This window comes from Rhododendron vialii, chromosome 10a, assembly GCF_030253575.1.
Source record: "Rhododendron vialii isolate Sample 1 chromosome 10a, ASM3025357v1".
Lineage (NCBI taxonomy): Eukaryota > Viridiplantae > Streptophyta > Magnoliopsida > Ericales > Ericaceae > Rhododendron > Rhododendron vialii.
The window spans coordinates 31623928-31726781 of record NC_080566.1 but is presented as its reverse complement, the minus strand read 5'-3'; the positions used below and the strand labels follow the sequence as shown (position 1 = coordinate 31726781).

At 40.2% G+C, this 102854-nt stretch overlaps 8 protein-coding genes and 1 long non-coding RNA gene across 26 annotated transcripts; 5 read left to right on the top strand and 4 right to left on the bottom strand.

The window, feature by feature from the left end:
* The first annotated feature begins 13779 nt into the window (after nt 1–13779).
* Nucleotides 13780–22943, top strand: LOC131303958 (serine/threonine-protein kinase PBL34-like). 3 transcript variants are annotated; one of them, XM_058331045.1, is made up of 8 exons: nt 13805–13997; nt 14574–14728; nt 15550–15750; nt 17311–17534; nt 17637–17784; nt 17975–18096; nt 18176–18296; nt 22290–22943. In XM_058331045.1, exons 2-8 carry the CDS (start codon nt 14629–14631, stop codon nt 22640–22642), a joined length of 1269 nt encoding a protein of 422 aa, XP_058187028.1. In that variant the 5' UTR covers nt 13805–13997; nt 14574–14628; the 3' UTR covers nt 22643–22943. The 3 variants fall into 3 exon arrangements, with proteins under 3 accessions (XP_058187027.1, XP_058187028.1, XP_058187029.1); XM_058331044.1 differs by lacking the exon at nt 14574–14728 and having other exon boundaries at nt 13780–14024; XM_058331046.1 differs by lacking the exon at nt 13805–13997 and having other exon boundaries at nt 14598–15390.
* Nucleotides 22944–25102: 2159 nt separating this feature from the next.
* LOC131303956 (pentatricopeptide repeat-containing protein At2g22070) lies at nt 25103–29662 on the bottom strand. 10 transcript variants are annotated; one of them, XM_058331036.1, is made up of 4 exons: nt 26504–29662; nt 25884–26022; nt 25702–25802; nt 25103–25618 (listed from the first exon to the last, which is right to left on the bottom strand). In XM_058331036.1, the coding sequence occupies exon 1, from the start codon at nt 29223–29225 to the stop codon at nt 26880–26882; it is 2346 nt and encodes a 781-aa protein (XP_058187019.1). In that variant the 5' UTR covers nt 29226–29662; the 3' UTR covers nt 25103–25618; nt 25702–25802; nt 25884–26022; nt 26504–26879. The 10 variants fall into 10 exon arrangements, with proteins under 10 accessions (XP_058187019.1, XP_058187018.1, XP_058187020.1 ...); XM_058331035.1 differs by having other exon boundaries at nt 25103–25391; XM_058331037.1 differs by having other exon boundaries at nt 25103–25391; nt 25901–26022.
* Nucleotides 29663–30919: 1257 nt separating this feature from the next.
* On the bottom strand, nt 30920–40137 carry LOC131303957 (glutathione hydrolase 1-like). Of its 4 annotated transcripts, none has more exons than XM_058331040.1 (7): nt 39851–40137; nt 37133–37479; nt 35697–36215; nt 34973–35208; nt 34612–34876; nt 33765–33902; nt 30920–31326 (listed from the first exon to the last, which is right to left on the bottom strand). In XM_058331040.1, exons 1-7 carry the CDS (start codon nt 39855–39857, stop codon nt 31096–31098), a joined length of 1743 nt encoding a protein of 580 aa, XP_058187023.1. In that variant the 5' UTR covers nt 39858–40137; the 3' UTR covers nt 30920–31095. The 4 variants fall into 4 exon arrangements, with proteins under 4 accessions (XP_058187023.1, XP_058187024.1, XP_058187026.1 ...); XM_058331041.1 differs by having other exon boundaries at nt 37133–37382; nt 39851–39985; XM_058331043.1 differs by having other exon boundaries at nt 35697–36180; nt 37133–37382; nt 39851–39985.
* Nucleotides 40138–55344: 15207 nt separating this feature from the next.
* Nucleotides 55345–56484, top strand: LOC131303123 (uncharacterized). Its single transcript, XM_058329916.1, has one exon. The coding sequence runs from the start codon at nt 55345–55347 to the stop codon at nt 56482–56484; it is 1140 nt and encodes a 379-aa protein (XP_058185899.1).
* A 2326-nt stretch (nt 56485–58810) lies between these two features.
* Nucleotides 58811–60047, bottom strand: LOC131303955 (uncharacterized). Its single transcript, XR_009192266.1, has 4 exons — nt 60033–60047; nt 59835–59939; nt 59661–59723; nt 58811–59028 (listed from the first exon to the last, which is right to left on the bottom strand). It is a non-coding gene; the product is annotated as an uncharacterized LOC131303955 (long non-coding RNA).
* Nucleotides 60048–61926: 1879 nt separating this feature from the next.
* On the bottom strand, nt 61927–66370 carry LOC131303954 (uncharacterized). Of its 3 annotated transcripts, none has more exons than XM_058331026.1 (5): nt 66313–66370; nt 64597–65119; nt 64262–64487; nt 63102–64178; nt 61927–63030 (listed from the first exon to the last, which is right to left on the bottom strand). In XM_058331026.1, the coding sequence occupies exons 4-5, from the start codon at nt 63519–63521 to the stop codon at nt 62383–62385; spliced, it is 1068 nt and encodes a 355-aa protein (XP_058187009.1). In that variant the 5' UTR covers nt 63522–64178; nt 64262–64487; nt 64597–65119; nt 66313–66370; the 3' UTR covers nt 61927–62382. The 3 variants fall into 3 exon arrangements, 1 of the variants encoding a protein (XP_058187009.1); XR_009192264.1 differs by having other exon boundaries at nt 61929–63030; XR_009192265.1 differs by lacking the exon at nt 66313–66370 and having other exon boundaries at nt 61929–63030; nt 64597–65195.
* A 2807-nt stretch (nt 66371–69177) lies between these two features.
* Nucleotides 69178–73197, top strand: LOC131303953 (disease resistance protein RPP13-like). Of its 2 annotated transcripts, none has more exons than XM_058331025.1 (3): nt 69178–70050; nt 71800–72362; nt 72594–73197. In XM_058331025.1, the coding sequence occupies exons 1-2, from the start codon at nt 69282–69284 to the stop codon at nt 72270–72272; spliced, it is 1242 nt and encodes a 413-aa protein (XP_058187008.1). In that variant the 5' UTR covers nt 69178–69281; the 3' UTR covers nt 72273–72362; nt 72594–73197. The 2 variants fall into 2 exon arrangements, with proteins under 2 accessions (XP_058187008.1, XP_058187007.1); XM_058331024.1 differs by having other exon boundaries at nt 71782–72362.
* Nucleotides 72603–74050, top strand: LOC131303121 (putative disease resistance protein RGA1). Its single transcript, XM_058329915.1, has 3 exons — nt 72603–73004; nt 73313–73541; nt 73590–74050. Exons 1-3 carry the CDS (start codon nt 72603–72605, stop codon nt 74048–74050), a joined length of 1092 nt encoding a protein of 363 aa, XP_058185898.1.
* A 14700-nt stretch (nt 74051–88750) lies between these two features.
* LOC131303951 (putative receptor-like protein kinase At3g47110) lies at nt 88751–91142 on the top strand. Its single transcript, XM_058331023.1, has 2 exons — nt 88751–90924; nt 91002–91142. The coding sequence occupies exon 1, from the start codon at nt 88955–88957 to the stop codon at nt 90119–90121; it is 1167 nt and encodes a 388-aa protein (XP_058187006.1). The 5' UTR covers nt 88751–88954; the 3' UTR covers nt 90122–90924; nt 91002–91142.
* Nucleotides 91143–102854: the final 11712 nt, after the last annotated feature.

Sequence of the window (102854 nt, the reverse complement as noted above, 5' to 3'; positions counted from 1 at the left end):
TTGAAAAAATATATAAGGTTATATGTGTGCTTTTTGCGTCACACAAAAAATAAATTTTTTTGGGTTTTTGTTGTTATTTAATGTCATTTTTCTAAAATATTCTCAGTTAGAGAGATATAATAATATACAATGTTATATTGTTATATATAACATTCTAGATTAGAAATATTCTATGTTATTTAATAAAGAGAACATATAACGTTATATATGACTTTTTGTACCATCTAACGTTATATATGAGCTTCTGTCATATATAATGGTATATGCTCCATTATCGATCACTTATTAAATTGGTCCACGTAGCGGCCTTTTCAGACTTATACATGAAAATATGTGCTTTGAAACTCGGTTAGCGTTGTGGTTTGGTTATAGATAATCTTCTCTACTGAGACATATATGTTATATGTGACAATTTGCCCTTGATACCTAATTTTGTCCTGTAAAACTCCAAAACAAATGAACTAACAACGTTATATGTTCTCTTATTGAATTAGTCCGCGCAACGGCCTCTTAAAAACACATATAGATATATCCATATATAATTATATATGGTTATATGAGAATATTTGTGACCATATATACATATATATGGTTATAACGTTATATATATATATATATATATATATATGAGCTTGTATTGACATAAAAAAAAATTTCAATTTGCAAAGAGAACATATAACGTTGTATATGAGATTTTGTCTAGTAAAACTAAAAAAAAAGGAACTAATAACGTTTTATGTTCTCTTATTGAATAGGTCCGCACAACGGCCTCTCAAAAGCACATATGGATATATTCATATATTATCAGAAGCAAGTCAAAGAGGCCGCTGCGCGGACCAATTCAATAAGTGATGGACAATGGAGTATATAACGTTATATGTGAACTTCTGTGATGTGTAATATGTGTTTTTCCTAGGGTTAGACATATAATATTATATCTCGTTTTTGAGATGCATTAATGTTGTTTATGTTGTTTTGAATATATATATATATGTAGATATAGAGGTTATGGAAATGCTATTCGGAGGCAAAAAATCAAAATTTTGAAGAATCTGATGAAGGTTTTTATGAAGAAACGATGAAAAAATAAAGCTCAACCCCTTGGCCTCATTAACATTCAACTTGGGATTCAAGACGCGACTGAAAACAAGGATAATGGTGTCATGATATGTGAACATATAATATTATTTTTTGAGATATAAAATATTGTTGGAAAGATATGATGTTGTTTTGAGAACATATAATTTTATATCATGTTTTGTGAGACTTAGAGCTAAAGAAGCTCAGATATAATGTTATATATTCTATTTTTTTGTGAGATTTAGAACTACAGAAGCTCATATATAATGTTATATGTTTTATTCTTTTTTTTTGGTGAGATTTAGAGCTGCAGAAGCTCAAATAAAATTTTATATGTTCTATTTTTTTTTCAATATTTAGATATTCAAAAACTCACATATAATGTTATATATTTTGTATGGACCAGCATATAACGTTAAAGACTAAAAATAAAAAAAAACCAAAAAGAAATGTTGCATGTTAGAAAATTTTTGCCACACATATAGTTGTAGACACCCCGATCTGACTTCCCGATCGTTTTACTTTGTTCTTCGGTTTCTTGATTCCCCGATGATGAATCAGGTCGAAAACAGTCTCGAGAACTTAGGATGGCTTGAGTTTGGTGTACGCGGAACCCATCCTTAGCCCTAAAACCCTTGAATCAAAACCTAGACATTGGGTTTGACAGTCGCGCGACACACTGGGATCCTCGCGCGATGGTCCATTTGCCATGTGGTGGTCAAAGTCAAAGCTTTGACTATTGACCCTCGCGGGGTTGGCTGGACCTTCGCGCGATGCTCTCACTGTCTCGCGCGATGGTCAACACCTGTCATTTTCACCTGGATTGCGTGGTGGTCAGGGGGCTACAGGCCTATGTGACCCCGTTTTCGTCGGCTGAACAGTGTTCTAGGGGGCTCCCCTTGCACCACCTCACCCCCCATTCTCCCATCACCTTTGCCACCCCACTTCTCCACCAAGCAATTGTGACCAGCCTTGTTGGCTGGTTACATGGCCTTGGCTAGCCATCAACCAACCCATTCTTCTATAAATACCCCCCCCCCCCCCCCCCCCCATGCTTCATTGCAAGGGGTTACCAATTTCTCTCCAAGAAAGAAGAAGGCAAACTCAAGCACAAACATCTCACACCCCACTCACTCCCACATAATCACCCTCCAAATCTCACCATCTCATCATTCAAGCCATCTCCAAGACACTCAAGCAAAGGTATAATACCTTTCTGCTCACTGTTCGAACCCCTGAGGGGGGCTGGCAGGGTCAAGGCTGGTAATCAATACCAGTTCTGGCCCTAAAGCTAGCAAGGTTTCAAGAGCCGTTACCAGGAACACCCTCGCGCGATGGTCCCCCATACTCGCGCGACAGTTCTGTCTGTGTGAGATTGGACCACGTGGGGAAGGGATGCTGGTCTTTAAGTTTCTTGTTATGTTCATAGTCATTTTCAAGTCTTTTAAAAAGTATTAGCTCACTGCTTTGTATGTTAAAAATCACAGTTTAGCTTAGTTTATAAGTTCTCTTGGTTTGGAATGCTCTTGGGACGCTCTTGAACATGTCTCAGAGCTCTAAGTGTGCAAAGCAATTCCTGAAAGTCCAGTCTGAACAATCGCGCGCCTGTATCACTCTGTCGCGCGATGGTTCTCTGTTTTCCAGGGACTGCCCTTGCATGAGCAGCTTGGCCTTGGCCTCTGTTTAGACACCCCCACTATTTAGGGGTCGTGTTTTCATAATATTTCCATCTGTTTGCTGTAATATTGTTTACTTTCAAGTACTTATAAACTGCTTGGTTTGCACCTGGGTGAGCACTGGTCCTTCCAGAGCCCAGAAGGGGGTGAAATTCAAACCATTGGTGAAGCATCAATACTCGCGCGAGTGTATGGGAGTGTCGCGCGATGGTTGGCTTGCATGTAGATGGATTCACGCATGCAAGCTGTCCGTTTGTTCGTGCCAAAATCATACAAAGCACTGTCTTGATGTATGATCGATGTTTTGAACTTTATTCCATTTATTACTTGTCATCTCGCCAATCCATGCCATATCTTATCACATCCTGCAAACTGTTTCAGTTTTAATCCCCGATTAACTGTTCCCCCGCCCTAATTGGCTAAAAATTGATTAATCAAACAGAATCGCAAACAAACATTTTCGCAAATGCCTAAGTAGAGACCAATCTCCGGATAGGGCGAGAGGGGTGCCATAAAACCCTCCCCATCTCGTAACTAGGCTCCCGGTCCCAGATATGGTTATGACGGACTGGTTCCTTAACTTTTTCAAATCAAACAGCGCGACAAGTGCTTCGAAATACGGTTCCTTGGGTGTCGGACCTTCAAAACCCGAGTGGCGACTCTGTATGTTGCGAGCGCTTGCTTCCCCGCTCGCGCTCCCTCGATCTGGGCCCATCGCGTTTTCGCAATCCGAAAATTTCGAAGGGCACGCTGCCCACAATAGTGTTGTATGTTAGGAAATTTTTATCACTCATATAACGTTAAAAAATCAATACAAGAAAAATAGGAAAAAAACAAAAAAAAGAATTTTGTCACATATATAACGTTAAAATGTTAAGTGTAACGGGTTCAATAAAAAATTGAGAAAAATGAAAAAATACGTTTTCTGTTACACATATAACGTTATATGTGGCGTGATGTCAGCGGTTACGGTGGTGGTGGCGGTGGCGGTGGCGGCGGCGGCTTAATTGCAACAAAAACGAAAAAATATGAAAAAAAATACTTTTTCGTGTTAGCCAAACAAGGCCCTTGTTTCTTTGGTGGAGTATTTTTGTCATTAAAATTATTAGTGGACTTAGTGGGTTATAGAATTTAGAAGTGGACTTAGGAGGTTTGGAAAGTGCTAGCATATGTGCTGATTTTGATTATCAATTCACTCTCAAATCGCAAAATTCCAAATTGTCAACGAAACCCCAAAATCTTGAGGAAATCACAAAAAAGAAACAATTTAAGCATCTTAAGTGCATTTATATTAGTGTACAAGATGAAGGTAAAAAAAAAACAGAGGAACAAATCAAGGCTACAAAAGATAGATGTGTTTTTGAGTAATTCCATGAACGAGTTAGATGTGTTGTTTATTACTATATATGATATGATATGATATGATCATGCATTTGATATATTGTGCGTAAAAAAGTCTATACTTTTTTTAAACCATTAAAAATGATACAAAAAAGAAACCCTATAGTGATATATTATAGTACCTCACCTCTCACTATACCTTTACTCAAATTTTTAAAAGAAAAAGAAAAAGAAAACACCCAAACGTTGGTAAGATACCAACACCACCTAAAAAATGCCCAAACCAAACAAAACAGGGAAAAACCTTCACCATAAAAAAAAACTTAAAAGATCAAAAACCCTAACCCTAGCCGCCCACAACCACCACCCCAATAACACCATTGCCACCGCCACCCTAAAGGCCAACGACCACTGCAGCCGACATCTCTTGCCACAACCTTAGCTCTGAAAGCATTGCCGTCCAAAAGTGCCAACCACCACCAATAGCCGCCATTGTCACCAAACTGGGACATAGCCCAAAAATAGTTTCACATGCACACATCTACCACCAAACAAACCAGAGCAAACAGATGGGCATAACTAGATTTGAAGCATCTGGAGAAAGAAAATGCACCATCAGAGGTCGCGTGGAAAACCCTAAGCAGTTAATCATAAGACCATCATAAGACCAATTCCACCCAGGAGAACAACCAGCGAGTGATCCACGCCCAAACTTCACCAGGGGTGGTGATTGGGGGTGGTGGTTGGAGGGTGGAAATAGGCTAACAATGTATATCAAGCTATTTAACACAAGCCTCACGTGCAATCCCATTTTGCAAGTGGAGATCCAAACATTCATACATATTGCGATAGAATGCAAATGGGAGAAACATAATGCAAACGGGGAACAAATGCAAATAGAGAGACTTGAACCTAAGACTTCTTGCAATCTGAGCTCTGATATCATGTTAAGTTACCAACTCTCTCAAAAGCTTAAACTGTTAGGAAATGGGCTAACAATATATATCAAGCTATCTAACAATGACAATATAATAGTGGTAGTGATGTGGATGATAGTGGTGGAGGAGAAAATGGTTGAATACAAAAACTATTCAGTCAAAATTAAATAGCTCGAAACCACTTCATTTTAATCAACTTTGTAACTTACATTTTAAGAGGCATTTAGACCCATTTTGGCGAGATAAGCCAAAGTTGCTTATTGTTTTGTATTTGTTCAAATTTTTTCTGCATTTGTAAGTATTGCATTAAATTTGTGTGTATTTGTCTCTACTAGAGGAATCGAAAAAAGTAAAAAAACATGATCAAAACTCATACTTTTATGAATAAACTAGAGGAGATGATGATTGCATAAATCTCTTGGCCACGTCTAATTATTTTTAATTGGACCACGACAAAAGCGGCTGTCCATGCATTTCTCATACACACAGGTTTTAATTACTGTCTATGCATTTCTATGTGCTTTTGTGTTGCTGTTGCAAATTTCAGAGTCCACTTTTGTGTTTCTTCCACAAGCTAAACATGCACGGATGAAGGAAACTCCTAGTTTTCAATCGTTTAATGTGTTAAAGACTCTTGCATTAATGATGCTTTGTTTACTGTCATTTGAGAGCATTCTTGAAAGCCATCGAAGAATTGACATCCTTCTTCTCAAAGGTGTACCTATTGGCTGAGAAGAGTGCATCGGGCATAGGAGTATTGTGGGGAAGCTTCCTAACTGGAATCCTTTCTCAGCAAATGCCTTCTGATCACCATCAACATTGAACGTTTTCACATTTTTGTTCTAAAAAAAAACATTGAACTTTCTCACCGTCACACTTGGCCTTGCTTGCTTCTCAACCATATTACATATGATCCTTCCAGCGCCTACTCTTAGGGGGAATGTTCGTTAGCATAATGCCATAATCAAAATAACCGCACCACATCTCACCTTGATTTGCCCAGATCATTTTATTGAAAAAAGGTTCACCTGGCAAAAGGGGAACCAAGGTCCATAAAGAAAGAGGCTCTCTCCGGTCGTTCTGTTTCATCAAATTCCCTATCCCAACACTACTAAGATTCACAACACTTTGGGATTCAAACTATTTCAGCTTACCCCATTTCCATTCAATTGAATCGTCCAATATTTTCTTCCTTGATAGTAGGGCCACATTCCTTAGCCTTGGAATCCCCCCCCACCTCATGTTGCCCAAGTACGACCAGTCTCGTACACAGCTCACACCCAAGTGAGATATACCCTTGTCAGTACAACGAATTAATATGGCATGTTTGTTGCTCTAAGAGAGTTCCAAATGCATGCAACTCATAGCCCTCTACATTAACCATAGGGTTCCACTTCACAGAGCTACCAAACTCACCATCCGTTCTAAATAAGAAAAGTGGCATCCTTAGCTTTATGCTGTGATTGAAATCATAGCTTGACGGCATACTAACCGAGAGTAACGACAGTACTGGTAGGAGAACCAACGAACTTCTGACTATCTAGTTAATAAATCACATATTAATTCAAGTCAAACATTGAATAATCCCAACATTCAAGTTTTCAAGAAGTTACATTGGAGAATCACAATTTACCATGTATAAAGTCTTCCTTCAACAAAAAAAAAAGTGGACTTCATGCAAATGAAAATTTTCTTCCAAACACAACGAATCTTTGAACAAAAATAACCACATGCATTCCTGGAGATTACTTTATCGAAATAATCATAACCGATAAAGTTATTATCATGTTTCATTACCATCATCTAAAATATGATCAAAGAGAGATTCACCAATTCGGTTATTTCAAAGGTGGAGGGCACATTTGGAAACTAAGAGTCTAGGAAAACCTATTGAGCATGTCAGATTTGGATTCAAAGAGGTATTTTCAACAAGTAATAGGTCAATCCTTTGGATTCAAAGAGGTATTTTCAACAAGTAATAGGTCAATCCAATTTTTCACTTTGGTGCTGTTTCAGGAGGAGGTGCTCCTCCAAAAAAAACTCAAAGGCACCTATCAGCTAGGAGAAAGTTATAGGGGAATTGACTCATAATCAACTATTTTACATTTTCACCATTTGATTTTAGTACGTTTGGAGTTCTAATATGTACTACATCTTCAAATCGTCTTCGTCAAACCATTTATAAGCCAAAAGAACTTAAAGGAACCTTTTGTCAAATAGTTTGTATGCAGAAATTATAGTCGATATAGTGGGCGACATTGATGGACTATGTCTTTGGAAGGGGGAAAGGGGAAAGTGTTGGCAATCAAAGGTGAGGAGGAAAGTCGAATACCTGTCTTGGGCTCCTGTTTGAATACACTTGGGTTGAGTCGTGTATGCTTTTTGGATCGTTCTACGTAGAATCATGATACCAGGGAGCGGAGAACATAAATGTTGTCGTCGGCACCCTTGCTCATCGGATTGCAGAGTTCAATGAATGAGGAGAATAGACTGATGGAGCGATTTTTGGGGAGCCTGTAATGCAATTTTGGGAAGCCTTTTTAGTGTCCCCACCTAGTGAGGTGTGTCCTTTGGAAGCCAGTGGGGAGGAGGTTGTCTTGTATGGGTACCTGTTGGAGCCATTGAGGTGTGTCCTTTGGAAGCCAGTGGAGGAGGTTGTTGTTTTGTATGGAATCCGTTGGAGTAGTATGTATTGTGTCGGTTGGGGAATAGGCGTAGGGTGGACAAGTATTAATTGCAATTACTTGGGGCATTTGTGAAAAATAAAAAGTAGAAAATATCTTCGTACATTTAAAAGTAGTATAGATAAATACGAAATTATTTGTTAGAAGCATCTAACTTGGTCATACCACCAAACACACCCAACAAAAAAGTCCGCACATCCGCACAGATCCTGACAAAATTGATGTCTCATCCCACATGTAGGGGATACCTTTGCTAAAGAACCAGCAAAGTCTACGAAAAATACAACTAGGTCCAAGAAGGAAACTTAAAGCCCTGTTACAGCTTCCAAATTCCAATTAAACGACAGACCTGTTAAGAGGTTGGGTGGGACCATGGCCACCACCTTGTTTAATTTCCTTTTTTTAGTCTTCACAAGTGGATAGGGCTGTCCTCATAGCCTTTGCTTTGGTTATATAGAGCAGTGAGTATACCAACACGGATTTTTGAAACAAACAGCACGTGTAGATGGACTTTGGATCCGTTTTGAGTCTCACAAAGATGATTGGAGCCGTTCATTTTGTTCAAAACATCTTGTTTAAGATCCCCACAAAAAATCAACTTATTTGGATATCGTTAGGGGGTTTACAAAATACCTAACTTTGCTTCAAAAAATAGGCTATTTTTATAAAGCAAAGTTGGGTGTTTCGTAAACCCCCTTACTGATATTCAAGTGAGCTGATTTTTTACGGTGACCTTAAACAAGATGTTTTGAACAAAATAAGCAGCTCCGATCATCTTTGCGGGAACCAAAACGGGTCCAAATTTTATCTGTACGCGCTGTCTATTTTAAAAAATCTGTGTGTATAGCACTGTCGTTTATAAGGCTGTAAGTTACTAGCGTTTACTTTAAAAACTTGAGCAAATTACCAACTTTCCTTTCCCATCCACAAACTATTCTCTTTTGTCTTTCCACACAGCCTCTCCCATTACTCAAGAGAGCTTCGGCCAGAGGTCCATAGTATAGGGACTAATACTGTAATAAGGACATAAATAATTTTGGTACTGCCACCAGGACAATTGGACCCGGTTTCTAAATATACCCTTGTTTTGAAACAAAAGCGGGCACACTTTTCCCCACTCTATTCGATCAAAAACGTTTCCAGAAGCAGAGAGAGAGAGAGAGAGAGAGAGAGAGAGAGAGAACAGTTCGTCGCCATCCTTCGTCGCCTGCCAAAGTCGTCGTTGTCGTTGTCATCGTCGCCATCCTTCGTCGCCTGCCACAGTCGTCGTTGCCGTTGTCGTCGTCGTCGTCCCCTTCAACGTCGTTGTCATCATCTTCCTTCGACTGGTTCGTTCTGCACATTTACATTTTGTAATGGTTTTGTTCTGCACATTTACGTTTTGTTTCTCAGTTTCTACACATTTAGGGACTACGAACTGCTTTCTACCAAAAAATTTAGGTTTCGTTCCACATGTTGTTATGGTTTATTTAGGGTTTCTTTGTTACTAATTATGTTTTATTTAGGGTTTGTAGTCCATTGGTTAGAACTTCTTTATAATTTTGCAAGATCAGTACTCTGAATTTTTTTTGTTCTTACAAATCACATGACAAATGTTGTCATCTGTTGCATACTCTGCGTTTGTAGTCCATTGGTTAGGGTTTCTTTGCTACTGATTATGGTTTATTTAGGGTTTGTAGCCATTGGTTAGAGCTTCTTTGTAATTTTCTCTTTTGCAAGATCAGTACTCTGCATTTTGTTTGTTCTTACAAATCACTTGACAAATGTTGTTATCTGTTGCATACTCTGCGTTTGTTGTCCATTTTTAGTGTATTGGTACTCGTAGCACTGAATCCAGAATGATAACGACATTTGTCTGTTTTATTGAGGAACATCCATAAAACACAAGTTGACTGATGTCTCTCTTGTCTGTTTTATTGAGGAACATCCATAGAACACAAGTTGACAGATGTCATTATTTGTTCATCTCTGTGCTATACCAGATTTGAAGATTCTTACATATAACAACATCATCCGGTGATTTTGTTCAAATTTTTTGCTGTTTTGTTACAGGAAATGGTGAAAACAAAGAACTCTAATAAAGAATTGGTACTTGTAATAGATACTATGAAACCATTACAAGTTATTATGCCTCCAAAGAGGATGAGAATGAAGAAGACACCACAGAAAAAAATAGCAGTACAAAGTCCAAAAAAGATAGTAGAAAAAATACCTGCCTCTCGAAAAGAGAACAAGAACAATAGAAGATGAAGAAGATGAAGTTAAACAAAGTCCAACAAAGCGAATGACAAGATCTGTCACACAACAAGAGAGAGATTCTCATAAAATGGACAAGAAAGAGAAGAAGAATGACAAGAAAAAGGGACTTAGCCCTGTTAAACAGAAGAAAAACGACAATAAAGAGAAGGACAAAAAGAAGAATATACAAGAAGAAGAAGAAGATGATGAGGATGAGGAAAAGGAAGAAGAAGAAGAAGAAGAACAAGTTCACAAGCCAACGAAAAAGGAAGCCAATCAAAAATCTAGGTATGGTTTATAATCTCCATACAGCTCATCACCTGTCTTCTCAACCCCAAACCAAGCATGGTGATAACTGATTTTACTCCCATAATACTTCTCAAAAAATTTCACTGCTTCTATTGGTGCATAGTTTGTCTTAGTTCGAACTTCCTCCCTAATCTGTTTAGCAATCAACTTTGAACTCATCCAAGGATTCTTCGAACTAGCAAAAACACCAACACAACTGTGATTCTTCTCAAACTCCCTAATACAAAAGAAACCGTTAGATCTCTCAATGGTTGCATGAATAAAACATTGACAACCAGATTCTGTATGTTTTTTTGAACATTCCGCCGTTACTCTAGTCTTGTCATTCTTCAAAAACTTATATACAAATCCGACTTTAATAGCATACATTGCCAGACAATCCCTAAATTCTTTTACTCCGCCTCTAAACTCTTGGCCAACATGAGTAATCAACTTAGCCCAACCAGCAGAAAGACGGAAAGTCTCGTGGTGCTGACAAAACCTCTCAACTGGATCTTCTTCTACTTCATGCATAGTACTACTTTAACCAACTTCAAAACTTCTTCGACATTCAACACTTTCAACAACAATACTCCGATTATTATGATCAGCACAAGAAGAAAGCACTTCAACAACTACATCAATGCAACTAACCCCATACGCACCAGCCAATGCGAACATATTTACAAAATCAGCATCATTATCTAGAACGCAATTGTCATGTCCACCTACAGCATACAAAAGTTGAAAACTAGAGGTTTCCAAATTTGGCCACTTCTTAACCAGACTACGGACAACATCGTCAAAGCAGAAATCTCTTCTAACTGATACGACGAGTTTTTGAACCATATTTGCACAGAAGAATAATAGAAGATTCCATACTGGAAATTTAACACCCTCTGCAAGCAAAAAATGCAAACAAATATCATTATCTGTCCTATTAATCTGCTCCAAAAAAATGAAAAACAAAATATCATTGTCGACATGGATCTGTTCTACCCATTCAGTCCACAAAACTGCACAAATGCACACACTCAAAAGCTGACTTGTAAACTGGATTATCAAATAAATGAGAGAGAGAGAGAGAGAGAGAGAGAGAGAGAGAGAGAGAGAGAGAGAGACCTTCGTCAGATCACAGTGAGAAACCTTCGGCTACAATTCAAACCTTCCAATCGCAGTGGAAAATCTTCGTCAGATCACAGTGAGAAACCTTCGACAGCAATTCAAACCTAAATCTCCAAACCAAACCAAACCAAACGAGAGAGAGAGAGAGAGAGAGAGAGAGAGAGAGAGAGAGAGAGAGAGAGAGAGAGAGAGAGAGAGAGAGAGAGAGAGAGAAAGTGCGCTCAACAATTGAAACCATGAGAGCGAGAGAGAGGAAGCATTGATCGTGAATTTGGTGGATCGTGAATTTGGTCGTCCCCAAATTCACGACAGTAATGACAGCGAGAAGAGTTCTCTTCTCAGAGTTTAAATCTGGCCTTTATATACTAAGGGTAGTTTGGTTCGTTAATGGACCTAAGGCTGCATATAAGTTAGTATAATGGATCCGCAGCCTGTTAAAAGAATTACCCGGACTAGAAGGCCCAATAAGTCTAGACTGTGGACTCTAGCCTAATTTTCTATAGATACCAATCTATCGTACCGTGCATCTAACTTGAAAGTTGAACAATGCGAGGGTCAGCAGTGATCGACTCGATTGCGTGCTGCTATCGCCATGAAAGATTGACAAACGAGGAGCGAAGATTGTCTCTTTAACTTAATCTCCATCTTATACAAATTATCTTGTTGTGTCTTCCATATTAAACTTCTGATTTAATTTGATGAGAGCTGCGTGTTTTTACTTGGCTCCCTCGGTATCTAAATCCTAGCTCCGCCATTGACAACAGCTAAAACAATTTTATTGATGCATCCTATTGAAGGAGAATGATATTACGTGTGGTTATCACTAAACCACGTGCGTGGCTCAACAACTTATATATACTTGCGGACGGTTAATGATCAAACTTACAATACATCTTATTAGGTTTTTTTGTTCTTCAACATACCAAATTTCATGAAAACATGCCTTGCATAGCATGTGAAAAAAACACTAGTTATTTAAGAAATATATTTGCGCAACTATCAAATATACATAAAATTAAGCATGAATCGAATCTATTTTTTCTCTTGTTTGTTTCGAGACCGTACTAAAGTAATATTTTTCAGCATAATTTAAGTTCTATAAAATATCTAGCAGGTAACTTTTGTTTTTATTTGCAATTTTTCTCCTAAAGAGATCTAATAAGAAATTAAATCTTGATTATACCATATGCAATTGCAATATGTAAAGAGAGCCTTTATCTTACGATTGGTCCCCAATGTAATAACCAAATATTAATTTGGTCCCCATTAAAAAAAAAATGTCTATTCAGTTCCCAATATTTCAAATGTGTATTTAAATGGTTCCTAAGTCTAAATTCGTCCGTAAATGGAGTGAAGTTGGTGTCTCCCATATACTCTCATGCACAAGGGCATTGTTTGATTCTCGTAAGCACCCATCCCATTTTCCCAGTCCCATAGTATAGAATAGATTAGGTTTACGATCGAGTGGAGGGATATTTTTCCAAAAGTGTTTTAGACAGTCGGGATGTTAATGAAACTTTTCCGGAGAGGAGTTAAAATCTGGACCGTTCAGAACACTTTGGATGGATGTGATTGATTGGTTCTACAAACATGCTATTTACAGCACCTCCGTAAATAAGATTTTCCCTCAAACATATCTCTATTTTTGAAACTTCATTAAAATATTTACGTTTGAGGATGAGGGATTCTTTTCGAGCTTGGATCTCAATCAATTTGGTCGTTCACTTTTTAGAGTTCGTCAAGAATATTGACTACGCCAAAAATTTTGATCGAATCCCGTTTGATATGACATCGAAAAACATTGATCTTCATATAATTGTGTCAAACGGGTTGCAATATAGTATTGCATATTTTTTTTCTTACAAACTTAATGCATTTCAACATCTTATCAAATGGTATTCGATTAACGTGATTTTTAGCGTGGTCAATATTTTCGACAAGCTCTAAAAATTGAATAATTCTGATTATTGTTATATGCCCCAAAAGAACCCACAAACTGTCCATACCCAAATCAAACTGGTTGGAAGCCCAACTGGTTGGGATCCAAGCCCATTCTATTCACACTATTTATATTTCAAATTGACGGTACCTTCTCTCTCTACATCGAAATTTTTTTCAGTGCCGATCTGATTCCACATGGTGTAAACTCGCGCATTCGAGCCGTTCGTCGCATGTTTGAACGGTTCAGATTTGGAGAGAAAAAGTGTTGGGGTGAGAGGAGAGATATCATTTCAATCCGAACCCTTCAAAAGTGTATCAGACGGCTCGGATGCGCCATAATGGCTTAGATTTGGAGAGAGAAAGTGTTGGATTGAGAGGAGAGAGAATTTCAATCCGAACCATTCAAAAGTCTATCGGATGGCTCAGACCCACTAAATGGGTACAAAGTAGGATATACGTACTCCGCATTGAAAAATCACTCACATCGAAATCGATAAACATCTCATCAGAGCGGCGCGCATCTCTGTCTCTCTCTCTCTCTCTCGCGATGGAGATGGCTGTCGAATCAGGGCAACACGCCGGAGAAGCTTATGTTGTAACTCCCGATAATCTTCAAGGCGAGTTCAATTCCCTCTCTCTGAGGATGGAGAAGGCTGTCGAATCAAGCCAACCCGCTGGAGAAACGTGTGTAGTAACTCCCGATAATCTTCAAGGTGAGTTCGATTTCACTTTTCTAGCAGTTTTTTTTGGATCGATTTTGCTGCAAAACGAAACCCTAATTTATGCTTTCAATTTTCCCCTACTTGGGGCTCGATTTTTTCACAGATCTGTAGGTTTCTTTTGTGTGTGAATCGATTTTTCACTGTTAAACTTGCAGACCTCTTCTAGTTACTCGATTTTCGAATTTCTCTCTGTAATTCAGGCTAGTTTCGACTCTCCTCTTTCTTTGGCTCTGTTTGTGTTCTTTGATTGATAAGCAGTAATTCTAGGTCATTTTCCTCCTCTTGTCCCTTCCTGTTCGTTTGTTGATGTTACTGTTCCTTGGGATTTGCGTAGCCCTGGGGTTTCTGTTGTTAACGTGGATAGCGTTGTTGCTAATTCTGATAATAATGTTGGTACTATTGTTGGTTGCGTCTGATATTAGGGTTTTGGGTGCTGGAAGTCGTAGCCTTAAAGTTGACTCTCTGGATTGGCTAGAATAGATTTATGTTATTAATAAGGATCATTTGAGTGCTAGTAATGCTTTGACTACAGAGATTAAGGTGTTTGCAATTAGAGAATTCTAGGTTGCGTGCAGAATTGGCAGGGGAGAGGATAATGATGGGGTTTCTTCTTGGAACGATGCTGTGGTTGTCGAGGATGGGGGGCAGAGGAAGATGCGCTCAGGTTTGCCCTCCTGCAGATGTGGAGATCCAGGGTATGGGGAAATGGAAAACTTGATGCATTCTCTGGGACGAAAGAAACAATTGGATTTTTAGGCAGAAAGGAGTGGAGTGGCAGGTGGTTTCTGAGGAGATTGTGGTTAATGTTAGCCTGTTGGTGAAATGTGGAAAATTCTATGGCTAATATTAAGATTATGGGGTCTGGGAGAGTTCCTAGATAGGCCTGTGTAAATTTCTTTTTTCTGGACCTAGCTTGTTTCGCACTATGGTTGTTTAGTTGTCTGGTCAGCTGGCGTTCAAGTTCATATCCTTGCTCCTTTTCCTCTTCATAATTTTTTTATAATACTTAACTTCCCAGAAACAAAATAAAAAGTTCTTTAGTCTTAAAAGTGTAAGAGAGAGGCAGCAATGAGGTTGGAACTCGCGAACAAGTGATTGATGCACTTCTTTCCTATCTGTGAAACGTCAGCCACTTTGTTGAAGGTACTAACACATATAACATAATTTTTTAAGGTCCTGTTTTTTTGCCCGAAAGTGGGGGCCCTAGGCGTCGGCTTGGAGGGCTTATGCCCAGTGCCAACCTTAAACATCATTGTGTCGTAGGGACATAACTTGTTTGGACGTTCGGGACTTCTAATTATGCCTGTTTTCGATTCGCGAACTAACCGAAGCCGCAGTATATACAGAGTATGAGAAGGTAAGGTTCATGCGTGAATTGGATCTGCTCTACTCTGGGATTTGATTGATTTTGACTTGCGTATGTTCTCGTTCATGTTTGATTTAGGTTATTGTTTTCCTTCTTCAGCAGAAATATTACTTTTTCCCTTATTATGTGGTTGGTTCATTTTATCCACAGGGTTTGAATCATTGATTGCTGCTGCTATGTCCTCAAAAAATGCGGCTAGGAAAACTTACTTTATTGATATGCCGGAGGTGCAACTGCTGGGATCCATTCCAACCAATAATACTGCTCCAGGCCCTGATCCTCCTGTAGTGTCTACACTGAAATCTTTCCGAGAATTAGCTGAATTTGCTGATATGATCAGGGTTAAGTTTGGTATGTTTTTGGCGTTTTTCCTTTTTAATTTTGTTGCCGAGGTCCCTTAAGGTATCTTGATAAGAGATAGTATTGTACATCCTGTACGCACAATTTTCCTTGCGCCATGTACGCGCTAAAAGGCTTCTTCACCAATGCTTTAAGGGCACTTTTAATGAAAACCCATGGAATATTTAAAAATTACACCTAAACTTTCACTCAAATGTCTCTTTAACACCTGAACTTAATAAAATTTAACTTACTCACCTGAACTTGTCAAAGATTACTCAATAATGCCCCCAATATCAAACTCTGTTAAATTGGAGATGAAATTGCTGACTTGGATCTGACTTGGCTTATATAGTTTGCCAAGTAGCACCATGTACCACAAACTTGTTTTGTGTAACTCATACCAACATGCATGTACCCATACCCGACCCAACCATTCCCAAACCCAGCCTAATATCACACACCACTTATTCTTCTATCTCCTCCACAAACAACAGATCCCCTCTCTAGACACCATTGCAACATGTTGCTGCCGTGACCATCAATTCGAGAATTAAACGTAAAGTATTTCGTCCATAATTAATTGGACATATTGTGGTCCTTCAACATGGCAAAGGCGATGATCCCCTCTACGAATATGGGCCCACCCACCAAATAAATTGGGGGTTCAACTGGTTTGGAATTTATTTTTTCCACCCGAGACACAATCAGCAGATGGATTATTGGTGAAGTTAATTTTGATAAACAATTGCTGCGGTGATCTCCCTTGATTGGGGCAAAATTTCGTAGAGAGAGATTAGGCATGGACTGAAGATAAATTTGGATTGATAGTGTTGATAAAATTGCAGCACCTTCGTTCTTCTTACTTTGATAGTTCTTGCGAGAATGTTGGAAAACAAAAGATATACATCTTACAATTTTATGCATATATTCATATATATATGCATGCCGAAGTGTTTTCCTTTCTTATATGCATAATTGTAAATTATCCCCTTGAGCAATTTCTCATGCTGAAATGTTTTCGCTTCTTTATGCATAATTGTAGATTGTCCCTTGAGCAATTTCTTGGTTTTGTCCATGTGTTCTGCACATCAATTGTTTTAGCTTGAATTTTCCCTTTCTTTGTCTGCATAATTGCAGGGCTTGTGAACTTCGTTCATAAATTGCGCCCAAACTATTTATTGTAGTAGATCTTGTAAGCTCCGTAATCACTCGAGGCTTTGGGCTGGCCGAAACCTAGTCGATCCTTATATTTAGGTTATGTAAAAGAAATTAGAACTTGATAAACTTGCGAAACAAATAAATGTGTGATTTATCAATGCAATTCCCATTCCATCTCCAATTTGACGGAGTTGGTGTCAGGGTTTTAATTGAGTAGGCTTTGATAACCTCTGGTTTTAAAATGATATTTTGTTAAGTTAGGTTTTTATGGGACATTTGAGTAGAAGTTTAGGGGTATCTTTAAAAATTTTCTAGGAACCCATGTTGCCTTTACTTGGATAAGGTTATAACTCATTTTCTCTGTCTGTAAGCATATCAATTGACAAAAGGGTCCACTAATTTTTTTTGAAGGTACTATGGCAGACTTGCCTTGTGGTTTGGTTGTAGAAGACTTTATTGGTAATACCCTGTTTGGCCAAGTGTATCGGGGGAAAATTATTCAGCAACGAGGCTTGGACAACATCCATAAGTCTAATGTTATGGTGAAAGCATGGAACTATCGTTTGCGAGAAGTTAGAAGCTCTGTTAAGCCTTCTAACAGCTTCTGGAGACAAACTGCTAAAGGAAGATTCCACGTATGTGTGTATTTGAAGGAAAAAAGAAGAAACTCTGTCTGATTTCATTGCTTGCTTGTTTTTAATTGTCGTCGCAAATTATTTTCTTCTTTTGTGTCATAGGATGAAATGAAGCTACTGACAGCATCATCGCACTTGTCACGCCATGATAACATGGTAAAGTTAATTGGAAGCGGCCTTGTAAATGGGCGGCTGGCTGCTGTGTATGAGCTAGATCCGCTGGATACCCTGCGTAACCTCCTTCCTCGAGGTTGGGTTTTGTAGCCTTATTTCTTTCTGTTTCTGTCCCACAAGTAATTAGCATCTAATCTATTTCTTAGTAAAATCGTGATGAAATTTCGTCTGGGGAGAACCACCCCAATTGATTATGATCGGGCCTTCATCAACCCATAGAGCCATTTATGAATTCATCTTAACTGGCCCTTTTTGTTTGTGTGTAGATGATTTTGGCTGGTTTTCACGAGTCAAGGTTGCAATTCAATTTGCATCTCTCGTTGAAGCTTTTCATTTTCAAAACCTCAAGCTTCGCAATATCTGTGCAGATAATTTAGTGCTTGACAAGGTAATAAGTCCTACTGTTTTTGCACCACATTTTTCTTTCGAGAACCTTTTGGGAAGATCTAATATTATCGGGCTTGCAGGATTTCCATCTGAAGTTAGTTGACTTCGGTTTGCTTATTGGTGGAGATTTTGGTGATATGCCCCCATTCGAACAAGTGTGGGGGTGCGTTGCCTATGTGGATCCATGTTTTGCCGATTCAGGTTTTTATCTTCCTATGTTCTCACTGTGTTTTATTTGAAACTCAAGGGCCCTGCTGCAATTCGTGTGTAATTCACTTCCTAAACGTTGTGATTTGTAATAGTATGGTATTTGGGAGTAGATTACCAAGAAGAAAAACTTCTGGATACCAATCAATTTCCACTGAATCTATTTGATGCGTGCAATTCTTGAACTTAAAGGTAGGACTCTTGTGAAAAAGGATCATGTCAGCCGCTGTTGACACATTGGGGAATCTTTATTGAAGAACAATGGAACAGTCCCTTGGCTCCAATTTTACACAAAACAACTCATTACCTCGATCCTCACTTTTCCACTCTATACAACAGATTCCCTCACTAACCAACCAACTCCAATCCAGCTGCTCAACTGATCTAACCACCTCTCCTGTACTTAACAGCTACTGCCACGTACCACAATTCCTTCTATGGCAGGTGGTGTGACACTTACAAACACCTTGTTTCTAAGGAGATTACCCAGCGGCTAAGAAAGCTGGGAAAATACTCTTAAATTACAATAAAAGCTACTTCAAACCTAAGTAAAAACAACTTCAGCTCTTTAACACCCTTTTCTTCCCTTTACCAAAAAGTAGAGTATACCACTTCTCCCACCAAAAATTGTCTTCAACTCATGCCGTAATATGGAGTTAGCCGCCAATAGGAAGAGATATTGAATCTTTGGTGAAAGCCCGTGGATCCGTGGATCCTTGAGCTCTTCTTTGCGTCTCTCTAGCCCTCTTGAGAATGTTTGGTACACCTAAAAAACAACGTAGGGCTCCCCTTTTATAGATCCTCCTGAAAAACCCTTTTAATTGGCCTTTCTCACTCATCAAAGCTGATAGTGGGCGTCCAGACACTTGGGTATCCCTTCCGGATGCTTGGCCTTGAAAAATATCTGACGGACATAAAAAAATCCAGTCCGGATGCTTTGGTCTTCCATCAGGACAGACTTCTCTTTTTCAGCCTTTTTTACTCTGCTCGCATGCTCGTTTTGATCTTGTAAATGTCGAGATTGTAAAAATTGTATTTCAAACAAAGCTGTAGCTCTTTAAGTTAGCTTTCCAACCTGAACTTGAATCATCCCAATGATCGGACAGCAGATGAGAGATATATGTTAATAATGCTAAAGGCTATGCTGAGTTGACTCCTATTTCGGGATTGAATCACTCTTAGATTTTTCCTTCCAAATTGGATTGATTTGGATTTCCTTGAAAATTGGTCCGGTATCCACGGCTTCTCACTTTTCTTCTTCAATTGCCTCCAAGGGCTCCCATCTTCGTATCAACCATCTAAAGGCCTCCTGATGGCCATTTCACGTCCAATGATCGTCAAAACCTGAAACATATTGCAACATGCTAAGCCACCCAAGTAACAAGATAAATGGGTTTAGACAAAGTAACTATCAGATATTCAACGATGCAATCATGTGGACATGTTAGTGGATTGTATAAGAGTTTCATCAGTTGAAGAGCTTCAGTTTTGTAAGGACTCGATGGCAAGGGTTAACCGTTTGTTATGTCACTATGGACAAGGGGATGAGAGAGTTAATTGTGTTTCAGTTGTCTTTAATTTTTTTGAAAATATAATACACTTCGACTTTCAGTTTCCAAGAATGGTAGGATAACAACTGTTGTTGCACCTCCTTTTTTTCTCCCTATTGCTGTCCTCAGTTGCCTTCGAGTGCATAATATGCAAGTGGGAGTTGTCTCTTTGCATAATGAGCTAGTTTCACACATAGTTATCGATCTTGTATGTGCCGTTTAGTGCCTGCCGAGATGTACTATACCGGCAAAAGAACGGGATACTCGACTCTTTAGAGATACCGCTCTGATCCGGGCTGTTCCAGGCCATCTCCGGCATTTGTTTCCGTCCGGTGCAAAACTTAGGTTTCTCTCAGGACATTGACTCACAATGGACTACTCCGGAAGAATGCTCTGAAAGTTGTACCACAATCTACAACCCTTTATTGCTTGCTTTTCTCGATCATTTCGTGAATACGCTAGGTACAAATTTTAACTTACAAGACGTAACAGTGGAAAAGAGAGGATTATATATTTATAGATGGCAAGAGTGGAAGGCATTTGAGTGGGATTGACTTCGGTACAAGACATTGGACGGCAGAGATATCTTTAGGGAAAATTAGCCTTAAGGACGATAAAATAGTTTTCATTTAGGGGAAGGACGCTAGCAAAATAGTTTTCAATGGAGGTCCTTCAACTTTTTGAGTTTTTTAGCCATAAGGCCAAAACATGTTTAGGCACTTTTATAGGATTTTAGGGTGCACTTTCCTATTATAGGATTTTAGTGGTTTATGGACTTTTTAGTGCTTTATGGACTTTCGTAGGGTACCCTATGGTTTTAGGCACTTTCATATATAGGGTACCCTAGGGTTTTAGGCACTTTCATAGGGTACCCTAGGGTTTTAGGTACTTTCATAGGCACAACAAAAGGTGCTTTTCCTTTAGCTCAAAAAATGTAAATATGAGGGATTTTTTGCTATGTCTCCCATATCTGTATGGAAAAATTAAGCATTGCAGCTGGTTTGTTTTCATTTCATTAATATTTAACCTCAATTTTTTGTTTACCATAAAATTGAACTACAATTCATGATTTTCGTAGGATTGGCAGAAATTGTCAATGATTTGCAGAACTATCTTTGGACTTGTTTTCTATGCTGTAGATAATGATGTTTTAATTTTGAAATCCATTTTGGTAATGTTGAGGAGGTACATTAAAATGTTGTAACTTGTTTATTTTTCTACGTAAATATATTAAGGAATATATAAAATTGTAATTGCTGTCAATCCGAAATGGTACAAAGATATATTTTGGTACAGGTACGTACCACTCCAATAGAGAAAACGGTACGTTGACCGGGGTACGAGATTGATAACTTTGGGTTTGCACAAAAAATGGGAATGGGCTGGCCTTATTTGCAGTGCAAGTGACTGATGAAAAACTGTAGTGGACTGGCCAATGGTTTTAGTACTTACCGTAAATTAAAAGGCAAACTTCACTTACACTCCCGGTGGTTTACTCGATGTGCGGATACAACTCACATAACTCCTTGTGCTATGTGGACTTATCAATTCTTATAGCATTTGAGCGAGCACACACGTGTGTGCGCGCGCACTCTTTGAAAATGTACTCCCTGTTGGTCTATTACTCCTTGCCCGCCAATGGCGGGAGCCTTGTGCACTGGGTTTGCCCTTACTCCTTGTTGGCCAATGCGACTTTCATTGAATGCTCTTTCAATTACCATTGACTGATATAGAATTGCCGAAGTGGGGCAAAGAAACCGTTAGCTCCAACATTGTCTCCAGCTGGAACGTAATGATCTCACCTCAACTACATCTTCACTTCGGCAATTCTATATCAGTCAATGGTAAGTACCACATGATATGCCCTGCTTCTAATTCCCAAACTACATGCTGTCCTTCCCACCGCCTCCTTGATTCACTTTGGAAAGGTCATTTTCTTGAACCTTCTCATTCTTCTCTTCGCCTTCCAACATGAGAACTCCACTAAAATCTATTTCTTGCGGTGCATCCACAGCCCCCATAGTATCCTCCTCTCAGTGAAAACGACTTCGTGCAACATTTGTTGCTTTGGCAGAGACCATCCTAGATAGGGCTGAGCAAATAACCTTTAACTATCTTGATTTTTAGGTTGGTATTAGAGGGTTCCAAGTGTATCTGTTATATTATGCTTTGGTTCTTGTGTGTGCTTGTATTCTTTCTTAGTTCTTGGGTTGCTATTGGAGGGTTCCAAGTGTAGCTTTCATCTTATGCTTTGGTTCTTGAGATTGGAACATCTGTTATGCATGTATTCTATATCCACTGCCTATTTGAGATCGTTTAAATCACAAACTTCTTATGCGTTGGGGTTCCGGGTGACTTTCTTCCTCGCTTTCATGTTGTTTTAGGAACTGAACTAAGAACGGGTTGTAATATGATATTTCTGTGGATCTCTGAACAGGTAAATTTCTGGATAAATCAGATGTTTTCTCGTATGGTGTTTTGCTTTTGGAGCTTGTAACAAAAAGAGCCGCGCAAGAGGAGGATTATTTTTATCTTCACGTTTGGGCCAGGGGAGAGTACGAAACTAGGCCTAAGAAGACCCGGCGGAGGAAGGATTGCCGACGATGTACCCCTGTGGTAGAAGTGCATGAAAGCTTGAGAGGCAGTGCGTGGTTTGATGCAGAAGATGGATCTGCAATCATTGAATTGGCATTGCGCTGTGTTAGTCGCAAACTAGGCGAACGACCAACCATCAAGGAAGTTGTTGAACGTTTGCGACAGTTAGAACTGGCCAAGAGGATGAACCTGTAAGACTGGGTTAGATTGGAATTAAAATTAAGGGAATTGATTTTGCCACTCCCCTTTTTGTTAATGCCACTTCCCTTCTCTCACAAAACAAATCATCTAATCAAAACACTAAGGGGAGTGACATTAACAAAAAGGAGAGTGGCAAAATCACTCCCCATAATTAAATGGGGCTTGTTTTGCTGGCAAATGGTTATCCTACTGTAACACAAGCCAGTACATGTTGAATTTAAGACCAAATGATACGCTTGCATGAGTTTCAAGTACAGATACTTGGCTTTATGTCATCTATTTTGATTATGTCGTACGTCCGTATGTCTTTCGAGTTGTTTTTACGTATTTGTTTTTCTGCCTTCATATCAATCGCTCATATTTTCGTTTTTTGAAATATGCCCTGAAACCAAGGGTTTAAAAAAGGCCTCTGTATTTAACTGTTACAATTATCTGAACCCAATGTTTTTGGCTCATATCGTCATTCACCAGCCCCCCCCGGCCTTTTTTTGTTTTTTTAAGCTGGAACATTGTGGAGATAATAGTTAGTACTGCTTATTGGGTATTTTTAATTTGAATTTTGTATTGGTAAATGAAAGTCGCATATTTCTTGAAGTTCAAGACTTAGTGACTTTTGAACAAGTGGATGGCCTGTACCATTGAATCATTGATGTAATTATAACAAACTATCATAAGGAAGATACTGTCTTGAAGAACTAGAGAGAGAGGATTGATCTTTGCAACCAATGTATTCATCACACAAATTAGCAGAGGTAAGAGCATCTCCACTTTACCAAATTTTTTAGACTCAAACTCAAATTTGAATAATCACCCAAAATTCACCTCCACTCCTTGCTCAAATTAACACTGCCAAATTGATTCACCAATTCTGGTGTAAATCAAATTTGCAACGCTGTTGTTTTGGTGGTTTTAGCAGTAGGCAGTGGTGGCTGCTCGTGTGGGTCGACGGTAGTTGTGGATTTTTGGGATGAAAGTTGGGTTTTTGGTGTGAGATATGGTGGCGGTCGACGGTAGTGTTGGGTTGTTGGCGTGAAATTTGGCTTTTCGACCAGGTGTTGGTGGTTGACGGTTGTGGCGGTGGTGGGGTCCCTATGGTGTTGGTAGTGAAGGAGAGGGAGGATTTGATGCTGCTAAGGAGAAGAGAAAGGGATAAAATAGTTTTTGAATTTATTTTATGCAAATTTTGAGTAAGAAATAAGTTTACCATTGGATTGAGCTTATATCAAATGAAGCTTTATTCAAATTTTCTCTTAAATTTGGGCAAGGGGTGGAGATCTCTAAGAACAAAAAATTAAGAGGATCCCTTCCCACATAGCCATTTACACCACTAGCATAGAGAATATGCACAATAAATTCAAGAATGTATTCCCTCCATTCTCTAATATTTGTCCGGTCTGCAAAACGAGAACGTAAAAATAATACTCCCTCGGTCCCTTTTTTTGTGTCCAGTATACCATTTTGGGCTGTCCCTTAATAAGTGTCCATTTTGTAAAGTTAGGGGGGGTAAAAGTTGGTGTATTGTCTATTTTGTCTCTAAAAGTAGATTTTATTTTGAAAAGTTAGTGAGTAAAAGTGTAATGATGATGGGTAAGTAGGGAAAGTGGAGGAAAAAGTTGATATGAAAGGTGTAATGATTATGTCTTTTTAATAAGTTGGAATTACGAAGCAGGCCACTTAAAAAGGGACGGAGGGAGTACAATTTTTGCAAGAAAATTTAAATTTTTTTTCAACAATTCACTAGATATCGATGAGTTCTTTTAATTTATGTAAAAAGTTTGAATTTCTCCTTGAAAGAAATGCATCATTTTTTAGTCCTTGTTTTACTTTGGGACAGAGGTAGTATTAATTAATTAACGGCTAATCAGACGCAAGCTACCCATTTCCATCCAAATTGAAAATGAAGAAGGAATTCATCAGGCGTTGAAATTCAAACCGATGACCGTAGGTGGAAAATTGGCTTGTCTTTTGTATTGAGTTACTCTAGCTACACAAGGATGTTACCTTGGTCCATGGGTTCAGAACACTGCGTGAATGGCATGTACAAAAACTCAAATATAATATCAACTCGAAAAGTCATTGTCAAAGCCTCCATTTGTACGTATGATTGACAAGTGTCATGCGCGTTGGCTAGAGCAATCAAATCTGATAATTTGGCATACTGAGGTCTCATGTTCTTGACCCATAAGACATACCCTCCCGAATGAATAATAACACAAGTTGCAAGAATCCTTCCGAAATCTCCAATTGAGCTGCTCATTCTACAAACACTAAATCGCCTGTTGTAATTCTAAATCACTTAAGAGAAGTAATAAGAACGATGCATCACCCTCTATCAACGTCAATTAAGGAAAAGTGTACAGGGAGGTACGTCAATTAAGGAAAAGTGAACAGGGAGCTCCTAGTTATGGCCATGTAACAAGTAGATTTTCCCGATAGACAGCAGAATCCACAATGGAAAGCTTCACACAAAGTTAAACCTATTAAACCCCCAAGAACCAAGTAAAATATACTCCATTTAACGTTTCTGAAATACAAAGCAATAACAATTAGGTCCCACATAGAATGAATATGCTATTCCAGTTTCTTGAGCTTGTCATTAGGTTACACTCAAAGAAAATCTCTTCTTGTCAAGTAGCTGCGAGTTCATTGCCACATAGAAACTCCCAATGTTTTAAGAAGCACACCTCTAGCATGTTGAACAACTTCGTCTTCTACATTTCAACATTGACAATTGAAAGCTTTTCTGCCAAGACAAGTACTAATTGTTTGTTAAAGCCATTCATTGTTACGGAAACAAAGTTCGGATAATATGAAGAACAATACACATGGAAAGATCCAATTTCAAATAAGCATGGAGTGGCGCCATCGATGGTCTATACACATAGTAGTATGTCATACTTTCTTACAGCACTGCAACCCATCAAGAACCTCAAACCAGTGTAATCCACACAGAGAGCATCCCAAGCCGCCCTGCTACCCACATTTGTTACGTTACAAGAACAAATGGGAAATGGGTTGGCATTAAATTGAAAAATTCAAGAGGAAAAAGAGACCTGATTTGAAGTGCAGCTAAACCAAGCATCATAAAGAGAGCCACCATGCCAGAAGAGGTTATAAACCATTGGCATCATCCAAACCCCACGCTGCACAGTATCTACACAAAAGGGAAACCACAATAACGTTACGAAAACACCACAACACACCAAATGAGGCCAAAGCAAGGGAAGGAAACTACCATAATCTCCATCTCACCACTCCTCTGAACTTGTCACAACATCTTCTCCCTCACATTCATCTCCAGTTACAGAGCTCATCTCTCTCTCTCTCTCTCTCTCTCTCTCTCTGTGTGTGGCTTTTATAACTACTTCACTATTCTGTTCTTTGCCAAAAACCACATGCATACATAAACATTGGTTACAGAATATTTTCAGAAGAATCCTTAACTAGATAGCTGCAGCAATCATGTATTCCTGAAGTCATAGTTATGATATTCGGTACATTACAGTCTGGGTGATTTCTTAAGCATGCACAGTAATCCAAATGGACATCAAAGTGATGGACACCACTTGATAACTAAGCCTCCAAAACATTTTAACTGCCCCACCGTAAGACTAGAAGTGTAGGTGGAGGATGTCATATGGTCTGTGCACTAGAAGTTACACCACTGTCATTTGCTATCTTATTTTTTAGTAAAAGGCGAAAGAATAGTTCGCTTTGTGCTCACCATGTGGCTGCGTGTCATTTGCTATCTTATTGGGACAAGTATCAACAACTAATTTTTAGAAAGGATCTTGTATTACACGTTTACAGCAGTTCAAAAAACTAAAAGTACCAGGGGTGGAGATAAGGACATACCAGATTCCATTTCTATGATGACTGAATGAGAACAAAGTTTCATAGTGACAATTCTGCGCCTTGCTGCAAACCAACCTGCCCATGCCAGCTCCCAAGTACCCCAGCCCAAAACAACCAATTTTCAATGGGGAAAAGGCCAGCAGGCCTTCATACACATTTCCCTAATTTGTAATTGGCCTCTCCTCCAAATGAATTGCCATCAAAAACCAAAACAGTAGGTCCAGAACAAAGCAGAAAAATCAGCAGAAGGAGCGCCATCTTGTTGTGTGACGCTTAACTTTTGATGGTAAATGTAAGTTCCCTTGATTCTCGACAAGCTGTTTATCAGACTTTTCTTTGTAGTCCAGGTACCTTGAAAGAATATTTTCATTTGCTCCTACCAATAATCACGACAAGAACACAAGCCAGTCCTGAAATGATGAAACCGAGTAGCATCTCTCACAATGATTTCTCTCCCCACAAGTTTGGATATAAATTTGATAGCAGAGTGACAGTCATCACACACTCTAAGGTTCTTCATAACCCTCAAAGTAGTGTTCTCTGGAGTATTTAGCAACCCAAACGCAATAGCAAGCTTTTCACTATGATGTCTAAGAATCTGCTCTTTCACCTCTTCATCAAGGTCATGCAATACCGCTTCAGTGTTGGGAACAAAACCCATCTTTTTTATTTCCTTCCAGATTTTTGCAATCAGCCGGTAGATTGCATCCCTCTGTGGGTGTAACGCGTCTTCAACCCCAAAGACATGGACTTCGCCTTTTATCTGAACCCAACTGAATCCCTGTTCTTTCTTCACCTGTTTATCCTTCATCGACTTCCGAATCTTAGCAGCATCTTCCCATTTTCCACATGCAGAATATGCATTAGCAAGAGCTGAGTAGGCCCCACTATTGTCTGGATCAATAAGAAGCAATCTCTCCGCAGCAACTTTTGCCAGCTCCACATTTTTATGAACTCTGCAGGAAGCTAAAAGTGAGCCCCACACAAATACATCCGGTTCGATGGGCATTTTTTCTATGAAACCTTGTGCTTCTTGGAGCAATCCGGCTCGTCCAAACAGGTCAATCATACAAGCATAATGGCTTGGCGTTGGTTCAATTCCATGTGCATCTTCCATCAGTTTATAATAATTCCGGCCTTGATCTACATATCCCACGTGTATGCAAGCAGAGAGCACACCAACATATGTAATATGGTCCGGCTTAATTCCAAACTCCAACATTTTCTCAAACAACTCTATAGCTTCCTCTCCAAGTCCGTGTTGAGCTAAAGCTATGACCATGGAAGTCCATGAGACAATATCTTTTTTCCAATGTATCAAATTGAATATTCTCTTGGCACAATCGATGCTTCCAGATTTAGCATACATGGAAATTAAACCGTTGCTAACAGAAACAGACAACACTTCTCCTAACCTTATGGATTTTGCATGGATTTGTTCGCCATGATTCAAAGAAGCCAAACTGGAACTGACACTTAATATTGCTGCTAGAGTATAGCTGTTAGGCTTGGTGCCCTCTCTAATCATTGATCTAAAGAGGTTTATTGCTTCATCATTGAAGCCATTCTGCACATAACCAACAATCATTGCCGTCCATGAAACCACATCATGGGTTCTCAATGCATCAAATATTTGTCTAGCTGAGTTCATATCTCCAAGCTTGATATATCCATCCAAAAGGGATGTAAATGCTATTACATTGAGATCAGAAGTGACACTATGCTCTAAAATCTTTCGAGCAATTCCAACCCCTCCTGATTTGGAGTACATGGAAATTAAAGCATTCCCAACAGGCCCAAAAGTACTGAATTCAGTTCTTACTACGTGGGCATGGATTTGTTTCCCAAGGTTTAACTCCTCAAGATTAGCACAAGCCGATAAAACACTGGCCAAGGTGAAATTATCTGGCTTTAAAGAAGTTTCTTTAGACATTCTTGAGAGAATATCCAATGCTTCGCGATCAAGTCCACGCTGGTTGTAACCCGTAATCATCGAATTCCAAGAAACTAAATCTCGCTCACTCATTTGATCAAACTGCGCAAGAGCGAGATCTGGCCTACCGGATTGCATATGCAATGTAATCATAGCATTCCAACTCGTTATGCTCTTCAACTTCATCCTATCAAAAACAACCTTTGCTGTTACTGGATCACCTGACTTTGCATACATGTTGAGGAGGGAATTCGCAACGCTGACATAGCTATTGAGCCCAAGTTTAACAACAAAGGTGTGAACCTTCCTACCTATTCCTAAAGATTCTATAGCAGCACAGGAAGCAAGCACACTAGTAATTGTGAACTGGGTCGGAAAAACATGACACAAAATCATCTCTAGAAACATCTTAATTGCATTTTCAACGCAACCCATTCGATTATAACCGGCAATCATCGACGTCCACGAAACAGAATCAGGCTCGGGCATTTCCTTAAAAACACGGTAAGCATCATCAATCCTGCCCTGTTTCGCATAAGCTGATAGAATCGTATTCCAAGAGGTTGTGTTCCTACTTGGCATTTCATCGAATACGTGGTGGGCATCCGACAGAAACCCACTTTTGGCATAGCAATTGATGAGATTATTCATCAAAAACACACTAAGGTGAAGCCCGGATTTGATTATCTGAGCATGAACCAACTTTCCGGCAAATGGGTTTTTGGTCCTAAGGCTTGTTTGGAGGAGTGATGCATAAATATCGGAAAGAGGTTGAGTATAAGACTCCATTAGAGTTTTCTGCAAAAGAGGAAAATCTTTCTATTCTATAAATCTGCAAAAGAGGAAAATCTTTCTATTCTATAAATGTATAGATTTATTTACGTATCAACTGATAATGCATTACTAGGTTCGTAATTTACATGCTCCAAACACAAAATGTGGAAGTAAAAGATCATAGAAATTCAAACAGTTGGGTGGCGGGAAATGAAGATAAGGGCACGGACGGCCCTTCGTATTCTTTTTTCTTCCTTCCGTTATATGAACGGAGCGAAACTCTGAAGTTAACCAGTCAATAAATCCTTGCGAGGTTTGAAATGTAGAGTTTGTTGGAAACTGGGGAAAAGAAAATAAAGGAAACGAAAATTATTCACGGGGAAAACAAAGAATCAAGGCATATTTTCCTCCGCACTTTCCTCTTCCTTTTCTATGTTTTCCCCAAGTTACAGGCCCTTACCCTTTGTAGCCTTGCAACCTTTCCCATCATTTGATTTGGTTAGCGAGAAAAATATATACTAATAGAAAGTAAAAATGAGAGAAAGTGAAGTCAGAGAAAAGAAAAAGAATTATTATTTTCTTGCTTCCATTAAATTAGGATGAAAGTTTTGCAAGAAAATAAGAAAGTCAGAGTAATTGTTGTTGATTCTCACAAGAAAACAAAATTTTCCTAAAATTTTTGTGAAAAAAAGTAAGACAAGCTCTCTAACTTTAGAGGATTATAGGGGAGAAGTTTGCTTTCTACCACTTCTTAGGATATTTACAGGAAGTGAATATCAAAAAAGTATGGAGTATTATTTTTCTCTTTCTTGCACTTTCTATCATTATCTTGCTAATCAAACGGACCCTTTAAAAATAAGTGATTTAGTTGTCATCTCATGCTCACTTTAATAAGCCCATTGGAATTTATATATTTTTTTTATGCCTTGATGGATGGGTGTGTACTGTTTGATAAAAAGACTTCCTACAAATTACTACTAATAAATAAATATCCCCGAACACTAAAAAGTGTTTGATTTACTTGTAAGAATGTCTCTTTAAATCTTCTTAGATAAAAGGTACAATAAACATTTTACATTTGAATTCCTACGATATGTACCCCTTACTATATATAGAAATTCATTGTAAATGAACATAAATTGAAACCAACAATTTTGAGGTCATGACATTTTTATTAAAATACAAAGATTACTCCTTTCAGCCCCATTTGTTGGTTCTTTTGGGGATTCAAACCTTTTCAAACAAAATCATCATTTCACTTGTCATATTTCCACTCTCTTTTTGCCCTTTAAGTTTAAAACATCATCATTGCCTTTTCTTATTGCTATTAAAATTTCAAAAGAGAAAAGGTAAAACAGTAAACTCAGTCCAAAAAAAACACTTTTGTTTATTACTATTACTTTTAATCGGGACAACATTTTTGAGAAAATAAAAAAAATAAAAAAAGACCAACAAATACGAACAGAAAGAGTACATGATTTTGGGACAATTGCAAGTTAGTATAAGTTTTTACTTTGAGGTCATGAACTTCGATGCAAATGTTACAGATCTTGATGCAAATATGGCAAATGTTATGAATTTAAGGCGATTCAAGAGGTGCAAACCGTATGCATCCATTTTCCAACTTCTAAACGCACCCAGAATATTCTCTCCTAACCAATGCTACTTGGCAACTTATCCATGGTTATCAAGTATACTACGATACTATGTGCATAAAAGTAAACCACTTCTTTCCAGCTTGAGAAAGCAGCAAATAAACTGAATTTTTTTTGTCCTAAAGAAAGCAGAAAATAGACAAATTTTATTCACACCATTGAAGATCATAGGACGTTGAGCACATAAAAGGAAACCATTTCTTCGGATTCCTAAAAAAAGCAAAAGAAAATTAGAAACCAGCTGGATATCCACCCTTTCTTGGGTCGCTAACCCCCACAAGCTCCCCAAACTTTGAAGAAGCCTCCAGCTCTTGAACAACAAGTTGGCAAATAGTCCCACCAGCAAGGCCTTCTAAGGTATGGCCCTTCTTTTGTAGGGCTGCTCTTGTCTCTGCAGGAACTTCAAAGTGGTCTCCAGTCACAGTTGTCCAGTTTTCGTAATATAGGATATTAGGAATCAGCTGCATAAACAATTTGTGTCAGGACTAAGATTGGTTGGTTACTGTTTGTTTGTTTGTTTTTTTTTTTATAGGCAATTGGTTGGTTACTGTTGGGAACATGTGTGAAGATTGAGTCCCACACCGGATAAACATAAAAAGAGTTGGACCTTAATATACAAATTAGATGGCGCGCCACTTACAAGGCTTGGCCTTTTGAGTGGATGTGGGTCTGTTGGCACATAAATTTCAACCAAAGATTGATAAATATTATTAATATATCATATGTTGGGCTTGCGAACTAAAAGACATATAAAGAGCCTAAATGCATGTTGACCCAGCGAACCCGCGAATCAACGAACACATGTTGGCCCGACGAGCCTGCGAATCAACGAACACACGTTGGCCCGACAAGCCCGCGAATCAACAAACACGTGTTGGCCCGACAAGCCTAACGAATATATGAGCTTGCGGAAAAAGTTGCAGGACTACAAATTAGTTGAACCATGTAAGCCCATATCTCGTAAGGCCTACAAATCAAATATTCGGTTGAACCATGTAGGCCCGCATTTCGCAGGGCCTACAAACCAAATATGGGTTCACGTAGTCTCAAATTGATACTTAGAGCTGCAGAAGAATATTACAAGATGAATGTCGGTTGAACCATGTAGGCCCGCATTTCGCAGGGCCTACAAACCAAATATGGGTTCATGTAGTCTCAAATTGATACTTAGAGCTGCAGAAGAATATTACAAGATGAATGTCATCTGATGCAACCAACATTCAAAATTTAAAGAGACTGAGAAGATATGATATCATCCTATCCTCTGGCAACAACTATTCAAATTCAAAGGAATTATTTGGCTGCCAAGCATCTGATGAAGGAAGCCCCTATAAATATGAGATCCATCATCAAAGGAAGGGATCCCTGATCTATATCTCTCATCTAGACCTAACATCTCTCTCATCTATCTCTCAACTCTTCACCATCGTACTCTCTGCCCAAACTATACAAACTATACACACCTCTTCTCTCAACGTAGAAAATATACAGAGGGAGAGAAGATATACTCTATTCAAACAAAACCACTACAATCTTCAACCACCAAGCAATCTACCCGCTCACTACCACCTGCAATCTTCAGCAAGCTTCGAAGATCAGTAAGAGTAAGCATACCAAGTGATAGGTAAAGGGTTCCAATCCCTCTAAATGTATCAAATATTCTCTGTTTTGATGTAAACAAGGGTTTTAAACCCAAATCATCAATAAAATTAAATTATTCTAATCTGTTTCCTATTCTTTATTCTTCATTAATCGGAGGTTTTACTTTTTTAGTATGTAATTAACGATTTGAAATCCAAATCGGAAATAGGAGCTTACATATAAACAATCAACATTGTTCGCTTGAACAGTGGATATTTGAGATATAGATTTCGAAGCCTGGGTAAATTCTACGGTTCAAAATTTATGACTACAGGGTCATTCAATATATATTGGGTCCAGGTGATGTGGTGTGGACTCTGTGAATAATCCTCAACGGATTGGGCCTACGCGCACACGAGAAGACCTCAGCCGGATCGGACCCCTTAACAGTTACTCATGAGGTGCAACATATAATCTTAGGTCCCTTTCGATTGTTAGGATCTAAGCTATGAAGCACCGTCACTTTTAGAGATCACAATATCTGGACACTCCAGGAAACGCGCGGACACGTGTGGGACACGCCTCGTGGCATGTTGATTATTTCAAAAACTTTTATGGGGGACACGGGGGGACATGATGGGCACACTGCAAGGGGATTAGTATACATTTCAAAAGCTTTTCAGAGGTAAAATGTTTATAACTTAAAAAGCATTGGGCTAAAAGTGTTATATAAAACATATGTGTGGATGTAGGTTAAATCACATAATCCTTTGTAGAGCCATCCGTTCTCGCTCTACCCTTGCGCACTCAATCCTAGCTCTCGTGAATTTTAGCAGAATGTCGCGTTCCTGCTCCTGCATGCACATCCGTATTATGTGACTTGGGGTACATGCATACACTCATGGTCAATGCTTTTGATAACCTAAATATTAGTTGTTACAATGTAGGTTTGCATGACCAAAATATTATTTCAAAAAACATGCCGTGAACCCTGTTCTTACAACGTGGGTTTGCATAACCAAAATATTATTTAAAAAAACATGTTGTGTCCCAATTTTTTGAGAATCGCTACGTCTCATATTCATGTTCGAATCCCCCTGCCGTGCCCGTGCGAAATAGGATTTAAGGTATCAGATTGTCCCTGCATCTGGTGGAACTTTCTGCAATTAGATGAAAAATCTGTCGAATATGAAATCCCAAAAACAGGGGTTATATACCATCATGAGGATGTGGTGCGATTTATCCCCCTCACTAGTAATCCACAAGGACTACAAGTTCATCCTGTCAAACAAGCGGGCCTACATTGGAATCGAATTACCTGATGATAATATCTTGGAGCCATGATAGAAGAAAACGGGTCCATTTTCCTGGCAAAATGATTCAAGAAGACCTCCATCGTCCCAGCAATAATCATGCTTCCCCCACTTGCACCTACAACAGCTTTCAGGTGTTCACCCTGCAAATGAGAAATGAAAATGTTGCATAAAATGTTTTAACATAAATACTCTCTAGAGAAAAAAGTTTCATAATATTGAACAAGTAGTACCACATCAAAATGCATTTTGAGTTGGTTAGGATGTGGCAAGTTAAACGTGAGTTGTTCAACAACTCACAGGAAGCTATATAAGGAAGCACTTCTAAACCCTAATACACATACACGTCTGTTGACCTTACATAAACATGCCCAACAATTGTCTGACATGGACACAACATGAACACGCTCTGGACACGTGTCAGACTCACTTAGGTATATGTTCAACATCCTTATATTGTCCAGTAGAGAGTGAGGACACAATAGGATGCGCTGGGGGCATGTTAAGACTTAAGAGCACATTAGAATATCAAATATGATCTTTAATGTTGGCCCAGAGTAAAAAAAAATGTTCATGGATGCTTAGTTCATGAATACTTATTTACCAATGGTTGATTATCTATTGGTGTCTTTTACCTTAATCTAACAACAATAATATCTTTGACATCTATATGAATTTCATAAGCTACACCTATACTAAAATCTTATATTCAACGTGTTCGTGACCTAATTGTTGGAAAAATGGTGTGTCCGGGTTCTGTCACATTCGTGCTTCTTAAACTAAACCATCATTAGGATTCATGACAAACCAAGAAGATTAAGCACAATTCATTAAGCAAATGAGCATTATTACCTTGAGGATAATAGCGGGTGTCATAGATGACAATGGCCTTTTGAAAGGACGAATAAAGTTGGCAGGTGCTGGAGGTGCATTTCCAGCAGAACTATTGCCAGGAATGGAGAAATCAGCCATTTCATTGTTAAGGACTATCCCTGTACTCGGAGACAAAAGATGAGCCCCAAAGTATGAGTTGACAGTAGTGGTCATGGAAACAGCATTTCGCTGGCTATCCACAATGGAAATGTGACTGGTTCCATGATCCTGGATCAGATTCCACCTAATAAGAATTTAAAAAATCAACAAAATCAACCTCAAAGCTTCCATGATATATAATTGCAAGGAAGTACAAACTCGAAGAGCCAAAGGTCCTTACCGTCCGCCGTAGTGGTTGGGACTAAATGTCATGTTATCCAATATGGTTTTCTTCAAATCGGCCGCAAACTTAGGAGAGAGCATATCAACTAGGACCTCGTTGACATTAACAAAATTGGGATCACCAAGAGACATCCTCACAGCAAAGGCATGTTTCAAAGCTTCAATTTCTCTATGGATTCCAAGGGATCCAGAAACTCCCATAGGAAATCCGTATTGAGCAAGAATGTTCAGTACCTGTTGAAAGTGAAAGTGAAAAGGCCATTATTTTATGCAAACCGACCTTTAATGAAACGTTGTATTGAGAAGTAAAGAGAAAAGCATGTAAGCAGATTAAATTCTCTTCTTTTTACTTCTAATTAGGAGATATACTAGGAGCAGTTCCGTTCGGTCTCTATCTTCGAAATAGTGATGAAAACACTCCAATCAAGTTTTACGACAAATACAGAGACCCAGAAAGAAATGGAGAGGGGCTTCGGCATACATGAAAGCTAGGTATAACTCGTGAATATATAGATCCAGTGTATATAAAGATGGTACTGTAAGAAAGTATTGAGTCATAGACAACACATACAAAATGAGACTAATGTTCGATGTACTCAATAAAATGTTCGATAAAATTACAATTAAGATTTTGGAGGGAAAGTAGAATTTTCGAAATGGACTTGGTGAATATAAAATGATGTTCGAGTCTCCACGTTAAATGTGGTTGGAGTTATTCTTACAAGTATCATAGCAGCACCGCCAGCAGAAGGAGGCGGCATACCAAGTACTTTAAGCCCAAGAATGTCAGCAGACACTGGTTCTCTATGTTTAACTTGGTAACGCCGCAAGTCCTCCATGGTCAATATCCCTCCAGCTTTCTTAACATCTTTGACCAAATTCAACCCAACTGATCCATTATAAAATGCTTCCACACCATGTTCCGAGATTTCTTGGAGTGTCTTTGCGAGCTTTTGGTTGCGGCATAAATGACCTGGCTCCAATAGGACTCCCCTTGATGTGAACAAGTTGTGAAGTCCCACATCTGACATGATGCCTGATTCCGTTTTAACCATCTGCATGTGGAGATAGGGTGAAATCATGAATCCGTTTCTGGCTAGTATCTCAGCTGGTTTGACAAGCCTCTTCCAAGGGAGCCTTCCGTAGAGTTTCCATGCTTGATGAAGGCCTGCGAGTTCCCCTGGGACTGCTACGGAGAGTGCACCACTATATTTCAGAGTAGCATTTCCAGTGTACATGTTCTAGATGGGAAGAAATGGAAATGAGGGGTTCAGATCATTTTGGCAAACTAAAAAGTACCTTAAAAGTTAGAAACTACTTCAGTGACTGCTATAAACATAAGTTCCGCAAGGTAACCTACTAGGTATACATACGAAAAATTGTCGTGAAGGAGCTTTTCCACACTTATCATTGCAAATATGACTCAGCAATGAGTGATGGAAAGGAAAATGTGGGCTTACTTGATAGCCACGGTGAAGAAAAATAGATGAAAGTAAATATCCCCACTACAAACAATGGTAATGAGAAAATGTCCTTATTGGCAATGTACCCCAAGATGGCACCTACGAAGCCCACACCACAAACACACACGCACAAGCCTGAAAACCAGAAGTAAGGCTTACCAAGCACAAAAGAAGGGAAGAAAAAGATAACCAAAAATAAGAAAAAGGAAAAACCAATTCAGGAAATTGGATTGGACAATTTAACCTAATGGGATGGGAAACTTTTGACCTGGTGGATCATCCACAGAAAAAAGGAAAAAAAAAGAGCAAGGCACACCGAAATTCTTCAGCTTCTGCTCAAGCAGACGCAGACAAGATGTGACAAATTTATCAAACAGAACCAAGAATGGGGTTTCAAAAAAAGAATGAGGTTTTAAGTCTGGAAGTCATGAATGCTGAATATTCGGGAGAATATGATAGTTGCCTGGAAAATAACTACAAAAGGGTCCTTATTAGTGAAACTCCTTGGTTTTTCACCTAAATTTTATACTGGTTAACGCATTTGGCCTCAAAGGCTCCAACCCAAAACCAAAAAAATATATCCAAACAATATACACTAAGAGAGCCTCAATGATCATGCATTAGGTTTGGGTGCAACGTCAAAAAAAAGAGAAGAAAACTAACAAAAGGGGGTAGATAGCACCCATATTGAGTACCTCTGAAGCTTTTATAGGTGCAGTTTCTCTCATGTCAAGGGCCTGTGTTGTTCCATCGGCTAACCTGATAAGCATGAATGCACCTCCACCGATGCCGCTTGAAGCTGGGCTCACAACACCTAAGCACAGAGCAACAGCTACTGATGCATCAACAGCGTGACCTCCTTCCCGAAGAACATCCCTCCCAATTCTGGAACATCGACCATCATCAGCGGCAACTACACCTCGACGTGCTGTGACTACCTCTCGTCTAGAAGAATTGAATGCGGAAGGATTACTAGCACTTGACATGAATGACAATAGTGAAAAGAAGAGAAGTGTTATGGTGGGCCATGTTGACAAAAGAGCTGCAAAGAGCAAACAACATGAAGGTCAGTGGATAAGGTCAACAGTTCATTCAGTCCAAGGTTGGTAATAGTTTGGACACTTTCCTATGGCTGGATAATTGGCATTCCCTCGGTCCGTTATTCAAAAAATATGGTGATAGGGTGGCTTTCAACCTTGGAAGGTCCCTCAATGCCAAGGTATGTTCCATTATTGTTGATGGTGGGTGGCGTTGGCCCCATAGTAGGAATGGTATTGTTAGAGAAATTATTGCAAATACTCCCTTAGATCTTTTGTCTAATCAAGAGGAAGTGGATAAGGTCATTTGGTTGTTGGTTCCATGTTGTGTGGCATCAGAGATTTGTTCCTCGTTGGTCCTTACTTTTATGGGTGGGTATTTTGGGGCATTTGGCCACTAGAGACAGATTAGTGGCACGGGGGATCCTAAATGATAGAAGCTGTACATTGTATACTGGAGGACTGAATCCAATGGCCATATCTTCTTTGAATGTCAGTATGCTTCTCAGGTCTGGCTTAGTGTCAGGACCATATGTGGCATCCCTTCTTCTGCTCATGATCTTAACTCTGCTGTTTTGTGGGGCTCTCAATTCTGCAATCAAGGGACAATTCGTTCTTTTCTTTTCAAACTTTCCTTGGCTGCATCCATTTATTATATCTGGAAGAAAAGAAATGGTCGTGTCTTTCAACAGACTGGCCGTGAGGCAGATTTTGTTGTTGGCCAGGTGACGGAGGAGGTAAAAGCTTGTGTTCTATCTTGGCGGAAAATGCCCAAGTCAGTGGATAATGTCTGCCTTGGCATGGCCTGGGGTCTTCCTGAGTTCATTTTTTTGTAAATTCTGCCCTTAGTTCCAGTTTTGAATTTTGATGTCTAGTTGATACTCAGTTTGCTTTTCAGGTAGAGCCTGCTGTTGATGTATAGTTTTTCCAGGTTTAGTTTGTCTTTTGGGTGAGTTCTGGTTGTTAGTTGTCTTTGTGCTCAAGGCTATTTCCTAGAGGTTTTTGGGCTTGGTCCCTTTATAATAACGCCAAACCAAACCGATGCTATGTGCTCAAGGCTATTTCCTAGAGGTTTTTGGGTGAGCTCTGGTTGTTAGTTGTCTTCGTGCTCAAGGCTATTTCCTAGAGGTTTTTGGGCTTGGTCCCTTTATAATAACGCCCTTTTCCAAAAAAAAAATATATATCAAGGTCAGTGAGTCTAGTTCCCTAATAGTATATTGAAGGCAATCAAGAGCTTCAAAAGTCCAAAAGGAAGAACAATTATCAACTTCTATTGCTTTGGCACTGCCGTATCCATTTCAAGGCTAGAAAAGCCGATGCTTTCTTCGGATTTCCAGATCCGGGAAGCTCCAGAATAAGCTCCAAAACCAGCTTTTAAGTATCTTAACAACGTACTTGTTGTGGACTTGAATATCAGAACGCAGTAACACCTTGGGTCCAATTAACGTTCTCCTACTAACTGGTTTTATGTGTCCAAAACTTCATTTACGCACCCATCTCCCTATTGGTGAAAACTGTATGCACCAACAACTCGACCAAAGATATATCAACTTCGGCCCAATATCAGAGTTGGCGCCTATTCCCACAAATACTAGTCCCCCACCCCCTCGAGGTTCAGATAGTGGTATCTTGGCTCCCACTTTCAGAAATTTCTTCCAAATCTTTTCGGTACTTATCGATGTTTGCAGCAGTATCTTTCCATATTCTGAACATGAGCCACTTCTAGAAAGTATTTTCCTCTTTTCCTTGATTCATCAAGTTCAGTAATTTATGTGTGCTTAATATTAAAGTTATTTCTCTCCCATAAACACAATCTCGCCTAAATGCGTTGAAGTAATTCCAAAAGCTGGTAGATCACATTCAAATTTTGACACTTTAAATCGTTGAAAACACAAACTATTAATGTCTAGTTATCAGGCTCAAACTTGGTTACATTTTATGTACAAATATTCAAAAGGGAAATTTGCACTTACACCCCCTGTACTATCACCGATTCAAAGATACACCCCTTGTACTTAAAATTTAAGCACTTAGTGCTTAAATTTGAAGTAAAAGTGGGTGTATCTTCAAATTGGTGATAGTACAGGGGTGTAAGTGCAAATTACCCTATTCAAAACTCCCCAGAAAAATTATATGCCACAATTATTTATCTAAATTTGAACCCATGAATATCCCTTGCTCTTTATTCAATTTCTACGTTCATTTTGATAATCATTAAAGCCAATGAAATAGTAAATTACCAGAAAAAGCAATATGCCTATTCACTTGAGATCTTCTTAGCTATCTTTTCCAATACTTGTAGGAAAAGAAGACAGTGGAATTTGTAACACTTTCTTTGAACTTTCTTTTTCCAAATGTCAATAGAAAATCACTTACATGGCATGATCTTCTTTTGCAGGAATTGAGGTCAACCCCTTTCAGAAAAACCAGCAACTGGGTTTGAAATTGCCGGTCTTCTTCTTCTTCTTCTTCGCCAAATGCCACTGAGGAGAGAGAGAGAGAGAGAGAGAGAGAGAGAGAGAGAGAGAGGGCACACGCGGCCAGTAATTTCCTTCATAAATTGAAGAGTTCATCTTCTTTACGCAGAAGTGGTTTTTGGCAGTCTTTTTCGTCCCATACTCAACGAGCCCCCTGTAAAGCGAACTCTGATTATCCATCCACCAGCCACGCCTCGTTCGCATATGCGTGACCCCCGTAATTCTATGTACCCCGAAATATTACTCTGAAGAGAAAAAAATTTTAACAGGGCCTTTCGTAAAAAAAATTTACGGAGACTAATCTCGGCCGTTTAAAAGTGTTTTGGATTATTCAGATTAAAGATAAATTATTAATGGTAAAAAATATATTTTATCGATAATAGTTTAAAATCGTATCTCAACCGTTGATTGCCGAAACGCACAAGTGAGATTGCGAGAAGCCGTAAAAAAGTTTTTCTCTTTCCCGAAAGTGAAATCAATGATTGAGATTCATTTTGATGTGTGAAGCCCAAACATCAAGTCATCTAAACTACTGGTTTCCCTTTCAGTGATATTTTCAGGCTACCTACCTAGGGGCGGACCCATTATAAGGTGCGTGGGGTCATGTCCCCCATGCCTTTATTTTTAAAAAAAAATTCCCGACTTTTTGTGTGTATATATATATGTTATATATGCTAATGTGTACAATCAGTTGAAGTTTGGTGCAATGGAAAGCAACCTTCTTGGCTTCTTCAAGGAATAAATGGCGAGAGTTGGATTCCCCCACTCCCCAAAGTCTATTTTTTATTGCCCCACTAGCCTTTTTTGGTGCGTAGTGCGCAAATTTTGTTTTTTAAGTTTGGTGCGTAGCGCGTAGTGCCTTTTTTTTTTTTTCAAAATCCACTAAAACTCTTTCACAACCAAGATTTTCCTCACTTTCCAACGTCTTTAATCATTTGTGTAGTACTCAATATGAACCTACACATTGTATTTTTACAGTTTTGGTCCCCGAAACTTGTATTTGTAGAGTTAATAATAGGAAAATAGATGATGAACATGTGATAATTTTGTTTTAACACATATAGTTGAGGTGCACAAATTTGCCGAAGTAGCTTGTTATTAAAATGCATATATACTTTTAAATTATTACATATCATGAATGCTAAAATTATTTTGGTGTGAATGTGTTTAACTGTAACTCACATATTACGGCGTAACAAAAAAAATTCATGCCCCCGCTATGTCAAATTCCTAGGTCCGCCACTGTACCTACCATTGCTCATGTGTGACCCCATCATGTACTATGGGCCACACAATTGTATATGTTGGTCTCGTATATATGTGAGAGGGTTGTGGGTAGGGGTTTAAACGAGTCGAACAGAGCCGAGCTTTGTCGAGCTCGGCTGCCAAAAACTCAAGTTCAAACTCGGCTCGAGCTTTAATGAGCGGAGCCCTTCACAAGCTAAGCTTAATCATTTACTAAATAGGTCTCTTTAATCAAGCTCAGCCGCCCTTAACAAGCCGAGCTTTTGTCGAACACGAACCAAGCTTGAGCTCACGAGCTACTCGGTTCGTTTACAGCCGTAATTGTAGCCTTGTAGGTAGGGTTGGAGGTGTGGTTGGCAAGGGTGTATATAACATTTTCTTCGAACAAAAATGCAAGGCTATAAATATTGAGTAACCAAAATAAATTATTACTAATAAAGTTTGCATCAGAGCTGTTGTAGGGGTAAAATCTAAAAATAGATTCTAAGGCTTTTCGACCATATTATCGTTGGTTAGAAATTTTTTGTTTTTTGGGGGGTAAGTCGTTGGTTAGACATTTCAAGGGAAGTTTTTTCATGAGAGTGTCGAGGGTAATTTAGCATCTCTTCAAATAAAAATGAGAATGTCAAAAATTATTTTAGGTGATTCTCAAATTGTCTTCTCCATTGTTCAGTTGTTAAAAAAAAAAAAATCAGTACTCCTAAATCCTAAGATTCACGAGAGCAAAGGTTAAGAACAAAAACATACAACGAGAACTGAGAATGAGGAAGAACGGTCCTACTGAAAAAATCCATCTCATTTTGGTCGTTCGTTTTTTATATTTGTGTCAGTTTTCAATTGCTTATATCTTTCAATGTAAATCTCCAAAAATATGCAATGTGGATCTTATTTGATAGATTTCAATTTTTTCTAAAATACAAAGTTGTCAAAATTATGAAAAACATTATCGATCTAAAGATATAGGCAATAAACACAAAAGAAACAAAAAGAATAATGGACAATGAAAATGGGACAGAGGAAGTATATTTGAACGCAGCTCCAATCCAATTTCTATATATCCAATCATAAAACAGCAAATCGAATTGTTCATGAACACGTGGAGGCCCAATTCCATGATCAGCTGGACCGAGCCAAGCCTCGAAAGTCCAAACGGTGTTTAATTTCAGATTACCCAAATTGGTTAAATTCGGACGAGCTCGGAATAGGCCCAAACTTGGTGGGCTGACTTATTTTCGCGCTCCGGTCAATACTCGTAAACCCTAAGTTGATGATCGATGGTGCTTTTCGGCCTAATTCCTTCGTTTAGGCATTCAATTGCGTTATTTTGCTGTTTTAGGAAAGATTTGTTTCGTTAATAACTCTTAGACCGTAATTCCTTTTAAGTTGATTCTTTTTGGGAAAGTCTTGTTTTTCTTTCCCGTTTTCAATTTTAGGAAAAGCCCCAAATTCTGGGGCTTTTTATTTTCCAAGTTTATTTTTAGGGTTTCTAGGGTTTCAGCCTATTTAAGGGTTTGTAACCTAGAGTTTATGCAGATTATTATCAATAATATTCAGACTTTGTCTTTTTCTCTTGAAGATTCAAGAACTGCTCGTGGCTACGAGTACCTATCATTCGTTTGATTAGTACGCAACTAATCTCTTTGTTAATTCCGCTGCGTCAAGTGGTATCAGAGCCAGGTTTTGCCTGGTTCGATGGCACCAAACACAGAAGAAGACACACCCATTGACGTTGGTCGTGGGCTTACTGACCTAAGGAGGATGGTGGAGGATCAACAGGCACAATTAACCGAGATCCGTCAGGATACTCACACTCAATTCGCTCAGATCCGTGAGTTGCTGCAGGAGTTGACTCTACAAAATCGCCGAAGGCCAGAAAGGGTTGAGGAGGAACGCGCGGTGGGGTTTGCCCATCGTCAACCTCGTAACCAGGATCGGGAGCGCGCTGAAGGATTTGCCCGAGGCCCACCCGGTGATCGACGGGTTGCAAGGAACCTTCGTCATCGTGCTGATACCGAAGATTCTGAACCTGAAGATGAAGAAGAGGTACAAGGAGGACGCCGTCCAGCACGGCAACAACAGTGGTTTGATGATTACAAAGTGAAGGTGGATCTTCCCACGTTCAACGGTAATCTGCATATTGAGGATTTTCTTGACTGGCTTTCTGAGGTTGAGAGATTCCTTAATATGATGGAGGTTTCTGAGACCAAACAGGTGAAGTTGGTCGCCTACAAGTTGAAGAGCGGCGCTGCAGTTTGGTGGGATCAGTTACAAACGAAACGGTACAGGCAGGGAAAAGAGCCTGTGAGGACATGGCGCCGGATGAAGCAACTGATGATGGAAAGATTCTTGCCGCCTGATTATGATCAACATCTATTCCGGTCATATCAAAACTGTTCGCAGGGATCTAAATCTGTGTTTGACTACATGACTGAATTTAGTCGACTTTCAGATCGTAATAATCTGAATGAGACCGAAGGTCAGCGCGTAGCTAGATATATAAATGGATTGAAGCCTTCAATTCAAGAGAAAATTGGGATGCAGGTTGTGTGGGATGTTGAGGAAGCCTATAACCTAGCTTTGAAGGCTGAGCAGTTTGAGCGTAAACCGACCACTTCGGGATTCCGCCGAGGTCCAGGGGAGTCGTTTGTTCCCTCTTCTGAAAGGGGGAAGGAAAAGTAGCATGCGGTTCCAGTGGTTCCAACGTTTCAATCAAAGGGTGTTGCTGGTGGTGGAACGAAGTTTGGAGGACCTAACCAGGCGGGTAGCTCTAACAACAGAAACGTGGCCAAGGATCCGAACCCTTATGCCAAACCGAGGGGTGACAAGTGCTTTCGGTGTAACAAACCCGGTCACTTGTCTAACGCATGCCCAGATAGGAAGGTGGGCCTGGTAGAGGAAGATGGGCATATTGAAGAAGATTCTGAGAATGATCTTGATGATGTGGATTATGCCGAGGAAGATGGGGAACGGGTCAATTGTGTGGTTCAACGGGTGCTGTTTGCGCCAAAATCGGAGGGTTCTAGCCAACGTCATAGCATATTTCGATCGCGTTGTTCAGTCAACCAGAAAGTTTGTGATTTAATTGTGGATAGTGGGAGTTGCGAGAATTTTGTGGCAAGGAGACTAGTGGAGTATTTGAAGTTGTCGACGGAACCCCATCCCGCGCCTTACAGCATTGGGTGGATCAAAAAGGGCCCCACGGTGAAGGTAACTCAAATCTGTAAACTTCCTCTTTCAATTGGGAAATTTTATAGAGCTGAAGTTACTTGTGATGTTATTGAGATGGATGCTAGTCATGTGCTGTTAGATAGACCCTGGCAGTTTGATGTAGACGTTGTTTATAAGGGTCGTGACAACACTTACTGTTTTAATTGGGAGTCCCATAAGGTTGTTATGGTACCCACCAATCATAAGGTGTCTGTCAAGCCTTCTAAAGTAGAGGGGTCCTCGTTTTTAACCATTGCTAGTTCCGAAGCTGAGTTTGTTGCAGGTTTGAAAGAGTCTGAACAGGTTTATGCAATGGTGGTAAAATCGTTGGTTGTGCACGGAGTGAATGAGGCAGTGATTTCAGTGCCTAAACAGATACAACCGTTACTGGAAGAGTTTGAGGAGCTGGTTACTGATGATGTGCCTAATGAACTCCCTCCCATGAGGGATATTCAGCATCAGATTGATTTGGTGCCTGGGGCAAGTTTGCCCAACTTACCACATTATCGTATGAGTCCTAAAGAGAATGAGATCCTGAGAGAAAAGGTAGAAGAGCTATTCCAGAAAGGGCATATCCGAGAGAGTCTGAGTCCTTGTGGTGTGCCGGCTTTGTTAACACCAAAGAAGGATGGTAGTTGGCGTATGTGTGTTGATAGTCGAGCTATTAACAAGATTACCATCAAGTACAGGTTTCCTATTCCGCGTTTGGATGATATGCTGGATATGTTGTATGGGTCGAAGTGGTTTTCAAAAATCGATCTACGAAGTGGGTACCATCAGATTCGTATCCAACCGGGCGATGAGTGGAAGACAGTGTTCAAAACTAAGGATGGCCTTTACGAGTGGCTGGTTATGCCATTCGGCCTTTCTAATGCGCCAAGCACTTTTATGCGAATTATGAATCAGATTTTGCGCCCTTTTACTGGAAAGTTTGTTGTCGTTTATTTCGACGACATACTGATCTATAGTAAGTCCGAGGAGGAGCACGTGGAGCACGTGCGCCAAGTGTTGATGGTGCTGCAAGAAAATAAGTTGTACATTCAACTTAAGAAGTGCAGTTTCTTGACTAACAACTTATTGTTCTTGGGTTATGTGGTTAGTTCTGATGGGATTCATGTGGATGAAGATAAGGTTCGAGCCATTCGTGACTGGCCAACGCCGAAATCTGTTACTGAGGTTCGAAGCTTCCATGGGTTGGCCACTTTCTATCGGCGTTTTATTCGGAATTTCAGTTCTATTGTGGCACCGATCACTGAGTGTTTGAAGAAAGGCAAGTTCTTATGGGGAGATGAAGCAGAGAAGAACTTTACAGTGATTAAGGAGAAGCTATGCACTACGCCGGTTTTGGCACTACCTAGCTTTGAAAAGATTTTCGAAGTTGAGTGCAATGCTAGTGGGATTGGTATTGGGCTGTACTGTCCCAAGAAAAAAGGCCGATGGCTTTCTTTAGTGAGAAGTTAAGTGAAGCAAGGCAGAAGTGGAGTACATATGATCAGGAATTCTATGCTGTGGTGCGCGCTCTCAAACATTGGGAACATTATCTGATTCAAAGGGAGTTTGTTTTGTATACTGATCATCAGGCGCTGAAATTTATCAATAGTCAGAAGAAGCTGGATAGTATGCGCGTGCGTTGGGCGACGTTTTTGCAGAAATTTCCTTTTACTATTCGACATAAGTCTGAGGTAACAAATCGTGTGGCTGATGCTTTGAGTCGTCGAGCCGATCTATTGGTGACCTTAGCACATGAGATTGTGGGCTTTGAATTTCTGAAGGAGCTGTACCCAGAGGATGATGACTTTAAAGATATTTGGGATGTATGTATGCAAAATCGGCCTATGAGTGATTTCCATATTACTGATGGGTATTTGTTTCGAGGCAATCGCTTGTGTATTCCAAAGTCTTCCTTAAGGGAAAGCTTAATCCGAGACTTACATGGTGGAGGATTAAGTGGTCACTTAGGGAGGGATAAAACTGTGGCCAGTTTGGAGGAACGATATTATTGGCCTCAGTTGAAGCGAGATGCTGGGAATTTTGTAAGGAAGTGCTACACTTGTCAAGTGTCTAAAGGTCAGTCCCAAAACACTGGTCTTTACACGCCTTTGCCTGTTCCTAATAGCATTTGGGAGGACTTGTCGATGGATTTCGTGCTGGGTCTACCTCGTACTCAACGAGGAGTAGATTCTGTGTTTGTGGTGGTGGACAGGTTTTCGAAGATGGTGCACTTTATTGCTTGCCGAAAAACATCTGATGCTTCTCATGTGGCACGTTTGTTTTTCCGTGAGGTGGTGCGTTTGCATGGGGTGCCACAGTCCCTTACTTCTGATCGTGATGTGAAGTTTCTTAGCCATTTTTGGGTAACTTTGTGGAAGATGTTCGGTACATCGCTGAAAAGGAGCTCTACTGCACATCCACAAACTGATGGCCAAACTGAGGTGACTAATCGGAGTTTGGGAAATTTGATTCGCAGTATTTGTGGGGACAAGCCGAAACAGTGAGATTATGCTCTATCGCAGGCTGAGTTTGCTTTCAATAGCGCAGTTCACAGTGCCACAGGAAAATCACCTTTTTCTTTGGTGTATGTGACCCCTCCAAAGCATGTGGTGGACTTGGTTCAGTTTTCTCGAGGACCTGGGGTTAGCGTTGCAGCTGAGGCAATGGCTAAGCAGGCTCAAGAGGTGCATGAGCAAGTAAAACAGAAGCTAACTGAGACTAATGCGAAATACAAGAGGGCTGCAGACAAACACAGGCGTGAGAAATTGTTCAAGGAAGGGGATTTTGTGATGGTGTTTTTGCGCAAGGAGCGGTTTCCAGTGGGAACTTATAACAAGCTAAAGCCCAGAAAGTATGGTCCGTATGAAGTTTTGAAGAAGATTGGTGACAATGCTTATGTGATTGATCTTCCTGATTCCATGAAGATTTCAAAGGTTTTTAATGTTGCTGATTTATCTGAGTATCATGCTGAGGAGCCGCTGTATCCAGACTTGAACTCGAGGTCGAGTTCTTTCGAAGAAGAGGGGACTGATGTAGAACACGTGGAGGCCCAATTCCATGATCAGCTGGATCGAGCCAAGCCTCGAAAGTCCAAACGGTGTTTAATTTCAAATTACCCAAATTGGTTAAATTCGGACGAGCTCGGAATAGGCCCAAACTTGGTGGGCTGACTTATTTTCGCGCTCCGGTCAATACTCGTAAACCCTAAGTTGATGATCGATGGTGCTTTTCGGCCTAATTCCTTCGTTTAGGCATTCAATTGCGTTATTTTGCTGTTTTAGGAAAGATTTGTTTCGTTAATAACTCTTAGACCGTAATTCCTTTTAAGTTGATTCTTTTTGGGAAAGTCTTGTTTTTCTTTCCCGTTTTCAATTTTAGGAAAAGCCCCAAATTCTGGGGCTTTTTATTTTCCAAGTTTATTTTTAGGGTTTCTAGGGTTTCAGCCTATTTAAGGGTTTGTAACCTAGAGTTTATGCAGATTATTATCAATAATATTCAGACTTTGTCTTTTTCTCTTGAAGATTCAAGAACTGCTCGTGGCTACGAGTACCTATCATTCGTTTGATTAGTACGCAACTAATCTCTTTGTTAATTCCGCTGCGTCAGTTCATTTGGAAGTATAAAATCAGGAGAAACCATATATCTCCGGTATAGGAGGGGGTGGTGTCCCCCTCCGGTTTGTTTTCAATTTTTTGGTCATTTTTCAAGTTAACTTTGATGATCGGATCTGATCAATTTGTAGAGCTTGGCAAGAACATTAATCTTGTCAAAAATCATGTTCACTAGACTTTAGTAGATACATGATCAACACACATGAAAATTTGAAGAAAAACAAAAATTGGATCAAAAAACACATTGAATCGGAACCCATTTTTTATTTTTTATTTTGCATTTTTCACTTGTGCCAATCATATATCTACTAAAATTCAATGAACATGATTTTTCGCATGATTAATTTTTTGCCGAGCCCTACAAAATTAAATAGAGCAGATCATCAAAGTATATTCGGAAAATGGCCAAAAAATTGAAAACGAATTGGAGGGGGACACCACCCCACCTACTATACCGGGGATATATAAAAATTTCTCTAAAATCAGTCATCTGATTTATCGATGACTAAACTGCCCATTTTGTACTTTTTTCCTCTATTTCTCACGGACTTGGGGAGCTGCTGTCCCTTGCTGTCCCGACCGAGAGGGCTCCGCTCCAGTTTTGCTCCGATGATCGAAAACGTTCACTTCGTAAAACTTGTCGAGTTGAACAAGTAGGCAAAAAATCAGCTTGATCGGATATCATTCAGTGTTTGATTGGAACACATATAACTTGTCAATAATGGGTTCTAGTAGATTTGATCCAGTGTTTCGGATCCATTCTTTGTAAGACAAAAAGGTTTCGATTAGGCACTTAATGATATCCGATCGAGCTGATTTTATCCATACTTGTTCAACTCGACGAGCTCTACGAAGTGAACGTTTCCGATCATTGAAGCGAGACCGGAGCACGGCTCCCTTGGCTGAGATAGCAGGCTGCTCGATCGGATATCATTGCCTTAAGGGACAGCAGCTCCCCCAACTCCATTTTTCACCAACATTCTCTGAGGGTTCGGCTAAGCGTTTTGGATGTTTTGCCTTTATTCAAAAAAAATCGTGTTTGTTAGTTTTGCACTTAACTTTTGTGGATTATTAATTCGTCTCGAAGAGATGAATCAAAAAAGTAAAAAATTATGACTTTTACCCAAATATTTTCGAAAAATTCAAAAGCTAATTTTTTGGATTTTTTCGAAAATATTTGGGTAAAACTCATACTTAATTTTCAGAAATCCTATTGGTACCGACGGTACCCATAGGGAAAATGCACCGACGGCCACCGGACGGCCGTCTCCGGTCACCGGACGGCCGATCCGAGCCGTCCAAAAATTTTAAAAAATAAAACCGAGGGGCCCTACGCGAGAATCAATGACATCCGAGGTGTGTAGAGTACTTGATCCGAGTACCCCTTTTTCGTGTATATACACGTATATACAAATATACACGAAAAATGGATGCTCGGATCAAGTACCCTACACACCTCGGATGCCATTGATTCTCGCGTAGGGCCCCTCGGTTTTATTTTTTAAAATTTTTGGACGGCTCGGATCGGCCGTCCGGTGACCGGAGACGGCCGTCTGGTGGCCGTCGGTGCATTTTCCCTATGGGTACCGTCGGTACCCATAGCAGTACTCCTTAATTTTTTACTTTTTCGATTTGTCTTGACCAGGGGCGGAGCTATGTTGGGGCCGGGTGGGGGGGGCCAAGGGCTCCCCGAGCTCCTGAGTTTTAAAATTTTTATTTTGTATATACCTGATTTTGAATATTATTGATAATTATTTGTGTATAATTACTCATAATCTCAATAAATTTGGTTTGATTTAATAAAAAACTAGTTATTTTACATTCACAATTCTCGATTTCTTTCATAAATAAAAAGTAGCCTAAAGAAAAAATAAAATGCTTGATATACTTTAATTGTATTAGGCTAAAATTATTTCAATGAACAAATGAGTGTATTAAAAAACAAAAATTTTATGATATAATAAGTATACGTTCCGACAAAAAAAATATGTCTACTAAGCTGGCCAAGACGAATTAATAATTCACAAAAAGTCAAGTACAAAACTAACAAACACAAAATAAATTTGAATAAAGACAAAACGTCTAAAAAGCCCAAAAAACTTAGCAAAACTTAGTCAATCTAAATGAGTGATTTGGCTAGAAACTATATATTCTTTTCGTTTCGTTTCTTATTATTAGTATGAAATTCCTCATTCTTTCCTTCTCTTACAAAATCTCCCAATCGAAAGGCCGTAAGAAAATCAGTCATCTCTCTCCATAAATTACCTCTCGCCCTCCGACTCTCACTTTGATATGAAGTTGAGATCTCTTCAGGTCCGTTGTCAATCTCGTCAAGCAAATTCTAGACTCGAAATATGAAAAAATTCTACAACAACAATCACTCGGACAAATACTTTACACACACTTACATTTGTTTTTGGGGTTCCAGTACTCCCGAACGTACTTGATTCTGTTAACATTCGTAGTCAATTTATGGCTGAACCTTGCAAGCCTGTCTTGATGCTGCTACATGCCTTCTACGCTATCTAAAAGGTTCTCCTGGCCAAGGTATTTTTTTTAGCTACTAACTATGATCTGCAGCTTACAGCGTATTGTGATTCTAATTGGGCAAGTTGTCCGATGCCACGTCGTTCAACTACCGGGTATTGTACATTTCTCGGCACCGGTCCTATTTCTTGGAAGACAAAGAAACAATCTACTATTTCTCGATTGTCAGCTACCGAGCTATGGCTACAGCTTGTTGTGAATTGACATGTTTGCGTTGTCTTTTTCAAGATCTTGGTTTTCCTCACAATGGCCCCATGAAGCTCTACTGTGATAACAAATCGGCCTTACACATTGCGGCCAATCCCGTGTTCCATGAGCGCACAAAACACATCGAGCTCGATTGTCATTTGATTGGGGAAAAAAAATACAGCGCGGGGATATCCTACCGGCTTACATTTCTATAACTCATCAACGTGCTGATTTTCTTAACAAGGCTTTGGGCAAAGTCCGATTTCAACATTTAGCAAGCAAGTTGGACCTTTTCAATGTGCATGCTCCAACTTGAGGGGGACTGTTAACTAGACTTGTTACTCATTACGGAGTATTATCTTTCTCTATCTTATCTTTGTTACTTATATCTATCTTTTGTATTTATCTTTTCACCAACTAATGGGATTAGTGCTTAATTATTTCCGGGGTGGACCGAGTAAGGGGCATGTGGGGTCACGTGCCCCCATCCCTATCTTCTTCTTTTTTAATTTATAGTTTATTTTTTATGCAAAAATAATTTATTTATTTTTTTTAACAAAAATGAGTGGGAGAATGCGCGAGAAACTCACATAGAAAACTCGACGCAACATGAGAAGTATCAGAGCATTCGTGTAGACTACCATTTCATAAAGAACTAGATCTATCATTTCGTAAATTCAATTGGCAGGTTCGTTAACCATTTTCGTGCAGTACTTACTGAAACTATATAACATCAAGGCTTAGACAAAAGAACAAGGATAGTTTTATCAATAAGCTTTGTCAAATCGGTACACAAGCCAATGGGTGGATACTTAGATCTCGTTCTTTAACCCGAAAAATGTATTTCCCTATCCAACAGTTGATTAATATTGCCATGGAAAAAGGATTTGTATTCTCTTTCTTTTCTTTTTTCTTTCATGGTAATTAAGCTCAATCAATTCGTGTACCGTTCACGCCATTCATTCCGATAAACACATCCACGAATATTCAAACTCTACATTAACCAACAATACGCAAAAAGTTGTACATACTGGTATACATTGAGAGATTGAATTTAACTACTTCTCTTCCCGTAGAACAAGCGGTAGATGAAGGGAAGGAAACGGAGTGAAACGGTGTTCGGTGGTGACAGCACAGACTGATTTTCAGGCTGTTAAGGAGCTGATTTCGGGACTGGAAAGGGGATGGTTTACCGAGCTATACCTGAGGTGTTTTGAGGCGGAACGGGGCTGCAGGTTTCGAGACAGTTTACTGGGCTGTTTCGGAGCCTGAACGAGACCCGGTTTGGGGCTGATTTTTCGGGCTGTTTTGGACTGGTTTTGGTGGGGAAACAGGGCTGTTTTTCAGCTGGTTCTGGAGCTGTTTATGGGACTGATTTCTGGCAGTTTTTGGAGCTAGAATAAGGCTTAGTTTGGTTGTGATCAATGGGGATTGGGAATGGTTGCTGGTGGTGGTCTAGGATGGAGAAATAAGGATGAAGGAGAAGATGTAAAAATGAAAAAAAAAAGGGGATGACATCTCTCTCGCTCTTGGAAATTTGTAGGGAGGTTTGGTTGTTAGAGCAAAGAGAAGAAATAGTGGTAGGGGGTACACGAGACTGAGGGACCGTGCTGCGCAGCGTGCTGTGTGGGACGAATCGTCGCCGCTTCGGTCTCAGTTTGATGATCGGAAACGTTCATTTTGTAGAGCTCGTCGAGTATAACAAGTGTACCAAAAATCAACTCATTCGGATATCATTAAGTGCCTCATCCGAACATTATTATCTTGAAATTATTAAGTGTACCCAAAAATAGTGGATTTTAATCTAGTGTTTAGGATCCATTCGTTTCAAGATAATAATGTTTGGATGAGGCACTTAATGATATCCGATCGAGCTGATTTTTGGTACTTGTTCTACTCGATGAGCTCTTCGAAATGAACGTTTTCAATCATCAAACCAAGACCGGAGCGACGGCGATTCGTCCCGCACAGCACGCTGCGCAGCACAGGACTGCACAGCATGGTCCCTCCGTCCGGGGTACACGTGCGGGGAACTAAAGGACCCATGTGTTTTTGTAATCATGGGATAAAAATCCAACCTAACACACTTCTTGAACTACACTTTACTTTCGGAGTCCCATCCCAAGTCCCAATTCGGCTATCAAACACGCCCTTAGGTTTCATTTGTTTGGATGTACACATTTCCTGTAGTTTGGCTAGAAAAAGTAAAAAATTAAAGGCTAGTTCTCCTTTTTAGATTCGTTTTGATCCCAATCCTAAATATTATTTTCGAATCTAGATAGGTTCAAATATGTTATATTATGACTTTTTTGCCCTTTTTATTCCAAACGACTGCTATGCAACCTCCGCTATAACTCTCTCTCTCTCTCTCTAAAACCTCTGCTATTACTACGGAAAAAAGGGGGGCGACGGCGTTGTTCAAAGAGATCTGTGCCGCCACCACCACCACACCCAATCCTCCTCCGCCACCGGCATTTCCGACATTAATTGGAACCAAAACTTCGCTGCCAAAGCCGCTGCTCAACGTCTCACTTAGATGCGATCTGTTCGTCGAGAGCTCGACCCCTCGCGGCAGCTCCGCGGCTGCAGTGAAGCCTACTATCGAAAGATTGTAGAAGAATTGCATGACATATTGTTGATAGAGAGATTGATGGATTATTTAATGCATGTTGCTTGGGCCTGGGCCTCGGGCATTAAAAAAATTCCAAATTTTAGGGGCACTTCAATATTATTTGTGAATTAGTATATATATTATTTGTTCGTTTTATAACAAAGATGTCTTTGCTAAGTTAATAGTAAGTTGATTTTAGTCCATGTGGAGTGTTTGAGTTTAAGTCTTCTAGGTAGCTTTTTTTTTTTTGAAATATTTTTTCTCCAAAAATAATGCTATTGTAATTGCCAGGTTTTGAAACCAAGTCAAGTAAAATTCAAGCTAACCACTTCGACCGCTGGTGACAAATTAATTAACATGCATTATAAAGTCTAAAGTAGTAATATAAAGAAACATTTCTATCATTGTTGTTTAATTCTAAAAATACGTAGAACATCACCCCATAATTTTGCCTCAGGCATCCAAATCCCTTGGACCGACCCTATTTGCGAGAATTTACTTATTCATTATTTTTGCAGATTTTGAGATTGCATTTTCAAAATCCCTAAAGAAAATCCAAATCAAGCTAAAATATTAATATACAACTACTCCCAGATTTCCATTTTGTTATTCTTCATTTCCTTTCTCTTTCTTTCTTTCCCAGTTAAATACACTGCACCCATTTCCTTTTTTTGTCACAAAACGAATCGGAAACCACGGTAATTTTCCTCATAATGAAATGATTTTTACACTTTTCTTTTATTCATTAGCCCTTTTTTTATTTTTTTATTTATGTAAAATTATTAAATTATCCTTATCTCTTCGGTCACTTTTTTTTAAGGGTGAGCAAAATAACCATGAAACCGTGAATTCAGTCCAAACCAATCCAAACCGAATAGTTTGGTTTTTTAATGATGTGGTTTGGTCTTGGTTTAAAAAAAATAGAAACTGTGTTAAATGGATTGATTTATAGGTTTACGTTAATGGTTTTGGTTCCAAACCAATCCGAACCGTGTGATACATATACATATATATATATATATAATTTATTAGATATACTTAATAAACTTAATTTCTTTATCTAATACTCTATTCCACCAACTTATTCTTTTCTTTCACTTTCAATATTAATTTCCTAAACTTCCTATTCCTACAACTTCATTACGCTAAACATACACGGTTTGGGCTTAGTAAAGTGATTTTCTGCTCTTTTTTCTCGGTAACTTGTTTTCTAATGTATTCTATTTTTATTTAGTTGGTTGATGTTAGTGAGTTTTGATGATTTTAATATACTAATTTTGATATAGCTTTTAGTTTAAGTTATCTATGAAATTTTAAGTACTTAAAATAGTTTATAGTGATGATATATCAATTTTAAGCGAATAGTGATTCAAAACCGAAACCCAACCGCCTTTGAATGGTTTGGATTGGTTTGGTTTTATGAATTTTGTGGGTTGGTTTGGTTATTTAAATTTATAATCCGTAAGTAATGGTTTAGTTATTAGGTTACTATAAAATCAGGCCAATTCGGTAGATGCTCACCCCCACTTTTTTTCATATGAAAGGTCATTTGACACTTTCACATAAATGAAGACAAAATTTACGAATAGTCTAAGGAAACTGACCACGCGTACTGACCCCTCATGATCCGAACCGTTCAATAATAAATAAAAAACCGAATGAATCCATGAAAAGTCAGCTCAATCCAATATATGTAGATATTTGATCTAATCTTTTCATTTTCTAAAAAATAAAAAAAATAAAAAAATTAAATTGAACCCTTACACATATAAAAAAATTGAACCGGTGTACACCAAATGGTGTACCATAACAGGGCTCTTTCTCCATTTTTTAGGAAATTGTGCTTGAACTCATTCTATACTCAGGGCTCTTTCTCCATTTTTTAGGAAATTGTACTTGAACTCATTCGATACTTGAGAGGATGAAACTTTCATCCCTCTGTAGTCTATACTTAAACCCTAACCGATCTTTCTTCCTGCTAACCCAACAAAGATGCATACTCTTTTTTCAAAAAGTCTCTACCCTAAACCCAACAACTCAACCTTCCTCTGTTTCTTCTCTTCTCTATCCTCTCTTACTCACTCTCGCAACTCCAATCCAAACTCAAACCCCTCCCTCTCCAGTTTCCTTGTCGACTCCGTGACATTCTCCGCACCACAAGCCGTTTCGATCTCCAGCCGCTTCCCATCCGGAAAATCCCTAGAAAACCCACAATCCGTGGTTCAATTTCTCAAACAACTCGGCTTCTCCGATGCCGACATTCGGTCCTCCATTCAGCACAGGCCCCAGATCCTGTTCTCCGACGTAGACAAGACTTTGAAGCCCAAGCTGCAATTTTTTCAGGACCTGGGTCTCACTGGTCCTGATCTGGGTAAGTTCATTTCAACCAATTCTCGTGTTTTGCTTTACAGTTTGGAGAGAACATTGATACCCTGCGTTGATATAATCAAGAACACCCTCGTAAATGATGAAAACAATCAGGATTTGATTCGCGTTCTGCAGGGACGCTATTTGTTGACCTCCAAATCCGAATCGAGGCTGAAATGCAACATTGCCTTCTTGGAGTGCTGCGGCATTGTTGGGTCCCAGCTCTCATTTCTTTTGAAGAGGCGACCATGGATTTTTTCCATGCAAGAGCCGGCTCTTAGGGACCTAGTTTCACGAGTTTTAGATATGGGTTTTTCTGTTGATTCGAGGATGTTGGTTCATGCTGTATACACGGTTAGTTGCATGACTGGGGAGACATTTAGTAGGAAGATTGATTTGTTTAGGAGTTTTGGGTTTTCGGAGGATGAATGTATAGAAATGTTGAGGAGGGCTCCCCGTTTAATGGGGGCTTCCGAAGCAAAGTTGAAGTTTGGGATGGAATTCTTCTTGAAAGATGTCAAGTTGGAAAGGTCAGTGTTACTTAGGCGGCCTACATGTTTGATGTTCAGCATGGGGGAGAGAATCCTCCCTCGGTATAGAGTTTTACAGGTTCTGAAGTGCAAGAGGTCGTTAAAGAAGGAGCCAAGTTTACTTAAGGTATTGGATTTGTCGGAAGAGGAGTTTCTAGAGAAATTTATATCAAGGTTTAGAGATGATGCAGAGGAACTTTTGGTGGTTTACAAGGGCGATCCTTTGGATTCTTGACTCTTCAATGGAATTGGAAATCCGAACCCATAGTCCACTGTTGTTTTTAGCTGTTTTGACCAATTATCCTATCTATGTCATACTTTTGGGCTAGGAGTACTTTGCGGCGAGAAACCTCCCTGGGGGAAAGCCTTGGGGACCTCTGGAACCTATGGAATCAGAGTTCATCAACTTGGCCACGCATTTCCCTGAAGTCCAAAGTGCTCTCTTTACTTCATGTGTTGAACCATATGGTCCATATAGGGAATACGACAATGCCAGAAGAAGATAATCGATGGCTGAAGGGTGACTGCTTTGTGCTTCATTTGCTGAAGAAGTGGTATGAAATGAGATAAGAAGGTAATCGATGGCAAGGGATATATGCCCATTGTGTCGGAGTAAAGAATTGGATGGACTATGAAAGGTATAGCTAATTACCCTTTTGTGGTATTTTTGTGTTCTTCTAATGATCACTTAGTTTTATACTGGTTTTTGTTATTGTGGCATAAATCCGGCAGTTTGCTTGTTTTTGTTGTTTATGTTTGACTTATGAAATGTGTCATTTTGGTTCCACTGGTAGTTGGTTAGCTGGATTCTTAACCCTTTTTCCAGATTAAGTGAAATATTTCTAAATAGAATGTTGATTTTCGATTTTGCTTTCGTGCTTTATTTTTGAATTATTAACAACAGCTTGAGCTCATATTTTGCGTGCAATTGGTTGTTAAGGTATGTATTCTTATTTTAAATGAAATGACACATTCAAAGTTTTACACTAATACTGAGCAGCTGGCTTTTGAAGCTCTTTAGGCTCCGTTCAGTTGCCAGGAAAGTACAGGAAAGGATGGGAAAATCAACTTTCCCATGATTTTTGCAGTGTTCAGTTGGCAGGAAAGTAGTAGGAAACATGTTTTTAAGTTTTCCTGCAGGAATTACTTTCCTGCAAAAGTGATCCTGCAAAAAACACAGGATTTTGCGTCACGGGAAAAGGAAAATGAGTGAACACTCACAAAATTTTCCCGAAAGTTTCTTTTTCCTGACAAATGAACAACTAAACCTTAATTATTCTTGCAAAATTCTTGTGTCAAATGAACACTCACAGGAAAATAATTTTCTTTTTCTTTTACTTCACTTTACTTGACTTTTCTTGAGAATAACTTTCCTGTACAACATTCCTGGCAACTGAACGGAGCCTGGCTCGATTGGATGCGGTATGAGTTTTTGGTGTATTATTTATGAGGGGGGATAAGATAGTAAGAGGTATTAATTAAGAAGGGAGGACCCACATTGATGTGACATTTATAGATGGTGTATTAAAAAATAGATGGTTTGGATGATGTATTAGAAAAGGGAGATAAAATAATACTTGGTTTGGATGGATGATAAATTGGGTGTATAAGGAATGGTGTATAATGTAAAAAACTATTAATTGACTATTTTGCCCTTGTGCAGTGTTAAATTAAATTATTCAATAGATTAACTCTACAATTACGTGGCCTCAAACTTTGATTAATTTTTTTCACAAATAATCGATAATTATTTAGTTAACTAATATAATAATTAATTAAAATATTAAAAATATTAAAAATCTTTTTTTAAGTGCTTTATTATATTTTTTTTATTTTTTTATTATGAAATATAAAAATGTACGTTTAGTTTTTATGTTATTTTATAGGTTATTTTTTTTGTTGAATGATGAGTATCCAATTTTCTGTTTTTGAATGGTTGGTAAGTTTATTTTGTTTAAGCAACCTAGTTTCTATGATGTAATTTTTTCATGTTCGTTCTATATTTTTTTCATATTCATTCAATTTGAGCAAACTCTTTTTTGTGTAAGGTACTCTCCTATTTAAATGATGATGTAATGAAAGAAGGGCAAGAGAGCTGCCCCTTTTTGCTTTCCAGTTGCCTACTTTTGTCCTCCCCTGTTTATACTCAAAAAACCACCAACCACAATGCAGTGACAATTGACACTACAAGAAAAAATTGGCTTTCCCGGCGTTTATAAAACACCGGTAAAAGTGAAATAAACGCCGGCAAAAGCCTTCCCGGCGTTTTTTCCGGCATTTTCGGTAAATGCCACGACTGCCGGGCTCGGGAATACTAAACGCCGGTAAATATTTCCGGCGTTTTGGTTACTATTGCCGGCGTTTGCAAAACACCTGGGAAAAGTTTAAAAGCCGGTGACTTTCCCGGCTCCGGCTCGACCTTTGCTGGTGTTTACAAAAACGCCGGGGAAAGGTTTTTTTTTTAATTCTGCAGCTGCTTGATACAACCAGATTGTTCTTGCATTTGGAATCACTATATGCCACATGCTTGTATGTTTTAATTGTAGGGAAATCTTTCAAAATACTAAAATTTGTTGAACCATCAATATATCCAAAATTGCACTAAATAAATATCCCAAAAATTCAGATTACATTGTGTTCATATTCCACGTTCAACATAATGGAAGATTGAATCCAAGCTCATAACACAAAAAAAAAAAAAGAACTACTTCTAATTCATGTACTGAAGTCGTAAGCTTTTTGGTGCTTCTTTTTGTTGGAGTGATATCTTCTTTTGCACCTACATGTAAAATACGAAAAGAAAAGAAAAGGTCACATTATAATTGACTTGTAAAGTTCACTGGATTTAGAAGCTCTTTAACTGTGTTGTCCAAATATTGCGATCATAGTTGAGCAAGACATGACTCTAGATTCAAACATACCTGCATCGAGTAGGTAGCCTAATTACCAATCTCACATGAAAGTATACATCTATATTCCACTACCCCAAACTCACGAATTGTGCGCAGGTAAACCAAACTCACAAATTGGTGAGGGTCCGCTACCCCAAACTCATGAACTGGGTGACTATGCCCACACATATATGAAGAACTAACAGTACCATGAAGCAAGAACTGTGACTATGCCCACACATATATGAAGAACTAACAGTACCATGAAGCTTTAAGAAGAGATACTTGATCATGCATCATCAGTCATTTATGTTTCAGTAAACTCGCCTGATATGGAAGTATCCTATGAGGAACTTGAATGTGGAGTTCAGAAGTGACAAGTAAATAATTTTGTTGTGATTGGCAAGAAGAGCCACACTATCGTGAAACAATTGTATTGAAATTCTGAATGTAAATGAGCAAAAGTCCCCACTAGAGCACCATGCTAGAATGATAAAAAGGATGGTTAAGAGAGGCTAACCAAGTTTTGTTCCAACAAGAACCACTAGGACCCCAGGAGCATAATGCCTCAATTCAGGAACCACTGAACATTGGAAACAGATATGAAAAGCATTCATTAGTATGACGTCTGATGATAGAGTAACATATCTAATGTTCAAAAAAGAAGGCACAAATCTGAATGGAAAAGACTTACCCTTTTTGATATATTTTCATAACTGGCCTTGCTAATGAGAGAGAATGCAAGTATAAAGACATCAGCCCCGTGATAGCTCAGTTAACGTATTGTAATCCTCTTGACCTTTTTTTGTCAAAATAAAAAGGGTCAAATCCAGCACAAATTTAAGTCGTATAAAGAAGAAAAAAATGTAATCACTGGCCATAACAAGCTTACCTGCAGTATCCCACGAACAGACCCAATCAACATATATTGTCAACAAGTCAATAATTAACAGGTTGCTTCTGGGTCTGTTCTTTACATTTCTTTGCACGCCTGTATAATCTACCTCCTTTTGATTCGATTGTACAGAGTTGAACAAGTTAAGGTAATCATATGAACCAGCATTGATCATATTAGAAAACTTGACCTTAATATATAGCAGAGCTACATACATGGACATCTAGATTTCCGTATAAGGTGACAAACCTGTTCATATCTTTCTAACGTAGTAACGGGAGATCAGCAGAAACTAAAGCTCACTCACATAGCTTAATAGCTCTAGGTAGCTGCTTCAGATGGCCGGCTATACTCAGGTTGCTTAATCAAGCCTGGCCATTTTGAACAATCAAACAATTAGCTAGAGACAAAAAATTCAAAACAAATTTAAGAATGGAGTTTTCATTTTTGTGCATTAGAAGTGTTAAGTTTTCTCACCGTACTCATCAATAGTAGCACCATAGTCATAGCTGGTAGTGATGAAAGGCCCCCCCTGTTGTTCTTCCAAAATTTGTTCCTACCTGATACTGCTGAAAAAAACAAGATCACAACTGCGATTACTGGATAAAGTTTGTAAAATTTATCTTAATCTATCAGCTGAATTACTATTTTAAACTTCATTTTCTTGTATGTTTTCTTAGCAAATAAAGAAAGCTAGTCCCCTTTAACTCCATTCCTTAATTTTCTCACCAAGCTGATCATAAATATATTCTCCTCCAACTCTGTCAACTAGAACATTTATTTGATAGAAATCAGCCCCAACAAGCAAAAAAGAGCCATTTCAGCACAACTAACAAGGTCGAACCAAAGCAAGAATTCCAAAACAAGAAATATTGCAAGAATGCATTCATCTATTTGTACAAAATACACAGAGGGTGAAATCTTGAAACCACACAAACAAATGGAGTAACCCATGATTTTCGCTGTGTTCTTTAGTGTCGAACTAGAATAGCCTTCCTCTTTCTTCTTATGCAAATAACTAATAACAGAACCTAAATCCAAGCTAGCAAAACATATTTATTCTACTAGAAACTAGGAGTGTTGAAGGTTCCAAGCCTGTTACGCAAGCAGACGGCAAAAAATAAAAACTTACTTTGAAAGGAACAATACAAAACCAGCAAAGACAAGTAAGCATAGACATAAAAGTCAATTCTCTGAACTCAAGATGCAAACTTTTCTACCCCAAACTGGCATGAAAAAGGAAAACCACAACCAAACTACTAAATAACATACCAACAAAGAAAACACCGAGTTCAAAACAATTACAAAAGATTCAAGACAATGAGAAAAAGTAAAGCCACAGCCAATTAGGGCAGTCCCACAACAATGAGTACCAAGATGAACATCATTAACAACCCATTAAGCAAAAATCAAATCTTGATCAGAGAGTAACATTCAAAAATAAACCCTTAAGCAAATCCAAAATCAGGGAGCGACCAAGATGCAAAGAGGCAGGAGTAGAAGGTAAAATGCCACAAACCCATCAACAGAAACTGAAATAAAAGAGATGAGGGGAGAGAGAGAGAGAGAGAGAGAGAGAGAGAGAGAGAGAGAGAGAGAGAGAGAGAGAGAGAGAGAGAGAGAGAGAGTACTTGATATTCGGAAGGATCAGAACTCAACAATAGGGGGGTTTGCATTAGTAGAGAAAAGAGCACAAGGGTACTAAACCTATCACCATACCTAACAACCTGCCAAAACCTGTCAGCCATTCATAACCATTTTAAACCTATCTTATAGTCATTTTGGCTCAGATAATGTATCATCACAACCTAATATTATTCATAACAATCTCATATGAGCAGATAAATCTGTTCTTTTGGCTCAGATAAATGAAATTTTATCATCATTACCAACAAGCATCATAGTTGGCTCCGAAATATACTACAAAAAGCACGAGGGTACACTTGGCTGCAACAAAAAAAAGTTACCCCGCCAAAGGCACTATCTTCATTTAACATTGTTATTATTTCATCATCGCCATCTTAGGGGTACTTAGTCACCCATAACCTGTCATTCAACAAAATTGCAATTACTTAACCAAATTTGTCATACATTAGATAATTAAAAGTACGAATACATGGCAATGCCATCATCTACCATTACAAAGTTGTTAGAAACATTACCCCCCATACCTCTTAGTTACCCCATAGTTAGTGCTTACACGTCACAAATTGAATAGTTACACAAAAAATTGGTACCACTAGTCATAAAAGTACTTAGTTACACAAAAAATGCCAACCCTATTTATCTCATTTGCAATATTGGCCTCTTCAAAAAATAGGTACCAATATTCTCACTCTTGGCCACTTCAAATTGGTCCATATATCTCACCATTGAGGATGGCCTCAACGTATTCTTGCCTCTCCTCCTCTTTACACCCATAGAAATTGTCCACCCTCTGTTCCTCTTGGCAAATACAAGCACTTAACTTGAATTTTTGGATCAACGTGATATTAAGCTTCCCTAACTTGGCTTGAACGTTCTCGTGGCGTTTCGATAGGTTTTTCTCATACCCTATTGAGCTCACCATGTCCCCTATGTGGCTTGAGGTATCCTTCATAAAAGTCGCCATGCTTGCATGAATTGATTCGTCCTCCTCACCCATTCTTGTCCTCTTCCTCCCCTTCTTAGGTGCAGCATTGGTAGGGGCTGAGGTTGGCCGGGGAGTTGAGGTCGGGAGTGACCTATGCGGTGTGGAGGTCGGAGGTGTGGAGGCCGCACGTGTAGGAGTAGGGGTGGGAGTGGAGGGGGGTTCATTGAAAAAGGAACCATCAAATTCTGGACCGAAGTGGGGCATGTAAACATCATCCGGTGCATCAAATACATCCGACATAGCCATTTGCGACGGATCCTCCGCACCCTCCCCTGTTGCCCTATCCTTTCCAAATAGGACAACCCAATCATCAAACATTGGGAATGGCTTCATGTTCATGCCTTTGGCCTTTCTTGGGTAGGCCTACACAAATATTGGAAGCTATTAGTACGAAATCTCATGCATTAACTTTCAATTAAAGCATTGATAGTTACCTTTTCATACTCCGCCCACACCGTTGGGTCATCGACCACAATGCGTTTGTTGGTATGGTCCCAACTCATCCCACTAAGACCGGTTATGTCAAGTATCTTATGGTATGTTTGTTTCCAATACCTTACTTTTGAGTTGATGTGGGGGTTAGCCTTAATGTTAGCATCCGCCAACACCTTCGCCAACTCAACCTCACAGTGTGTAAAGAATCCGGGTCTAAACCCATTTTCGGCAGGCCACTTCCACTTTTCACAAACCTCATTGATCATAACCTTGAGTAAGGTATCCTCTTCCACTTGCCTCCAAGTCCTACGGGCCTTTTTGGAAGGACCTTCAATTTCAGCAAGCTCGGGTTCAAGTTCTTCAGTAGTCATTGTTGCCAAGTGCATTGAAGTAGTACAAGGTATATAAAAGGAGTACATCTATTATCATGAACGAGATCTCACATTGAATAATGACTTTGATTTATTAGGAAAGCAGGATGTAGCAATACTAAAGCATTGAAAGTTACACAATGTTTGATAACTTAGAATTACAAGTTTAACACACAAGAATTACTAAGTTCAATTACAAGTACTTCAAACACTTAATAATACAAATGTCTCAAATATTTCCTACTAGTCCCCCACCATTGCCTAACCAATTGTTAAACATGGCGGTAGCCAATGCATCCCTCCCCGCAGTCCATTCATTGGAAGACTCGACGGTACCAATGTTGTCATCAACCTCCACATTATGTAGGTTGTCTTGTTCCCATTGCGTATACTCGGCCTCAATAGGATCGTTCGGCATCTCTCTCTTAATGAGGTTATGGACAAGACAACAAACTGTCACAATACGACATTGAGTCCTTATAGGGTAATAGGAGGCACATTTCAATATTGCGAACCGCATCTTAAGAACACCAAAGCTTCTCTCAATGACATTCCTAGCTTGGGAGTGCTTCATGTTGAAGTACTTCTCTTTCGCAGCCGGGACGCCACCTTGCCTCCAAATGTTAATGTGATACCGTTGGCTGCGGTATGGTGCTAGAAAACCATCCCCATTTGTGTAGCCACCATCCACAAGGTAGTAATGTCCTGTAACCAATGGAAGTTACGACATTGACAAGACAAAATGCAATAGACTCAAAGGAAACATGAACTTAGGATTTGAAATGTACCATTGAGGACTTTGAGGCCAGTGGGTCTTGTAATGGCATTGTGAAGAATTCTAGAGTCTGTGGCCGAGCCTTCCCAACCAGACAAAACATAGGAAAACTTTTGATCTCGAGTACAAACACCTGACACATTAATAGAGATCTCACCCTTCCTTGACCTATACCGTGGCTTGTCAACAGCAGGGGGATTAACTGGCACATATGTCCCATCCAAAGCCCCAAGACAATTCTAGAAAAAATTATGTAACAAGTGGAGTTAGAACTTATGGGGAAGAGTACTTATGGGAGAGTTTATGATTGGAAATGGAAGAAATAACATCGATTGAACTCGAGTGTACCTGAAACCAACTCCATCTACTGTCGTGGTAGTTAGGAGGAATAGGCTCGGGCTTTTCTAGGAGCATGTTGTAAAGCCGCAAGATGGCTTGGAGCATGGCATTGAAATGTCTACTTACCGTTTCACTCGATCTCCAAAAGTCAAATTTCGTACGCCTTTGCTTTGTATGGTGTGAAACGATCCACAAGAAAATGGCAACCCTCTCCGCAAGGCATATGAAGCGTGAGTCCCCTAATCCAACACCTCGAACTAAAAAGCACAACCTCAAGAACATATGTCTGTTCACCCTCAATTGATCATAGCAATCAATTTCATTACCCTTCACAAGCCTATTCATCCTATCTATTTGGGACTGGTAAAAGTTTGGATTCGGAGACAAGTGTGGACATGGACGTCGTGTTATGGAGGTGATGAAGAGGTAGAGGCGAAACACAGCCAACACAGAAGTAACAAAGGCGGATAACACCATGACTGCCTCTTTGTTTCTTCTTCTCCTTATTTGGGTTCTGTTTAATCTTGGCATCCTATCAACCCCAAAAACAATTAAACTTCAAGTCTTCAACTGCTACTATGTTAGAAAATTACTCCACATTCAAATACGCAAATTGATGCAAGGCAAAACTATGAAACGAAGAACAAACGTGCAACAAGGACAATCACAAACGGGATAGATATAGAGAAATTCTCTCTAGACTCTTTATTAATCAATAATAATCAAAAAAACGTCCAGCTCCAAGGCTTACAACTCAATAATACGAAATTATTACATATTCTGAAAATATAAGAAAAAATAAAACTTCTCCAACAAGAACGAATGTTATTGGACTTTCCTATCAAAAGTTATAAGCAAAAAGATTATTTCCTAAAACGGTAAATTTGGCCATTCGGAGCCCTAAACGGCCAAAAAAGGCTAAAAAACACACGGCACATGGCCAAAGGCGATGTGTCCTGACCGTTGGGCCGTTCCGGATCGAATCCAAGTGGGCCCAAATCCAAAGGCCTCGGTCAGTTATTTACGAAAAATACTGACTAGTAGGGCTTGGAATGCTGGGACTGCTTTAGGTGGTACTCCTCCAATATGCGCACCGCATACTATGTTACAAATTGGATCCGCAGTCAACTACGTTGACCATTTTTTTCCATTTCTAACAACCTATCGAATTATGGTCGAATATGATATGATTTTTGTCAGTTTGTATTATACTCAACTGTTGATTGTGAGTTTTGGAAGTTATTTCAACACCTTCTCAAGACCAATATTTAAGAGTTTACTACTGTCTAAATCCAACCTTACACTTTAATCAATAATCATGCTACAACTAGCCCTCTCTACTTGGTGCTTTATCTGCTGTATCGAAAAATAATAACAGAAATCACGAAACCCTATAAAAAAATATACCATATAACAGCATGAAAACAGGTTGCAAACCCATACAACACCCTCCTAAAGCCTTAAACAGGATGAAATCTGCAGAAAACACCCGTATAAATCCAAAAACGGCATGAAAACAGTTGGTAAACCTAGAAACAGCATGCTCAAGAATATGGTAAACCCATATTCTGTTCATATGGACAAAAATACCAACAATATACAGCTTATGGAGACAAAAATCGAAACCTAATCAGAAATCACAAAACCCTAACAAAAAAATTCAACCACAAATCGAGAAACCCTAAGCACAAATCAAAAACAAGGAATTTCGAAATAAACACATACCTTCACAGATCGGGGAAGGGATTTGCTAGAAATCGTGAAACCCTAACCAGAAATCGCCCAAAACCCAGACCAAAACCTTCTCCACAGTTCTCAGGTCGTTGTTGTACAGCAACACATGGAACAAATGAAGAGGGGGGATGAGTGAGGGTAGATCTGTCAAGAAATGGGGTGTATTAGGCTGAATAAATTATCCACGCCTGAAGGGGTGGCAATAATTTATACGCCTGTTGCGGGATAAATGGAGAAGGGGGATACATGAATACAAGAGAAAAAATCGCATCCAAGCGGCTCCAATCCTGTCTCGTCAAACTCTAATACGGGTGTATTGCACAATACACCTCTCTTCCACAGCATCCAATCGGGGCCTTATTGTGATGTTTGCATTAGCATGACTTGAGGTGGCAAACCAAACCCAGCCTACCCAAACCAAACCCAGCCTACCCATTGGTATACGCAAAAATGCAACACGCATAACCGTTGTGTTGGTTGTGTAATTAATTCTGGCCGTTCAGATGTGTTTGGACGGCCTAGATTTTAAAAAACTCTTCCACAACTTTTTCGGGGAAGCGTTTGAGCGAATCCTGACCATTTATTACAATAATAGATGGATAAAGATTGGTTGTGTTTTGTGTTTTACACAACCGTTGTGCACATAGCACTTTTGGCACGCGGGTATGTGCATCTACGTTGAGAGAGAGAGAGAGAGAGAGAGGGAGAGAAGAGGCAGGAGTAAAGATGTGGCCATTTGTGGTCCACATGTGACAGAAGGGTCAAAATTACGATTATGACCATTGGGTTTGCATTGCAAGCCCAACAATTGAGGGCAAATTCGTCCCAAATTAAAAATTTCCCCACCGAAATAGGTACAAGGGGAGGAAACCTAAAGTGAAAAAATTAGAAAAAAAAATTATGATATAATCTTGTAGAATTTATCTTGACCGAAGGAACACACAAAAATAAGAGTACTTATCTATATATATCAAATGGGGGTGAGCAAAATAAACCGTGAATTCAGTCCAAAGTAATCCGGTTTGGTTTTTTAATAATGTGGTTTAGTCTTCGTTTAAAAAAATAGAAACCTCGTCAAATGGTTTGATTTGTGGATTTATGTTAATATTTCTGGTTCCAAACTGACCCGAATAGTGTGATATATATACATACATATAATTTGTTTAGATACACTGAATAAGTTTAATTTTTTAATCTAATACTCTATTCCACCATCCTACGCTTTCGCTTCCAATTAATTTCCTATACTTCCATATATGATAGCTTATTTCTATAATTTAAATACACTAAACATACACTGCTTGAGCTTTTAGTCAGTTGAATTTCCCACACTTTTTTCTCAGTAACTAATTTCCTAATCTAATACTCTATTTCATGGCCCTTCACCAATTATTTGTATTCTAGCTACTCTAATTTAGTTGGTTGATATTAATGAGTTTTGATGATTTTAATATTCTAATTTTAACATAAAATTTGCATTAATTTATCTATGCAATTTTAAATACTTTAAATAACTTATGACGGTGATGTCTCCATTGCAAGCGAACTGTAGTTTAAAACCGAAACCAAACCACCTTTGAGTGGTTTGGTTCTTGGATTAAAACCGGAGCATTCTGGTCTATGATCACCCCTTATTATCAAAGTGGTTTGGTTCTTGGATTAAAACCGGAGCAGGTCTATGATCACCCCTTATTGTCAAAGCAAACTTGACTAATGAATCCCACCTTTTTTTTTTTTTTTTTTTTGAAAGGATCATGAATCCCACCTTCGGAGAACGCAAAATCCGGAAAAAAAAATATCCGAAAAAAGTTATTTATTGCATTGCTTCTTCTTTTTTTTTTTTTCAATCCTATAGATTGATAATAAAATGATATGTAAGCATGATTAATTTCACTGGTGAGTTTTTTTCGTCAGTAAAGAAGACAACGTTGTGTTTTGCTGATGCCGCCATGGAGAAATTAAAGTTCTCAGACAGTTAAATTGCTCTCGATATATATAAGGGGAGTGATTTTGCCACTCCTCTTTTGTTAATGCTACTTTTCTTTGTGTCTTGATTAGATGATTTGTTTTGTGAGAGAATAAGAGTGATATTAACAAAAAAAAAAGTGGCAAAATTAATTCCGTGTGTGTGTGTGTATATATATACATATTTTAAACTTTATTTTCCGAATCCTACAAAAAATAAACATGGCAAACAAAAAGTAACAAAGCTAACCAAGGTTAAGTTACGATAAATCTGTCTACACAGACAATCTGTACACAGATTTTGTTGTGGGGCCCACCACGGGTCTCATACAAATGATCTGAGTCGTTCATTAAATGTAAAACATTTTTTAAGGGTTCTCGTAAAAAATTAGCTCAATCCAATACCTATAGGTGTTTGATCTAATCATCTAACTTTTTATTACCCAAAAATTTGAATGAAGATTTAGATAATTGGATCGAGCATCTATAGGTATTAGATTGAGCTAATTTTTCACTAAGACCCTTGAAAAAATATTTTACATTTAATGAACGGCTTGGATCATTTGTGCGGGACTCGTGATGGACTCTACAACAAAATCTGTGTACAATCTGTGAACAAATGTGTGTGTTGTTAGCAGGGTTTGTTAAGTTATACTATGCTAGTTACAGCATCTGTATTTCTAAATATTGGATCAAATTACACATTAAAAAACCACTTTATTATTTTAGCTATTCTTTTTTAAAATATCTACTATCTCAGCCTCTATATATTAAAATTATCTCATTAAAAATATAATTACTTTATTCTTAAAAAAAAAAAAAACTGCAAAAGCATTTTTTGGAAACCCAAACCAGCAAACAAAGCTATCCACAGACGTGCACCCAAAATCAATCTTGGTGCAATCACTGGAAAGTCTTTTCTTTTAGTAGTTTTGGATCATGACGTGCTACCAAAAGGAGAGACCCCAAATGCTAGATCTGTTCCATCAATCTGCATGTCCTCCTCTATTTCTAACTCCCTCCTTTTACCTGATCAATCTGCTGTAGTAGAGAGGGAGATGGGTGACACTAGTGTTGATTTTTTCCTGGAGACCTTGAAGCAGCTTACAACGAGCTCCAACCTCGATTTTATCATAGATGATGAGAAACATCAGCTTCAATCTCTTGAGGAGGAAATAAAGTACTTGAGAGGGTTCCTCGTGGCTACGGAGAAGAAACGCAACGAGCATTCAGAAGTGATGAAACTGGTGATGCAGATCAGAGACGCGGTATCCGAGGCAGAGAACATCGTAGAACTGTTTATAAGTCATGCTTTCAAGGCTGATGCCTCTCCATTTCAAAATAACAATAGAATGATAAACAAGAAGAAGATCAAAAAGAAGTCATTACCAAAAAATACGACAAAGAATAAGGCTAGTCAAGAACATCGGGAATATCTTTCCCTGGACCTAGAAGGTCTTCTTAAGACTAGGGTGAAGAAGAAGAAGAATGAGGAGGCTATACGTGAACAACAAGATCATCTTTCCCTGGACCTAGAAAGTGTCCAAAAGGAGATCAAGACTCTTACAGGTGATGATCAGGTGAAGAAGGAGAAGAAAAAGACTATTCGTGAACATCAGGATCATCTTTTCCTGGACCTAGAAAGTATTAAAAAGGAGATCAAGACTCTTACGGCTGAGGTGAAGAAGATTTACGACGAGAATATGTATGACATTAATGGAGTAGCAATCAAAAAACTCAAGCACTCTTCTGCCGGAAGTGAAGGTATTAATTGCTACATATTTTCAATGTTTTTAAGATTCAAAAGTAGTTAGTTTCTAAAACTCAAGAGTTATATGCTTTACATTTCAGCTATGTCGGATCATATCATTAGTATGATATAAGCAAAGGATGTCATATATTTACTTCGCTATATAGTTAATTGGAGTATTTGTATTCATTAGAGATGATGAAGAACTCAGCAATGTAGTTAAGCTGGCTGTATTTATATTCGAAAAAGGGAGAGAAAAGGGAGGAAAACGGGCGGGGCCGGATTTGGGTATGGCTCGACCCATATTTGACCTGATCCGTTTCAACCAGCCTACTATGGACCCGTCCATATTCAATCCACGACTCGTTTCAACCCGTCCATTTGCCACCTCTACATCGCAACAGATTCCAAATAGGATATATAACAATCAATCAATAAGTGATCCCCACTTCAAAGTTCAACACCACAGAATCTACATAGAGCATCATTTTGTACATTATCCATAATTCCCAATCTAAAAACCAGTTCAGAAGTTTTTGTTTCGCCAGAATTGCAAGCCAACAAAAGACTTTTAACTTTTGGAGGAGACACATTCTTCCATGTAGAATTAAAAAACTCTTATCACCCGAACCAATAGGAGCATCAACTAATTTCAACTATGAATGAACTGAAAACACAAATATGAAACAATGGGTCATAAGGAACCTGTAAAAATTTAAAAGGAATAAAAAGGATTTCAACATACGAATTTCGATTCGAAAGATAAGAATTTCCAACAAAATTAACTAAAACACGATAGCAATATTGTCTAGGTAATCAAAGTAAGTGATAAGCCCAAAATATTGTGGTGATTAACATGGAAAATCAAAATTGATCGATGATATACCGTCTTTGTTATCGTCTTTTCCATCTCTACAATTGCCCACAATTGCGTATACCACACCAACATGACGAATATGTTGACCAATCTCGAAAATCGCGATGAATGATTACATCTCCATCGCAATATCCATCCTCCCTAAACTAATATAAGTTTTACCGGGATAGGGTTTACAAATATGGGTCTACGGGTTAAACGACTTAGGGTCCAAAAATTTGGTATATGTATATATGTAAACATAGGTAGAGGGAGAAGAAACTTTGTAGAGTCCAGTCGTCAAGAGGATCTGGAGCACTTGCATTAACAGCGAAAGCAGCGGTCGCTGGAACCGTTTGATGTACACATTCACACATGCATTGATGGTTTCGGACACAATTGTGTCCGGATTTGTGTTTTAAATCTGTGTTCCTGGACTTTTGGGACAAAAAAATTGGCTTGGTTATGAGAATCAAAATTTTGTATTGTTCACAGGTAACTTATCATTAATATCATCAACCATAACAATATGTAACATGGACCTGTATAATGAGTAACATGAACCACAAAAATATGCAAGCGAACTTATATAATACACACTTAATTTAGCATTTACTCAACTGATTTGATAACAACCACCACAGTTGGTTTCTTTTTCGCTTGGCAAATATAATATTGATCAGACAATGACTTAAATGACATTCCAGTGAAATATACAATAAGATTCTAAATATATAGCTCAAAGATTGTTCATATTGAAGGCTATTGATTCATAATTGGGCTATGAGAAATTGTTCTTTTCCAAAGTTAATTTTTTTGTTACACTTACTGTGGCCCCATAACTTTTGGCTTCGCCCTTAATCATAACCCTTCTTTTTATTTTCCACAGGAGGTCCAGGTTCATCAGGAGGGAGCAACCCCTCCAAAGTGGCAGAGGAGAAGGTGGTGGTCGGTTTCAAGGATGAGGTAGAGACATTAATGAGAAAGCTTGATGACAGTGGAGAGAGTGGAGTACTAGAGATTATATCAATCGTTGGCGCGGCTGGAGGCGGCAAAACCACTTTGGCCAGAGAAGTGTACGATCAACGTTTGACGTCGACAACCTTTGAAATTCGTGCATGGGTTGTTATTTCTCAGGATTATGATAAGACTATCAAGAGGGATTTGTTGATGAGTATTTTGAAATCAGCTTTCCCAGAAAATCATGAAGATTACGAGAAGAGTAACGAGGATATGTTGGGAGAAAAACTACTCAAATGTTTGAAGGGTAAGAAATATCTTGTTGTCATGGATGACATATGGGGCATTGAAGCTTGGAATGATATCCAAAGATCATTCCCTAGGGACCGCAAGGGGAGTAAAGTCATGCTCACTAGTTGACTACCTATTCAATTTGATAGCATCTGCTGCGTCCCTCATTGTTTGGTCCCCTTACCAAAAAATTGCAGTTGGAAGTTGCTAGAAAAGAAGGTATTTGTTTTTTAGAAAAATTGATGTACGTGATATAACTAAAAATAGTGATTTAATCGTATGCTTCATTACAATGTTGCCATATGTTTCTTATTAATATTTTTTTTTTCAAGAATTTCTATTAAACATTTTTTATTCTTTTCACATGAACTGTTAAACTCCTATTACTTGGATCGAGTTGTATATAATTAAAATTATAGACATCTAATATTGCCCATATATATTGAACAGGTATTCGGGATGAAACAATGCCCTCCGGAGTTGGTGGACATCGGTAAGCAAATCGCAGAAAAATGTAAAGGACTACCACTCGCGATTGTCACAATAGCTGGCATTCTAGCAACGGAAGACAAGACACTTGACGTGTGGGAGGAAGTTGCCAAAAATTTCAGTATGACCATTGCCAAAAAACAGGAGGGCTGCATGGAGATACTAGAACTTAGTTACAATCACTTGCCTCTTCATTTAAAAGGGTGTTTTCTTTATATTGGAGCACACCCCGAAGATTATGAAATCCCCATACGCGAGTTGATATGGTTATGGATAGTAGAGGGATTTATTCAGCAAAGTGAGGGGGGGAAAAGCTTGGAGGATGTAGCAGAAGATTACTTAATCGGTCTTATTGATAGAAGTCTCGTAATGGTAGCTAGGAGAAGTAGATCCCATGGAGGAATTAAAGCATGCCGTATTCATAATCTTCTGCGTGAATTATGCTTGAAAAAAGCGGAGGAGGATAATTTTCTTGTGCAAATTTACAGGGATGATTCTTTTTCACCTTCCGCTACAAATAAGCATCGTCGCCTATTCATTAGCAATCCATTCTTTCAAAAGTTTTCCTCAAGGCTTTGTGCTCTAAACCTTTGTTCTTTTCTGTCATTCTCATTGCCAAACTCCAATAGGCTTTTTAGAAAAAACCTGTCATTCTTTATTGGAAACTTCAAACTTCTCAGGGTGTTGCATTTCATCCCGCTACAAGCCCAGGAATGATAGAAATAGGAGATCTAGTTCATTTGAGATACTTAGCAACTAGGTTATATAGCTGGTGGGGCGAAGCACTAGAATGTTGTTTTCACTACCTCTCTAATGTAGAAACTCTCAACCTCCAAGCTTCATCAAACGAGGGTACGATTCCATTGCCTCGCAATATAGTTAAGATGGTTGAGTTGAGGCATTTATACAGTAAATGGGGGATGTTTGAATAATATCATCATGTTTCTTGTGATGAAGACAAGGGGAATCTGTTGGATAGCTTACAGACCTTGCACGGAATGTGTACTTGTGAGCATTGCCTCCGTTTCTTGAAAAGGACTCCCAATCTTAGGAACCTAAAACTTATTGACGGTCTGCATTTTGAAGGGGATGATGTTTTGACACTCCCCGGCCTGGAGTTCTTAAAATGCCTTGAGACACTAACTGTCATTACAAGTTCCAAGAGGCTGCGCGTGACAAGCACTGGTCTGAAGTTTCCTCCGACTCTTATGCGGCTAAATTTGTGGCGTACGCACTTGAAGTGGGAGGAGCTGTCAATAATCCTCCAAACCTTGCCAAGGCTTGAGGTTCTCAAATTATTAGAGGGCGCTTGTGTGGGACCAGTTTGGAACACAAGTGAACTTGAGGGGTGGTTAATTATCTCAACTCAAGTACTTGAGGTTATATCATCTGGATATCAAGGAGTGGAATGCTTCTGAAGATCAATTTCCGAGACTTGAGGTCATAGTGATTGAATTGTGCAGAATCCTGCAGGGGATCCCCATTGAATTTGCTAATCTATATGAACTTCGCGAAATTAAGGTAGAGTATTGCTGTGAATCTTTGGAGGAATCGGCCAAGGAGATTCAAGAAAAGCAAAGATATACAAAAGGAGATGATGATTGCCTAAATCGGAGGGAGGGGGGCTGCTGTCCCCAAGGGGACAGCAGCTTGGGGACAGCAGCATGCTGCTGCATTCCATTTTGGGCCCACACCGGTCTCGCTCAGATGATCTGAATCGTTCACTTTGTAGAGCTCGTCGAGTAGAACAACTATGCAAAAAATCAGCTTAATTGGATATCATTAAGTACCTGATCGGAGCCCATATAACTCTTAGTCCATGGGTTACAGTGGATTTTATCTTAAAAAGAATGGATCCGAAACACTGGATTAAATCCACTGTAACCCATGGACTGAGAGTTATATGGGCTCCGATTAGGTACTTAATGATATCCAATTAAGCTAATTTTTTGCATAATTGTTCTATTCGACGAGCTCTACAAAGTGAACGATTCAAATCATCGGAGCGAGACCGGGATGGGCCCCAAAATTGGGACAGCAGCACGCTGTTGTCCCTTCGGGGACAACAGCCCCCGCGTCCGCCTAAATCTCTTTACAACTCACAATTATCGTTGAGGTAATTAATTACAGTAAGTTTTCTTACGGCTAAATATCATTGGGGTCGGCCGTGATAAGTGAATTTAATTTTGTTCCCCTTTCACTTAAGAGGGTGAACATTACTCTCATTCCTATTAAATGGTGTGAATCCCATAACAAATTGATGTCATACTTACCAAAGAGTATATTATTACAAGGGTGAGACTTACACCATTTCAACAAAATGGAGGGTAATGTTCACCCTCTTTTAAGGAGGGTGAACAATAAGTCCGATTCTGGGCTTAACAGCTAGGGAGTTGTATCTCGGTGACAGGTGGTGGTCGATTGCTTGGGGATGGTTGGTCTCCACACCGGTTTCGTTGCTGGGCGGAATCGGGGCTTTGCCTAACGGCGTTTTACGGTTTCCACGCTGTCTTTGGTCTGTGCTGCTGTCTTCTCTGTTTGTTTTTGCAGAAAACAAAAATAAGTCGGGTCTAGAAAGTAGGGCGCTGGGACGTGGAGGTGATTTTCATTTGGGGTGCTGAAAATGGAGCCAGGTATAATAGTGGAGAAATGGTTTTCCATTTTCTGGGTTACTGCAGTTGTAATCAAACTAGCATTGCCTTATTGTGGTTTATGTGGCGTGGCCGCAATGATGCAATTTTCAATAATGCACCTGTGCTCCCTCGAAATGTTTGTGCGCGCAGCTTTTGCATTTGCTTCTGCTTCTACTGCATTCGAAGCGGCACCGACCAAACCTAGAGCCATTCCTTCTCTACATTTCTGATATGGGTTTGTTGGTCTCCTCCACGTTATGGTTATTTGAAATTAAATGTCAATGACTCTTCCTTAATTTCGAAATCCTGGATATGCTGGTTTACGTGGTGTGTTCCGTAATTCGAGGGGTGAGTTTGTTTTGGGAATGGATTGTGCGGGATGGGTTATGGGTTACCCATCGGTTCGGGTTTCCTCATCTCACTGTTGAGACTGACTCCATATTTGTGTATAATGCCTTGTGTAGGAAGCGGGTCCAAACAGGTTGGCTCAAGAGCATGCTCTAGGAGGTTCAGGTTCTGGTTTTTGTATTCTCCTCGGTTCAGGTCACTTTTTGCTATCGGGAAGCTAATAGTATAGCTGATTTGTTAGCTAAGAATGTAGCAACTTCCCATCGGTTAGGTTTTGTTAGCTAAGAATGTTCCCATGAATATCAGTCCCCTCCCTAGCAAGACGGTAAGCCGACATGACAGAGAAAGAACCATTTGGTGATGGGTGCCAAATCTTACGGTCTCATCGATTTGTATAGCTAATCGGAATTGAGAGAATATGGTCGGAATCCTCTTTATTAAAAACCTCACGAACCAAAGCAACCTTCCAAGTTTTAGTGCTAGAATCGATCAAGTCAGCCACTGTCTCTATATCATTCCTCCTCAGCGTGTGCGTGTCAATTTTGCAATTCGTATGTCTTGGGAGCCAAGGATCTTCCCACACACGAATCTCATTTCCAGAATGAACTTCCACCTCCAACCCTTGTCAATTATATCCCGTGCCCATACAATACTCCTCCATGCCCAAGAAGACTGACCGGTAACTTTTGCATGCCAAAAGGATGTACTGGGAAAGTAGCGTCCTTTAAAGATATGTCGGAACAAAGATGATTCACCTAAGATAAGTTTCCGACCCTGCTTGGCTAGCAAAGCCTTATTGAAGGATTCCATATCCCGCAAACCCAAGCTGCCATCCCCTTTGCATAAACTCAACTTGTCCCATTTAATCCAATGCATTTTCCTTCACCCTCCTTTGAACCCCACCAAAACCACGAAACCTCGGAAGAAATCTGCTACAAAAGAGTTTTTGGTAGACGAAAACAAGACATAACATAGTTTGGAAGAGGCAATACCACAGATTTTAATAAAACTTCACGGCTCGCATGATTAACCTGGTTGTCTTTCCACCTCCTCAGCCGATTAATAGTAGTATCCTTAACATATGAAAAAAGATCACGTTTGGAATTACCATGAAAAACTGGAAGTCCCAGATATCTAGCCCCATTTGCTTCCATTGTGATCCCCACCTTTGCTACTAAGAGGTTTCTACTTTGAGTTGGAGTATTGGGACTGAAAAAAACTGATGATTTCTCCTTATTCACTTTCTGACCTGAGGCAGCTTCATACAAGTCAAGAATCCGATGAAGAGCTTCACAATTTTGATCTGTTGCACGAAAAAATATAATAGAATCATCCACGAATAAGAGGTGAGAAATGACATGACAATGGCTATTAATCCGAAAACCCTGCAATACCTTTTTACTTAGAAAGTCGTTGAAAAGAGCTGAGAACCCCCTCCCCACATAAAAGAAAAAGATACGGGGAGAGAGGGCATCCTTGCCGAATCCCTCGACTTGGTAAGAAAGTTTCACCCGGTTCCCCATTGACAGTGATTGAAAATGAGACGGTCCTAATGCACTCCATGACCCATCCAATCCATTTTGGGTGGAAACCCAATTGAGCCATCACCCTCCCCAATTAACTCTATTCCACCCGGTCGTATGCTTTTGCCATATCCAATTTAAACGCGGCCACGCCTTGAGTGCCTGACCCTTTTATGCTTGATATAGTGCGTAAGTTCAAGAGCAATAAACACATTATCCGTTATCTGACGACCCCCTACAAAAGCACTTTGATTTTCTGAGATAATAGCAGAGAGAAAAGGTCTAAGCCGATTGGCCAGAACCTTAGCAATAAGCTTGTAGACTGTGGTGCATAAACTGATAGGATGGAATTGGCTAACCTTGGTTGGTGTATGCACCTTCGGAATAAGAACAATTTGAGTGCGATTCACACTTCCAAGCATTCTGCCATCATGGAAAAAATTGCGCATTGCTCGGCAAACATCAACCCCGACTATATCCCAATATCGTTGGAAGAAACCCGTTGTCATACCATCGTAGCCCGGTGCTTTATTAGGGTGCATCGCAAACAACGCAGTTTTAATTTCACCCGTAGAAAATGGTTTAAGAAGCCTATTGTTCATATCTGCTGTTATACGAGTTGGAATAGAACTTGTAACCTGCTGCATTTCGTGAACACCTTCACTAACATAAAGATTGGTGAAGAATTTTTGGAACTCGGTCGCAATACTCTGCTGGTACGACACCCATACCCCTTGCTCATTCTCAATACCTGAAACATGATTACGCCTCTCCGCTCAACCGTGCTTGCGTGAAAGTATGAAGTATTTCGGTCTCCCAATTTAAGCCATTTTTTGTGGGACTTCTGTTTTCAGTACAATTCCTCTTGCACCCATTCTCTTGCAAGTTGATCCTCCAAGGCTGAGATACTTTCGAGATGAAGCTCACGCCCCTCAGATTCCAGCTCCTTAACTTCGGCAATCACTTTGTCAATCTTTCTTTTGGAATTAAGATTTTGCTTCATGCGCCATGATTTCAAAGCCCAACATGCAATTCTTTATTTTCTGATTCAAAGAAAACAATCGAGAACCCGAGATACTTTGACCCCATTGATGCTGCACAATTGCCTGAACTTCCTCATATTCGAATCATCTTGCATCAAATCTAAACGAGGTCGCACGTCTATGTTTGCACCATATCTGTGATTTTTACATTCTCCGTCGATTGAGTGACACGTGGCATAAATAAGATGGTACTATTAGAAAATTAATGGGACTTATGGTTTGATTAATTAATCTGATTATTATAATGCCATAATAAGGTTTAGCATATTAATTAAATATAAAGTTTGTTTCTTCTGTCGATTCAAATTTTTTTTTTTTTGATCAGTTCCGTCGATTGATTGCTATTGGTCGTTTTCTTTGACGATTAAATTACAGGTGGCAAAAGGGAGTGTTTCCAATTGTCCTATGATTAGGGGAGCAGTTATGCAACGTGTTTTCATGCTTCTTCATGGCAGTTATTTGTATGATTTCTCTATGGAAGTTATTTACAGAAGTGTGAAAGGAAACCGTCATCCTAAATTGGGGGGGGGGGGGGGGGAGAGGATTGGTAAGATTCAAATTCAGATATATGAGGGCCTATTTATGCTTGAGATCATGACAGTTTTTTACAACAACAAACAACGCCAACAAGCCTTTATCTTTTTCTTTTCTAAAATGAGAAAATTGGACAAACCTAAGTAAGAGAGTGCTTAATTTCGTTAATGAGGATTGGGGTTGCATGCTCTGTAGAATCACCTGGTGAAAGAATGAATGTCAGGGATGCCGTCAAAGGATTAACAACAATAAAGGAAGTATTTCTTGGAGTAGGTATCCATGGCAAGAGGTAATTGAGGATGTGACTTTCTTGTAAAGGAACATCTCGGGCTCGCTACTAAGACGTACACTGCAGGAATTAAGGCTGTAGAGGTTGTTTGAAAGCTTTGAAGTGCATTCATGTAGAAAGGCCAAATCCCTTTATTTCAGGTCACTTTCTTAATCGTATAAATTGAAACAAAAAATAAAGAAAAGAAGTGGAACTGCTCTCTTGTATATAGTTTCGACTTTTGACTTTTCATGGTAATCATAATTTTGCCTATTTAAGGTTGTGCATGTGTAATGTCCTATGATAATTTAAATACTCCACCTACTAATCAAATGATGAGGAAGTGACTAGTGAGACAATCTGACAAAGGAAGGAATAGTTATACAAGAGTTGCAACATGAAACATGAATTCGGGGCCCCACACCATACACAATGACTTTATTGGTTTGTTGAGAAATAACATTTAGGAAACACATTTACCAAAAAATGCAACATTTAGGAAACACCTATCTCCTGTATAGTTTCAAAATTTCTTAAACAGGATACTTGTGCATTTATTTTGTATTGCATTTCTGTGTATTCATGCTTGCTTACATGAACTGTCCCATTAAATCATTTACTACTCCACCCATTACCTGTTTTGTATGTGGTTAACCATAAAAATCAAAAGCGGATCCATAAACTCGCTTCTTTTCACTTGGCAAATTCGAGAGCCATTCACAGCTTTCAGGCCATGAGATTGCCAACAGAGCTAAGAAACAGAAGAACTTCAAAATTTTACAAGTTTGAGCAGGATATTAACTTATACTAAAAGCCATGCAAAAATAAAGCAATAGTTTTAGGGGTCCAAGATACGCATCAAGAGAAGTGGCGGAACCAATTGATGGGAAAACACAACGTAAGCAAGAGGAATCCATGCATTCTCAAGGCAAACTCAAGTATAGCCTTGAAATTGATGACCAAACCCCACCCCTTTCCCCCCCCCCCCCACCCCCCCCCCCCCACCCCCCCCCCCCCCCCCTCTCCTCGGGCACTATATAGCCTTTTTGGTAGCTTATAATGTTGCCAAGCAAGGTTCCCGCGAGTATTTGCAATCCCAGTGATGAAACTGAGAGAGCAAAATCCATAGTCTTTTTTTTAAATATACTGCAAATGCGGGTTGAGGGAGGTATTGAAAAAGTCCCCCTCACGTACAGGGGATCTATTCATTGGTAGAGGTGAGAGGAAAGAGGCACAAACAGATGAAATGTTTATGGACGAGAGGAAAGAGATCCAATCTGCATACTAGAACAAGTCTGCCATTAAAGGAGGTTTGAGAACTAAAGAGAAGCTTATGAATTGGGCTCCCCTCTCTTCCCCCATCTGTTCTCTCTGTCAGCAAGCACATGAAAGCCTCTCCTACTTGCTTTTTAATTGTTCGTACCCTACAGAAATCTGGGAACAAGTCTGTATGAGATGTGGCATTTCCAAAACTCAGCAAGCTTGGGAAGCTGAACTGGCTTGGCTTGGCTTGTTGGTAGTTTTAGTGGGAAGGCTTTCCAAAACTCCTTCCGAAAAATTGCACAGGCTTCAATAGTCTACTACATTTGGCAAGAAACAAATAGCAGGTTCTTCTGAGGCATTTGTAGAATTAACGGCGTTTGCCGTGGATATAGTATGAGGGGAGATATGATAAAAGGGCGGATGTATATAGGGGGACTATGTTGTTGATGGTTTGTTTGAGTAATTTAAAGAAGAGGGATATGTATATGCCTGGTTTTGTTTGGGGATGGATATGCGCGGGTGGATAAAGAATTAAAAGGAGAAGTGGCATTCTTGTAATTATAAGGGCGGATATAAGCACGGAGATAATAAGCATAGGGGGAGGGGATGTTATTATCTCTGGCCACATGCCGATATACAATCCAGGATTATTATATCCACGGCCTATATTCGGGGGGCAAACACCGGAAATAAATAGTTCGGATATAATATCCGGGGTGATAGCATATCCGCCTGCTATCACCCCTCTATGTCCAGTTGGCAAACAGGGGCACTCAGATTAACAACATTAAACACTCCCCTATCATCCTTGTATTATGCCCGCGTTGGCAAATCCCAATTAGATTTTCTCTACCTTAGCTCGTTTGAGGCTTTAAGTCCTCTATCTTTGTATTAGGAAGGGATGCCCTCCTTGTTCTTGTACTGTTTGCTCTTTCTCTGCTACCCACACAAAAAAAAAAGTAAAAAAAAAGTATAAAAAAAAAAGAAAAAGAAAAAGAAAAAGAAAAAAGAAGATAGTCCGCCTGGACTCACTGGCAAGGTCAAGCAAGTCCTCTATTAGATTTTCTCTACCTTAGCTAGTTTGAGGCTTTAAGTCCTCTATCTTTGTATTAGGAAGGGATGCCCTCCTTGTTCTTGTACTGTTTGCTCTTTCTCTGTTACCCACACACAAAAAAAAAAAAGGAAAAAAAGAAAAGAAAAAGGAAGATAGCCTGCCTGGACTTGCTGCCAAGGTCAAGCAAATCCTCTTGTGAAGAGGTTTCAAATGGCTAGAACACGGGGAATCACGGTTTGGTGTCTAAGAAGAAAGGTAGTCGAAATGACCTCGTAACCGACCTTGACAGAATAGGACATGCCCTAATTCCATAGCCAAATGGAACAATACTCGAAAAACGCCAGAAGTTTCGAATTCCTGAACCCCACTCTTCCGTGAATTCTCTTCTAGAGGTGGTCTAGATGTCTACATAAAGGAAGGCTCCACCCCTCAAACAGTAATTGAGCAATACATCAATAGCTCTCAATTCTCTTGCGGTGGCCTTACTTTGCCATTACAGAATCTGTATAAATGTGCATGTATATATATGTGCACATAATTCAGCATTGCTTCAGTTTAGAAAACAGGTACACATCGATTGCAATTTAAAAGTATTCGAAAGAACTCACATTTGATTGTAGGCACTAAATCAAGTTAACATTTCTAAAAGAAAGACACAAACACTGAAAATTATTCTCACGGGGTTCATATGTACATGTATACAGATAATGTACTTACTTAAATCGCAGTTCTGGAGAGGAGACAGAGTTTGAGAGAGAGAGAGAGAGAGAGATTTCAACGTACGGACGCACTGAATTGATCTGGGAGTTTCGCCGGCAAAAGCGCCACTGGCTTGAGGGATAAGAAACGGTTTGGGCTTATGTTTTTTAGAAAATTAGAAGCAGCTCCTGTTTTTTAGGTTTGGTTTGAACCCAACCCTGAAATATTTTACCGAACCTGGAAGGTTCGGATATATTGCATACTGACTTTTGTGCCCCTCACCCTCACACTCTCTATTCTGCTCCTTTCAACCCAACCCACCTTGTAGAGAGAGAGAGAGAGAGAATGGCGATTGGGGAACACAGACGTGGAAGCAGTGAACTTCAAGTCGGAGGACAACGATCTGATGGATGAGGACGGCGCCGTCGACGCCCACGCGGCTACCATTCCCAAGCTCAAATCCGCCATCACTAGAGGAGGCGCCGTCACAGCGCCAAGGCGACGAGAAGAGCAACATCAGCGATCGCTAGCCACCACTGCCACCAAGGCGGGGATTCTCCTTCTTCGGCCGTGGCGGCGATTCAGCGAACAGTCCAGGTGATTTGAAGGCGGTGCCGCTATTGCCGTCGCTGAACCGACATACCATAGGAATTTTCCGCCGTCGAATGAGAACACATGCATTTTCACAAAGTTCACCGACGGATGGCTCACGTACATTTATTCACCACCACCACCTGACTCCAAGTGACTTCATACAAATATAGACATCACCACGTGTATACACATATGGTTGGATTAATCTGTATGTTTGGATTGGGGAGTTCGACAATTAACGAACGAGTAGAAATGAAAATCCTAACTGGGTGGTTGCTAAGATCTGCCTAGTGATGGAGCAAGGAAATGGAGGAAACTGATCTGCCACCAGTACGGTAATGGTAGCGGACATGAAGTTCAAAAGGCTCAAATTAGACATGCAGTTTTGTTAATAATAAAGAATCAACATTAACAGGTAAAATCTTTCCTAATTGCATCAAAAATCATTAGAGAGAGAGGGAGGATTTGAAATGGAAACGAGTACTGTGTATTTTCTATGAGAGCTATGTATTTTTTTATGGAAACTATCTATAAGAACTGTGTATTTTCTATGAGAATTGTGTATTTTTTATGAAAACTGTCAATGAAAACTGTGTATTTCTATGAGAACTGTATATTGTCCATGAGAACTATCTATGAGAACTGTGTATTTTCTATGAGAACTGTATATTTTCTATGAAAATTGTGTATTTTCTGTGAGAATTCGCAGTTTACATAGCCAATTCTCATAGCTCAGCTCAATTCTCATAGCTAGTTCTCTATGAGAACTGAGCAGTTCTCATAGAACTGACTATAAGACTTGGTAGTTAAAAATTCAATTCTAAATTTATTTATTTTCTATATGTGAAGTATTACTTTTTTATTTTGATTACTTTTTTAAGACATGACGGTGAAAATATTTATAACTATTTTGATTTTGATTACCTTTTTATTTTTGTTCAATTTTTGTCCATGTGTGTATTTTTCATGAGAACTGTGTATTTTTCTATGAGAATTTTGTATTTTTCTATAAGAATTGCGTATTTTTCTATGAGAACTGCGTATTTTTCGATAAAAATTTTGTATTGTCCATGAGAACTGTCTATTAGAACCGTGTATTTTCTATAAGAACTATTTTATTTTATGAGAACTGTGTATTTTAGTATGTGGTAAGACTATGTGAACTGTGCATTTTTCAATTCACATAGCCAATTCACATAGTCCAGTTCTCATAACCAGTTCACAAAGCTAGCTCTCTATGAGAACAGTCACTTCTCATAACTAATTCTCATAGAGCTAACTATGAGAATTGGTGTATTTTTTAGTTCACATAGCCATTTCACATGAAAACTGTCTATGAGAACTATGTTTTTTCTATGAAAATTATTATTTTTCTATGAGAACTGTCTATGAGGCAATTTGAACGGTGTATTTACTAGTTCACATAGCCATTTCACATGAAAATTTTTGTTTTTGATGTGAAAATATAGGTGTTTGTACTGTTTCTCTAATAAGTTTTGTTATCTGATTTTATTATTGACTATGTTGTTTAGTGTGTATTTGGGGTTATGTGAACTGTGAATTTTAGGGTGTTAGAGCTATGTGAACTGTGTATTTCTTGTGTATTTGGGCTATATGAATTGCGTAGTGAATTATGTGTGTTGGGGCAATGTGTATTTTAGTGAATTATGTGAATTGTGTGTATTTTTTTTATGAGAATTATGTATTTTTCTATGAGAACTGTATATTTTTCTATGAGAACTGTGTATTTTTTTATGAAAATTGTGTATTTTTGTGAAAACTGTCTATAAAAATTGTGTATTTTTCTATAAAAATTGTATATTTTTCTATGCGAATTGTCTATGAGAACTGAGTATTTTTTATGAGAATTGTGTTTTTTCTGTGAGAACTGTGTATTTTCTATGAGAATTGTGTTTTTTCTATGGAAACTGTGTATTTTTCTATGAGAACTGTGTATTATCCATAAGAACTTTTTATAAGAATTATATATTTTCTAAGAGAATTGTGTATTTTTTATGAGAACTATGTATTTTAGTGTGTGTTGAGGCTATTTGAACTATGTATTTTTCAGTTCTCATAGCTCAGTTCACATAACCGAGCAGTTCTTATAAAACTAACTATAAGAATTGACAATTCTCATAGCCAAAGGTATTTTTCTCCAAAGTTATTTGAGCAATTGAATTGTAATCAGTGTATAGCAAGGCTTTGGCGCACATAAAACTAACTAAAAATTCAATTACACGAAAAATACACAGTTCCCCTTAGATCATTTATAACTATATTTGATTTTGATTACCTTTTTGTTTTTGTTCAATTTTTTTTCGTGTGTGTATTTTCTATGAAAATTGTGTATTTTTCTATGAGAACTGTGTGTTATTCATGAGAACTGTCTATGAAAATTGAGTATTTTTCTATGAGAACTGTGTATTTTTCTATGAGAACTGTATATTATCTATGAGAATTGTCTATTAGAACCATATATTTTCTATGAGAACTATATATATTTTATGAAAACTGTGTATTTTAGTGTATGGTAAGACTATGTGAACTGTGTATTTTTCAGTTCACATAGCCAGTTCACATAGTCCAGTTCTCATAACCAGTTCACAAAGCTAGTTCTCTATGAGAACAGTCACTTCTCATAGCCAATTCTCATAGAAGTGACTATGAAAACTGGCAGTTCTCATAGAATTGACTATGAGAATTGACAGTTCTCATAGCCAGTTCATATAACTAAGGGTATTGTTGTCCGAAACAGTTTTTATAGGGACAGTTCTCATAGAAATAGTTCTCATAGACAATTCTCATAGAAACAGTTCTCATAGAATTTTCTCATAGCAAATGGTATTTTTTTAATCTTTCATAATTTCATATTCAATATGGATCTTGTTTAGTAGATATCGTCGAGTAGATTCCAAAAATATAAATTTTTTAAAAAATAAATATCTGCAACAAAAGATATGACTTTTTGAAATTTAAACAATGTTTTAATGGTGCACCAGTGCTCATGGAGCATTGGATAATTTTTCTATACTAGATGTTCTCTAGTTCTGTGCGCTGATGCGCGTGAAGGGGCAAAGTTGAAATAAAAAATACAAATAATTGTACAGGACTAAATAAAGACCGAGCCTAAGTTTTTGGGCCGGCCTAAAAATTCCCCTATGTTTTTCAAAGAGAGATGCTCCATCCACCGCCATTCATCCGCTGCATCATCTATTATATTTTTTATACAGCTCACCCTTGCTTTCAAAAAAATACAAAAAAATGTTCATAAATTTTAGAATAATATGTTATGGGGCCCTATAAAAAATCAGCTCCAAAGAATATCGGTAAGTATTATTTCTTGATTTATAGGGACGAAATTGTTTAACTGCACCGTTTCGCCCCTATAAATCAAGAAATAATATTTACCGATATTTGTTGGAGCTGATTTTTTACAGAGCCCTATAATATATTATTTTAAAATTTAGGAATATTTTTCTGTATTTTTTTGGGACACAGAGTGAGCCCTACAAAACTTATAGTGGATGATGTAGTGTACCTAAACTTATTGGGGTTTTCCTCTTTGTTCTTGGAGTTGTACTCTTCCTGGGGGTGATTTTTGAAAAAATTATTTTGTGGTCTCGGGGCACCGTCATGTGGTGTCCTAGCACCATTATCTACCACACAATTTTGTAGGGCCTAATACCTTTTGTGTATGTACTCCACGAGGATGTGTAGTGAATAAAAGTGAAGGAGCGCCATGTGGCGGTGTCCAATACCACTAAATAATTACTCGTGATTTTGTCTTGGGTAATAATGGCCTTTATGAAAATGTGGTGGATTTTTTTTGGATATACTCCTTTTGAGTTTTGTCCCACTTTATTTGTCTACTTTTTATGTTTCAAATTGTTTGCCCAATTTGAAGTTGACTAATAGTAAAAGTTTCTTCATTACCTTTTCTCTTTCACAAAATTGTGCATGGAAAATATGCACGCTCATTTAACACGAAATAGTTGAGGCATGTTTTTGGAAATCAAAGCTTTTCAATAGTTATTATTATGTCCCCGAAAATGTTGGAATCCACAAAATGGACAAACAAATTAAGACGGAAGGAATAATTGATTGTCTCCTATTTGTAGGCCGTGAAATTGCAGATCCAACCACGATAAATCTCTGTGTTTGATTTTTCTTTTCTACTCATCTACTTTATGCTTCAAATATCGAAATTGCATGATTAACTTGGCTAATCCTTGAATGCCCATATTCCAATACAACAATTGCATTATAAAATCCATTTTGTTTTGAATCTAGATTCACAGATTGATTGTAATTTCGCTCACTGGTTTTGTGCTCTCTTCTGCTTTGAGCTAGCTCCATGCAGTGATTAAGGTGCTAAAGTTTTAATTAAGAGAAAAGGGTGCTAAAGTTTGTTGACACACGTAAAGAGTCTTTTATATATTGAATTTCTTACCATTCTAAGGTGCTAATCTAACTATTAATATGTGTGTGTGTGTGCCCGCGCGCGGGCAAGGATTATAGACCCTTATTCATACTCTTAATGAGTTTATCCTTTTCGATCATTCAATTGACTCTTCTATTTTCGGTAGGAAGTAGTTTGAGGTGCAGAATGAAACCTAAAATACATACGCGGGATTCTATTATAGTAAGAAAGGGCTCAAAAGGTCTACTTGCAGTTGCAGGCCTTGCCTTGGGCTGGCCTGAGAATGTAAATTGGTCTAGTCTTCCAATCAAAAGTTTGGAGTCAGGACACTGGTTGAAATGGCATATTCATAACACAAAATGTACACAAGTTCTTTATCGGTGCAGACGAAGGATATTCCTGTAATTAGAACAAAATTGTGCCAGCTACTGCTAGAGATTTTGTACAAACAAACCATTCAGCTTATTATAATGGTCAATGTTTAGGAGCAAACAAACTGATCAAAAGACATCCCTTCTTGTTCCGAATCAAGTATTCGTCACAGAAACCCAAAATCTGACAAACACACGATAGGCTTATACGAAGGAGTGTACGTTAGGATCTAAAAATCGAAAAAAAATAGACTTTTTCAGAAAAGCCTCTGGTGCATAGCTTCCTAGATTGCTTCCCTAGATTGAAGCTCTCTCTTTTTGTTACCACAAAGCATACCAGGCAACGGCATTGACCAAACAAGCAACTGTGGAGCAGATTGACTCGGTAGCCGAGTACATTTTTCACCGAGCTACTAAGCCAGTGTTTTTGTGATTCTCCTATGTTGACAAAATACAAAGGGCGAGAGAATAGTGTTTTCCGCCATGATACAACATACAGTAATACTATATATTCCTGTGACACCATAGAAAAGTCTACAAAAGAAAATGATTGCCGTAGAATTAAGTCTCGACCCTCTTGAATGGTTGGAGTAGCTCCAAATCCTTCTTTGAATTTTGTCATTTCTCCAAGTCAAGTCACAACCACTGAGATACAGTTTTGCACATAAAAAGAGACTAAAGGAAAGCATGCCCCACAAATAAACTACTCATTCAATTCATACCTCAAATGTCATGAGCAGTCATTCCAAACCCCCACAAGAATAGTGAAAACAACAACTGCTTTAAGGTGAGTTGGTTAGCACCTGATCCAATAGAGAGATCTGGAGTCGAAGAATTCTTTCTGGGTCAATGTAGTAAAAATTGAACTAGGCAGTAGTTGTGAAATGGTAAATTGCAACTTGTACACCTATAGGATCTCCCAGGAATCTGTATTTCCAACTCAATTAAAAGATAAACATTATACCTTGTAAATTAACAAGAAAATGAAGGCTCCTGGAAATTGAAGGTAAAGTCTTTGGCTGTCATCTCAAGGAAATGCAGGTCAGGTCTTTGTTGGCGGCTGGCCCTTCCCAGTCTGATCTTAATTGCGTAGCTGGCTCATACTTCCTAAGTTTCAAGCTCAAAACCTCGTATCAATTCTTATGAGATTAGTCCATATGGTGGAATCGATCTCCATGGATTAGTAGAGGTGCACAAGCTGGCCCTGACATGAAACCAATATGTGCTAATAACATGGGTTAACAATATCTTAATGTCAATGCAGTGCACGTCATCGGGGTATATGTTTGTCAAAAAAAAAAAAAAACGATGATTTGAATCTAGAGGTCAAGAAAAATAACTGTAAAAAAGCAATTTAAGTGGTTTTCAAGAGCATAAACAAATTAGATAATACAGATCCTTGATATTTAACAAAAATCCAATTTTATGATACTAATAACACTCAGAAACAATAAGAATACAAGTAAAAAAGTAAAGTAGAGGAGGAGACTATAAATATACTTGCACTATAAATCAGTGTTGACATGCCTTGAAGGGAGCAACATTTTTGTTCTTCGTTCAAATCTCCCTATGTTTAGAATTCTCAAGTTGATGACGTTGATCTCGTCATCTCTGTTACTTCACAAGATGAAGCTACTCAGCTTGGTGTTATTTTTCACCACTGGCACAAAAGTAGCTTGTAGATTGAGCAACGAGATGGATCGATTAGCATTGCTTTCATTCAAGGAACTTATAGCCGAGGATCCGCTTGGCTCATTAATTTCCTGGAATAATTCCTTTCATTTCTGCGAATGGAACGGAGTAACATGCAGTCGCAAGCATAAGAGAGTAGTGGTTTTGGACCTGAGGAGCAAAAGTCTGAGGGGAACCATGTCACCTTTCTTTGGAAATCTCTCTTTCCTCAGATCCCTTTACCTCCAGGACAACAACTTCCAAGGAAAACTCCCCCAGGAGGTCAGCCGCTTGTCCAGGTTGCAACATCTGAATTTCAGTACCAATTCTCTTCAAGGGGTAATTCCAACCAATTTGTCAAACTACCTCAGTAGCATTGATTTATCGTATAATGATCTAGTTGGCAAAATTCCAGCCTCGTTTAGTTCTCTCTCCGAGCTCACTTGTCTTGACCTTTTCACCAACAATCTCGTCGGAGGGATTCCGCCATTTCTTGGTAACCTCTCTCTTCTCCGAACAGTTGATTTGGGACTGAATAGTATCACAGGAACTATTCCACATTCAATCGGTCTGCTTCCTAACCTTCGGGTATTTAGCATTGGAATGAATACATTGTCAGGTACTGTCCCTCCCGCACTTTATAATATCTCAACTCTTATGCACCTATTCATTTTAATAAACCAACTTACCGGCAGTTTACCCCAAGATATTGGCCTCACACTCCCTAACCTGCAAAGTATAGTCGTTGGGGAAAACCTCTTGTCGGGAACCTTTCCAGTGTCTCTTTCTAATGCATCTAGAATGAAAATGCTTGATGTATCAGCTAGCAACCTCTTAGGGCCAGTTCCCTTTGACCTAGGGAGAATGATGAAGGATCTAACGAGGCTATGTCTGGGTGTAAACCATTTCGGCTCCGGGAATGCTAACGACTTGAGGTTCATCAATTTGTTAACCAACTGCAGCAAGCTACAAAAATTTGATTTCGATGAAAATGGTTTTGGTGGCGTTTTACCCACTTCCATAGCCAATCTCTCGAGTCACCTTGATGAGTTTCTAGCTGGATGAAACCAGCTAGTTGGAAACATTCCCCCGGGAATTTCCACCTTCGTCAACTTAGCTAACTTTGGTTTGGAACAAAACCTTTTTTCAGGTGTCATCCCTGTTAGAATATTGTTAGGCTTATGTTAGTCCCACATTGGTTAATTGAGTCATTGTAATAAGTATCTCATAATATAAATAAAATCAGTATGTGTTAGGGTTATTTTAACACCCTATACACTTTCTCATATCTCAAACAACATGGTATCAGAGCTTACCTTACAACCCAAATCTTAATCCTGATGACATCCTGCCGCCCATCACCACTACATCTGCCGTGGCCGTCGTTACCCATCCACCGTCAACCATCATCTATCATCGTTACCATCTAGAAACCATAATCGAGCCCCCACAAACCCTAATCAAGTCTGTAAGCCTGTAAACCCTAAATCGACCTTTAAAATCTCCAAATCAACTTTGGTTCGGGCTGAATCGATCAATAACAGCCCTATTCGACTTCAAAAATCTTTGAAATACCTGACCCAGTTGCCGACAGCCAAGACCCACTTACAGGTCGTTTGGATGGAGGGGATTCGAGAGAGAAGAAAGGAGAGAGTGAGGAATCTGACTCTCACCCACGTTTGGAAGAGCCATCAGGCGAGAAAGGGGTGGGGAAGGAGAGAAACCGTTTCCTCACAGGACCCCATTTCTGAATTGAGCCGGATGTGGCGCGATTTCGTGAGAAAGGAAAGGAAGGCGCGCGTGCGGGCCACGCCGGAGTTGCTCGCTCGTCGCCAGAGTTGCTAGCTTGTCGCCGGTGTTGCGAGATCGTTGCCGGAGAAAGCTTCGTCGCCGGAGTTTACAGATCTTGGTAGCCGGAGTTACAGATCTTGGTAGCCGGAGAGAGTTTCTCGCCGGAGAGGGTTTGATTTCTCCCGGTTGTTTGGGTTGCACAGTGAGAAATCACTCCCCTCTCTTCTCCTTTCTCGCCATTAATGGAGAAGTCTCCCCTTTCTTCTCGTTTCTCACCCCTCCATCCAAAGGGGCCGTTAATTTTGGTCATCATAACCCTTCGAAAACCACGATCCAATCGTTGCCGACCTCCGGCGACCCTTGCAAACCCTCTTTCCGACCCCGGCGAACCCTCCGTTCCATTCCAACCCTGCAAACCCTTAATCAACGTTGGAAACTCCATCCTTCTGCTTCGACAACCATGTTTGCATCTGTTTCGCAGCTTACCTGGACTAAATCATGTTCGAAATCCCTTACCGGACCTCGGAGTTCGTACTGCAACCCTCTGGTATCTTCGGCGCCTCTGAAATATGTCTCTGTTTTGCAATATTTTGTATCTTTGACTCTCTCTACCATGCTCTGTGAAATGGGAAGTCAATGGCCAGATTTTGTGTGTTTAATTGCACTTCCAATCCCTGCAGTTTAGGATCATTGCAGTTTTGATTGATTGGCTTATGACTATTGGTTTAGGTGGTTTTATTCTGTAGGATTTCTGTTGGTTGTGTGCTAGTCATTTACTAGTTATTGGTTATTGCTACTACATTGTTCGGTAACATGTCTGAGGAGAAAACAGGTTCAGGCCCTCTTTCTACAGTTGTTAGTACTATTTCTGGTTCTAATTCTACTGGTATTGGTAGTCTCTTTAGTGGCTCTCGGTCTCGTGAGTGGCACTCTATTACCTTCACACCATTAAATGGGGGCAATTATGTTCTTTGGGCTAAAGCTGTTGAGGTGTATTATATGGGTCAGTCAGAGGATTCTTATTTGACTGGTGAGCCTCCTGCTGCAGATGCACCCACATATGGGGCCTCGAAACCTGTTGATGCCCGTATTCGTTCAGAGTTATGGAATAGTATGACGGAACAGGTTGCTAGTACACTAATGTTTTGTGATACAGCTAGAGAGGTGTGGACACAGGCAAAAGAGTTGTATTCAGGTGTCGACAATCTCCGTCGTACGTATGATCTTCATTAGTCTTTCTTTAATATATCTCAGGGTGATGATTCTTTTGAGGATTATTATGCTAAGTTCCGGCATATTTGTAATGAGTTGGATATCTGTGAGCCACTTTCTGCTGATATTCAGGTTATACGGTGCCAATGTGAGCGCATGAGGGTTACTCATTTCTTATCTGGTGCATCATCCACTTTCAAACCTGTGGGTAATCAGATTTTGGGGGACCGTGACTTACCTCATCTCAGCGAGGTATTCAGTCGTCTCCGGCAGTCATCGTCTATTTTTGGTACATCGGCTCATAACCCTTCTGCTTTGACTTTCGTTGTTTCTGATAGCTCTGTGTTCTCAGTTAGCCGTGGCCGTGGTCGTAGCTGTGATTCTGGGTTTCGAGGTCGTGGGCGCGATTTTGGGATGAATGGTCGTGGTTTTGGTGGTCGTACAAACTCTGTTATTGGTGGTCGAGGTGATCGTACATTTAGTCGTGGTGGCCGCATGACAGGGGGAGGCCGCGGTCGTGGCCGTGGTGCTCGTTTGTGTACTTACTGTGGGGGGACCAATCATTGGGTGGACATATGTTATGAGTTATATGGCTTCCCTCAGGCTCATCAAGCCACTGTTTCTGAGAATACTGGACAGTTTGCTCAATCTTCTGCTGACAGTGTGGTTGTTTCAGCTGGTGAGTACCAGCGCTTATTGTCATTTCAGACTGCAATAGGATCTTCTTCCACTGCTACGTTTGCTCAGACCGATCATTCTATTGCTTGTGTTGCCTCATCTTCTTCCTCTCCATGGGTTATTGACTCAGGAGCTACAGATCATATGACTGGTACACCTGCTTTCCTTTGTGATCGACAGCCAGTTGGTAGATCATCTCATGTTACCTTAGCTGATGGATCTACCACTGTTGTTACTGGTTTAGGTTCCGTTCCTGTCTCTTCCTCTCTTACATTGACATCTGTATTACATGTTCCTCGTTTCCCGTTTAATCTTATGTCTGTGAGCCGTCTTATAAAATCTTTAAATTGTTCTATTACATTTCTTCCTCATGGCTGTGTTTTTCAGGATGTCACGACGAGGAAGAAGATTGGTGGGGGTATTGAGCGAGGTGGCCTATATTACTTGACAGTGCCTCAACCTATTGCCCTTCAGACATCAGCGTCTCCATATCAACAGCACTGTCGTCTTGGTCATCCCTCTCTTCAGAGTTTGAAGCGTCTTGTGCCCTCATGTCATTCCATTAATAAGTTGGTTTGTGAAGTCTGTGAGTTTAGTAAACACCATCGAGTCAGTTTTTATCCTAGGGTTGAGCGTCGTGCGTCGCGTCCTTTTTAGTTAGTTCATTCAGATATTTGGGGGCCTATTCATGTGCCCAGTATCTCTGGTTTTCAGTATTATGTTATCTTTATGGATGATTTTTCTCGTATCACATATCTTTATTTAATGAAAGAGCAATTTGAATTGAAATCTGTTTTAAATCCTTTGACATGGAGATTAAGAATCAGTTTGATACTTGCATTAAAATATTTCGTTCAGATAATGCCCTTGAATATTTTCATAGTACATTGTCTCAATTTTTTGTTGATCATGGCATTATTCACTAGTCATCGTGTTCTCGGACTCCACAACAAAATAGAGTTGCTGAGCGCAAGATTAGGCACTTATCTGAGGTTATGCGTGCCTTACTATTTCAAATGCAGGTTCCTAAGTCATATTGGAGTGATGCCGTCCTCACTGCCTGTTACTTAGTCAATCGCATGCCCTCTACGGTTCTAGGTGGTTAGGTTCCCCATACGGTCTTATTTCCCGATCGGCCTCTCCATTCATTACCCCCTCGTGTTTTTGGGTGCACCTGTTATGTCCATGCTTGTAGACACCCCATTCTGGACTGTCCAGATAACGTTATTTGTCGATCTTTTATTTCCCCAATGATGATCTTAGTCGAAAACAGTTTAAGGACAAATGTGTGGTTGAGCTTTGAGCGTCCCGAACCTCTCTCAAAACCCCTTTCAAACCCTTCGAACCAAAGCCAAACAGCCCCAGCAAAACCCAATCGGCATACGCCAGCGTCCTGAAGGCGTACGCCAGTCATCTGCCACGTGTCAGTCATCGACCAGTGGCCCATCTTTTACTGGCGCACGCTAGTTAATAATGGCGCACGCCAGTCAAAACCCAATCAAATCAACTTTATTCAGCAACTTGGGCGGGACTTTTGTGCCACCCTGACGTCGGCTACAGCATCCCTGATGATTACTTTCGGCAGAGACGTTCCCTCTCTCTCCTACACCCCCCATCAAGGCAAGTCCCATGCATTTAATGCATGGGAGGCTCCAACCTTGCCTTAGCCAGCCAAACAGGCCTTAGCACCTAACTGATCTCAGTCTTCCCCCCCCTATAAATACCCCCTTTGCATTCATTTGCAAGGGGTTGGCCTCATTAAGAAGTAGAAGCTCTCTCATTCCTCCTTTCTTGCTCTCTATCCCTTTTTCTTCCATTGAAAGAGAAAAGAAAACAGCCTACTTCCACACACCCTGCTGACATCCAGTCACCATCTAAGCTTCCATCTCCAAGCTTTAAAGTTCAATACCACCTTCAATCCTCAAACAAAAAGGTATACCACCTTTGCGTCCCTTTCTGTTTTTGGCCCCTGAGGGGAACCAGTGAGGCCCAGGCTAGTAAGTAATACTAGTCCTGGCCTCAAACTGGCAAAATACGACAAACGTATGAGGTGATATATGGCGCACGCCAGTAACAATATGCCGTACGCCAGTCATGGTAGAACAAGCACTACTGGCGTGGGGATCATGGACTACCATTTCTGTCGTTTTATCTTTCTGTCAGTCACCCTTGCATGCTAAATAACCAGTTTACCGCTTTCTGTATATTTAGAACTGTTTAGATGTAGTAGTTAATATTCGCTTCTTATTTGCTTAAAAGGCCCCTGGGATCCTTCTGGTCATGCTCCAGAGCCCAGATGATGCAAAAGCCAAGCACTGGATTAGGGTCCAACGTGCGTACGACAGTCCATGACTGGCGTACGGCAGTTAAAGCTAGGATCCAGTGGCTGGCCCTTGCATCTTAGTTCAGTCTTGGCCTCCTTTCTGTCCCCACATTGTTTAGGGGGTTTCTTGTCTATTCTCATGGCTTCAAGCCATCTCATCTGTCTGTAAATGTATATATCTTGCTTATTTAACTGCATGGTTTGTCCTGGGTGTGCGCTGGTCCTTTTCCAGAGCCCAGAGGGTTGCAAACAAGGACTGTGAAACCAGATGAGTGGAGTACGCCAGTCTCCCTGTGGCGTGCGCAGGTCATATCAACATGCAGTGGCTCGGCCAGTGCATGCTGGTAGAACTTGCTCACGCCCTTGCGGGGCAGCGTACTGCAATTTGTCCAATTTGCTCAGTGCTTGTTCTCAATCTATATTTTAGCATTGCAATCAAGCCATTCATAAGCATTTTTGTCATAAATCACAACTTGTTAAAGTTTTAACCCCCATTAAATGTTCCCCCGCCCTAACTGGCTAAAAAATGATCAAATGAGAGAAAAATGCAAGCGCTTTTACAAAATGCCCGAGTAGAGACCGATCTCCGGATTGGGCGAGAGGGGTGCCATAAAACCCTTCCCCTCTCGTAACCTGGCTCCCGAACCTCAGATATCGAAGGTGACGACGGACCTGTCTATGCCTTTTTCAAACTCAAACAAACGTGGCAAACGTTTTCGAGCTCGGTTCCTTAGGTGTTCTTACCGCTAAAACCCGAGTGGCGACTCTGAATCGAGGCGTTTCGCCGCGCTTTTCCAACAAAAAGGGCCGCACCCAATTTTACAGATAGAATTTTCGGGGGCGCGTGCCCACAGTGGCGACTCCGCTGGGGACCTATTGCGTTGATTGATATTTGGCGATTAATACATAATTGAACAATTTTCAAAAGCTTGTCAAAACAGTACGCTTCGCGCTACTGAAGAACGGAATGGTAACGTAACAGGATCTCAGCGTCCGACCAATCCGAACTGGGGCTTTTACTATTGTTCTCTTATGTAGTTTTCTACAAGTATCAATTAACAAAAGTGGGCCAAGCTTCAAAAGGCATTCGATTTCAAAAGCGTTGCATTTCTCTCTCATTTGGTCATTCTTCGGCATTCTCCGTTCGTATCGATGGTTGGTTAGCCCCGTTGAGGTGTTTTGGGTAACCGGCACAGTTTACTGGAGCCCGAGGTCCTCGAACGCCCAACAACCTTGGACGATGATGAGTCGTACTACCGTTCGACCATTGCTTTGCTCTACGCGTTGCAATGGGAGGTATATCGCGGCTCTAGTCAGAGGAACCCCTTTAAGCCAAAACCGGCCTCTACAGCGCGTACAATGCATTAGAACCTTTCAACATAAGACAGGAACCCGCAGGGTAGGATTACTTGTTTCTAACCCCATGTCCTGTTTATGTGTTACCGCTTTTCCTATCGCATGCTTGTACATACATCCATGATCGTTTTGCGTAGGAGCATGCTAGGGCGGCTTTTAGGATGTCTTTTGTCGAGTCTGTCTTGCGCCCACTAGGCGTTTGCCTTGGACCGATGACGAGTCGTGCATCTCGATGTTGCACGTTACCAGAATTTTCAAATCCTTAATCAATGAGACTTCGGAAAATCGATACTTCCTAAGTCCTTGTCTAAAACCCCATCGAGGTTTCAAACCGAAAACTAGGAACAACGGAGAGAATGGCATGATGTTTACACCACTCGGGTTAAAAGTGCTAATCACTTACACCAGGCTCCGGCACAGTGCTGCTTACGCCATTTCGGTTACGGTATCATGACATCTACACCGAGTTGTTCCAAAATCAAACTTTGAAACTTCGAGAAGGGAGAAAGTCAAAGACTTAGGCTGTTTTGGCATCTCTTAGTAACATTCGATTCAATCAAGGATGCACCGTCGAAAAGAAAATCCGAGGATTCCATGGCAACTGTCCGAGTGGCGTAAAGCAGACTCCCCCTAGTTCTAGAGTCTAGGAGGACACCTACGACGTTGGCATGATCATTTTCTTTCATTCTTGTCGATTCTTTCAAATAAAATGACTGCAGGCTGTCACTGAGCTCTTATACTTTGCCGTCTAGTCATGCCGATGTCAAAGCAGAATTCCGAAATCAAGAGCCAAACCTACTTGGGACCGTCCGTCGAGTCTGTTTGAGGATCTGATTTGGGGTTCGTCTTTCAGTCGACCGCAACGGAAGCTCTGGCCTGCACTGTGTCACGAGAGGACTCACCACCGACTACTCCGCACGAGTCCCCTCCGTCTACTCCATCTCCGCCAGCATCTCCCAAGTTTTTAAAACAGAAGTACTAACCATGGCGGATGTCCCACCTCCGAATCTTGCAACCGTCCTAGCCGATCTACAGCGCAACCTTGCCATCATGCAACAGAGGGCCGACCAGGCCGACGCCTCTATGGCCAATCTTCAAACCCTGACCGAGGAGCGACTTCCCCTTGTAGCAGGAGGGGAAGGCGGTGAAAGGCGTCAACAGGGAGCCGCCGGCCAGGAGGATCCGCTGGTTGAGAATCCCGCTCCAAGCCCAGAAGTGGTAGCTTTGGTCGCCAAAATGGCCAAGTTGGAAGAAGCCGTCGCCAAATCTGAAAGAAAAGGGTCGGGAGTACTAGACATGGACCGCCTCTGCCCATTTCCGAATGCCTGGCTGCCCGACCGGTTCAAAATGCCCGACTTTGCAAAGTTCGACGGTACTGGAGACCCGAAAACTCACTTGTTGGCCTATCATGGAGCCATGAAATTGCATGGCGTCGAGGAGGATGCCACGGCTCAGCTATTTCTGCAAACTCTTGCCGGTCCCGCCTTCCAATGGTTCCTGTCGCTCGACATCTCCAAGAGATGGACATGGGAGGACATTGGCACGCCCTTCAATGCCCAGTATAGCTACAACGCCCAACTCAAAATGACCACTCGGGAGTTGGAATCCACCAAGATGACTGCAAAGGAGTCCTTTGCAGACTTTATCCAAAGATGGAGAGCCAAGGCCGCTCTCATGCCCGACCGCCCAAGCAAGAAGGATCAGATCCGCATCATCTCCCGTAATCTGCAGCCCGACTTCGCCAAAAACCTTGTGTTGGTTCAGGGCGCAAACTTCGAAACCTTCTATGACTCCGGGCTGGCCATCGAAGAAGTCTTTTAAACCGGCGTTCTGCCTAGGAGTGACAATTCCTCCTCCACCTCAGCCTCAAAATCAAAGCCCCGTGCATACACCGGGAACAGCACTGCTTTGTTCGGTGGCAACAGTTACGCCAACGCGAACTCTGCCAACAACCCCTCTGCCCAAAACTCTAACCACATTGCCGACATTAACCAAGTTCAAACCCCTCAAAGACCCCGAAATCGCAATCAACCCCGTAACTTCGCCAACTTCGAGGCACCTCTTTCCTCGGTGTTGGAAAAGCTAATCAAAACCGGGCACCTCAGGCCTCTAGCCCCAACTCCGCTTCCTCAAAATCCACCCCCTAGCCATAACCCTAACGCTTTCTGTGCGTATCACCAAATGCCTGGCCATTACACCGATTCCTGCTATCGCCTCCGTCATGCAATACAGGATTTGGTGGACAATGGCACCCTTCCAACTCCACCCACAAAGCCCAACGTCATCTCCAATTCCTTACCCAAACATGACCCTAACCCTCAAGTGAACCAAATAAACCTCAGCCCCACCATATTCAACCCCACCGACCATATTACCTCAACCTTCAACCCAAGACCAGTTGTACCCTTTCCCTCCGAACCAAGCATTAACATGATGGCGGCCGGTTGGGCCATGGAAGACAGAGCCAAGGAATGGGAAGAGCTTTGCAGTGATTGGACTGAACAGTATAACATGGGTTTCCCCGCGCACCCTCAGGTCAATCAAGTATGGCTAGACCAGTGGCAGGTAGAATGGAACGCGGCGCAGGCTGACCCTCTGGATGGTCTCTCTTTGTTCGCGCTCTTTTACCAGCCCGAATTAAACCAAGTCGAAGTGGAAGCCGAGGAATACGTGTGGGATCCACAGCCTGGTGGATGGCAATTGGGTCAAGGTCTTGAGACTGATGTGGACCAAAACGACTTCGATGAGAAGTACTGGGACCAGTTCCAAGAGGGGGGATTGTGCCCGACGTTCGTCGCCCACTAGGCGCCATGTTAACCTTGGTAAATGCTATTGCTGACACGCTCGACCGACGCATCCATGAATTCGATCCTACTCTCAACTTCGTCTCTATGGAACAGCCTTGCCCTATTGTTTCTGCTCCCGGGGACGACTGCTCAATCATGGTTCTAGATGCGCTTCCGGCCGACCTCTGGGATGTGGAAGAAACCGTTAAGACCTCACCGCCAGCTGATATTTGGGACGTCGACAACATTGTCGACCTAAACATGGGGAACGAAGTGTGGACCGTCAATGCTGCTCTCGTCGATGGAGGATTTTGGGACGTTCCGTTCGTCACTAACCCGGGAGCGCCATTTGAAGAAGAGGCTGCACAGGATCCCGCCTTTTGGGAAGGTCTAGTGATGGAAGACTTGGAATGGGACACCGCTCTGGGGACAGACTCGGCTGCAACGGTGGCATCAACGGACAGAGGGAAGCGCAAGCTGGAAGAAGTACCGGCCGATCTGTGGGATTCTATTGACTCATCATCTTGGTGGGATGTGGCCAACGTCACTAGGAGCGGCCGAGTGTTTCAGCCATCCAACCTCCAGGCTGGGAGCTCGTCCAATCCGCCCGGTCAGAAAGCCATTGTTCCCGCTGCTCAAAGAACTGATCCGCTCTTTCCAAATGGGGTTCCAGAAGAAGACGCCATTTTGAAACAGCTCGAACGGATTCCGGCCGCTGTCTCTATCTGGGGCCTAATTTCGTCATCAAAGGAGCATCGAGAGAAGCTGTCCTCCGCGTTGGCCCGGCTCACGGTACCGATCGACATCACTCCCGAGGCCATGATTGCCCTCGTGCTGCCACTCCTCTCCAAGCACTCCGTCACTTTCACCGAAAGGGATCTGCCCGTTGAAGGAACTGCTCACAACCGCCCGCTGCACATCACCGTCAAGTGCCGGGGACATTGGGTGCCAACCGTGCTAATTGACAACGGCTCGGCCATCAACGTTTGCCCGATGAGGGTTGCCTATCGTTTGGGATTCTCAAAGAGTGACCTAACGCCATCCAATCTGGCCGTCAAGGCATATGACAGCACTCGCCGCATGGTGGAAGGAACTCTGATGCTGAAACTGGATGCTGAGGGCTTCGAAATGGATGTAGAGTTCCACGTGGTCGACGTCCCCGCCACCTTTAACGTGCTGCTGGGCAGGCCTTGGCTTCATAGGGCCGACATTATGGCTGTACCTTCAACCCTGCACCAGAAAGTCATGCTGGGGCTGCCTACCGGAACTTTAACAATTTGCGCGGACTCTGGGATCCGCCCGCTCACGGATGACGGCACACCTGTTTTGGGCATTATGCACGGGGAAGAAGACTCGGACTTCGGGGGTTTCTCTTTCGACACATCTGGCTCAGTCCTCACCATTGCCATGGATGATGACTTCACCATAAGCTCAACTGTCCTCGAAATAATGAGGAAGATGTCATTCATGCCGGGCCTAGGACTCGGGGTCAACCAACAAGGGATCGCTGAGTTCCCTGTCTTTCCTTCCAACAAAGGTCGTTTTGGTCTCGGTTACACTCCACCGGCCAAAGACGCCGAAAGGAGGAAAGACACGGGAAAACCTCGAACCCTTTTTGGTAACCCCGACAGCTACTTTGTGCGAGAGGGAGGAGGCTCTGCTTATTCGGGACAGATAGAGCCGTTTTGGGATCCGGAGACTTCCACTTGGCTGCCGGGATTTGAAATATTTGCTACGGACACCTGGTCCGATGAGGAGACGGCCGAAGAAAAACTGGCCAAACAGGAGTTCGAGAAGCAGCAGGGTCAGACCAAGGGAGAGTTTGACTGGCTGAAGGCTTTTGATCAAGGGGGTCTGGAGATGCTGTTCTCCCAAGTAGGTTTGGTTGGCAAGGGCGAAGAAGCTGAAGTGCTGATGCTCGGGCCCGACTCCCCAGATACTCTCGAGGATCCTACTTCTCTCATCGTGAAGGCACAGGGAAGTCTCAATAACTGCATTTTCACTCCGCGTCTAACATGCATTGACGATGAGTCTGAGTCTGACACAGAGTCTGTCAAGTCTAAGTCTAGCTCAGAGTCGGAGTTTGTGCCTTTTGGCCCTCCACGTCGTAGCTTTTACTTCGAGTTCGAGTCTGTTGTACTTGGCAACCCCGTGGGGTTTTATGAAATGCATGATCCTACTTCTGACTACTTTGCTAGCTTCTATATAAACTGTGTCGACCCTGACGATGAAGGAACAGACTTCGACGGGGACATCCCGGCTGAGTTGCGTTCCCTCATCGAAAAGGAAGACGAAAGGCGTGCTCAGCCTCTAAAAGAAGAAGTAATTTTTGTAAATTTGAAAGACGAGGATGACCCCCGCATGATGCAAATCGGTGCAAATCTGTCCCCGGAAAATCATGCTGGAACGATCGAGCTCCTCAAGGAATTTCCCGAGGTTTTCGCGTGGTCTCACAGGGATATGCCCGGCATCGATCCTGAAATAGTGCAGCATCGGATCCCGTTGGAGCCTGGGGCTGTCCCCGTCAAACAGAAGCTCCGCAGGATGAGGCCGGATTGGGTTCAGAAGATCAAGGAAGAGGTTACAAAGCAGATTGATGCAGGGTTCATAAGGGTTGCAGAATACCCCAAATGGGTGGCCAATATCGTGCCCGTTCCTAAGAAGGATGGAAAGATCCGAGTCTGCGTCGACTTCCGGGACTTAAACAAGGCAAGCCCCAAAGACAGTTTTCCCTTGCCACACATTGACGTGCTTGTGGACAACACGGAGGGGCATGCCTTGCTCTCTTTTGTCGACGGATTCTCCGGATACAACCAGATCTCTGTGGCACCCGAGGATCAAGAGAAAACAACGTTTGTCACGGAATGGGGCACTTATTGCTATGTAAAAATGCCGTTTGGACTGAAGAACGCCGGGTGCACTTTTCAACGGGCTCAAACGACCTTGTTTCACGATTTTATCCATAAGACCGTCGAGATCTACGTCGATGACATGATCGTGAAGGCCAAGGAGGAAAAAGACTACCTCCCGACACTCAGGCAATTTCTCGAAAGGCTCCGCAAGTACAATGTGCGCCTGAACCCACAAAAATGCACGTTTGGGGTCACGTTTGGAAAAATGTTGGGGTTTTTGATCACCGCGAGGGGAATTGAAGTAGATCCTTCCAAAATCAAAGCAATTCTCGAGATGGAGCCGCCCAAGTCTGAAAAAGGTGTGCGAAGTTTTCTAGGGAAGGTCTAGTTCATCAGCAGGTTTATCTCCAAGTTGACTCTAACATGCGGGCCGTTATTCCATTTGCTCAAAAAGGGGGTCCCATTCGAATGGACGGAGAAATGCCAGACCGCTTTCGAGTCTATTCAGAGGTATTTGCAGAACCCACCGGTACTGATGCCGCCAACGCCAGGTCGACCTTTGATTCTCTATCTGTCCGTTTCTTCAACAGCCATGGGATGTTTGCTAGCACAGGAAGGAAGTAATGGGGTCGAGAAGGCTGTGTACTACCTGAGCAAGAAGATGGTTGGATCTGAGGAGCGCTATACCCCTCTGGAAAAGACGTGTTGGGCGCTAGTTTGGGCTACAAGAAAGCTTAGACACTACATGCTAGCCTATTCGGTGAGACTGATTTCTCGGATGGATCCTATCAAGTACCTGT

What these genes read in the sequence shown, in the direction of transcription:
- LOC131303123 (XM_058329916.1), top strand. Translation starts at nt 55,345, where the DNA reads ATGCATACTCTTTTTTCAAAAAGTCTCTACCCTAAACCCAACAACTCA.
- LOC131303121 (XM_058329915.1), top strand. Translation starts at nt 72,603, where the DNA reads ATGAAACAATGCCCTCCGGAGTTGGTGGACATCGGTAAGCAAATCGCA. An exon ending in TTGATAGAAGTCTCGTAATG is followed by an intron (nt 73,005 to 73,312) that starts GTAGCTAGGAGA and finishes CAAACTTCTCAG; the next exon opens with GGTGTTGCATTTCATCCCGC. An exon ending in TGAGTTGAGGCATTTATACA is followed by an intron (nt 73,542 to 73,589) that starts GTAAATGGGGGA and finishes CTTGTGATGAAG; the next exon opens with ACAAGGGGAATCTGTTGGAT.
- LOC131303953 (XM_058331024.1), top strand. Translation starts at nt 69,282, where the DNA reads ATGTCCTCCTCTATTTCTAACTCCCTCCTTTTACCTGATCAATCTGCT. An exon ending in CTCTTCTGCCGGAAGTGAAG is followed by an intron (nt 70,051 to 71,781) that starts GTATTAATTGCT and finishes TATTTTCCACAG; the next exon opens with GAGGTCCAGGTTCATCAGGA.
- LOC131303958 (XM_058331044.1), top strand. Translation starts at nt 13,859, where the DNA reads ATGGAGATGGCTGTCGAATCAGGGCAACACGCCGGAGAAGCTTATGTT. An exon ending in AACTCCCGATAATCTTCAAG is followed by an intron (nt 14,025 to 15,549) that starts GTGAGTTCGATT and finishes TTTTATCCACAG; the next exon opens with GGTTTGAATCATTGATTGCT. An exon ending in ATAATTTAGTGCTTGACAAG is followed by an intron (nt 18,097 to 18,175) that starts GTAATAAGTCCT and finishes TCGGGCTTGCAG; the next exon opens with GATTTCCATCTGAAGTTAGT.
- LOC131303951 (XM_058331023.1), top strand. Translation starts at nt 88,955, where the DNA reads ATGTTTAGAATTCTCAAGTTGATGACGTTGATCTCGTCATCTCTGTTA.
- LOC131303954 (XM_058331026.1), bottom strand. Translation starts at nt 63,521, where the DNA reads ATGTACTCCTTTTATATACCTTGTACTACTTCAATGCACTTGGCAACA. An exon ending in TGTGGGCGGAGTATGAAAAG is followed by an intron (nt 63,031 to 63,101) that starts GTAACTATCAAT and finishes ATATTTGTGTAG; the next exon opens with GCCTACCCAAGAAAGGCCAA.
- LOC131303956 (XM_058331029.1), bottom strand. Translation starts at nt 29,225, where the DNA reads ATGGAGTCTTATACTCAACCTCTTTCCGATATTTATGCATCACTCCTC.
- LOC131303957 (XM_058331040.1), bottom strand. An exon ending in GCGGTGCTGCTATGATACTT is followed by an intron (nt 35,209 to 35,696) that starts GTAAGAATAACT and finishes CACTTTCAACAG; the next exon opens with GTACTGAACATTCTTGCTCA. An exon ending in CTCCAAGATATTATCATCAG is followed by an intron (nt 31,327 to 33,764) that starts GTAATTCGATTC and finishes TTGTTTATGCAG; the next exon opens with CTGATTCCTAATATCCTATA.